The sequence below is a fragment of the Somniosus microcephalus genome, unplaced genomic scaffold, assembly GCF_052327205.1.
Source record: "Somniosus microcephalus isolate GS21.2 unplaced genomic scaffold, FLI_Smic_1.0 unresolved_chr9, whole genome shotgun sequence".
Classification (NCBI taxonomy): domain Eukaryota; kingdom Metazoa; phylum Chordata; class Chondrichthyes; order Squaliformes; family Somniosidae; genus Somniosus; species Somniosus microcephalus.
The window spans coordinates 11,050,721-11,194,899 of NW_028225187.1; the positions used below are offsets into that span (position 1 = coordinate 11,050,721).

The following is a 144,179-nucleotide window of genomic DNA, read 5'->3' on the forward strand; positions in this document are numbered from 1 at the left end:
TTCGTGTCTGTCTCTGTGGCGCAATGGGCCAGCGCGTTCGGCTATTCACTGAAAGGTTGGTGGTTCGAGCCCACCCAGAGACGTTAGTAACTTTTAATTTTTGCAAACTCATCTATTGTTTAAAAATGGATTGTTTGATTCCGTGAAATGAACAGTGCTGAGCATACTGCTGCTGCCTCCCTGCTTCCAATGGGAACAATCGCTTCATCGATCAGTCTTCTGCCAGGCAGCATGGATATTCTACATCCCTTATACCAATACTCCAAGTGCAGCGTTCTTGCATTAAAATCCAGCAGGAAAATCGGCCACAGTGGATAATCTATTCTGAAAACCCTTTTCGACACTTTCCTCAGGTTTACACATACATGGATTAGAATGGAAAGCTTGCAACTATTACAATTGCCAGAGAACTGCAGCTTCCTTGCATCGCTCTGCACCCTGATCACATGACAACAACCAACCAATCACATAGAGCGGCGCGAGAACACCCCCATTGAATGTGTCCAATCAGGGCCTGAGGATTGAACTGCTCTGTCACATGCAGTTCCAGTACTTTGGAGGACTCAGCTGTGAGCGGATGACTTGTTGCTGTCGCTAGCGCCGCGGCCGAGAAGCGAGCAGCCCCTGCAATCTCTTGTTTTCAGCCAAATGCTAGAGGTATGAATTTCTAATGACAAAATCTTTGACGCTAACTGATTTGTTTATTGTATTTGAATGCGGTTCAGTGCCTCGCACGGGCCTTGTGATTTTCTTTTTGCGTACGGTTAGCAGTGTGTGATCGCTTAACATTTTGCGACTGAAATTAAATGCAATATCTGATTCAAATTGTTGCTTCATATGGCGTTTGGTTAAATTGAGGAAATTCGACACTACGGACGGGATTCAAATCGCCTTTTCTCTTGTGTGCTGCTTTTGTCCCTTTGTATGGCCGCGTGCCTCAGGGAATGTGGTTGGAGAATAAATCTTTGGCTGCATTGTTTTTCCTGCTGGTTGTCCATCCAGCTAAACATAGTTTTCTGTGGTGAAATGAATTCAGCAGACGCTACGAAGGAAGAACATTTAAATTATTTCATGGCTTGACTGGGCGGATTCTGAGAGGTTGTTTACCCTGGCTGTGGAGCCCGAACTAGGGGTCAAAGTTTCAGAATAAGGGGCCGGCCATTTAAGATTGAGATGAGGAGAAATTGCTTCATTGTAAGGGTTGTGTATCTTTGGAGTTTTCTAACGCAGAGGGCTGTGGCGGTTCAGTCATTGAGTACATTCCTAACGGAGATGGATATGTACATTACGGAAATCAAGATATATGGGGGTAGGTCGGTAATTTTCAATTGAGGTAGAGGATCAGCCATGATCTTATTGAAAGGCGGAGCAGGATCGAGGGCCACAAGGCCAAATCCTGCTCCTATTTCTTATGATCTAATGTACCGATCTTGGCTGGCGGTGCTGAGAACTGTGGCTCCTCTGGCTTCGTTCATTAAATAAGCATCGCAGTAGGAAGCAGCATCAACTGGAAGATGGCTGCGCGGAAGACGTGCATTTTCTTCAATGGGTTGCAAAATAAAATATTTTTGATGGTTAAAATTGCTTTCACGGTTTCAAGAGCGTTAAATAATGTAGTTTTCTCCTGTGGCCTCGGCCTCTCGTAATGTCGTGATTTAATAATGGGATGAAATTCTTGTTATACTTTCTGCTTGAATTGTTGTTTGATTGCAGCTGAATCTCGGCACAGGAACCGAAAGGCAGCAGTTCAAATTAATAAAAACGGATCATTTGGGACGACGTCCTCGTTATCGTAGTCGGCCGGATTCAAAACTGCGCGTAAAAACTACAATAGATTTTTTGTCCATCACCTTAACCACTCAGCCATGACTACCTGGATGGTGGATTGAACCCACGCAGCTTCTCATTTGCTGCGAAATCGGTGCCTCTGCTGTGAACGCTCTGGCACATAATCACATGGGTTCATGTGGAATATTTGCAATTGCAAGCATTTTCGTGTCTGTCTTCGTGGCGCAATGGGCCAGCACGTTCGGCTGTTAACTGAACTGTTGAGTGGTTCGAGCCCATCCAGGAACGTGAGTAGCTTTTAATTTTTGCAAACTTATCTGTTGTTTAAAAATGGAGTCTTTGATTCTGTGAAATGAACAATGGTGAGCATAATGCTGCTGCCTTCCTGCTTCCAATGGGAACAATCGCTTCATCGATCAGTCTTCTGCCAGGCAGCCTGGATTTTCTGCTTCCCTTCTCTACCAATATACCAAGTGCAGCGTTCTTGCAATAAAATCTAGCAGGAAAATCGGCCACAGTGGATAATCCATTCTGAATACCCTTTTCTACACTTACCTCAGTTTTACACATACATGGATGAGAATGGAAAGCTTGAAACTATAACAATTGCCAGAGAACTTCAGCTTCCTTGCATCGCTCTGCACCCTGATCACGTGACAACAACCAACCAATCACATAGAGCGGCGCGAGAATGCCCCCATTGAATGTGTCCAATTCGGGCCTGAGGATTGAACTTTTCCGTCACAAGCAGTTCCAGTACGTTGGAGGACTCAGCTGTGAGCGGATGACTTGTTCCTGTCGCTGGCGCCACGGCCGGGAAACGAGCAGCCCCTGCAATCTCTTGTTTTCAGCCAAATGCTAGAGCTATGAATTTCTAATCACAAAATCTTTGACGCTAACTGATTTGTTTGCTGTATTTGATTGCGGTTTAGTGCCTCACACGGGCCTTGTGATTTTCTTTTTGTGTACGGTTTGCAGTGTGTGATTGCTTAACATTTTGAGACTGAAATTAAATGCAATCTCTGATTCAAATTGTTGTTTCATATGGCTTTCGGTCAAATTGAGGAAATTCGACACTACGAATGGGATTCAAATCGTCTTTTCTCTCTTGTGCTGCTTTTGTCCTTTTGTACGGCCCCGTGCTTGTCACAAAATCTTGGACGCGAGCTGGTTTGGTTACTGTGTTTGAACATTAATAAATAGATACAAAAGGAAAATACTGTGGATGATGGAAATCTGAAATAAAAAAAGAAAATGCTGGAAATACTCAGCAGTTCAGGCAGAATCTGTGGAGAGAGAAACAGTGTTAAGGTTTCAGGTTGAAGACCCTTCGTCAGAACTGCAATAAGCTGGAGACCGATGTTTCTTGGAACGCACCGATTGTAAATTTAATTAATAATTTATCCCAAAATCAACAGCACGAATAAAACAGATCATTAACACATTGTTGCTTGTGGGACATTTTATGCGCAACTAGGCTGCAGCCTTTCCAACGTTACAACAATAACTACGCTTCAAAATGCTTCATTGGTTGTAAAGCGCTCTGGGACATCTTGAGGAGCTGAAAGGCACTAAGGCAATGCAAGTCTGATCAGAGCGTGCGAGCATGAGGGGAAACATTGCAAGTTGACAACAAATAATATCATGACAACCGTCGGCAGAATGTCAGTGAGAGGAAAGATATCGTGTTTGAGGGAAGAAATAAAAAATGGTAGAAAGAAAGATAATCATTTCCATAGGGACATATTGCAGAATGTTGCCAATTGTTTTAATAAAATTCAGAGCATAGCCGGCACATTTGATCTTCCTTCTACTGCTCTCACAACTGAACTATTCCTGCCGCATTGAGATTGAAATTTACCATTAGTATAAGAGGAGAGAATATTAAGGGATATTTGCCCTCCAATCAAAAGTTCCTCAGACTAATGGAATTTAAACAACATCTGACCCTCATCCTGATCATGGAGACCAGCTCACCCACCTGTTTATAGAGAATGAATATTCCCTTAACCTTGTCTTAATGTAAAGTTCACTGTCTTGCTAGGTCAGGTTGAGAATATATTCTTGTAATATTGAACCGATTGGAGTGCAGGAGCAGATGGGATCCGCTGTTCAACCGGGAAGTTTGGTAGGGCGAACGGGGAAGCGGCTGAGAGATGGTGGGTTTGAGAGTGGCAGCAAGCATGGCGCGGTCGATAGATTGTAAATAATGGAAGAAATGTTTAACCAAGGCCTGAGACGCTGGAACTCATAAAATAACGTTTTGCTGAAAATGACGGTGTTAAGAACAATATTTGGAAATGCGGGGGATTGAACCCAAGAATTCATACATGCATGCACTCTATCACTGAGTTACAGCCTCAGCAGATGTTTTGCTGTGATGTAGGACAGAAGGACCGGCAGTATTATTTTTCTAATCTCCCTTTGTGTTCCAAGTCTGTGCTGAAGTAGGTGAAGAGAAGAATTCTGGCCTCATCACTCCAGGAACAGAGAAAGGGGAAATGAGAAGGAAGACTTGCGGCCTCAATGTGCATCTTCCCTCAAGGAAAAAGTAGACTGAGAGGAGACCTCATATAGGCCTTTAACATTATGGAGGGGTTAAAGTATTACATCACAACAGGGGCCATTCGGTCTGTCGTGCCTGTGCCAGCTCTTTGATAGAGCTGTCCAATTTCATCCAATAACCCAGCGTTCTTCCCACCACCCTGCGAGTTATCTTCAAGTAAATGTCCAATTGCCTTTTGAAGTTTCTGTCGAATCTGACTCCACTGCCGTTTTAGGTAAAGTGGTCCTGCTCTTAACAACCGCCTGTGCGCCAATATATATTACACCCATTACCTCTGGTTACCATTCCACTTGTCAGAGTATCCCCACATGCTCTATCATACCCCCTCATGTTATTGAATATCTCTATTAAGCCTCCACTTAAACGTCTCTGCTCCAGGAGAACAATCCGAGGTTCTCCAATCTCTCCACATAACTGAAATCCCTTAACCCTGGTACCATCCTAGTAAATCTTCTCTGCGCTCCCTTCAAGGCCTTGCAATTCTGGCCAAAGTGTATGTCCATAATTGAAAACAATACTCCAGCTGAGACTAACTAGTGTTTTAAGAAGGTTTAGCATAACTTCTTTACTTTTCTTCTCTATTGCTCTATTGAAAAAGCCAAGCATCCCATATGCTTTTTAACAGTCCTCTAATCGTATCCTGCCACCAGCAAAGATTTGTGCACATGCACATCCAGGTCTCTCTGTTCATGCACCCGTTTAAAATTGTACTATTTCTTTCATATTTCCTCTCCATATTCGTCCTTCCAAAATATATCACGTCACACTTCTTTGCATTAACTTCCATCTGCCATGTGTTTTCCCATCCTTCTTGAAGGCGATCAGAGAGTCAGCACCCACAACACCGACTGGCAAAGCATTCCTGAGGCTCAACGCTCTCTGGGAAAAGTAACACCGCCTAAAATCCAGTCTATTCCTCCCTCTGTGTCACGCTGAGAATATATTCTTGTTATATTGATTGGATTCGAGTGCAGGCGCAAGTGGGAGGTGCTGTTCCACCGGTAAGTTTTGAAGGATGAACGGGGAAGTGGCGGTGAGATGGTGGGCGTGAGAGTGGCAGCAAGGAGGGTGTGGTCGATGGGTTTTAAGAAATGTAAGCAACAAAATTGTACAAGTGGTGGAATCTCTGAGGACGTGAGACACAGCGTGTGTGGAGATGTGTGAGTGAATTGAAATGTCAGCATTGAAAGTTAAAGAGTGGCATAAACACTGTCAAAGCTGGCCAGCCTGCACAGTTTAATGCTTTTAGCGACGAAATTTACAAAAGCCACAATATCTGGCAGCGGTAGGATTAACCACATAACATAAATCCAATAACCCTGGTACCATTCTAGTAGATCTCCTCTGCACCCACGCCAGGGCCTTGCCATCATTCCCAAGGTGTACACCCATAATTGAACAGTCATACATTTCGTCGCTTCACCAACAGCAGTAAACCGTGCAGGGTGAGCGGTTCTGCAAATTATCATATCACTTCTTCACCATTTGCTCGTGGATGTCCGTGCTATCTTTTCCATTCAGTTGTTACTGACAGGCTGAAAAGATTTGCAGAATTTCCTCTGGTCCATAATTGGCCTGAATCCAGCACCGGACACTACAAACACCGTCATCCAACCAACTAAATTCAGACCGTTCACTCACTCGTCTCCACAGCCGCTGTGGCTCACTTATTCAGATATCCAACACTTATACATTATCGTTTCTTCCATTTCTTACAACGACGACGTGCGTGGATTCTTTAGCGCAGTCAAGACCACTTATGGCCCAAGCACACAAGGTCCTATCCCACTGCGGGCCAAGAATAGAGAGGTACTCATCAAAGGCAGGGATGCAGTCAGTGCCCGCTGGAAGGAACACTTCGAACATCTCCTTAACCGAGACACTTTTGACGCGAGTGTGCTCAACTCCGCCCTGCAGCATGCTACCTGCCAACATTTCCGCTCAACCCCAGACCGGCATGTGATTGATAAGGCCATCTGACAACTGAAGAACAGCAAGGCCTCAGGAGCAGATGGAATCCCTGCCGAGGCACTGACGCATGGCAGAGAAGCACTATTGGCTCGAATTCATGAACTAAATTCTCTTATCTGGAAGTGGCCCAAAGTGCTGTACAGCCAATGCAGTTCTTTAAGGTGTAGTTCCCGTTGTGATGTTGGAAATGCCGCAGTCATTTTGTGCACAGCAAGCTCCCATAAGCAGCAATGTGATAATGACCAGATATCTCTCTTTTCCTTCATAATGTTACTTTAGGGATAAATAATGAATTAAATTTGCAATTGGTGTGTTCAAACATTCATCTATTTATTGACTCACACATCTCCTCGCGCGCTCTATCTCACTAACTCTGATTCCACCACTTTTACAATTTTGTTGCTCCTTGCTGCCACCAACTCACCGCAGCCTCCCTGTTCGCCCTTCCAAACTTACCGGTTGAACAGCACCTCCCATCTGCTCCTGTGCTCCATTCCGAGTAATATATCAAGAATATATTCTCAAGCTGACACAGCGGGAGGAATAGCCTGGATTTTAGGTGGCGATACTTTTCCAGAGAGCAGTAATGCGTTGCACTCCGGTTTTGTGGGTGCTGACTCTCTGATCGCCTTCAAGAAGGATGGGAAAACACATGGCAGATGGAAGTTAATGCAGAGAAGTGTGACGTGACATATTTTGTTAGGGTGAATGAGGAGAGGCAATATGAAGGAAATAGTAGAATTTCAAAGGGTGCATGAACAGAAAGACCTGGAGGTGTATGTGCACAAACCTTTGAAGGTGGCAGGACACGGCTGTTAAAAAGCACACAGGATGCTTGGCTTTATCAATAGAGAAATAGAGAAGAAAAGTAAAGAAGTTATGCTAAATCTTCCTAAAACACTGGTTAGCCTCAGCGGCGGTATTATGCTCAATTATGGGCATACACATTGGGAAGGATGGCAAGACCTTGGCGATGGTGCAGAGGAGATTTATTAGAATGGTACCAGGGTTAAGAGATTTAGTTTTGTGGAGAGTTTGGCGAACCTGGGATTGTTCTCCTTAAAGCAGAGACGGTAAAGGGGAGGCTGAATAGATATATTCAAAAACTTGAGGTGATTTGATAGGTCAAGTAGGAAAACTATTTCCTGACAATTAGAATGGTAACCAGAGGTCAAAGATGTAATATATATTGGCGCACAGACGGTTGTTATGTGCAGGAATGCATTACCTCAAAAGGTATTCACATTCCAAGCAACTTCAAAAGGCAATTGGACATGTTTTTGAAGAGAACTAGTCTGCAGGCTTGTGGGGAAAACGCTGGGGTGTGGGACGAAATGGGACAGCTCTTTCAAAGAGCCGGCACAGGCACGACAGGCCAAAGGGCCCCTGTTGTAATGTAACATTCTATGACTTTAACTCCTTCAAAATGTTAAAGGCCTACGTCAGCTCTCCTCTCAGTCTACTTTTTTCCTAGAGCGAAGAGGCCAAATAGTTCCCAAAGATTTCCTTCTCATTTCTCCTTCCTCTGTTCCTGGAGTGACGAGGCCAAAAAATTCTTCTCTTCACCCACAGTTGCATCAGGTGCTCCTTCTTCAGCACAGACTTAGAAAGCAAAGGGTGATTAGAAAGAAAAGGCTGCCAGGTCTTCTGTACTACATTACAGCAAAGCATCAGTTGTGGATGTAGCTCAGTGGTAGATGACATGCATCGTCCCTCTGATCGTCTGTCCTTCCTAGGATCCTACCATTCTTTCTGTGTTACATTGCCTTCTTAGTCCTCCAAAAATGCATCACCTCGCAATTTTCAGGCTTAAATTCAATTTGCCACTGTTCTGCCCACCTAAACATCCCGTTTATATCGTTCTGTAGCCAGCGGCTTCCCTCCTCGCTATGTACCACTCCAACAAGTTTCGTCTCATCTGCAAACTTAATGATCATACCTCCTACCTTCATATCTAAATCATTAATGTACACTACAACAGCAAAGCAACTTACACAGATCCCTGCGGTACACCAATGGACACAGACTTCCAGTCACAAAAGCAATTTTCGGCCATCATACTCTGCCTGCTGCCACTAAGCCAATTTTGGATCCAATGTGCCAAATTGCCCTGGATCATAGGGGCTCTTACCTTCTTGACCAGTCTCCCATGTGGGACTTTGTCAAAAGCCTTACTGAAGTCCATGTAGACTATATCAACTACACTACACTCATCCACACACCGAGTCACCCCCTCGAAAAATTATATCAAATTGGTTAGATATGATCTCCCCCTGACAAAGCCATGCTGACTACCCTTGATTAATCATTGCCTCTTCAAGTGGAGACTAACTCTGTCCCTCAGAATGTTTTCCAATATTTTCCCTACCACTGGTGTTAGACTCACTGGCCTCTAATTCCCTGGTTTAGCCCTACTACCCTTCTTGAATAATGGTACAATGTTAGCTGTCCCGCAGTCCTCTGGCACCTGCCTTGTGGCTAGAAAGTTTCTGAAAATTGGTTTCCGAACCCATGCAATCTGCTCCCTAGCCTGAAACAGCAAACTGGGTTACGACTCGTCTGGGACTGGGGATTAACCACATTTAAGCCGGATAAAACTGCGAGTACCTCCTCCTTCTCAATACTAATTTGTTCAAGTATATCAAAATACCTCTGCCTGATTTCTATGCCTATATCGTCCTTCTCCATATTTAACACAGATGCCAAATATTCATTTAAATCCTCACCTGCATCTTCAGATAATCCATTCTGAAAACCCTTTCCTACACTCTCATTAGTTTTACACTTACATGGATAAGAACGGAAACATAGAAACATAGAAGATAGGAGCAGCAGTAGGCCATTCGACCACTCGAGCCTGCTTTGCCATTCAATGCGATCATGGCTGATCACCCAAATTCAGTACTCGATCCCTGCTTTCTCCGCATACCCCTTGATCACTTTAGCCTTAAGAAATATATCCAACTCCTTCTTGAATATATTTAATGTATTGGCCTCTACTGCCTTCTGTGGTAGAGAATTCCACAGGTTCACCACTCTCTGGGTGAAGAAATTCCTCCTCATTTCTGTCCTAAATGGCTTAACCCTTATCCTTAGACTGTGACACCTGGTTCTGGACTCCCCGACCAGCTTGAAGCAATAACAATTGCCAGACAATTTTAGCTTCCTGGCATCGCCCGCACCCTGATCACGTGGCAACAACCAACCAATCACATGCAGCGGCGCCAGAATGCCCCCATTGAATGTGTCCAATCAGGGCCTGAGGTTTGAGCTGCTCCGTCACAAGCAGCTCCAGTACGTTGGAGGACTCGGCTGTGAGCGGATGACTTGTTCCTGTCGCTGGCGCCGCGGCCGAGAGGCGAGCAGCCCCTGCAATCTCTTGTTTTCAGCCAAATGCAAGAGATATGAATTTCTAATCACAAAATCTTTGTCGCGAGATGATTTGGTTCCTGTATTTGAATGCGGTTTACTGACTCGCATGGGCCGTGTGCTTTTGTTTTTCCATGCAGTTTTCAGTGAGTGATCGCTTAAAGTTTTGAGACTGAAACGAAGTGCAATGTCTGATTCAAGTTGCTGCTTCATATGGTGTTCGGCCTAATTGAGGCAATTCGACACTACGAAAGGGATTGAAATCGCCTCTCCTCTCGTGTGCTGCTTTTTTCGCTTTATACGGTCACCTGCGTGCCAGAAAAAGTGGTTGGAGAATAAATTTGCAGCTGCATTCTATTTCCTGCTGCGTGTCCATCCAGTTAAACATTGTTTTCTGTGGTGAAATGAAATCAGCAGATTGTACGAAGGAAGAACATATAAATTCTTTCAGGGCTTGACTGGGCGGATAATGAGAGCCTTTTTGCCCTGGCTCTGGAGCCCAGAGCTAGCATTCAATGTTTCAGAATAAGGGGCCGGCCAATTTGATAGAGATAATGAGAAATTTCTTCATTCTAAGGGTTGTGTATATTTGGAATTCTCTACTGCAGAGGGCAGTGGCTGTTTAATCATTGTGTGGAGACGCCGGAGTTGGACTGGGGTGGACAAATGTAAGAAATCACACCACACCAGGTTATAGTCCAACAGCTTTATTTGAAATCACAAGCTTTCGGAGCGCTGCTCCTTCTTCAGGTGAAGTGGAGAAATGCATAAAGACACAGCTTATATAGTCAGAGAATCATGTCAGATGTTTACAGGTAACCTTTCCAACTGCCATTTATCGCACCTCGGCAGAGAGATAATCACAGCAGTCAAAGGTGTGAATGGTGTCCAAACAGGTCAGTCAGGGAAACATTACATCAAAGAACAATGAGGTGGGGTCACAAGGGGTCAAATATTGCAGATGCTGGGGTCTGTATGAAAAACAAAAAAACAGACAAAAAACATTTTTTTTGGCTGGAAATCACAGCAGGTCCAGCCGCATCTGTGTAGAGAGAACAAGCCAATGTCGACTCGAGTCTGGATGACCCTGCATCAGGTGGGGTTACATGTAGCGTGACATGAACCCAAGATCTCGGTTAAGGCCGTCCTCATGGGTGCGGAACTTGGCTATTAGTTTCTGCTTGACGATTTTGCGTTGTCGTGTGTCTCGAAGGCCACCTTGGAGAATGCCTACCTGAAGATCGGAGGCTGAATGTCCTTGACTGCTGAAGTGTTCCCCGACTGGGAGGGAACACTCCTGCCTGGTGATTGTTGCACGGTGTCCGTTCATCCGTTGTCGCAGTGTCTGCATGGTCTCGCCGATGTACCATGCTCCGGGGCATCCTTTCCTGCAACGTATGAGGTAGACAACGTTGGCCGAGTCACATGAGTATGTACCATGTACCTGGTGGGTGGTGTCCTCACGTGTGATGATGGTATCTGTGTTGATGATCTGGCATGTCTTGCAGAGGTTGCTGTGGCAGGGTTGTGTGGTGTCGTGGTCGCTGTTCTCCTGGGAGCTGGGTAATTTGCTGCGAACGATGGTCTGTTTGAGGTTAGGCGGCTGTTTGAAAGTGAGTAGTGGAGGTGTGGGGATGGCCTTAGCGAGGTGTTCGTCATCATCGATGACATGTTGAAGGCTGCGAAGAACATGGCGTAGTTTCTCCGCTCCGGGGAAGTACTGGACGACGAAGGGTACTCTGTTGGCTGTGTCCCGTGTTTGTCTTCTGAGGAGGTCCATGCGATTTTTCGCTGTGGCCCGTCGGAACTGTCGATCGACGACTCGAGCGTCATATCCCGTTCTTACAAGGGCGTCTTTCAGTGTCTGTAGGTGTCCATCGCGTTCCTCCTCGTCTGAGCAGATCCTGTGTATTCGCAGGGCTTGTCCATAGGGGATGGCTTCTTTAACGTGGTTCGGGTGGAAGCTGGAGAAGTGAAGCATCGTGAGGTTGTCCACCCACCAGGTACATGGTACATACTCATGTGACTCGGCCAACGTTGTCTACCTCATACGTTGCAGGAAAGGATGCCCCGGAGCATGGTACATCGGCGAGACCATGCAGACACTGCGACAACGGATGAACGGACACCGCACAACAATTACCAGGCAGGAGTGTTCCCTCCCAGTCGGGGAACACTTCAGCAGTCAAGGACATTCAGCCTCCGATCTTCGGGTAAGCATTCTCCAAGGTGGCTTTCGAGACACATGACAACGCAAAATCGTCGAGCAGAAACTGATAGGCAAGTTTCGCACCCATGAGGACGGCCTTAACCGAGATCTTGGGTTCATGTCATGCTACATGTAACCCCACCTGATGCAGGGTCATCCAGACTCGAGTCGACATTGGCTTGTTCTCTCTACACAGATGCGGCTGGACCTGCTGTGATTTCCAGCCAAAAAAAATGTTTTTTGTCTGTTTTTTTGTTTTTCATACAGACCCCAGCATCTGCAATATTTGACCCCTTGTGACCCCACCTCATTGTTCTTTGATGTAATGTTTCCCTGACTGACCTGTTTGGACACCATTCACACCTTTGACTGCTGTGATTATCTCTCTGCCGAGGTGCGATAAATGGCAGTTGGAAAGGTTACCTATGTCATGATTCTCTCACTATATAAGCTGTGTCTTTATGCATTTCTCCACTTCACCTGAAGAAGGAGCAGCGCTCCGAAAGCTTGTGATTTCAAATAAAGCTGTTGGACTATAACCTGGTGTTGTGTGATTTCTTACATTTGTTTAATCATTGAGTACATTCCTAACTGAGATGGATTTGGACATTACGGGTATCAAGGTATATGGGGCTAGGTCTGGAAGCTTCAGTTGAGGTAGAGGATCAGCCGTGATCTTAGTGAATGGTGGAGCAGGCTCGAGGGCCGAATGGCCAAATTCTGCTCCAATTTCTTATGTTCTCTGTGGTGTATTTGCCTTTAAGAGCCCCTGTGTACTGTAATTCCGGTAGTGGCCACTCGGGCTATATAAGCCTGTATAGTGTCTTGTATCTGTTAGTTCACCTCCAGAGTTTGTCCAGTAAACACCTGTTAACCAACTCCTGCATTCAGTGTCTCCATTAACACACAGATACAACAGTGGTGACGAATTGGAAACGGACTTACCTGCAATTCGGCAGCACCTCAAGGAGATCGATTCCTCAGACGAAGGAAGAAGAATAAAAGAAAAAAAAAGAAAAAGCTGTGGTATCACCAGCTAGCCGGGCTGGTGGCAGGTACTGCAATAATCCTTCCTGCGCGGCGGGCTGTGGCTCGATCGGCTGGCTCTACAGCGGGGCCAAGCAGTCAAGGCGCAGGCAAACAGAGACGAAGGGTGGAGCACTCGGGAGAAGGCCAGCTCTGCAAAGCAGGTCGGCGTTCGGACCATGCAGAGGGAGGGGAAAGTCCCAGAGAGTCTGGCGGGAACAAGTCTCCGACTATAAAAAATATTTGTATAAATAAAAACCGCGGAGAACAGCGTTGTCAGCAGCAACAGCGGCGGGAAAGCGTGGGAGGCGCCATTTTTCTTTTCTCAGCAAGGAAGAAAGGAAAGCGCGGGAGGTGCCATTTTTTTTCAGGATGCCTAAGACTGGCAATATTATTATTTTCGATAGTGATGTAGAGGATTGGACCACATATGTGGAAAGAGTGGAGGTATATTGCACAGCAAATGAAATAGAGGATGATAAAAAGGCATCGATACTCCTAAATCTAATGGGCGCAAAGGAATATGGGCTGTTACAAAACTTAATCACTCCAGCCAAACCGATGGACAAGAATTTTAAGGAAATTGTTGATACCCTATAGGAACACTTAAACCCAACACCGCTGCTGATAGAGGAATGGTTCAAATTCTTCAGGAGGAATCAGCACAAGAATGGAAGTAATGCTGATTACCTCACCGAATTAAGGAAGCTATCAAAGCACTGCCAATTCGGAGCAGGACTGGCAGATTCTCTTCGAGACAAATTCGTCTGCGGTCTCCTAAGTGAAGGAACACAGAAAAGGCTACTTTCTGAGAAAGATTTAACACTGGACAAGGCTTTCAGTATGGCTGTATCATACGAAGCAGCAGCGAGATGAGCTGCAGAGATACAGCAAAAGCCACAGGATTTCGGCACCCATGAAATGACACAGGGTTTCGAGAGATGTTATCGGTGCGGCAGATCCACCCATGACCAGAGGGACTGCTGGTTCAAGGGCAGAGCATGCAGGCAATGCGGAAAGATGGGACACATTGCACAAAAAATCCACTGACAAAAAGAAATCAATAAAGAAAAGTACAAAAAGGTACAAATGATGATGGACAGTAGCTCCGAAGACCAGAAGAGCGATAGCGACTCCGAAAACAAGAGACTAAGCTGTCTCAAATTAAATAATGCAATTACCAAAGAAGATTACCAGATCATTTGGGTTACCCTCACGATAGCAGGGTCCCCAGTTAAAATGGAGCTAGATACAGGATCAGCTCTGACCGTCATAAGTCGACAGGATTACGAGCGACTGTTTCTGCATATACCATTGAAAGACACATCCATTATCTTAAAAACATATATGGGGCAGAAAGTATACCCCAGAGGGAAAATAAGGGTGCCTGTTGTATACAACGGCAAGGAAATACAGAAGTTGTATTTATACGTTCTGCAAAATGGTGGTCCACCGCTGTTGGGACGTGAATGGATCAGAAAGATACGTTTAGACTGGCACTCCATTCAGGCACTGACGGTGACCAGTAAGAAAAAAATTGATGATGACATCATACCTGAACGATTGAAACACAACTTGGCCAACGCCAAAGAAGTGTTCCAACAGGAACTAGGAACCTTGAAAGGCGTCACCGCCTCAATAAAGGTGGAAGATGCGGCAAATCCCAAGTTTTTTAAAGCAAGGCCGGTGCCATACGCAATTCGCCCAGCAGTCGAGGCAGAGCTGGAGAATTTGGAAAGGACAGGCGTGTTATCCAAGATAGATTAGAGCGAGTGGGCAACACCCATCATCCCGGTCATGAAGAAAACTTTGAATAATGATAAATCTGAAGAACAAACAAAAATTCGCATCTGTGGGGACTTCAAGGTGACTGTAAACCCGGTCCTTCACACGGTACAGTAACCTCTACCGAGGATAGAAGATATTTTCACCTCACTATCCGGAGGGAAACGTTTCACAAAAATTGACTTGGCACAGGCATATCTACAGATGGAGGTTGAGGAGGCCTCTAAAAAGTATCTCACAATAAACACACACAAAGGCCTGTACCACTACAATCGACTGGTTTTCGGAGTAGCATCAGCTTCAGCTATCTGGCAAAGAGCTATGGAGCAAGTCCTGCAAGGGAATCCTGGGACTCAATGCTACCTAGACGACATCCTTGTAACAGGAGAAAACGACAACGAGAACCTTGCCAATTTGGAGCAGGTGCTCACTAGGCTGAGAGAACGGGGCCTACGAGCAAACCGCCCGAAGTGCGAACTTTTCCAGAAACAAATATCATATTGTGGCCACGTAATTAACGAAGAAGGGTTGCATAAGTCACCTGAAAAAATTGAAGTGGTCATAAAAGCCCCAGCACCTGAAAATGTCTCACAATTAAGGTCGTTCCTGGGATTGATAAATTACTATCATAAATTATTACCGAACTTGTCAACTGTTCTGCACCCTCTTAACGAACTGCTACAAACGGGAGTAATTTGGGAATGGAACGAAGACTGTAAACGTGCCTTCCATAAATGTAAAGGATTGATCACGTCCAAGGAAGTTTTGGCTCATTAAAACCCATCACTGCTAATCAGACTGGCGTGCGATGCATCCCCTTACGGCGTAGGAGTGGTATTATCGCATAGATTCCCTGATGGCTCAGAGCGGCCGATAGCTTTTGCATCACGCTCATTGAACTCAGCTGAGCGTAACTATGCCCAGATCGACAGGGAAGCACTCAACCTGGTATGGGGAGTGAAGAAATTCAACCATTACCTACATGGACAAAAAGTTACCTTGTTGACTGACCATCAACCCCTCGTCTCCATATTCAACCCTAAAAAGGGCGTTCCCATTTTGACGGCACAAAGGCAACAGAGTTGGTCCCTTTTCCTAGGGGCACACCGATATGACATAGAATACAAAGGATCAAAACAGCATTGAAATGCAGACGGTTTATCGCGTCTACCGTTGCCAATGGTAGAAGAAGCACCTACAGTGGACCCAGTGGAAATGTTCCACTCTACCATCGTAGATTGTCTACCAGTAACAAATTCTGCCATTGAAAAGGAAACGAGAAATGACCCGACTCTTTCACGAGTCTACGATTTAACGGTAAAGGGATGGCCAGCACATGGCGAACCACTGTTGCCAGCATTTTCACAAACAAGGGAACAGCTGTCAGTGTGCCGAGGAACCTTGATGTGTGGATCCAGAGTGGTGATTCCACCCAAACTCCAGGATAAAGTGCTAAAGGAGCTTCACGAGGGGCATCTGTGTGGAGTGAAAATGAAGAACCTAGCCAGAGCGTTTGTGTGGTGGCCAGGTTTCGATGGAGACAATGACCAAGGGCTGTCTAGGATGCCAGAAGGTCCAAAACGCCCCACCACAAGCCCCTCTACATCCATGGGAGTGGTCCTCAACTCCATGGCAAAGGGTACACATCGACTTTGCTGGTCCATTTATGGACTCAATGTTCTTAATCGCGGTTGACGCACACTCCAAGTGGCTGGAGGTAATAAAGATGTCCTCCCCCACCACGGAAAAAACCATCACAGTATTAAGGACCATATTTGCCAGGAATGGGCTGCCTGAACAGATCTGTTCTGATAATGGACCACAATTTGTGTCCGAAGAATTCAGAAAGTTCTTAAAAAACAATGGGGTTAAGCACTATACATCCGCCCCATACCATCCCGCCACCAATGGATTGGCTGAAAGGTTTGTCCAGACCTACAAGAAGGCCATAAAGGCTATGGGTAATGAAGGCATTAATATACAGCATAAGGTAGATAACTTCTTGTTTGCCTACAGGAATGCAAGACATATGGTTACAAACCAAAATCCCGCCATGATGTTTTTCAATAGTAGACTAAGATGCCGGCTGGATTTGATCAAGCCAAACATCAGAAGGGACGTAGAGAACCGGCAATTTCAAGGCATGAATGAAAGGCCAACTAGAACCTTCCAGATAGGTCAACACGTTTTGGCCCGGGACTACTGTACCGAGAAATGGCAGCCTGGAAATATTTGCACACGACTAGGATCACTGATGTATACCGTGGACATTGGAGAAAGCATAATAAGGCGCCATGCTGACCAGATCATGGAGTCATCTGAAAAGGGACAACCTACACCACAACTCTATACACCTAATGATGAAGCAGAGATAGCCATAGTATCTACCTCTGATCCGGTGATACTGGAACCAGATGAACCCAACACTGGCATTCAAGCCGAATCGACCTTGCCAAAAGAACCTACTACACCACCGAAAACTACTAGACCACCGAGGCGTTATCCGGACTGAGTCAGGAAGCCTCCAGAGAGACTGAATTTATACTTGATTAACTGCAGCAAATGTTTAGATTATTATTCTTGTACACATGTTAATAACAATTACTTAAAATGTTATGTACTGGTTGTCTGAAATGGGAGGAATTGTGGTGTATGTGCCTTTAAGAGCCCCTGTGTACTGTAATGCCGGTAGTGGCCACTCGGGCTATATAAGCCTGTATAGTGTCTTGTATCTGTTAGTTCACCTCCAGACTTTGTCCAGTAAACACCTGTTAAACCAACTCCTGCATTCTGTGTCTCCATTCACACACGGATACAACATTCTCATGTACCGATCTTGGCCGGCAGGGTTGAGAACTGTGGCTCGTCTAGCTTAGTTCATTAAATAAGCATCGCAGCAGGAAGCAGCATCAACTGGAAGATGGCTGCACAGACGACGTGCATTTTCTTCAATGGGTTGCAAAATAAATATTTCCAATGGTTAAAATTGCTTTCACGGTTTCAAGAGCATTAAATAATGTAGTATTTCTCCAGTGGCCCAGGCCTCTCGTGATGCTGTGATGTAATAATGGGGTGAAGAGCTTGTTTTATTTTCTGCTTGAATCGCCAAGGGTGTCTAGTACTCATACTTCCACAATCCTAAACACAGTTTTCATAATCATTCTTCTCACGCCCTACCACTTGTTTGTTGCTGGTTAGCAACAGTCTTTCTTTCCCTCCTTCCTTCGTTATTTGTTAGATTATGGCTTGTGCTAAGTTTCGGTTCTTTTGCACTGGCAATATCCACAAATTAATAACAAAAGGATCATTAATACGGCGCCTTGCACAACTACTAATACATATGATATGATCCTTATCCAGGGGTGTATATCAACATTTAGCCCCCAGTTCCAGATCTTATTGTACCAAGGAGTCTCTGCTAACGTTTTACTAATGTCTTTTTGTTGTTTCTTTACGTCTTCTTCTATTTAATGATAATACTTTAAAATTTCCTTCGTTTCCTGCTCTAATTTCTTCCAAGCTTTTTCTTCCTCTAACTTAGGAATTGCCTTGGGCTCTGATATGACATAAGTTTCAAACTCTTTATTAAGTCCCATATTATCAAGCGACCAGGTTTTCCCTTGCTGTGGTCTTAGTGGGTGTATATATTGGTGCCCTATCTGTGTAGATATCTTTGGATAGAAACAAACGTTTGGTTGGGGAATGCGACAAGTCAGATCTTGATATTCATATTTCTGTTCAGTTGTGGTGACACAAAATGGCCCATTGTTCCTCGTTGCTACCGTTGTCCGGTGTATCCCTCGTGGGTGTAGCTCAAGGGTGCAATTGGTGGTTTTCGTAAATCCGCACTCGGCTGTGTCTCCTTCGGTGGGGGTGTGTGTACGCACCCATGTCCTTCCATTATGGTGGCACCCGTCCATTAACACCCCCTTAAGGTTCCATTCTTCTGGTTATTATCTTCATCCCTTTTCCAAATTGCCTTGGTAGGGACATCATGATATTTAACCAAACTCTCCCTTTGAATCTCTCCTATGTTAATCACGTCGCATAGGGGCTGTCCCTCTTCTGGGAGTTGTGGGATGGCTAGTACAAAGCCAATCACCTTAGTCCATTGGGTCAGACAATTGCCTACCCTGTATACTTGTCCCATTTTACGCCCTTTGCATAGGCTTTTATTTGTGTCAATCCAAGTTTCCAGATCCTCATTAGTAATCCAGTCAGGGATTTGTCCATTATTTATTTGCTTCATGTTATGCTGAGCATTTGACCATAGCCATGAGCCATACTTTGCACATATCAATTCCTTATGGGTTTTGCGTGATGTATTGCTGACCTGACCAATAAATCTATTAATTGTTTTTTCATAGTAGGCTACTATCCCTTCCACCCGAACAATTTTGTTGTCGTTTGTTTTCCTTCCAGTGCCTTTGCTGGCTATTTCCGGTGGCTTGTTTTAGTAACTTGTCTATTTTTGCTTCTGGTTCCTCTACTCCTTCGTTTACTCCTTCTAAGTCAAAACTATTAACTTGTGCTAACCTGGCCGCATACCCTGCTCCAGCCATTTCAAATATTCCCCGTTTCTTACGTCTTTGTAAGATAGATTTTCCCTGTGGACCCCCTGATTGTTTTACCCACAAGGAGTTCCATAATTCTTTTGTATGCTTGTTGCACATCACGGGCATCTCAAAAGTACACATATTAATGGCAAGCTAAATAACTCTATGTGTTACACTAAAATACACCTCATCTTGTGTTTTTCTAATGATGGAACCCCCTCATGCTACTTTTTCCATTGACGGGCAAGGTAGTGGGGTTGTGGATGATGGCGGGATGTTTTTCACACAGAAAGTGCCATTTAAACATGTGCCCCATTGTCCGGTGCTCATCTTAACCAAACACTCCGGTGGTAGCCTGTATCCTCCGTCACCATATCTGGTCCTCCTACCACTCTGATTTTATGTACAGATTTCGTTACTTCATACTTTAAATCCTGCTGGACAGCGCATCTCTCCCTCTTTATTCCCAACAGACTCAGCGCTTATAATTAGCCATAAAATCCCGATGAGCGCGCAAATGATATTCCACTTCATCTTTCTACGTGTTTATCGTTCCTGTAATGATAGACAAAGGGGCCAGTCATCATAAGCTGGTTAGAATTATTCTATTCTTAATTGCTTTGTCAGTTCGGGATGTTGTACATCTTGTTCATTTATTGGTCTGTGGCTCTGTTTCCAGATATACTTGAAGATGCAAACCACGGTGTATAATATTAACATCACGCACAGCCCTATCATTGATATATGAAGTTAATCCCCTTCCATTCTTTATACATTCTAGCATATTCCTCACTCTCCTCAAAAGGCACCATCTCTGGCTTAATCATTGTCCTTGTTATATACCTGTAACTGAGTCCAGTACTTCCAGTAGGTCACTTGCAGTCAGAATCAGGGGAATTTATAATGGGGAACAAAGAAATGGTTGACAAATTATAAACATATTTTGGTTCTGTCTTCACAAAGAAGGACAAAAATTACATCCCAGAGATGTCGGGAACATAGGGTCTGATGAAAGGGAGGAACTGAAAGAAATCAGTATTTGTAGGGAAATGGCGTAAGGGAAATTGACAGGATTGAATGCCGATAAATCCCCAGGGCCTGATAATCTACTTCCTGGGGTACTTAAGGAAGTGGCCCTAGAAATAGTCGATGCATTGCTGATCATCTTCCAACATTCGATAGATTCTGGAACAGAACACATGGATTGGAGGGTAGCTAATTTTACAATTATTCAATTATTCAAAAAAGTGGTAGGGAGAAAACGGGGAATTACAGACTGGTAAGCCTGACATCGGTAGTGGGGAAAATGCTAGAGTCCATTATAAAAGATGTAATAGAAGAGCACTTGGAAAACAGTGACAGGATCGGACAAAGTCAACATGGATTTACAAAAGGAAAATCGAGCTTGACTAATCTATTGGAATTTTTTGAGGATGCAACTGGTAAAACAGATAAGCGAGAACCAGTGGATGTTGTGTATTTGGACATTTAGAAGGCTTTGGAAACGGTCCCGCATAAGAGATTAGCGTGTAAAGATAAGGCACATGGGATTTGGGGCAAGGTATTGACTTGGATAGAGAACTGGTTGGCAGACAGAAAGCAAAGAGTTGGAATAAACGGGTCTTTTTCTGAGTGGCAGGCAATGACTAGTGGCGTACTGCAGGGGTCGGTCCTTGGACCCCAGCTATTCACAATATATATTAATGATCTATACAAGGGCACTAGATGTAATATCTCAAACTTTGCAGATGACACAAAGCTGGTTGGGCGTGTGTGCTGTGAGGAGGATGCAGAGAAGCTCCAGGATGATTTGGACAGGGTCGGTGATTGGGCAGAATCATGGCAGATGCAATATAACGTGGATAAATGTGAGGTTATCCACTTTGGGTTGCACAAACAGGAAGGCAGATTATTATCTGAATGGCAATAGATTGGGAGAAGGGGAAGTGCAACGAGACCTAGGTGTCCTTGTGCACTAATCGCTGAAGGTAAGCATGCAGGTGCAGCAGGTGGTTAAGGAGGCAAATGGTATGTTGGCCTGTGTAGCGAGAGGTTTTGAGAAGAGTAACAAGGATGTCTTGCTGCAGTTGTACAGGGCCTTGGTGAGACCACATCTTGAGTATTGTGTGCAGTTTTGGTCCACTTATCTGAGGAAGGATGTTCTTGCCATGGAAGGAGTTCAGTGAAGATTCACCAGACTGGTACCTCGGATGGCAGGAATGACGTATGAGGAGAGATTTGGTCGATTGGGCTTATACTCGCTGGAGTTTAGAAGAATGAGAGGCGATCTCATTGAAAGTTATAAAATTCGAACAGGACTAGACAAACCAAATGCTGGAAGGATGTTCCCGATGGTCGGGGAGTTCAGAACCAGGGGTCACAGTCTAACGATAAGGAGTAAGCCATTTATTGCAGAAATGAGGAGGAATTTCTTCACCCAGAGAGTGATGAACCTGTGGAATTCGCTACCACAGAAGGCAGCAGAGGCCAATTCATTAAATATATTCAAGAAGGAATTAGATATATTTCTTAAGGCTAAAGGGATCAAGGGTTATGGGGAGAAAGCAGGGATTTGGATGATCAGCCATGATCGCATTGAATGGTGGAGCAGGCTCGAGGGGCCGAATGGCCTACTCCTGCTTCTATCTTCTATATTTCTATGTTTCTAAGTTTCCACCTTCCTTTACCTGTTCCAGACTCGTATATACAAGCGCATGTGTCACTGTTCATCAATACCTCGTAGGGTCCTGACCATCTAGGTGCTAACCCTGGTTTGTCAGGGATTCGTTTTGCCATTACCTTGCTACCTATTACTGGAACCTCCTTCTGGTCGTCCCGTGTATGCTGTTCTAGATCTCATATAATCTGTTGGTCTCTGGCCTCATTTCTGAGAGCGTGTAATTGCATACACAATTTTTTATTAAATCTCCTAGTTCTATCCTTCAGGGGCCCTGCATCCTCACACCCGGTAGTGTCTCCTTCCGGCAGTGTCATTGTTCGTCCGGTCATTAGTTCAAAAGATGTCAGCCCCGTAGTTCTATTCAGGATTGCCCTAAGCCTCACCAGTAAACTCGGGAGTAACTCCGCCCATCCCTTTCCTGTGTCTTCTATTGCTTTATCTAAGGATAATTTGAAAGTTCGATTCATTCTTTCCACCATCCTTGAACTCTGAGGGTGGTATGGTGTGTGGAACCTTTGTCTGATACCTAATAATGCGCATGTTTCCTTTATAACCTTCCCTGTAAAGTGTGTTCCCTGGTCTGAATCAAACTGCAGCGGGACCCCCCATCGTGGTACTACCTGCTCTGCCATTATTCGTGCTATTGTTGTTTCTGTACAATCTCTAGTGGCGAATGATTCAACCCATCTACTAAATTGATCTATTATTACCAAGCAGTATATTTTTCCCTTTGATTTTGGTAGAGGTCCAGTAAAGTCCATCTGCCACTTCTCCCATGGGCCTCCTGGTCTTGGCTGATGTGCACACTTTACATTGACAGGTTACCCTATGTTATGCTGTGCACATATGCGGCAGTGTCTAAAGAATCTGCCCACAGCTTGTTTCATCGCTGGAGGTTGTTTAACATATTGGATATATCTGTGTGTTGTCTAGCATGGTACATTTTCATCCATTCTTGTTGTATACAGCTTGTTGTACATATTTGCTGCTCTTTCCTCCATATTCACCCCGCCCTTTCTCTTGCACCCCTTCGTTCCCACAGCTGCTTCTCCTCCTAGGAGACTTCCTTATGTAATTATGTCTATATCCTCTGGTAATGCAATAATAGCGGCTATGTCTATTTGCATTTCTGGTTCTGTTTCACTCTTGTTTACCGCTGCAATCTGTTGCTGTACCACATTTGTGGCTGCAGGATCGGCGGCTCTGTTTCCCTTCTCTGTGGGGGAATTCCCCCGCTGGTGGTATTTTCACTTCACTACCGCCGTTTCCGTGGTTAGCCACGAGGTGGCTACCAATCTCTTTACTAAGCCTTCATGCAGTAAGTGTTTGCCCCCCAGGCGATGTACCCCATCTACTCCAGGCAGCCATAAAAGCATGTACTATGCCATTAACATAGCGACTATTGGTATAGATATTCACCCGTTTTCCTGCTGCTAATTTTAATGCCTCTGTCAATGCCGTTAACTCGGCACCTTGTGCTGAACTATCCCCTGGTAGTCTTCCTTCCCTCTGGATGGTGCCGTTTCCCATCACCACAGCCCAACCTGTTTGTGGTGTTCCGTTAACATATTTAGGAGACCCATCCACATATAGCTGTAAGTCCGTTTCCGTCGAAGGTAATTCCTTGATCCTGTCTGCATATTCTAGTTTCTCTTCACAGGTGCAACAGTGTTCCTCTCCTGCCATTCCTATCATAGATGTGGGGTTCTGGCTCATGTATAACTATCTGTATAGATTTATCTTTGGCTAACAGGACAGCCTCCCAAGCAGCCTTCCTGCCGTTTGAGGTGTTGCAGCAATAAGTTTACAAGATAACTTCCATATAACAAAAGAAAGAAGATAATCCATTGTGACTCTTCTTAGAGCCTAAGGGGTTAATTTATCAGATCATAATTTTCCTTCTGTCACTGGGGCAATACCAGCTTAAAATTAAGAAACTTAAATTTAATAATGTCCAATATCTTTAAAGTTCATACTAAAGTTGTTGCTTGGTGAACTTAAACAGCTGTCTGTGGAAAGGGTTAACTCCTTTGCAGATTTTTAAGAAGCTGGAGCGAAACATTTTCAGCTGCACGCAATTGCGTCACTTCACATAAATTAAAGAAAACTTTCCTGATCGAAATAGACAGTTGTGTTTTCACACTTTAACTAAACACGAACACTTGGGCTTCATTGGTCAGATTCCCTTTCTCAGCTGCCCGCTTGACTGCCCTGGCTGCCCATGCATTGCCCTGTTGGTGTTGGTCAGTAATCTTCTTGTGTGTTTTAATTTATTATACTTTGTATCCTAGGTAGATTACTCCATCCTTCCCTACCTGTATCTTTCCAGAGTTTACCTTTAGTCCCACATTCTGTAGGGTTTCCAGTACCGTAGTCAAATAAGTATTGTCGCGGGACCTGCCAATATCGGATGTTCTTGCAAACTGGAGTTATCTTATTCAATTCGGACTACACCAATTTATACCAATTAAAATTTCACCCTGGCCACAATGAAAGTCTGGTATTAATAGTTTAATTATCCTCATAACTCCAATTTGATCCAGATCAATTTTATTTTACCCATCAGTATCACTTGGAAAAGAAAGAAAGAAACCATTTTTAACAAAGAAGCAATCACATATGCATTGTAAATATTCAAATTCATTTTCTTCCAGGCACATTGACAACTGTAACTTCAAGGCTGAAGCTTATCTTTTGTAAAACAGTGAACAGATAAAACAAAACAAAATAGCACATTCTTGCAGAAAACAGTAAATTACGTCATATTTCTTATTGTCCTTTCTTCAGATGTCTTTCCAAAATACTGTAAAAAAAACATTGAATATAACTGGAGAAAAATTAGTTTTTCACATTTAAGCTAATCAAACTGCTTTAGAAGTTTTCACCAAAGCAGCCGCAACTCTAAGGTTAAATCTTTGACTGAAATTTAATCTTTGCTTAATCAAACTTTTTTTGTTCTTCTCAGTTTTTTACACACCAGCTTAACTTAAATTGTAGTAGTTTTTTTCAATTCTGGGGGCACAATCTTATTCACGCAGTCTTAGAACTTCCAAAATCCAAGACAAGACAAAAGTTTTAAACGTTTTTAATAGAGAAGTGGGTGGAGCTAAAACACTCATAACAGAATCTTTCATTTAAAGACAGACTTTCAGACAATGAAATACAGTAACTTCTAAAAAATTCAGTCAGGAAAAATGTCACACTTTAACACACACTTGCATACAAACTGAAATTCCAGCATTTGTTTAAGGTTCCTTTCACTCAGCAATCTTGGGTTTTATTTGTCTCGGCACAGACGTTAATAACTTCCATGTCGGCAAAAATTTAAGTCGCTCTTTTTTTTCCCCCTTTTTAAATCGGTGACTCAGCAGCTTTGCCTGGCTTTCCAAATCCGTGTTTTTTCCCCTTCCTTTGCTGAGTTTTCAGATTCGTTAGCCTGCAAATTATATCTTTTTACTTCTTTATCTCTTCCTTCTGTTTCAATTCCTTACGTTGTTTCTGGTAACAAACCAAGATTCCCCATTCACCCTTTTCCCTCTTTATCTTTGGTTTGTCCTCTCCACCAAGCCCTTTGGCTCTCTGCACTGTCTTCGGGATCCCACCCTTTTTTTTCATAGTTTCGATAAGTTTTTGATCTTTGTCCGCTAAATAGTGAGTGATGGAGTCAGGATCTCCCCAAGGGGATAGTCCCTCCTCCTCTATCTCTGCATCCTTTTGAGGCATTCTATATAACTTCTGACCTACTTCTCAATGGTTCTTATGTCACTCTTTCATTCACCCACACACAATTATTTTGCGCACTCACTCATCACGGGATTACGATTCTGTTGTGTGTTTAGTTCCTTACATCTACATGATCCTGGCCATCACGTGGGACTATGTCCTCTTAATTCGGGCTCAGGCTAGGTGTTTGGGATAGGCAGCCATCCTTGTCCATGTCGATCACCCCATGACTCCCAAGGATTCAATATTCATAGGACTTTACCGGCCATTTAGCCACCTATCCGACCTAAAGGATTTTGCCCCCTCCGCGGCTTAGAGGATTTTGCTGCCTCCCTGGCTTAGTGGATTTTGCACCTTCCCAGCTTATCAGACTGCACCCCTTTCTCGAGTCTGTCTACCTATGTGCTTTTAATCGCAGACCTACCGATTCTCACAGGACGTTGTGAGCTTTCGAATTTATGGGTGTTAATTTAAATGTACTCATCCTTTCTAGCTCAACTTTCGTGTGGGATCGGCCAGTGTCTACAATCCTGCCGACTACGCCGATTGATGTAAGCTACAAGAGGACCAAGTGATATACAAGGTCGAAGCTTAGCTATAGTATAACTGACATAAACTCAAGAACCTGCCACACAACTTTCTAATCACGTTATTCGCACCAACATAAGCTGCAAATGCTGCAAACTTGGAGCAGCCTTGGCCTTCCCCTTTCTCTCAACGCATTCCTGCAGCGCCGCCTCTCCAGCGCCAGATGGTGGTCTTAGGCCTTTACACAACAAGGAATACCTTCACACAAGACGGAACACCGTTGCACAACACGGAGAACCTTTACACAACAGGAAACACATTACTCAATTTCGGACATCTTTACAAAGCAGACAACATCTCTAAACAACAGAGAACATCTTTACGCAACAGTGAACAACTTTATATAACGGGGAACATCTTTACACAACAGGGAATTTCTTTACACAGCAGAAAGCACCTTCATGCAAGTCTATCTCCTCATCTCAGTCTCCGTTTCCCTGTCTGTCTACAAACCCTCTCTGTTTCTCTCGAAGTCTCGGATTACCCTCAGTCTCTGTCTCTCCCTTGTGTTATTCGGTCTGTCTCTCTCTCTCTCTCTCTCTTGTTTATTCAGTGTATTTCTCTATCCCTCCCTTTGTGTGGCGAGAAAGACTCTTGCTAGTTTTCTGTGTGTCATTTTGTGTCTGTCCCATTGTCGGTGGAGTAATACTGAGTGTCCTTGTGAAATTACGCAGCCATGTGAGCCTGCCAACACGGGTGCTGCGGGGTCCGGGTTTCTGGACTGTTTGACGGCCATGCTGTAGCTTTCAACACAGCCTGGATGCTGAAATTTGTCTCGCTAACACACAGCACCGTGGGGCATCGGAAGCTAAACACCAGCCGGCATTCTGCACAATCCGACAGCAGAATGGCGCAGCGGAAGCGTGCTGGGCCCCTAACCCAGAGATCGATGGATCAAAACCATTCTCTGCTATTAGCATTCTTATTTACACCAACAATAAAAACCTCTTTTGCTACACACAATCAAATCGCACTGATTTTATCACACTTTACTTACAACAACTTCCTGCTTGCAATACACAACAGGGATAAATTATAAATTAAATTTACAAAGGGTGTGCTCCAACAAAGATCTATTTATCAGTGTTGCCCTGTGAACAGGTAGCTTCTTCTGATCTAGTGGGTTGCATCAGAAGAGAGTTTGCCGATCACGAATTTAATTTCCTTTTGTTTCCCCTTTTACTTACAAGACCAAGCCACTTTTCAATCACCAGTCACTAGTTTCAGATTCCAGATAGCTTTGATGTGGTAGCGTGGCCGAGCAGTCTGAGGCGCTAGATCAAGATTTCAGTCTTTTCGGGGGCGAGGGTTAGGATCCCACTACTTCCTGATATTGCGGCATTTGTAAATTTCGTCGCTTGGCCAACAGCCGTAAACCGTGCAGGCACGGCGGTTTTGTTAAGTATTATGTCACGTTTTCCTTCAGTTGTTATTGGCAGATAGATCTGATTGCAGAATTTCCTCTTGTGCATAATTGGCCTGAACACCGTCCCGAACACTACATACACCGTCCCGAACACTACAAACACCGCCACCCAACCAACTGAATTCAGCTCGTTCACTCACTCGTCTCCACACCTGCTGCCTCTCACTTATTCAGATATGCACCACTTTTACAATTTTGTTTCTTCCATTTCTTACAATCTACCGACCGCGCCCCCCATTGCTGTCAAACTCGCACCCACCATCTCTCCGTCGTTTCCCCGTTCGCCCTTCCAATCTTGCCGGTTCAACAGCCCCTCCCATTTGCTCCTGTGCTCCAATCCGATTAATGTAACACGAGTATCTTTTGTTCAATCTAACCTATCCAGACAGTGAAAGTTACATGAAGACATGGTTAAGAGAAGATCCATTCTGTAAAAGAAAGGGAGGGTGGGATCTGGACTCTGACTTCAGGATGTGAGTCAGATGTGTTTTTCATACCATTAGTCTGAGGAAGTTGTGATTCGCTGGGCAAACTTTTCCTATTGTTCTCTCCTCATAATTAGGAAATATTTCAGGCTCAATGCGTCAGGTTTTATTTATCACACTTTAGGCTTTACTTACAACAACTTCCTTCTTGCAGTAAACACAAGAACCTGCCACACAACTTTCAAATAACGTTATTCGCAACAACATAAGCTGCAAATGCTGCAAACTTGGAGCAGCCTTGGCCTTCCCCTTTCTCTCAACGCATTCCGGCAGCGCCGCCTCTCCAGCACCAGATGGTGCTCTTGGCCTTTACACAACAGGGATTACCTTCACACAAGACGGAACACCGTTACACAACACGGAGAAACTTTACACAACAGGAAACACATTACTCAATATCGGACATCTTTACAAAGCAGACAAAATCTCTAAACTACAGGGAAAATCTTTACACAACAGAGAACATCTTTACACAACAGGGAACATCTTTATATTACAGGGAACATCTTTACACAACCGGGAATTCCTGGACACAGCAGAAAGCACCTTCATGCAAGTCTCTCTCTTCATCTCAGTCTCCGTTTCCGATGTCTGTCTACAAACCCTCTCTGTTTCTCTCGCAGTCTCGGATTTCCCTCAGTATCTGTCTCTCCCTCGTGTTATTCGGTCTGTCTCTCTCTCTCACTTTCTCTGGTTTCTTCAGTGTCTTTCTCTGTCCCTCCCTTTGTGTGGCCAGAAAGACCCTTGCTTGTTTTCTGTGTGTCATTTTGTGTCTGTCCCATTGTCGGTGGAGTAATACTGAGTGTCCTTGTGACATTATGCAGCCATGTGAGCCTGTCAACATGGGTGCTGCGCTGTCCGGGTCTCTGGGCTGTTTGAGGGCCATGCTATATCTTACAACACAGCCTGGATGCTGAAATTTGTCTCGCTAACAGACAGCACCGTGCGGCATCTGAAACTAAACACCAGCCGGCAGTTTGCACCGGCCAACAGCAAAGCGGCGCAGCGGAAGCGTGCTGGGCCCATAACTCTAGCGGTCGATGGCTCGAAGCCATCTTCTGCTATTTGCATTCTTACTTATACCAACAATAAAAAGCTCCATTGCTGCCCACAATCACATCGCAATTAATTTTTTACCACTGTTTACAATTGACTTACTCCAACGTCCTGCTTGTAGTACACAACAGGGATAAATTATGAATTCAATTTACAATAGGTGTGTTTCACAAACATCTATTTATTAGTCTTGCCATGCGAACACGTAGCTTCTTCTGATCCAGTGGGTTGCATCAGAAGTGAGTTTGCCGTCCCGGAATATAATTTCCTTTTGTTTCCACTTTTTATTTTACAAAACCAAGCCACCTTTCAATCATCAGTTACGTGTTTCAGAAATCGCGGTGTGCTGTGGTAGCGGGGCCGAGCGGTCAACAGCGCTGGATTTATACTCCAATTTCGCCGGGAGCTTGAAGTTCGAATCCCACCACTGCCACATGTTGCAGCGCTCGTAAATTGCTTCGTAAACAGTGCAGGCTGGCTGGTTTTGTTCACTATCATATCACTTTTTCCTTCAGTTGTTATTCACAGGCAGATACGGTTTGCAGAATTTCGTCTGGTCCATAATTGGCCGGAAACCAGCATTGGAAACTGCAACCATCGTTACCCAACCAACTGAATTCAGACCGTTCACTCACATCTCTCACTAATTGCTGCCTCTCACTTATTCAGATATACAGCACTTTTACATTTGTGTTTCTTCCATTTCTTGCAATCTATCGATCGCGCCCCCCATTGCTGTCACTCTCGCACCCACCATCTCTCCGTCATTTCCCCGTTCGCCCTTCCAAACTTGCCGGTTCAACAGCACCTCCCATTTGCTCCTGTGCTCCAATCCAATTAATGTAACACGAGTATCTTTTGTTGAATCTAACCTATCCAGACAGCGAAAGTTACATTAATACATTGTTAAGAGAAGATCCATTTTGTAATGCAAAAAAAAACTTGGAGGTGATCTGGACTCTATGTTCAGGATGAGAGTCAGATGTGCTTTTCAGACCATTAGTCTGAGGAAATGTGATTCGGAGGGCAAATATTTCCTATTATTCCCTCCTCTTATAATTATGGTAAACTTCAGGCTCATTGAGGCAGGTACCTTTATTGCACTTTCCGCTTCACTTACAGCAACTTCCTTCTTGCAATAAACACAAGAACCTGCAACAAAACTTTCAAAACACTTTTCTCGCACCAACATAAGCTGCAAATGCTGCAAACTTGGAGCAGCCTTGGCCTTCCCCTTTCTCTCAACGCATTCCTGCAGAGCCGCCTCTCCAGCACCAGATGGTGGTCTTGGCCTTTACACAACAAGGAATACCTTCACACAAGACGGAACACCGTTGCACAACACGGAGAACCTTTACACAACAGGAAACACATTACTCAATATCGGACATCTTTACAAAGCAGACAACATCTCTAAACAACAGGGAAAACATTTACACAACAGAGAACATCTTCACACAATAGGGAACATCTTTACACAACAGGGTACATCTTTACCCTGCAGAAAGCTCCTTCATGCAAGTCTCTCTCTCTCTCTTCATCTCAGTCTCCGTTGTCCTGTCTGTCTACAAACCCTCTCTGTTTCTGTCGCTTGCTCGGTTTTCCCTCCGTCTCTATCTCTCCCTCGCTTTATTAGGCCTGTCTCTCTCTCTCTGGTTTCTTCAGTGTCTTTCTCTGTCCCTCCCTTTGTGTGGCCAGAAAGACCCTTGCTAGTTTTCTGTGTGGCATTCTGTGTCTGTCCCATTGTGGGTGGAGTAATACTGAGTGCCCTTGTGACATTGTTCAGCCATGTGAGCTTCCCAGCACGGGTGTTGCGGGGTCCGGGTCTCTGGGCTGTTTGAGGGCCATGCTGTCGCTTTCAACACAGCCTGGATGCTGAAATTGGTCTCGCTAACACACAGCACCCTACGCCATCGGAAGCGAAACACCAGCCGGGATTCGGCACCAACCGACAGCAGAGCGGCGCAGCGGATCGTGCTGGGCCCATAACCCAGAGGTCGATAAATCGAAGCCATCCTCTGCTATCAGCAGTCTTATTTACACCAACAATAAAAACCTCTATTGCTGCACACAATCAAATCGCACTTATTCTTATCACACTTTACTTACACCAACTTCCTGCTTGCAATACACAACACGGATAAATTATGAATTAAATTTATATTGGGTGTGTTCCAACAAAGATCTATTAATTAGTGTTGCCCTGTGAACAGGTAGCTTCTTCTGATCTGGTGGGTTGCATCAGAAGAGAGTTGCCGACCACGAATTTAATTTCCTTTTGTTTCCCCTTTTATTTAAAAGACCAAGCCTCATTTCATTCACCAGTTACTATTTTCAGATTCCTCAACCGATTGCTGTGGTAGCGTGGCCGAGCGGTTTAAGGCGCTGGATTTAGGTTTCCGTCTCTTCGGAGGCGCGGTTCAGAATCCCACCGCTGCCAGTTATGGTTGAATTTATAAATTTCGTTTCACAGAAAGCGTTATACTATGCAGGGCAGACAGTTTTGCCAATATCTATATCACTTCTTAAACTTTCGATGCTATCATTTCTGTTCACGCACACGTCTCCACGTGCGCTGTATCTCACTTACTCAGATTCCACCACTTCTTACAATTTTGTTGCTCCTTGCTGCCATCATCTCACCGCCGCTTCCCTGTTCGCCCTTCTAAACTTCCCGGTTGAACAGCACCTCCCCTCTGCTCCTGCGCTCCATTCCGATAATTATATCACGAATATATTCTCAAGCTGACACAGAGGGAGAAATAGACTGGATTTTAGGCGGTTTTATTTTTCCAGAGAGCAGTAATGCGTTGCACTCCGGTGTTGTGGGAGCTGACTCTCTGATCGCCTTCAAGAAGGATGGGAAAAAACATGGCAAATGGAAGTTAACGCAGAGAAGTGTGACGTAATATATTTTGTTAGGACGAATGAGGAGAGGCAAAATGAACAAAATGGTAGAATTTCAGACGGGTGCATGAACAGAGAGACCCGGCGGTGTATGTGCACAAATCTTTGATGCTGGCAGGACACGGCTGTTAAAAAGCACATGGGAACCTTGGCTTTATCAATAGAGGAATAGAGAAGAAAACTAAAGAAGTTATGCTAAATCTTCCTAAAACACTGGTTACCCTCAGCGGGACTATTGTGTTCAATTATGGCATACACTTTGGGAAGGATGGCTAGGCCTTGGAGAGGGTGCAGGGCAGATTTCTAGAATGGTACCAAGTTATGTGGAGAGATTGGAGAACCTAGGATTGTTCTCCTTAAAGCAGAAACGGTAGAGATTTTCAAAAACTTGAAGTGGTGTGATAGGTCAAGTAGGAAAACTATTTCCTCTGACAATTGGAAAGGTAACCAGAGATAATAGATGTAATATATACTGGCGCGCAGGCGCTTGTTAAGTGCAGGAACACATTACCTAAAATGGTAGTGGAGTCAGATTCAAAGCAACCTCAAAAGGCAATTGGACATGTTTTTGAACTGCAATAATCTGCAGGCTTGTGGGAAAAACGCTGGGGTGTGGGATGAAATTTGACAGTTCTTTCGAAGAGCCGGCACAGGCATGACAGTCGATGACTTTAACTCCTCCATAATGTTAAAGGACTACATGCGCTCTACTCTCAGTCTACTATTTTTCCTATAGGGACGAGGCCAAATATTTCCAGAAGACGTCCTTCTCATTTCCCCTTCCACTGTTCCTGACGATGCCAGAATTCTTCTCTTCACCCACAGTTGCTTCAGGCGCTCCTTCTTCAGCACATACTGAGAAAACACAGGGAGATCAGAAAGAAGAGGCTGCCAGGTCTTCTGTACTGCATTACAAGCATGTACCAGTAGGGGATATAGCTCAGTGGTAGAGTATTATGCTTCGCATGTATGAAATTCTAGGTTCACTTCCCAGCATCCCCAAATGTTGTTTTCTGCAAAATGTTGTTTTAGGCGTTCCAGAATCTGAGGCCTCGGTTAAACATTTTTTCCAGTCCTTAAAATCTATCGACCGCGCCACTCATGCTGCCACTCTCGCAACCACCATCTCACAGCCACTTCCCCGTTTGCCCTGAAAGACTTCCCTGTTGAAAAGCGCATCTCATCTGCTCCTGTGCTCCAATCCGTTTAATATAACAAGAATAACAAGAATCAGAGCAGCACGGTGGCATAGTGGTTAGCACCTGTTACCTCACAGCGTCAGGTAATCCAGGTTCGAATCCGGCCTCACGTGACTGTCTATGTAGAGTTTGCACATTCTGCCCGTGTTTGTGTGGGTTTTCTCCGCGTGCTCCGGTTTTCTCCCACAGTCCAAAACATGTGCGGGTCAGGTTGATTGGCTATGATAAATTGACCCTTAATATTTGGGGGATAAAATACGTGGGGTTACAGGGATAGGGTGGGATATGTGTCGGTGCGTGCTCAATGGGCCGAAATGGCCTTTATCTGCACTGTGGGATTTCTGTGATTCTCTGAATATATTATCAACCTGTCCAATCAACACAGGGAACGTTACATTAAGACAACGATAGGTGAAAATACACAGGTGGCGAGCTGGACTGTCTGTCCAGGATGAGGGTTAGCTTTGTTTTTCATTCCATTAGTCTGAGGAACTTGTGATTGTGAGAGCAAATATTTCCTATTATCTATTGTATAAAAATGGAGTTCTTGTTTCCGTGAAATGGACAGTGGTGAGCATACTGCTGCTGCCTTCTTGCTTCCAATGGGAACAATCGCTTCAGCGATCAGTCTCATGCCTGGCACACTGGATAATCTACTTCCCTTTTACCAATATTCCAAGTGCGGCTTTCTTGCCATTAAAATCCACCTGGAAAATCGGCCACAGTAGATAATCCATTCTGAACATCATTTTCTACACTTTCCTCAGTTTATCAATTTCATTGATAAGAACGGAAAGATTTGAAGCAATAACAATTGCCAGAGAACGTCAGCTTACTTGCATCTCCCCGCACCCCGATCATGAGACAACAACCAACAAATCACATACAGCGGTTCGAGAACGCCCCCATTACATCTGTCCAATCAGGGCCTGAGGATTGAACTGCTCTGTCACATGCAGTTCCAGTAAGTTGGAGGACTCAGCTGTGAGCGGATGACTTGTTGCTGTCGCTGGCGCCGCGGCCGAGAAGCGAGCAGCCCCTGCATTCTCTTGTTTTCAGCCCAATGCTACAGGTGTGAATTTCTAATGACAAAATCTTTGACGCTAACTGATTAGGTTGTTGTATTTGAATGCGGTTTAGTGCCTCGCACGGGCCTTGTGATTTTCTTTTTGCGTACGGTTAGCAGTGTGTGATCGCTTAACATTTTGCGACTGAAATTAAATGCAATATCTGATTCAAATTGTTGCTTCATATGGCGTTCGGTCAAATTGAGGAAATTCGACACTACGAACGGGATTCAAATCGCCTTTTCTCTTGTGTGCTGCTTTTGTCCCTTTGTATGGCCGCGTGCCTCAGGGAATGTGGTTGGAGAATAAATCTTTGGCTGCATTGTTTTTCCTGCTGGTTGTCCATCCAGCTAAACATAGTTTTCTGTGGTGAAATGAATTCAGCAGACGCTACGAAGGAAGAACATATAAATTCTTTCATGGCTTGACTGGGCGGATTCTGAGAGGTTGTTTACCCTGGCTGTGGAGCCCGAACTAGGGGTCAAAGTTTCAGAATAAGGGGCCGGCCATTTAAGATTGAGATGAGGAAAAATTGCTTCATTGTAAGGGTTGTGTATCTTTGGAGTTTTCGAACGCAGAGGGCTGTGGTGGTTCAGTTGTTGAGTACATTCCTAACTGAGATGGATATGTACATTACGGAAATCAAGGTATATGGGGCTAGGTCTGTAATTTTCAGTTGAGGTAGAGGATCAGCCATGATCTTATTGAATGGTGGAGCATGATCGAGGGCCACATGGCCAAATCCTGCTCCTATTTCTTATGATCTAATGTACCGATTTAGGCCGGCGGTGTTGAGAACTGTGGCTCGTCTGCCTTAGTTCATTAAGTAAGCATCGCAGTAGGAAGCAGCATCAACTGGAAGATGGCTGCTCGGAATACGTGCATTTTCTTCAATGGGTTGCAAAATAAAATATTTTCGACGGTTAAAATTGCTTTGACGGTTTCAAGAGCGTTAAATAACGTAGTATTCTCCTTTGGCTTAGGCCTCTCGTAATGTCATAATGGGGTGAAGTGCTTGTTATACTTTCTGCTTGAAACTTTGTTTGATTGTAGCTTTGAATCTCGGCAGAGGAACCGAAAGGCAGCAGTTCAAATTCAGTAAAAAGCGATCATTTGGGACGACGTCCGCGGTGCCGTAGTCGGCAGCATTCGAACCTGCGCGGAGAAACCCCAATGGATTTCTAGTTCCATCGCCTTAACCACTCGGCCACGACTACCCTGACAGTGGATTGGACCCACGCAGCTTCTCATTTGCTTCGAAATCGGTGCCTCTGCTGTGAACACTCTGGCACATAATCACATGGGTTCATGTGGAATAATTCCAATTGCAAACATTTTCGTGTCTGTCTCTGTGGCGCAATGGGCCAGCGCGTTCAGCTGTTAACTGAAAGGTTGGTGGTTCGAGCCCACCCAGAGACGTGAGTAACTTTTAATTTTTGCTAACTCATCTATTGTTTAAAAATGGAGTCTTTGATTCCGTGAAATGAACAGTGGTGAGCATACTGCTGCTGCCTTCCTGATTCCAATGGGGACAATCGCTTCATCGATCAGTCTTCTGCCAGGCAGCATGGATATTCTACATCCCTTATACCAATACTCCAAGTGCAGCGTTCTTGCATTAAAATCCAGCAGGAAAATCGGCCACAGTGGATAATCCATTCTGAAAACCCTTTTCTACACTTTCCTCAGGTTTACACATGCATGGATTAGAATGGAAAGCTTGCAACTATTACAATTGCCAGAGAACTGCAGCTTCCTTGCATCGCTCTGCACCCTGATCACATGACAACAACCAACCAATCACATAGAGCGGCGCGAGAACACCCCCATTGAATGTGTCCAATCAGGGCCTGAGGATTGAACTGCTCTGTCACATGCAGTTCCAGTAAGTTGGAGGACTCATCTGTGAGGGGATGACTTGTTGCTGTCGCTAGCGCTGCGGCCGAGAAGCGAGCAGCCCCTGCAATCTCTTGTTTTCAGCCAAATGCTAGAGGTATGAATTTCTAATGACAAAATCTTTGACGCTAACTGATTTGGTTGCTGTATTTGAATGCGGTTTAGTGCCTCGCACGGGCCTTGTGATTTTCTTTTTGCGTACGGTTTGCAGTGTGTGATCGCTTAACATTTTGCGACTGAAATTAAATGCAATATCTGATTCAAATTGTTGCTTCATATGGCGTTCGGTCAAATTGAGGAAATTCGACACTACGAACGGGATTCAAATCGCCTTTTCTCTTGTGTGCTGCTTTTGTCCCTTTGTATGGCCGCGTGCCTCAGGGAATCTGGTTGGAGAATAAATCTTTGGCTTCATTGTTTTTCCTGCTGGTTGTCCATCCAGCTAAACATAGTTTTCTGTGGTGAAATGAATTCAGCAGACGCTACGAAGGAAGAACATATAAATTCTTTCATGGCTTGACTGGGCGGATTCTGAGAGGTTGTTTACCCTGGCTGTGGAGCCCGAACTAGGGGTCAAAGTTCCAGAATAAGGGGCCGGCCATTTAAGATTGAGATGAGGAGAAATTGCTTCATTGTAAGGGTTGTGTATCTTTGGAGTTTTCTAACGCAGCGGGCTGTGGTGGTTCAGTCATTGAGTACATTATTAACTGGGATGGATATGTACATTACGGAAATCAATGTATATCGGGCTAGGTCGGTAATTTTCAGTTGACGTAGAGGATCAGCCATGATCTTATTGAATGGCGGAGCATGATCGAGGGCCGCATGGCCAAATCCTGCTCCTATTTCTTATGATCTAATGTACCGATTTAGGCCGGCGGTGTTGAGAACTGTGGCTCGTCTGCCTTAGTTCATTAAATAAGCATCGCAGTAGGAAGCAGCATCAACTGGAAGATGGCTGCGCGGAAGACGTGCATTTTCTTCAATGGGTTGCAAAATAAAATATTTTCGACGGTTAAAATTGTTTTGACGGTTTCAAGAGCGTTAAATAATGTAGTATTCTCCTTTGGCTTTGGCCGCTCGTAATGTCATAATGGGGTGAAGTGCTTGTTATACTTTCTGCTTGAAACTTTGTTTGATTGTAGCTTTGAATCTCGGCAGAGGAACCGAAAGGCAGCAGTTCAAATTAAGTAAAAAGCGATCATTTGGGACGACGTCCTCGGTGCCGTAGTCGGCAGGATTCGAACCTGCGCGAGGAAACCCCAATGGATTTCTAGTCCATCGCCTTAACCACTCGGCCACGACTACCCTGACAGTGGTTTGGACCCACGCAGCTTCTCATTTGCTTCGAAATCGGTGCCTCTGCTGTGAACACTCTGGCACATAATCACATGGGTTCATGTGTAATAATTCCAATTGCAAACATTTTCGTGTCTGTCTCTGTGGCGCAATGGGCCAGTGCGTTCGGCTGTTAACTGAAAGTTTGGTGATTCGAGCCCACCCAGAGACATGAGTAACTTTTAATTTTTGCAAACTCATCTATTGTTTAAAAATGGAGTCTTTGATTCTGTGAAATGAACAGTGGTGAGCATACTGCTGCTGCCTTCCTGTTTCCAATGGGAATAATCGCTTCATCGATCAGTCTTCTGCCAGGCAGCATGGATATTCTACATCCCTTATACCAATACTCCAAGTGCAGCGTTCTTGCATTAAAATCCAGCAGGAAAATCGGCCACAGTGGATAATCCATTCTGAAAACCCTTTTCTACACTTTCCTCAGGTTTACACATACATCGATTAGAATGGAAAGCTTGCAACTATTACAATTGCCAGAGAACTGCAGCTTCCTTGCATCGCCCTGCACCCTGATCACATGACAACAACCAACCAATCACATAGAGCGGCGCGAGAACACCCCCATTGAATGTGTCCAATCAGGGCCTGAGGATTGAACTGCTCTGTCACATGCAGTTCCAGGAAGTTGGAGGACTCAGCTGTGACCGGATGACTTGTTGCTGTCGCTAGCGCCGCGGCCGAGAAGCGAGCAGCCCCTGCAATCTCTTGTTTTCAGCCAAATGCTAGAGGTATGAATTTCTAATGACAAAATCTTTGACGGTAACTGATTTGGTTGCTATATTTGAATGCAGTTTAGTGCCTCGCACGGGCCTTGTGATTTTCTTTTTGCGTGCGGTTTGCAGTGTGTGATCGCTTAACATTTTGCGACTGAAATTAAATGCAATATCTGATTCAAATTGTTGCTTCATATGGCGTTCGGTCAAATTGAGGAAATTCGACACTACGAACGGGATTCAAATCGCCTTTTCTCTTGTGTGCTGCTTTTGTCCCTTTGTATGGCCGCGTGCCTCAGGGAATGTGGTTGGAGAATAAATCTTTGGCTGCATTGTTTTTCCTGCTGGTTGTCCATCCAGCTAAACATAGTTTTCTGTGGTGAAATGAATTCAGCAGACGCTACGAAGGAAGAACACATAAATTCTTTCATGGCTTGACTGGGCGGATTCTGAGAGGTTGTTTACCCTGGCTGTGGAGCCCGAACTAGGGGTCAAAGTTTCAGAATAAGGGGCCGGCCATTTAAGATTGAGATGAGGAGAAATTGCTTCATTGTAAGGGTTGTGTATCTTTGGAGTTTTCTAACGCAGAGGGCTGTGGTGGTTCAGTCATTGAGTACATTCCTAACTGAGATGGATATGTACATTACGGTAATCAAGGTATATGGGGCAAGGTCGGTAACTTTCAGTTGAGGTAGAGGATCAGCCATGATCTTATTGAATGGCGGAGCATGATCGAGGGCCGCATGGCCAAATCCTGCTCCTATTTCTTATGATCTAATGCACCGATTTAGGCCGGCGGTGTTGAGAACTGTGGCTCGTCTGCCTTAGTTCATTAAAAAAGCATCGCAGTAGGAAGCAGCATCAACTGGAAGATGGCTGCGCGGAAGACGTGCATTTTCTTCAATGGGTTGCAAAATAAAATATTTTCGACGGTTAAAATTGCTTTGACGGTTTCAAGAGCGTTAAATAACGTAGTATTCTCCTTTGGCTTAGGCCTCTCGTAATGTCATAATGGGGTGAAGTGCTTGTTATACTTTCTGCTTGAAACTTTGTTTGATTGCAGCTTTGAATCTCGGCAGAGGAACCGAAAGGCAGCAGTTCAAATTAAGTAAAAAGCGATCATTTGGGATGACGTCCTCGGTGCCGTAGTCAGCAGAGATTCGAACCTGCGCGGGGAAACCCCAATGGATTTCTAGTCCATCGAACTTAGCCAGTCGGCCACGACTACCCTGACAGTGGTTTGGACCCACGCAGCTTCTCATTTGCTTCGAAATCGGTGCCTCTGCTGTGAACACTCTGGCACATAATCACATGGGTTCATGTGGAATAATTGCAATTGCAAACATTTTCGTGTCTGTCTCTGTGGCGCAATGGGCCAGCGCGTTCGGCTGTTAACTGAGAGGTTGGTGGTTCGAGCCCACCCAGAGACGTGAGTGACTTTTAATTTTTGCAAACTCATCCATTGTTTAAAAATGGAGTCTTTGATTCCGTGAAATGAACAGTGGTGAGCATACTGCTGCTGCCTTCCTGTTTCCAATGGGAACAATCGCTTCATCGATCAGTCTTCTGCCAGGCAGCATGGATATTCTACATCCCTTATACCAATACTCCAAGTGCAGCGTTCTTGCATTAAAATCCAGCAGGAAAATCGGCCACAGTGGATAATCCATTCTGAAAACCCTTTTCTACACTTTCCTCAGGTTTACACATACATGGATTAGAATGGAAAGCTTGCAACTATTACAATTGCCAGAGAACTGCAGCTTCCTTGCATCGCCCTGCACCCTGATCACATGACAACAACCAACCAATCACATAGAGCGGCGCGAGAACACCCCCATTGAATGTGTCCAATCAGGGCCTGAGGATTGAACTGCTCTGTCACATGCAGTTCCAGTAAGTTGGAGGACTCAGCTGTGACCGGATGACTTGTTGCTGTCGCTAGCGCCGCGGCCGAGAAGCGAGCAGCCCCTGCAATCTCTTGTTTTCAGCCAAATGCTAGAGGTATGAATTTCTAATGACAAAATCTTTGACGCTAACTGATTTGGTTGCTGTATTTGAATGCGGTTTAGTGCCTCGCACGGGCCTTGTGATTTTCTTTTTGCGTGCGGTTTGCAGTGTGTGATCGCTTAACATTTTGCGACTGAAATTAAATGCAATATCTGATTCAAATTGTTGCTTCATATGGCGTTCGGTCAAATTGAGGAAATTCGACACTACGAACGGGATTCAAATCGCCTTTTCTCTTGTGTGCTGCTTTTGTCCCTTTGTATGGCCGCGTGCCTCACGGAATGTGGTTGGAGAATAAATCTTTGGCTGCATTGTTTTTCCTGCTGGTTGTCCATCCAGCTAAACATAGTTTTCTGTGGTGAAATGAATTCAGCAGACGCTACGAAGGAAGAACATATAAATTCTTTCATGGCTTGACTGGGCGGATTCTGACAGGTTGTTTACCCTGGCTGTGGAGCCCGAACTAGGGGTCAAAGTTTCAGAATAAGGGGCCGGCCATTTAAGATTGAGATGAGGAGAAATTGCTTCATTGTAAGGGTTGTGTATCTTTGGAGTTTTCTAACGCAGAGGGCTGTGGTGGTTCAGTTTCTAACTGAGATGGATATGGACATTACGGAAATCAAGGTATATGGGGCAAGGTCGGTAACTTTCAGTTGAGGTAGAGGATCAGCCATGATCTTATTGAATGGCGGAGCATGATCGAGGGCCGCATGGCCAAATCCTGCTCCTATTTCTTATGATCTAATGCAGCGATTTAGACCGGCGGTGTTGAGAACTGTGGCTCGTCTGCCTTAGTTCATTAAATAAGCATCGCAGTAGGAAGCAGCATCAACTGGAAGATGGCTGCATGGAAGACGTGCATTTTCTTCAATGGGTTGCAAAATAAAATATTTTCGACGGTTAAAATTGCTTTGACGGTTCCAAGAGCGTTAAATAACGTAGTATTCTCCTTTGGCTTAGGCCTCTCGTAATGTCATGATGGGGTGAAGTGCTTGTTATACTTTCTGCTTGAAACTTTGTTTGATTGCAGCTTTGAATCTCGGCAGAGGAACCGAAAGGCAGCAGTTCAAATTAAGTAAAAAGCGATCATTTGGGACGACGTCCTCGGTGCTGTAGTCGGCAGGATTCGAACCTGCGCGGGGAAACCCCAATGGATTTCTAGTCCATCGCCTTAACCACTCGGCCACGACTACCCTGACAGTGGTTTGGACCCACGCAGCTTCTCATTTGCTTCGAAATCGGTGCCTCTGCTGTGAACACTCTGGCACATAATCACATGGGTTCATGTGGAATAATTCCAATTGCAAACATTTTCGTGTCTGTCTCTGTGGCCCAATGGGCCAGCGCGTTCGGCTGTTAACTGAAAGGTTGGTGGTTCGAGCCCACCCAGAGACGTGAGTAACTTTTAATTTTTGCAAACTCATCTATTGTTTAAAAATGGAGTCTTTGATTCCGTGAAATGAACAGTGGTGAGCATACTGCTGCTGCCTTCCTGTTTCCAATGGGAACAATCGCTTCATCGATCAGTCTTCTGCCAGGCAGCATGGATATTCTACATCCCTTATACCAATACTCCAAGTGCAGCGTTCTTGCATTAAAATCCAGCAGGAAAATCGGCCACAGTGGATAATCCATTCTGAAAACCCTTTTCTACACTTTCCTCAGTTTTACACATACATGGATTAGAATGGAAAGCTTGCAACTATTACAATTGCCAGAGAACTGCAGCTTCCTTGCATCGCTCTGCACCCTGATCACATGACAACAACCAACCAATCACATAGAGCGGCGCGAGAACACCCCCATTGAATGTGTCCAATCAGGGCCTGAGGATTGAACTGCTCTGTCACATGCAGTTCCAGTACGTTGGAGGACTCAGCTGTGAGCGGATGACTTGTTGCTGTCGCTAGCGCCGCGGCCGGGAAGCGAGCAGCCCCTGCAATCTCTTGTTTTCAGCCAAATGCTAGATGTATGAATTTCTAATGACAAAATCTTTGACGCTAACTGATTTGGTAGCTGTATTTGAATGCGGTTTAGTGGCTCGCACGGGCCTTGTGATTTTCTTTTTGCGTACGGTTTGCAGTGTGTGATCGCTTTACAATTTGCGACTGAAATTAAATGCAATATCTGATTCAAATTGTTGCTTCATATGGCGTTCGGTCAAATTGAGGAAATTCGACACTACGAACGGCATTCAAATCGCCTTTTCTCTTGTGTGCTGCTTTTGTCCCTTTGTATGGCCGCGTGCCTCAGGGAATGTGGTTGGAGAATAAACCTTTGGCTGCATTGTTTTTCCTTCTGGTTGTCCATCCAGCTAAACATAGTTTTCTGTGGTGAAATCAATTCAGCAGATGCTACGAAGGAAGAACATATAAATTCTTTCATGGCTTGACTGGGCGGATTCTGAAAGGTTGTTTACCCTGGATGTGGAGCCCGAACTAGGGGTCAAACATTCAGAATAAGGGGCCGGCCATTTAAGATTGAGATGAGGAGAAATTGCTTCATTGTAAGGGTTGTGTATCTTTGGAGTTTTCTAACGCAGAGGGATGTGGTGGTTCAGTCGTTGAGTACATTCCTAACTGAGATGGATATGTACATTACGGAAATCAAGGTATATGGGGCTAGGTCGGTAATTTTCAGTTGAGGTAGAGGATCAGCAATGATCTTATTGAATGGCGGAGCATGATCGAGGGCCGCATGGCCAAATCATGATCGAGGGCCGCATGGCCAAATCCTGCTCCTATTTCTTATGATCTAATGCACCGATTTAGGCCGGCGGTGTTGAGAACTGTGGCTCGTCTGCCTTAGTTCATTAAATAAGCATCGCAGTAGGAAGCAGCATCAACTGGAAGATGGCTGCGTGGAAGACGTGCATTTTCTTCAATGGGTTGCAAAATAAAATATTTTCGACGGTTAAAATTGCTTTGACGGTTTCAAGAGCGTTAAATAACGTAGTATTCTCCTTTGGCTTCGGCCTCTCGTAATGTCATAATGGGGTGAAGTGCTTGTTATACTTTCTGCTTGAAACTTTGTTTGATTGTAGCTTTGAATCTCGGCAGAGGAACCGAAAGGCAGCAGTTCAAATTAAGTAAAAAGCAATCATTTGGGACGACTTCCTCGGTGCCGTAGTCGGCAGGATTCGAACCTGCGCGGGGAAACCCCAATGGATTTCTAGTCCATCGCCTTAACCACTCGGCCACGACTACCCTGACAGTGGTTTGGACCCACGCAGCTTCTCATTTGCTTCGAAATCGGTGCCTCTGCTGTGAACACTCTGGCACATAATCACATGGGTTCATGTGGAATAATTCCAATTGCAAACATTTTCGTGTCTGTCTCTGTGGTGCAATGGGCCAGCGCGTTCGGCTGTTAACTGAAAGGTTGGTGGTTCGAGCCCACCCAGAGACGTGAGTAACTTTTAATTTTTGCAAACTCATCTATTGTTTAAAAATGGAGTCTTTGATTCCGTGAAATGAACAGTGGTGAGCATACTGCTGCTGCCTTCCTGTTTCCAATGGGAACAATCGCTTCATCGATCAGTCTTCTGCCAGGCAGCATGGATATTCTACATCCCTTATACCAATACTCCAAGTGCAGCGTTCTTGCATTAAAATCCAGCAGGAAAATCGGCCACAGTGGATAATCCATTCTGAAAAGCCTTTTCTACACTTTCCTCAGGTTTACACATACATGGATTAGAATGGAAAGCTTGCAACTATTACAATTGCCAGAGAACTGCAGCTTCCTTGCATCGCTCTGCACCCTGATCACATGACAACAACCAACCAATCACATAGAGCGGCGCGAGAACACCCCCATTGAATGTGTCCAATCAGGGCCTGAGGATTGAACTGCTCTGTCACATGCAGTTCCAGTAAGTTGGAGGACTCAGCTGTGACCGGTTGACTTGTTGCTGTCGCTAGCGCCGCGGCCGAGAAGCGAGCAGCCCCTGCAATCTCTTGTTTTCAGCCAAATGCTAGAGGTATGAATTTCTAATGACAAAATCTTTGACGCTTACTGATTTGGTTGCTGTATTTGAATGCGGTTTAGTGCCTCGCACGGGCCTTGTGATTTTCTTTTTGCGTGCGGTTTGCAGTGTGTGATCGCTTAACATTTTGCGACTGAAATTAAATGCAATATCTGATTCAAATTGTTGCTTCATATGGCGTTCGGTCAAATTGAGGAAATTCGACACTACGAACGGGATTCAAATCGCCTTTTCTCTTGCGTGCTGCTTTTGTCCCTTTGTATGGCCGCGTGCCTCAGGGAATGTGGTTGGAGAATAAATCTTTGGCTGCATTGTTTTTCCTGCTGGTTGTCCATCCAGCTAAACATAGTTTTCTGTGGTGAAATGAATTCAGCAGACGCTACGAAGGAAGAACATATAAATTCCTTCATGGCTTGACTGGGCGGATTCTGAGAGGTTGTTTACCCTGGCTGTGGAGCCCGAACTAGGGGCCAAAGTTTCAGAATAAGGGGCCGGCCATTTAAGATTGAGATGAGGAGAAATTGCTTCATTGTAAGGGTTGTGTATCTTTGGAGTTTTCTAACGCAGAGGGCTGTGGTGGTTCAGTCGTTGAGTACATTCCTAACTGAGATGGATATGTACATTACGGAAATCAAGATATATGGGGCAAGGTCGGTAACTTTCAGTTGAGGTAGAGGATCAGCCATGATCTTATTGAATGGCGGAGCATGATCGAGGTCCGCATGGCCAAATCCTGCTCCTATTTCTTATGATCTAATGTAGCGATTTAGGCCGGCGGTGTTGAGAACTGTGGCTCGTCTGCCTTAGTTCATTAAATAAGCATCGCAGTAGGAAGCAGCATCAACTGGAAGATGGCTGCGCGGAAGACGTGCATTTTCTTCAATGGGTTGCAAAATAAAATATTTTCGACGGTTAAAATTGCTTTGACGGTTTCAAGAGCGTTAAATAACGTAGTATTCTCCTTTGGCTTAGGCCTCTCGTAATGTCATAATGGGGTGAAGTGCTTGTTATACTTTCTGCTTGAAACTTTGTTTGATTGCAGCTTTGAATCTCGGCAGAGGAACCGAAAGGCAGCAGTTCAAATTAAGTAAAAAGCGATCATTTGGGACGACGTCCTCGGTGCCGTAGTCGGCAGGATTCGAACCTGCGCGGGGAAACCCCAATGGATTTCTAGTCCATCGCCTTAACCACTCGGCCAAGACTACCCTGACAGTGGTTTGGACCCACGCAGCTTCTCATTTGCTTCGAAATCGGTGCCTCTGCTGTGAACACTGTGGCACATAATCACATGGGTTCATGTGGAATAATTCCAATTGCAAACATTTTCGTGTCTGTCTCTGTGGTGCAATGGGCCAGCGCGTTCGGCTGTTAACTGAAAGGTTGGTGGTTCGAGCCCACCCAGAAACGTGAGTAACTTTTAATTTTTGCAAACTCATCTATTGTTTAAAAATGGAGTCTTTGATTCCGTGAAATGAACAGTGGTGAGCATACTGCTGCTGCCTTCCTGTTTCCAATGGGAACAATCGCTTCATCGATCAGTCTTCTGCCAGGCAGCATGGATATTCTACATCCCTTATACCAATACTCCAAGTGCAGCGTTCTTGCATTAAAATCCAGCAGGAAAATCGGCCACAGTGGATAATCCATTCTGAAAACCCTTTTTTACACTTTCCTCAGGTTTACACATACATGGATTAGAATGGAAAGCTTGCAACTATTACAATTGCCAGAGAACTGCAGCTTCCTTGCATCGCCCTGCACCCTGATCACATGACAACAACCAACCAATCACATAGAGCGGCGCGAGAACACCCCCATTGAATGTGTCCAATCAGGCCCTGAGGATTGAACTGCTCTGTCACATGCAGTTCCAGTAAGTTGGAGGACTCAGCTGTGACCGGATGACTTGTTGCTGTCGCTAGCGCCGCGGCCGAGAAGCGAGCAGCCCCTGCAATCTCTTGTTTTCAGCCAAATGCTAGAGGTATGAATATCTAATGACAAAATCTTTGACGCTAACTGATTTGGTTGCTGTATTTGAATGCGGTTTAGTGCCTCGCACGGGCCTTGTGATTTTCTTTTTGCGTGCGGTTTGCAGTGTGTGATCGCTTAACATTTTGCGACTGAAATTAAATGCAATATCTGATTCAAATTGTTGCTTCATATGGCGTTCGGTCAAATTGAGGAAATTCGACACTACGAACGGGATTCAAATCGCCTTTTCTCTTGTGTGCTGCTTTTGTCCCTTTGTATGGCCGCGTGCCTCAGGGAATGTAGTTGGAGAATAAATCTTTGGCTGCATTGTTTTTCCTGCTGGTTGTCCATCCAGCTAAACATAGTTTTCTGTGGTGAAATGAATTCAGCAGACGCTACGAAGGAAGAACATATAAATTCTTTCATGGCTTGACTGGGCGGATTCTGAGAGGTTGTTTACCCTGGCTGTGGAGCCCGAACTAGGGGTCAAAGTTTCAGAATAAGGGGCCGGCCATTTAAGATTGAGATGAGGAGAAATTGCTTCATTGTAAGGTTTGTGTATCTTTGGAGTTTTCTAACGCAGAGGGCTGTGGTGGTTCAGTTTCTTACTGAGATGGATATGGACATTACGGAAATCAAGGTATATGGGGCAAGGTCGGTAACTTTCAGTTGAGGTAGAGGATCAGCCATGATCTTATTGAATGGCGGAGCATGATCGAGGGCCGCATGGCCAAATCCTGCTCCTATTTCTTATGATCTAATGTAGCGATTTAGGCCGGCGGTGTTGAGAACTGTGGCTCGTCTGCCTTAGTTCATTAAATAAGCATCGCAGTAGGAAGCAGCATCAACTGGAAGATGGCTGCGCGGAAGACATGCATTTTCTTCAATGTGTTGCAAAATAAAATATTTTCGACGGTTAAAATTGCTTTGACGGTTCCAAGAGCGTTAAATAACGTAGTATTCTCCTTTGGCTTAGGCCTCTCGTAATGTCATGATGGGGTGAAGTGCTTGTTATACTTTCTGCTTGAAACTTTGTTTGATTGCAGCTTTGAATCTCGGCAGAGGAACCGAAAGGCAGCAGTTCAAATTAAGTAAAAAGCGATCATTTGGGACGACGTCCTCGGTGCCGTAGTCGGCAGGATTCGAACCTGCGCGGGGAAACCCCAATGGATTTCTAGTCCATCGCCTTAACCACTCGGCCACGACTACCCTGACAGTGGTTTGGACCCACGCAGCTTCTCATTTGCTTCGAAATCGGTGCCTCTGCTGTGAACACTCTGGCACATAATCACATGGGTTCATGTGGAATAATTCCAATTGCAAACATTTTCGTGTCTGTCTCTGTGGCGCAATGGGCCAGCGCGTTCGGCTGTTAACTGAAAGGTTGGTGGTTCGAGCCCACCCAGAGACGTGAGTAACTTTTAATTTTTGCAAACTCATCTATTGTTTAAAAATGGAGTCTTTGATTCCGTGAAATGAACAGTGGTGAGCATACTGCTGCTGCCTTCCTGTTTCCAATGGGAACAATCGCTTCATCGATCAGTCTTCTGCCAGGCAGCATGGATATTCTACATCCCTTATACCAATACTCCAAGTGCAGCGTTCTTGCATTAAAATCCAGCAGGAAAATCGGCCACAGTGGATAATCCATTCTGAAAACCCTTTTCTACACTTTCCTCAGGTTTACACATACATGGATTAGAATGGAAAGCTTGCAACTATTACAATTGCCAGAGAACTGCAGCTTCCTTGCATCGCTCTGCACCCTGATCACATGACAACAACCAACCAATCACATAGAGCGGCGCGAGAACACCCCCATTGAATGTGTCCAATCAGGGCCTGAGGATTGAACTGCTCTGTCACATGCAGTTCCAGTACGTTGGAGGACTCAGCTGTGAGCGGATGACTTGTTGCTGTCGCTTGCGCCGCGGCCGGGAAGCGAGCAGCCCCTGCAATCTCTTGTTTTCAGCCAAATGCTAGATGTATGAATTTCTAATGACAAAATCTTTGACGCTAACTGATTTGGTAGCTGTATTTGAATGCGGTTTAGTGGCTCGCACGGGCCTTGTGATTTTCTTTTTGCGTACGGTTTGCAGTGTGTGATCGCTTTACAATTTGCGACTGAAATTAAATGCAATATCTGATTCAAATTGTTGCTTCATATGGCGTTCGGTCAAATTGAGGAAATTCGACACTACGAACGGCATTCAAATCGCCTTTTCTCTTGTGTGCTGCTTTTGTCCCTTTGTATGGCCGCATGCCTCAGGGAATGTGGTTGGAGAATAAACCTTTGGCTGCATTGTTTTTCCTGCTGGTTGTCCATCCAGCTAAACATAGTTTTCTGTGGTGAAATCAATTCAGCAGACGCTACGAAGGAAGAACATATAAATTCTTTCATGGCTTGACTGGGCGGATTCTGAAAGGTTGTTTACCCTGGATGTGGAGCCCGAACTAGGGGTCAAACTTTCAGAATAAGGGGCAGGCCATTTAAGATTGAGATGAGGAGAAATTGCTTCATTGTAAGGGTTGTGTATCTTTGGAGTTTTCTAACGCAGAGGGATGTGGTGGTTCAGTCGTTGAGTACATTCCTAACTGAGATGGATATGTACATTACGGAAATCAAGGTATATGGGGCTAGGTCGGTAATTTTCAGTTGAGGTAGAGGATCAGCCATGATCTTATTGAATGGCAGAGCATGATCGAGGGCCGCATGGCCAAATCATGATCGAGGGCCGCATGGCCAAAACCTGCTCCTATTTCTTATGATCTAATGCACCGATTTAGGCCGGCGGTGTTGAGAACTGTGGCTCGTCTGCCTTAGTTCATTAAATAAGCATCGCAGTAGGAAGCAGCATCAACTGGAAGATGGCTGCGCGGAAGACGTGCGTTTTCTTCAAAGGGTTGCAAAATAAAACATTTTCGACGGTTAAAATTGCTTTGACGGTTTCAAGAGCGTTAAATAACGTAGTATTCTCCTTTGGCTTAGGCCTCTCGTAATGTCCTAATGGGGTGAAGTGCTTGTTATACTTTCTGCTTGAAACTTTGTTTGATTGTAGCTTTGAATCTCGGCAGAGGAACCGAAAGGCAGCAGTTCAAATTAAGTAAAAAGCAATCATTTGGGACGACGTCCTCGGTGCCGTAGTCGGCAGGATTCGAACCTGCGCGGGGAAACCCCAATGGATTTCTGGTCCATCGCCTTAACCACTCGGCCGCGACTACCCTGACAGTGCTTTGGACCCACGCAGCTTCTCATTTGCTTCGAAATCGGTGCCTCTGCTGTGAACACTCTGGCACATAATCACATGGGTTCATGTGGAATAATTGCAATTGCAAACATTTTCGTGTCTGTCTCTGTGGCGCAATGGGCCAGCGCGTTCGGCTGTTAACTGAAAGGTTGGTGGTTCGAGCCCACCCAGAGACGTGAGTAACTTTTAATTTTTGCAAACTCATCTATTGTTTAAAAATGGAGTCTTTGATTCCGTGAAATGAACAGTGGTGAGCATACTGCTGCTGCCTTCCTGTTTCCAATGGGAACAATCGCTTCATCGATCAGTCTTCTGCCAGGCAGCATGGATATTCTACATCCCTTATACCAATACTCCAAGTGCAGCGTTCTTGCATTAAAATCCAGCAGGAAAATCGGGCACAGTGGATAATCCATTCTGAAAACCCTTTTCTACACTTTCCTCAGGTTTACACATACATGGATTAGAATGGAAAGCTTGCAACTATTACAATTGCCAGAGAACTGCAGCTTCCTTGCATCGCCCTGCACCCTGATCACATGACAACAACCAACCAATCACATAGAGCGGCGCGAGAACACCCCCATTGAATGTGTCCAATCAGGGCCTGAGGATTGAACTGCTCTGTCACATGCAGTTCCAGTAAGTTGGAGGACTCAGCTGTGACCGGATGACTTGTTGCTGTCGCTAGCGCCGCGGCCGAGAAGCGAGCAGCCCCTGCAATCTCTTGTTTTCAGCCAAATGCTAGAGGTATGAATTTCTAATGACAAAATCTTTGACGCTAACTGATTTGGTTGCTGTATTTGAATGCGGTTTAGTGCCTCGCACGGGCCTTGTGATTTTCTTTTTGCGTGCGGTTTGCAGTGTGTGATCGCTTAACATTTTGCGACTGAAATTAAATGCAATATCTGATTCAAATTGTTGCTTCATATGGCGTTCGGTCAAATTGAGGAAATTCGACACTACGAACGGGATTCAAATCGCCTTTTCTCTTGTGTGCTGCTTTTGTCCCTTTGTATGGCCGCGTGCCTCAGGGAATGTGGTTGGAGAATAAATCTTTGGCTGCATTGTTTTTCCTGCTGGTTGTCCATCCAGCTAAACATAGTTTTCTGTGGTGAAATGAATTCAGCAGACTCTACGAAGGAAGAACATATAAATTCTTTCATGGCTTGACTGGGCGGATTCTGAGAGGTTGTTTACCCTGGCTGTGGAGCCCGAACTAGGGGTCAACGTTTCAGAATAAGGGGCCGGCCATTTAAGATTGAGATGAGGAGAAATTGCTTCATTGTAAGGGTTGTGTATCTTTGGAGTTTTCTAACGCAGAGGGCTGTGGTGGTTCAGTCGTTGAGTACATTCCTAACTGAGATGGATATGTACATTACGGAAATCAAGGTATATGGGGCAAGGTCGGTAACTTTCAGTTGAGGTAGAGGATCAGCCATGATCTTATTGAATGGCGGAGCATGATCGAGGGCCGCATGGCCAAATCCTGCTCCTATTTCTTATGATCTAATGTAGTGATTTAGGCCGGCGGTGTTGAGAACTGTGGCTCGTCTGCCTTAGTTCATTAAATAAGCATCGCAGTAGGAAGCAGCATCAACTGGAAGATGGCTGCGTGGAAGACGTGCATTTTCTTCAATGGGTTGCAAAATATAATATTTTCGACGGTTAAAATTGCTTTGACGGTTCCAAGAGCGTTAAATAACGTAGTATTCTCCATTGGCTTAGGCCTCTCGTAATGTCATAATGGGGTGAAGTGCTTGTTATACTTTCTGCTTGAAACTTTGTTTGATTGTGGCTTTGAATCTCGGCAGAGGAACCGAAAGGCAGCAGTTCAAATTAAGTAAAAAGCGATCATTTGGGACGACGTCCTCGGTGCCGTAGTCGGCAGGATTCGAACCTGCGCGGGGAAATCCCCAATGGATTTACTAGTCCAACGCCTTAACCACTCGGCACGACTACCCTGACAGTGGTTTGGACCCACGCAGCTTCTCATTTGCTTCGAAATCGGTGCCTCTGCTGTGAACACTCTGGCACATCATCAAATGGGTTCATGTGGAATAATTGCAATTGCAAACATTTTTGTGTCTGTCTCTGTGGTGCAATGGGCCAGCGCGTTCGACTGTTAACTGAAAGGTTGGTGGTTCGAGCTCACCCAGAGACGTGAGTAACTTTTAATCTTTGCAAACTCATCTATTGTTTAAAAATGGAGTCTTTGATTCCGTGAAATGAACAGTGGTGAGCATACTGCTGCTGCCTTCCTGTTTCCAATGGGAACAATCGCTTCATCGATCAGTCTTCTGCCAGGCAGCATGGATATTCTACATCCCTTATACCAATACTCCAAGTGCAGCGTTCTTGCATTAAAATCCAGCAGGAAAATCGGCCACAGTGGATAATCCATTCTGAAAACCCCTTTCTACACTTTCCTCAGGTTTACACATACATGGATTAGAATGGAAAGCTTGCAACTATTACAATTGCCAGAGAACTGCAGCTTCCTTGCATCGCTCTGCACCCTGATCACATGACAACAACCAACCAATCACATAGAGCGGCGCGAGAACACCCACATTGAATGTGTCCAATCAGGGCCTGAGGATTGAACTGCTCTGTCACATGCAGTTCCAATACGTTGGAGGACTCAGCTGTGAGCGGATGACTTGTTGCTGTCGCTAGCGCCGCGGCCGGGAAGCGAGCAGCCCCTGCAATCTCTTGTTTTCAGCCAAATGCTAGATGTATGAATTTCTAATGACAAAATCTTTGACGCTAACTGATTTGGTAGCTGTATTTGAATGCGGTTTCGTGGCTCGCACGGGCCTTGTGATTTTCTTTTTGCGTACGGTTTGCAGTGTGTGATCGCTTTACAATTTGCGACTGAAATTAAATGCAATATCTGATTCAAATTGTTGCTTCATATGGCGTTCGGTCAAATTGAGGAAATTCGACACTACGAACGGCATTCAAATCGCCTTTTCTCTTGTGTGCTGCATTTGTCCCTTTGTATGGCCGCGTGCCTCAGGGAATGTGGTTGGAGAATAAACCTTTGGCTGCATTGTTTTTCCTGCTGGTTGTCCATCCAGCTAAACATAGTTTTCTGTGGTGAAATCAATTCAGCAGACGCTACGAAGGAAGAACCTATAAATTCTTTCATGGCTTGACTGGGCGGATTCTGAGAGGTTGTTTACCCTGTCTGTGGAGCCCAAACTAGGGGTCAAAGTTTCAGAATAAGGGGCCGGCCATTTAAAATTGAGATGAGGAGAAATTGCTTCATTGTAAGGGTTGTGTATCTTTGGAGTTTTCTAACGCAGAGGGATGTGGTGGTTCAGTCGTTGAGTACATTCCTAACTGAGATGGATATGTACATTACGGAAATCAAGGTATATGGGGCTAGGTCGGTAATTTTCAGTTGAGGTAGAGGATCAGCCATGATCTTATTGAATGGCGGAGCATGATCGAGGGCCGCATGGCCAAATCCTGCTCCTATTTCTTATGATCTAATGCACCGATTTAGGCCGGCGGTGTTGAGAACTGTGGCTCGTCTGCCTTAGTTCATTAAATAAGCATCGCAGTAGGAAGCAGCATCAACTGGAAGATGGCTGCGCGGAAGACGTGCGTTTTCTTCAAAGGGTTGCAAAATAAAATATTTTCGACGGTTAAAATTGCTTTGACGGTTTCAAGAGCGTTAAATAACGTCGTATTCTCCTTTGGCTTAGGCCTCTCGTAATGTCATAATGGGGTGAAGTGCTTGTTATACTTTCTGCTTGAAACTTTATTTGATTGTAGCTTTGAATCTCGGCAGAGGAACCGAAAGGCAGCAGTTCAAATTAAGTAAAAAGCGATCATTTGGGACGACGTCCTTGGTGCCATAGTCGGCAGGATTCGAACCTGCGCGGGGAAACCCCAATGGATTTCTAGTCCATCGCCTTAACCACTCGGCCACGACTACCCTGACAGTGGTTTGGACCCACGCAGCTTCTCATTTGCTTCGAAATCGGTGCCTCTGCTGTGAACACTCTGGCACATAATCACATGGGTTCATGTGGAATAATTCCAAATGCAAACATTTTCGTGTCTGTCTCTGTGGCGCAATGGGCCAGCGCGTTCGGCTGTTAACTGAAAGGTTGGTGGTTCGAGCCCACCCAGAGACGTGAGTAACTTTTAATTTTTGCAAACTCATCTATTGTTTAAAAATGGAGTCTTTGATTCCGTGAAATGAACAGTGGTGAGCATACTGCTGCTGCCTTCCTGTTTCCAATGGGAACAATCGCTTCATCGATCAGTCTTCTGCCAGGCAGCATGGATATTCTACATCCCTTATACCAATACTCCAAGTGCAGCGTTCTTGCATTAAAATCCAGCAGGAAAATCGGCCACAGTGGATAATCCATTCTGAAAACCCTTTTCTACACTTTCCTCAGGTTTACACATACATGGATTAGAATGGAAAGCTTGCAACTATTACAATTGCCAGAGAACTGCAGCTTCCTTGCATCGCCCTGCACCCTGATCACATGACAACAACCAACCAATCACATAGAGCGGCGCGAGAACACCCCCATTGAATGTGTCCAATCAGGGCCTGAGGATTGAACTGCTCTGTCACATGCAGTTCCAGTCAGTTGGAGGACTCAGCTGTGACCGGATGACTTGTTGCTGTCGCTAGCGCCGCGGCCGAGAAGCGAGCAGCCCCTGCAATCTCTTGTTTTCAGCCAAATGCTAGAGGTATGAATTTCTAATGACAAAATCTTTGACGCTAACTGATTTGGTTGCTGTATTTGAATGCGGTTTAGTGCCTCGCACGGGCCTTGTGATTTTCTTTTTGCGTGCGGTTTGCAGTGTGTGATCGCTTAACATTTTGCGACTGAAATTAAATGCAATATCTGATTCAAATTGTTGCTTCATATGGCGTTCGGTCAAATTGAGGAAATTCGACACTACGAACGGGATTCAAATCGCCTTTTCTCTTGTGTGCTGCTTTTGTCCCTTTGTATGGCCGCGTGCCTCAGGGAATGTGGTTGGAGAATAAATCTTTGGCTGCATTGTTTTTCCTGCTGGTTGTCCATCCAGCTAAACATAGTTTTCTGTGGTGAAATGAATTCAGCAGACGCTACGAAGGAAGAACATATAAATTCTTTCATGGCTTGACTGGGCGGATTCTGAGAGGTTGTTTACCCTGGCTGTGGAGCCCGAACTAGGGGTCAAAGTTTCAGAATAAGGTGCCGGCCATTTAAGATTGAGATGAGGAGAAATTGCTTCATTGTAAGGATTGTGTATCTTTGGAGTTTTCTAACGCAGAGGGCTGTGGTGGTTCATTCGTTGAGTACATTCCTAACTGAGATGGATATGTACATTACAGAAATCAAGGTATATGGGGCAAGGTCGGTAACTTTCAGTTGAGGTAGAGGATCAGCCATGATCTTATTGAATGGCGGAGCATGATCGAGGGCCGCATGGCCAAATCATGATCGAGGGCAGCATGGCCAAATCCTGCTCCTATTTCTTATGATCTAATGCACCGATTTAGGCCGGCGGTGTTGAGAACTGTGGCTCGTCTGCCTTAGTTCATTAAATAAGCATCGCAGTAGGAAGCAGCATCAACTGGAAGATGGCTGCGCGGAAGACGTGCGTTTTCTTCAATGGGTTGCAAAATAAAATATTTTCGACGGTTAAAATTGCTTTGACGGTTTCAAGAGCGTTAAATAACGTCGTATTCTCCTTTGGCTTAGGCCTCTCGTAATGTCATAATGGGGTGAAGTGCTTGTTATACTTTCTGCTTGAAACTTTATTTGATTGTAGCTTTGAATCTCGGCAGAGGAACCGAAAGGCAGCAGTTCAAATTAAGTAAAAAGCGATCATTTGGGACGACGTCCTCGGTGCCGTAGTCGGCAGGATTCGAACCTGCGCGGGGAAACCCCAATGGATTTCTAGTCCATCGCCTTAACCACTCGGCCACGACTACCCTGACAGTGGTTTGGACCCACGCAGCTTCTCATTTGCTTCGAAATCGGTGCCTCTGCTGTGAACACTCTGGCACATAATCACATGGGTTCATGTGGAATAATTCCAAATGCAAAAATTTTCGTGTCTGTCTCTGTGGCGCAATGGGCCAGCGCGTTCGGCTGTTAACTGAAAGGTTGGTGGTTCGAGCCCACCCAGAGACGTGAGTAACTTTTAATTTTTGCAAACTCATCTATTGTTTAAAAATGGAGTCTTTGATTCCGTGAAATGAACAGTGGTGAGCATACTGCTGCTGCCTTCCTGTTTCCAATGGGAACAATCGCTTCATCGATCAGTCTTCTGCCAGGCAGCATGGATATTCTACATCCCTTATACCATTACTCCAAGTGCAGCGTTCTTGCATTAAAATCCAGCAGGAAAATCGGCCACAGTGGATAATCCATTCTGAAAACCCTTTTCTACACTTTCCTCAGGTTTACACATACATGGATTAGAATGGAAAGCTTGCAGCTATTACAATTGCCAGAGAACTGCAGCTTCCTTGCATCGCCCTGCACCCTGATCACATGACAACAACCAACCAATCACATAGAGCGGCGCGAGAACACCCCCATTGAATGTGTCCAATCAGGGCCTGAGGATTGAACTGCTCTGTCACATGCAGTTCCAGTCAGTTGGAGGACTCAGCTGTGACCGGATGACTTGTTGCTGTCGCTAGCGCCGCGGCCGAGAAGCGAGCAGCCCCTGCAATCTCTTGTTTTCAGCCAAATGCTAGAGGTATGAATTTCTAATGACAAAATCTTTGACGCTAACTGATTTGGTTGCTGTATTTGAATGCGGTTTAGTGCCTCGCACGGGCCTTGTGATTTTCTTTTTGCGTGCGGTTTGCAGTGTGTGATCGCTTAACATTTTGCGACTGAAATTAAATGCAATATCTGATTCAAATTGTTGCTTCATATGGCGTTCGGTCAAATTGAGGAAATTCGACACTACGAACGGGATTCAAATCGCCTTTTCTCTTGTGTGCTGCTTTTGTCCCTTTGTATGGCCGCGTGCCTCAGGGAATGTGGTTGGAGAATAAATCTTTGGCTGCATTGTTTTTCCTGCTGGTTGTCCATCCAGCTAAACATAGTTTTCTGTGGTGAAATGAATTCAGCAGACGCTACGAAGGAAGAACATATAAATTCTTTCATGGCTTGACTGGGCGGATTCTGAGAGGTTGTTTACCCTGGCTGTGGAGCCCGAACTAGGGGTCAAAGTTTCAGAATAAGGTGCCGGCCATTTAAGATTCAGATGAGGAGAAATTGCTTCATTGTAAGGATTGTGTATCTTTGGAGTTTTCTAACGCAGAGGGCTGTGGTGGTTCAGTCGTTGAGTACATTCCTAACTGAGATGGATATGTACATTACAGAAATCAAGGTATATGGGGCAAGGTCGGTAACTTTCAGTTGAGGTAGAGGATCAGCCATGATCTTATTGAATGGCGGAGCATGATCGAGGGCCGCATGGCCAAATCATGATCGAGGGCCGCATGGCCAAATCCTGCTGCTATTTCTTATGATCTAATGCACCGATTTAGGCCGGCGGTGTTGAGAACTGTGGCTCGTCTGCCTTAGTTCATTAAATAAGCATCGCAGTAGGAAGCAGCATCAACTGGAAGATGGCTGCGCGGAAGACGTGCGTTTTCTTCAATGGGTTGCAAAATAAAATATTTTCGACGGTTAAAATTGCTTTGACGGTTTCAAGAGCGTTAAATAACGTAGTATTCTCCTTTGGCTTAGGCCTCTCGTAATGTCATAATGGGGTGAAGTGCTTGTTATACTTTCTGCTTGAAACTTTGTTTGATTGCAGCTTTGAATCTCGGCAGAGGAACCGAAAGGCAGCAGTTCAAATTAAGTAAAAAGCAATCATTTCGGACGACGTCCTCGGTGCCGTAGTCGGCAGAATTCGAACCTGCGCGGGGCAACCCCAATGGATTTCTAGTCCATCGCCTTAACCACTCGGCCACGACTACCCTGACAGTTGTTTGGACCCACGCAGCTTCTCATTTGCTTCGAAATCGGTGCCTCTGCTGTGAACACTCTGGCACATAATCACATGGGTTCATGTGGAATAATTCCAATTGCAAACATTTTCATGTCTGTCTCTGTGGCGCAATGGGCCAGCGCGTTCGGCTGTTAACTGAAAGGTTGGTGGTTCGAGCCCACCCAGAGACGTGAGTAACTTTTAATTTTTGCAAACTCATCTATTGTTTAAAAATGGAGTCTTTGATTCCGTGAAATGAACAGTGGTGAGCATACTGCTGCTGCCTTCCTGTTTCCAATGGGAACAATCGCTTCATCGATCAGTCTTCTGCCAGGCAGCATGGATATTCTACATCCCTTATACCAATACTCCAAGTGCAGCGTTCTTGCATTAAAATCCAGCAGGAAAATCGGCCACAGTGGATAATCCATTCTGAAAACCCTTTTCTACACTTTCCTCAGGTTTACACATACATGGATTAGAATGGAAAGCTTGCAACTATTACAATTGCCAGGGAACTGCAGCTTCCTTGCATCGCCCTGCACCCTGATCACATGACAACAACCAACCAATCACATAGAGCGGCGCGAGAACACCCTCATTGAATGTGTCCAATCAGGGCCTGAGGATTGAACTGCTCTGTCACATGCAGTTCCAGTAAGTTGGAGGACTCAGCTGTGACCGGATGACTTGTTGCTGTCGCTAGCGCCGCGGCCGAGAAGCGAGCAGCCCCTGCAATCTCTTGTTTTCAGCCAAATGCTAGAGGTATGAATTTCTAATGACAAAATCTTTGACGCTAACTGATTTGGTTGCTGTATTTGAATGCGGTTTAGTGCCTCGCACGGGCCTTGTGATTTTCTTTTTGCGTGCGGTTTGCAGTGTGTGATCGCTTAACATTTTGCGACTGAAATTAAATGCAATATCTGATTCAAATTGTTGCTTCATATGGCGTTCGGTCAAATTGAGGAAATTCGACACTACGAACGGGATTCAAATCGCCTTTTCTCTTGTGTGCTGCTTTTGTCCCTTTGTATGGCCGCGTGCCTCAGGGAATGTGGTTGGAGAATAAACCGTTGGCTGCATTGTTTTTCCTGCTGGTTGTCCATCCAGCTAAACATAGTTTTCTGTGGTGAAATCAATTCAGCAGACGCTACGAAGGAAGAACATATAAATTCTTTCATGGCTTGACTGGGCGGATTCTGAGAGGTTGTTTACCCTGGATGTGGAGCCCGAACTAGGGGTCAAACTTTCAGAATAAGGGGCCGGCCATTTACGATTGAGATGAGGAGAAATTGCTTCATTGTAAGGGTTGTGTATCTTTGGAGTTTTCTAACGCAGAGGGATGTGGTGGTTCAGTCGTTGAGTACATTCCTAACTGAGTTGGATATGTACATTACGGAAATCAAGGTATATGGGGCTAGGTCGGTAATTTTCAGTTGAGGTAGAGGATCAGCCATGATCTTATTGAATGGCGGAGCATGATCGAGGGCCGCATGGCCAAATCCTGCTCCTATTTCTTATGATCTAATGCACCGATTTAGGCCGGCGGTGTTGAGAACTGTGGCTCGTCTGCCTTAGTTCATTAAATAAGCATCGCAGTAGGAAGCAGCATCAACTGGAAGATGGCTGCGCGGAAGATGTGCGTTTTCTTCAATGGGTTGCAAAATAAAATATTTTCGACGGTTAAAATTGCTTTGACGGTTTCAAGAGCGTTAAATAACGTAGTATTCTCCTTTGGCTTATCCTCTCGTAATGTCATAATGGGGTGAAGTGCTTGTTATACTTTCTGTTTGAAACTTTGTTTGATTGCAGCTTTGAATCTCGGCAGAGGAACCGAAAGGCAGCAGTTCAAATTAAGTAAAAATCGATCATTTGGGACGACGTCCTCGGTGCCGTAGTCGGCAGGATTCGAAACTGCGCGGGGAAACCCCAATGGATTTCTAGACCATCGCCTTAACCACTCGGCCACGACTACCCTGACAGTTGTTTGGACCCACGCAGCTTCTCATTTGCTTCGAAATCGGTGCCTCTGCTGTGAACACTCTGGCACATAATCACATGGGTTCATGTGGAATAATTCCAATTGCAAACATTTTCGTGTCTGTCTCTGTGGCGCAATGGGCCAGCGCGTTCGGCTGTTAACTGAAAGGTTGGTGGTTCGAGCCCACCCAGAGACGTGAGTAACTTTTAATTTTTGCAAACTCATCTATTGTTTAAAAATGGAGTCTTTGATTCCGTGAAATGAACAATGGTGAGCATACTGCTGCTGCCTTCCTGTTTCCAATGGGAACAATCGCTTCATCGATCAGTCTTCTGCCAGGCAGCATGGATATTCTACATCCCTTATACCAATACTCCAAGTGCAGCGTTCTTGCATTAAAATCCAGCAGGAAAATCGGCCACAGTGGATAATCCATTCTGAAAACCCTTTTCTACACTTTCCTCAGGTTTACACATACATGGATTAGAATGGAAAGCTTGCAACTATTACAATTGCCAGAGAACTGCAGCTTCCTTGCATCGCCCTGCACCCTGATCACATGACAACAACCAACCAATCACATAGAGCGGCGCGAGAACACCCCCATTGAATGTGTCCAATCAGGGCCTGAGGATTGAACTGCTCTGTCACATGCAGTTCCAGTAAGTTGGAGGACTCAGCTGTGACCGGATGACTTGTTGCTGTCGCTAGCGCCGCGGCCGAGAAGCGAGCAGCCCCTGCAATCTCTTGTTTTCAGCCAAATGCTAGAGGTATGAATTTCTAATGACAAAATCTTTGACGCTAACTGATTTGGTTGCTGTATTTGAATGCGGTTTAGTGCCTCGCACGGGCCTTGTGATTTTCTTTTTGCGTGCGGTTTGCAGTGTGTGATCGCTTAACATTTTGCGACTGAAATTAAATGCAATATCTGATTCAAATTGTTGCTTCATATGGCGTTCGGTCAAATTGAGGAAATTCGACATTACGAACGGGATTCAAATCGCCTTTTCTCTTGTGTGCTGCTTTTGTCCCTTTGTATGGCCGCGTGCCTTAGGGAATGTGGTTGGAGAATAAATCTTTGGCTGCATTGTTTTTCCTGCTGGTTGTCCATCCAGCTAAACATAGTTTTCTGTGGTGAAATGAATTCAGCAGACGCTACGAAGGAAGAACATATAAATTCTTTCATGGCTTGACTGGGCGGATTCTGAGAGGTTGTTTACCCTGGCTGTGGAGCCCGAACTAGGGGTCAAAGTTTCAGAATAAGGGGCCGGCCATTTAAGATTGAGATGAGGAGAAATTGCTTCATTGTAAGAGTTGTGTATCTTTGGAGTTTTCTAACGCAGAGAGCTGTGGTGGTTCAGTCGTTGAGTACATTCCTAACTGAGATGGATATGTACATTACGGAAATCAAGGTATATGGGGCAAGGTCGGTAACTTTCAGTTGAGGTAGAGGATCAGCCATGATCTTATTGAATGGCGGAGCATGATCGAGGGCCGCATGGCCAAATCCTGCTCCTATTTCTTATGATCTAATGTAGCGATTTAGGCCGGCGGTGTTGAGAACTGTGGCTCGTCTGCCTTAGTTCATTAAATAAGCATCGCAGTAGGAAGCAGCATCAACTGGAAGATGGCTGCGCGGAAGACGTGCATTTTCTTCAATGGGTTGCAAAATAAAATATTTTCGACGGTTAAAATTGCTTTGACGGTTCCAAGAGCGTTAAATAACGTAGTATTCTCCTTTGGCTTAGGCCTCTCGTAATGTCATAATGGGGTGAAGTGCTTGTTATACTTTCTGCTTGAAACTTTGTTTGATTGTAGCTTTGAATCTCGGCAGAGGAACCGAAAGGCAGCAGTTTAAATTAAGTATAAAGCGATCATTTGGGACGACGTCCTCGGTGCTGTAGTCGGCAGTATTCGAAACTGCGCGGGGAAACCCCAATGGATTTCTAGTCCATCGCCTTAACCACTCGGCCACGACTACCTTGACAGTGGTTTGGACCCACGCTGCTTCTCATTTGCTACGAAATCGGTGCCTCTGCTGTGAACACTCTGGCACATAATCACATGGGTTCATGTGGAATAATTCCAATTGCAAACATTTTCGTGTCTGTCTCTGTGACGCAATGGGCCTGCGCGTTCGGCTGTTAACTGAAAGGTTGGTGGTTCGAGCCCACCCAGAGACGTGAGTAACTTTTAATCTTTGCAAACTCATCTATTGTTTAAAAATGGAGTCTTTGATTCCGTGAAATGAACAGTGGTGAGCATACTGCTGCTGCCTTCCTGTTTCCAATGGGAACAATCGCTTCATCGATCAGTCTTCTGCCAGGCAGCATGGATATTCTACATCCCTTATACCAATACTCCAAGTGCAGCGTTCTTGCATTAAAATCCAGCAGGAAAATCGGCCAGAGTGGATAATCCATTCTGAAAACCCTTTTCTACACTATCCTCAGGTTTACACATACATGGATTAGAATGGAAAGCTTGCAACTATTACAATTGCCAGAGAACTGCAGCTTCCTTGCATCGCCCTGCACCCTGATCACATGACAACAACCAACCAATCACATAGAGCGGCGCGAGAACACCCCCATTGAATGTGTCCAATCAGAGCCTGAGGATTGAACTGCTCTGTCACATGCAGTTCCAGGAAGTTGGAGGACTCAGCTGTGACCGGATGACTTGTTGCTGTCGCTAGCGCCGCGGCCGAGAAGCGAGCAGCCCCTGCAATCTCTTGTTTTCAGCCAAATGCTAGAGGTATGAATTTCTAATGACAAAATCTTTGACGCTAACTGATTTGGTTGCTGTATTTGAATGCGGTTTAGTGCCTCGCACGGGCCTTGTGATTTTCTTTTTGCGTGCGGTTTGCAGTGTGTGATCGCTTAACATTTCGCGACTGAAATTAAATGCAATATCTGATTCAAATTGTTGCTTCATATGGCGTTCGGTCAAATTGAGGAAATTCGACACTACGAACGGGATTCAAATCGCCTTTTCTCTTGTGAGCTGATTTTGTCCCTTTGTATGGCCGCGTGCCTCAGGGAATGTGGTTGGAGAATAAATCTTTGGCTGCATTGTTTTTCCTGCTGGTTGTCCATCCAGCTAAACATAGTTTTCTGTGGTGAAATGAATTCAGCAGACGCTAAGATGGAAGAACATATAAATTCTTTCATGGCTTGACTGGGCGGATTCTGAGAGGTTGTTTACCCTGGCTGTGGAGCCCGAACTAGGGGTCAAAGTTTCAGAATAAGGGGCCGGCCATTTAAGATTGAGATGAGGAGAAATTGCTTCATTGTAAGGGTTGTGTATCTTTGGAGTTTTCTAACGTAGAGGGCTGTGGTGGTTCAGTCGTTGAGTACATTCCTAACTGAGATGGATATGTACATTACGGAAATCAAGGTATATGGGGCAAGGTCGGTAGCTTTCAGTTGAGGTAGAGGATCAGCCATGATCTTATTGAATGGCGGAGCATGATCGAGGGCCGCATGGCCAAATCCTGCTCCTATTTCTTATGATCTAATGTAGCGATTTAGGCCGGCGGTGTTGAGAACTGTGGCTCGTCTGCCTTAGTTCATTAAATAAGCATCGCAGTAGGAAGCAGCATCAACTGGAAGATGGCTGCACGGAAGACGTGCATTTTCTTCAATGGGTTGCAAAATAAAATATTTTCGACGGTTAAAATTGCTTTGACGGTTCCAAGAGCGTTAAATAACGTAGTATTCTCCTTTGGCTTAGGCCTCTCGTAATGTCATAATGGGGTGAAGTGCTTGTTATACTTTCTGCTTGAAACTTTGTTTGATTGTAGCTTTGAATCTCGGCAGAGGAACCGAAAGGCAGCAGTTTAAATTAAGTATAAAGCGATCATTTGGGACGACGTCCTCGGTGCTGTAGTCGGCAGTATTCGAAACTGCGCGGGGAAACCCCAATGGATTTCTAGTCCATCGCCTTAACCACTCGGCCACGACTACCCTGACAGTGGTTTGGACCCACGCAGCTTCTCATTTGCTTCGAAATCGGTGCCTCTGCTGTGAACACTCTGGCACATAATCACATGGGTTCATGTGGAATAATTCCAATTGCAAACATTTTCGTGTCTGTCTCTGTGGCGCAATGGGCCAGCGCGTTCGGCTGTTAACTGAAAGGTTGGTGGTTCGAGCCCACCCAGAGACGTGAGTAACTTTTAATTTTTGCAAACTCATCTATTGTTTAAAAATGGAGTCTTTGATTCCGTGAAATGAACAGTGGTGAGCATACTGCTGCTGCCTTCCTGTTTCCAATGGGAACAATCGCTTCATCGATCAGTCTTCTGCCAGGCAGCATGGATATTCTACATCCCTTATACCAATACTCCAAGTGCAGCGTTCTTGCATTAAAATCCAGCAGGAAAATCGGCCACAGTGGATAATCCATTCTGAAAACCCTTTTCTACACTTTCCTCAGGTTTACACATACATGGATTAGAATGGAAAGCTTGCAACTATTACAATTGCCAGAGAACTGCAGCTTCCTTGCATCGCCCTGCACCCTGATCACATGACAACAACCAACCAATCACATAGAGCGGCGCGAGAACACCCCCATTGAATGTGTCCAATCAGGGCCTGAGGATTGAACTGCTCTGTCACATGCAGTTCCAGTAAGTTGGAGGACTCAGCTGTGACCGGATGACTTGTTGCTGTCGCTAGCGCCGCGGCCGAGAAGCGAGCAGCCCCTGCAATCTCTTGTTTTCAGCCAAATGCTAGAGGTATGAATTTCTAATGACAAAATCTTTGACGCTAACTGATTTGGTTGCTGTATTTGAATGCGGTTTAGTGCCTCGCACGGGCCTTGTGATTTTCTTTTTGCGTGCGGTTTGCAGTGTGTGATCGCTTAACATTTTGCGACTGAAATTAAATGCAATATCTGATTCAAATTGTTGCTTCATATGGCGTTCGGTCAAATTGAGGAAATTCGACACTACGAACGGGATTCAAATCGCCTTTTCTCCTGTGTGCTGCTTTTGTCCCTTTGTATGGCCGCGTGCCTCAGGGAATGTGGTTGGAGAATAAATCTTTGGCTGCATTGTTTTTCCTGCTGGTTGTCCATCCTGCTAAACATAGTTTTCTGTGGTGAAATGAATTCAGCAGACGCTACGAAGGAAGAACATATAAATTCTTTCATGGCTTGACTGGGCGGATTCTGAGAGGTTGTTTACCCTGGCTGTGGAGCCCGAACTAGGGGTCAAAGTTTCAGAATAAGGGGCCGGCCATTTAAGATTGAGATGAGGAGAAATTGCTTCATTGTAAGGGTTGTGTATCTTTGGAGTTTTCTAACGCAGAGGGCTGTGGTGGTTCAGTCGTTGAGTACATTCCTAACTGAGATGGATATGTACATTACGGAAATCAAGGTATATGGGGCAAGGTCGGTAACTTTCAGTTGAGGTAGAGGATCAGCCATGATCTTATTGAATGGCGGAGCATGATCGAGGGCCGCATGGCCAAATCCTGCTCCTATTTCTTATGATCTAATGTAGCGATTTAGGCCGGCGGTGTTGAGAACTGTGGCTCGTCTGCCTTAGTTCATTAAAGAAGCATCGCAGTAGGAAGCAGCATCAACTGAAAGATGGCTGCGCGGAAGACGTGCATTTTCTTCAATTGGTTGCAAAATAAAATATTTTCGACGGTTAAAATTGCTTTGACGGTTCCAAGAGCGTTAAATAACATAGTATTCTCCTTTGGCTTAGGCCTCTCGTAATGTCATAATGGGGTGAAGTGCTTGTTATACTTTCTGCTTGAAACTTTGTTTGATTGTAGCTTTGAATCTCGGCAGAGGAACCGAAAGGCAGCAGTTCAAATTAAGTAAAAAGCGATCATTTGGGACGACGTCCTCGGTGCCGTAGTCGGCAGGATTCGAACCTGCGCGGGGAAACCCCAATGGATTTTTAGTCCATCGCCTTAACCACTCGGCCACGACTACCCTGACAGTGGTTTGGACCCACGCTGCTTCTCATTTGCTTCGAAATCGGTGCCTCTGCTGTGAACACTCTGGCACATAATCACATGGGTTCATGTGGAATAATTCCAATTGCAAACATTTTCGTGTCTGTCTCTGTGGCGCAAAGAGCCAGCGCGTTCGGCTGTTAACTGCAAAGGTTGGTGGTTCGAGCCCACCCAGAGACGTGAGTAACTTTTAATTTTTGCAAACTCATCTATTGTTTAAAAATGGAGTCTTTGATTCCGTGAAATGAACAGTGGTGAGCATACTGCTGCTGCCTTCCTGTTTCCAATGGGAACAATCGCTTCATCGATCAGTCTTCTGCCAGGCAGCATGGATATTCTACATCCCTTATACCAATACTCCAAGTGCAGCGTTCTTGCATTAAAGTCCAGCAGGAAAATCGGCCACAGTGGATAATCCATTCTGAAAACCCTTTTCTACACTTTCCTCAGGTTTACACATACATGGATTAGAATGGAAAGCTTGCAACTATTACAATTTCCAGAGAACTGCAGCTTCCTTGCATCGCCCTGCACCCTGATCACATGACAACAACCAACCAATCACATAGAGCGGCGCGAGAACACCCCCATTGAATGTGTCCAATCAGGGCCTGAGGATTGAACTGCTCTGTCACATGCAGTTCCAGTAAGTTGGAGGACTCAGCTGTGAGCGGATGACTTGTTGCTGTCGCTAGCGCCGCGGCCGAGAAGCGAGCAGCCCCTGCAATCTCTTGTTTTCAGCCAAATGCTAGAGGTATGAATTTCTAATGACAAAATCTTTGACGCTAACTGATTTGGTTGCTGTATTTGAATGCGGTTTAGTGCCTCGCACGGGCCTTGTGATTTTCTTTTTGCGTGCGGTTTGCAGTGTGTGATCGCTTAACATTTTGCGACTGAAATTAAATGCAATATCTGATTCAAATTGTTGCTTCATATGGCGTTCGGTCAAATTGAGGAAATTCGACACTACGAACGGGATTCAAATCGCATTTTCTCTTGTGTGCTGCTTTTGTCCCTTTGTATGGCCGCGTGCCTCAGGGAATGTGGTTGGAGAATAAATCTTTGGCTGCATTGTTTTTCCTGCTGGTTGTCCATCCAGCTAAACATAGTTTTCTGTGGTGAAATGAATTCAGCAGACGCTACAAAGGAAGAACATATAAATTCTTTCATGGCTTGACTGGGCGGATTCTGAGAGGTTGTTTACCCTGGCTGTGGAGCCCGAACTAGGGGTCAAAGTTTCAGAATAAGGGGCCGGCCATTTAAGATTGAGATGAGGAGAAATTGCTTCATTGTAAGGGTTGTTTATCTTTGGAGTTTTCTAACGCAGAGGGCTGTGGTGGTTCAGTCGTTGAGTACATTCCTAACTGAGATGCATATGTACATTACGGAAATCAAGGTATATGGGGTAAGGTCGGTAACTTTCAGTTGAGGTAGAGGATCAGCCATGATCTTATTGAATGGCGGAGCATGATCGAGGGCCGCATGGCCAAATCCTGCTCCTATTTCTTATGATCTAATGTAGCGATTTAGGCCGGCGGTGTTGAGAACTGTGGCTCGTCTGCCTTAGTTCATTAAATAAGCATCGCAGTAGGAAGCAGCATCAACTGAAAGATGGCTGCGCGGAAGACGTGCATTTTCTTCAATTGGTTGCAAAATAAAATATTTTCGACGGTTAAAATTGCTTTGACGGTTCCAAGAGCGTTAAATAACATAGTATTCTCCTTTGGCTTAGGCCTCTCGTAATGTCATAATGGGGTGAAGTGCTTGTTATACTTTCTGCTTGAAACTTTGTTTGATTGTAGCTTTGAATCTCGGCAGAGGAACCGAAAGGCAGCAGTTCAAATTAAGTAAAAAGCGATCATTTGGGACGACGTCCTCGGTGCCGTAGTCGGCAGGATTCGAACCTGCGCGGGGAAACCCCAATGGATTTCTAGTCCATCGCCTTAACCACTCGGCCACGACTACCCTGACAGTTGTTTGGACCCACGCTGCTTCTCATTTGCTTCGAAATCGGTGCCTCTGCTGTGAACACTCTGGCACATAATCACATGGGTTCATGTGGAATAATTCCAATTGCAAACATTTTCGTGTCTGTCTCTGTGGCGCAAAGAGCCAGCGCGTTCGGCTGTTAACTGCAAAGGTTGGTGGTTCGAGCCCACCCAGAGACGTGAGTAACTTTTAATTTTTGCAAACTCATCTATTGTTTAAAAATGGAGTCTTTGATTCCGTGAAATGAACAGTGGTGAGCATACTGCTGCTGCCTTCCTGTTTCCAATGGGAACAATCGCTTCATCGATCAGTCTTCTGCCAGGCAGCATGGATATTCTACATCCCTTATACCAATACTCCAAGTGCAGCGTTCTTGCATTAAAGTCCAGCAGGAAAATCGGCCACAGTGGATAATCCATTCTGAAAACCCTTTTCTACACTTTCCTCAGGTTTACACATACATGGATTAGAATGGAAAGCTTGCAACTATTACAATTTCCAGAGAACTGCAGCTTCCTTGCATCGCCCTGCACCCTGATCACATGACAACAACCAACCAATCACATAGAGCGGCGCGAGAACACCCCCATTGAATGTGTCCAATCAGGGCCTGAGGATTGAACTGCTCTGTCACATGCAGTTCCAGTAAGTTGGAGGACTCAGCTGTGAGCGGATGACTTGTTGCTGTCGCTAGCGCCGCGGCCGAGAAGCGAGCAGCCCCTGCAATCTCTTGTTTTCAGCCAAATGCTAGAGGTATGAATTTCTAATGACAAAATCTTTGACGCTAACTGATTTGGTTGCTGTATTTGAATGCGGTTTAGTGCCTCGCACGGGCCTTGTGATTTTCTTTTTGCGTGCGGTTTGCAGTGTGTGATCGCTTAACATTTTGCGACTGAAATTAAATGCAATATCTGATTCAAATTGTTGCTTCATATGGCGTTCGGTCAAATTGAGGAAATTCGACACTACGAACGGGATTCAAATCGCATTTTCTCTTGTGTGCTGCTTTTGTCCCTTTGTATGGCCGCGTGCCTCAGGGAATGTGGTTGGAGAATAAATCTTTGGCTGCATTGTTTTTCCTGCTGGTTGTCCATCCAGCTAAACATAGTTTTCTGTGGTGAAATGAATTCAGCAGACGCTACAAAGGAAGAACATATAAATTCTTTCATGGCTTGACTGGGCGGATTCTGAGAGGTTGTTTACCCTGGCTGTGGAGCCCGAACTAGGGGTCAAAGTTTCAGAATAAGGGGCCGGCCATTTAAGATTGAGATGAGGAGAAATTGCTTCATTGTAAGGGTTGTTTATCTTTGGAGTTTTCTAACGCAGAGGGCTGTGGTGGTTCAGTCGTTGAGTACATTCCTAACTGAGATGCATATGTACATTACGGAAATCAAGGTATATGGGGTAAGGTCGGTAACTTTCAGTTGAGGTAGAGGATCAGCCATGATCTTATTGAATGGCGGAGCATGATCGAGGGCCGCATGGCCAAATCCTGCTCCTATTTCTTATGATCTAATGTAGCGATTTAGGCCGGCGGTGTTGAGAACTGTGGCTCGTCTGCCTTAGTTCATTAAATAAGCATCGCAGTAGGAAGCAGCATCAACTGGAAGATGGCTGCGCGGAAGACGTGCATTTTCTTCAATGGGTTGCAAAATAAAATATTTTCGACGGTTAAAATTGCTTTGACGGTTCCAAGAGCGTTAAATAACGTAGCATTCTCCTTTGGCTTAGGCCTCTCGTAATGTCATAATGGGGTGAAGTGCTTGTTATACTTTCTGCTTGAAACTTTGTTTGATTGCAGCTTTGAATCTCGGCAGAGGAACCGAAAGGCAGCAGTTCAAATTAAGTAAAAAGCGATCATTTGGGACGACGTCCTCGGTGCCGTAGTCGGCAGGATTCGAACCAGCGCGGGGAAACCCCAATGGATTTCTAGTCCATCGCCTTAACCACTCGGCCACGACTACCCTGACAGTGGTTTGGACCCACGCAGCTTCTCATTTGCTTCGAAATCGGTGCCTCTGCTGTGAACACTCTGGCACATAATCACATGGGTTCATGTGGAATAATTCCAATTGCAAACATTTTCGTGTCTGTCTCTGTGGCGCAATGGGCCAGCGCGTTCGGCTGTTAACTGAAAGGTTGGTGGTTCGAACCCACCCAGAGACGTGAGTAACTTTTAATTTTTGCAAACTCATCTATTGTTTAAAAATGGAGTCTTTGATTCCGTGAAATGAACAGTGGTGAGCATACTGCTGCTGCCTTCCTGTTTCCAATGGGATCAATCGCTTCATCGATCAGTCTTCTGCCAGGCAGCATGGATATTCTACATCCCTTAAACCAATACACCAAGTGCAGCGTTCTTGCATTAAAATCCAGCAGGAAAATTGGCCACAGTGGATAATCCATTCTGAAAACACTTTTCTACACTTTCCTCAGTTTTACACATACATGGATTAGAATGGAAAGCTTGAAACTATAACAATTGCCAGAGAACTTCAGCTTCCTTGCATCGCTCTGCACCCTGATCACGTGACAACAACCAACCAATCACATAGAGCGGCGCGAGAACACCCCCATTGAATGTGTCCAATCAGGGCCTGAGGATTGAACTGTTCCGTCACAAACAGTTCCAGTACGTTGGAGGACTCAGCTGTGAGCGGATGACTTGTTCCTGTCGCTGGCGCCACGGCCGAGAAGCGAGCAGCCCCTGCAATCTCTTGTTTTCAGCCAAATGCTAGAGCTATGAATTTCTAATGACAAAATCTTTGACGCTAACTGATTTGTTTGCTGTATTTGAATGCGGTTTAGTGCCTCGCACGGGCCTTGTGATTTTCTTTTTGTGTACGGTTTGAAGTGTGTGATTGCTTCACATTTTGAGACTGAAATTAAATGCAATCTCTGATTCAAATTGTTGTTTCATATGGCTTTCGGTCAAATTGAGGAAATTCAACACTCCGAATGGGATTCAAATCGCCTTTTCTCTCTTGTGCTGCTTTTGTCCCTTTGTGTGGCCCCGTGCTTGTCACAAAATCTTGGACGCGAGCTGGTTTGGTTACTCTGTTTGAACATTAATAAATAGATACAAAAGGAAAATACTGTGGATGATGGAAATCTGAAATAAAAAAAGAAAATCCTGGAAATACTTAGCAGTTCAGGCAGAATGTGTGGAGAGGGAAACAGTGTTAACGTTTCAGGTTGAAGACCCTTCGTCAGAACTGCAATAAGCTGGAGACCGATGTTTCTTGGAACACACCGATTGCAAATTTAATTAATAATTTATCCCAAAATCAACAGCACGAGTAAAACAGATCATTAACACATTGTTGCTTGTGGGACATTTTATGCGCAACTAGGCTGCAGCCTTTCCAACATTACAACAATAACTTCGCTTCAAAATGCTTCATTGGTTGTAAAGCGCTCTGGGACATCTTGAGGAGCTGAAAGGCACTAAGGCAATGCAAGTCTGATCAGAGCGTGCGAGCATGAGGGGAAACATTGCAAGTTGACAACAAATAATATCATGACAACCGTCGGCAGAATGTCAGTGAGAGGAAAGATATCGTGTTTGAGGGAAGAAATAAAAAATGGTAGAAAGAAAGATAATCATTTTCATAGGGACATATTGCAGAATGTTGCCAATTGTTATAATAAAATTCAGAGCATAGCCGGCACATTTGATCTTCCTTCTACTGCTCTCACAACTGAACTATTCCTGCCGCATTGAGATTGAAATTTACCATTAGTATAAGTGGAGAGAATATTAGGGGATATTTGCCCTCCTAATCAAAAGTTCCTCAGACTAATGGAATTTAAACAACATCTGACCCTCATCCTGATCATGGAGACCAGCTCACCACCTGTTTATAGATAATGAATATTCCCTTAACCTTGTCTTAATGTAAAGTTCACTGTCTTGCTAGGTCAGGTTGAGAATATATTCTTGTAATATTGAACCGATTGGAGTGCAGGAGCAGATGGGATCCGCTGTTCAACCGGGAAGTTTGGTAGGGCGAACGGGGAAGCGGCTGAGAGATGGTGGGTTTGAGAGTGGCAGCAAGCATGGCGCGGTCAATAGATTGTAAATAATGGAAGAAATGTTTAACCGAGGCCTGAGACGCTGGAACTCATAAAATAACGTTTTGCTGAAAATGACGGTGTTAAAAACAATATTTGGAAATGCGGGGTATTGAACCCAAGAATTCATACATGCATGCACTCTATCACTGAGTTACAGCCTCAGCAGATGTTTTGCTGTGATGTAGGACAGAAGGACCGGCAGTATTATTTTTCTAATCTCCCTTTGTGTTCCAAGTCTGTGCTGAAGTAGGTGAAGAGAAGAATTCTGGCCTCATCACTCCAGGAACAGAGAAAGGGGAAATGAGAAGGATGACTTGCGGCATTAATGTGCATCTTCCCTCAAGGAAAAAGTAGACTGAGAGGAGACCTCATATAGGCCTTTAACATTATCGAGGGGTTAAAGTATTACATCACAACAGGGGCCATTCGGCCTGTCGTGCCTGTGCCAGCTCTTTGAAAGAGCTGTCCAATTTCATCCAATAACCCAGCGTTCTTCCCACAACCCTGCGAGTTATCTTCAAGTAAATGTCCAATTGCCTTTTGAAGTTTCTGTCGAATCTGACTCCACTGCCATTTTAGGTAAAGTGGTCCTGCTCTTAACAACCGCCTGTGCGCCAATATATATTACACCCTTTACCTCTGGTTACCATTCCACTTGTCAGAGTATCCCCACATGCTCTATCATACCCCCTCATGTTATTGAATATCTCTATTAAGCCTCCACTTAAACGTCTCTGCTCCAGGAGAACAATCCGAGGTTCTCCAATCTCTCCACATAACTGAAATCCCTTAACCCTGGTACCATCCTAGTAAATCTTCTCTGCGCTCCCTTCAAGGCCTTGCCATTCTGGCCAAAGTGTATGTCCATAATTGAAAACAATACTCCAGCTGAGACTAACTAGTGTTTTAAGAAGGCTAAGCATAACTTCTTTACTTTTCTTCTATATTGCTCTATTGAAAAAGCCAAGCATCCCATATGCTTTTTAACAGTCCTCTAATCGTATCCTGCCACCAGCAAAGATTTGTGCACATGCACATCCAGGTCTCTCTGTTCATGCACCCGTTTAAAATTGTACTAAAATCTTTCATATTTCCTCTCCATATTCGTCCTTCCAAATATATCACGTCACACCTCTTTGCATTAACTTCCATCTGCCATGTGTTTTCCCATCCTTCTTGAAGGCGATCAGAGATTCAGCACCCACAACACCGACTGGCAAAGCATTCCTGAGGCTCAACGCTCTCTGGGAACAGCAACACCGCCTAAAATCCAGTCTATTCCTCCCTCTGTGTCACGCTGAGAATATATTCTTGTTATATTGATTGGATTCGAGTGCAGGCGCAAGTGGGAGGTGCTGTTCCACCGGTAAGTTTGGAAGGGTGAACGGGGGAGTGGCGGTGAGATGGTGGGCGTGAGAGTGGCAGAAAGGAGGGTGTGGTCGATGGGTTTTAAGAAATGTAAGCAACAAAATTGTACAAGTGCTGGAATCTCTGAGGAAGTGAGACACCGCGTGTGTGGAGATGTGTGAGTGAATTGACATGTCAGCATTGAAAGTTAAAGAGTGGCATAAACACTGTCAAAGCTGGCCAGCCTGCACAGTTTAATGCTTTTAGCGACGAAATTTACAAAAGCCACAATATCTGGCAGCGGTAGGATTAACCACATAACATAAATCCAATAACCCTGGTACCATTCTAGTAGATCTCCTCTGCACCCACGCCAGGGCCTTGCCATCATTCCTAAGGTGTACACCCATAATTGAACAGTCATACATTTCGTCGCTTCACCAACAGCAGTAAACCGTGCAGGGTGAGCGGTTCTGCAAATTATCATGTCACTTCTTCACCATTTGCTCGTGGATGTCCATGCTATCCTTTCCATTCAGTTGTTACTGACAGGCTGAAAAGATTTGCAGAATTCCCTCTGGTCCATAATTGGCCTGAATCCAGCACCGGACACTACAAACACCGTCATCCAACCAACTAAATTCAGACCGTTCACTCACTCGTCTCCACAGCCGCTGTGGCTCACTTATTCAGATATCCAACACTTATACATTATCGTTTCTTCCATTTCTTACAACCACGACGTGCGTGGATTCTTTAGCGCAGGCAAGACCACTTATGGCCCAAGCACACAAGGTCCTATCCCACTGCGGGCCAAGAATAGAGAGGTACTCATCAAAGGCAGGGATGCAGTCAGTGCCCGCTGGAAGGAACACTTCGAAGATCTCCTTAACCGAGACACTTTTTGACGCGAGTGTGCTCAACTCCGCCCTGCAGCATGCTACCTGCCAACATTTCCGCTCAACCCCAGACCGGCATGTGATTGAAAAGGCCATCTGACAACTGAAGAACAGCAAGGCCTCAGGAGCAGATGGAATCCCTGCCGAGGCACTAACGCATGGCAGAGAAGCACTACTGGCTCGAATTCATGAACTAAATTCTCTTATCTGGAAGTGGCCCAAAGCACTGTACAGCCAATGCAGTTCTTTAAAGTGTAGTTCCCGTTGTGATGTTGGAAATGCCGCAGTCATTATGTGCACAGCAAGCTCCCATAAGCAGCAATGTGATAATGACCAGATATCTCTCTTTTCCTTCATAATGTTACTTTAGGGATAAATAATGAATTAAATTTGCAATTGGTGTGTTCAAACATTCATCTATTTATTGACACACACATCTCCACGCGGGCTCTATCTCACAAACTCTGATTCCACCACTTTTACAATTTTGTTGCTCCTTGCTGCCACCATCTCACCGCGGCCTCCCTGTTTGCCCTTCCAAACTTACCGGTTGAACAGCACCTCCCATCTGCTCCTGTGCTCCATTCCGAGTAATATATCAAGAATATATTCTCAAGCTGACACAGCGGGAGGAATAGCCTGGATTTTAGGCGGTGATACTTTTCCAGAGAGCAGTAATGCGTTGCACTCCGGTTTTGTGGGTGCTGACTCTCTGATCGCCTTCAAGAAGGATGGGAAAACACATGGCAGATGGAAGTTAATGCAGAGAAGTGTGACCTGATATATTTTGTTAGGGTGAATGAGGAGAGGCAATATGAAGGAAATAGTAGAATTTCAAAGGGTGCATGAACAGAAAGACCTGGAGGTGTATGTGCACAAACCTTTGAAGGTGGCAGGACACGGCTGTTAAAAAGCACACAGGATGCTTGGCTTTATCAATAGAGAAATAGAGAAGAAAAGTAAAGAAGTTATGCTAAATCTTCCTAAAACACTGGTTAGCCTCAGCGGGAGTATTATGCTCAATTATGGGCATACACATTGGGAAGGATGGCAAGACCTTGGCGATGGTGCAGAGGAGATTTATTAGAATGGTACCAGGGTTAAGAGATTTAGTTTGTGGAGAGTTTGGCGAACCTGGGATTGTTCTCCTTAAAGCAGAGACGGTAAAGGGGAGGCTGAATAGATATATTCAAAAACTTGAGGTGATTTGATAGGTCAAGTAGGAAAACTATTTCCTGACAATTAGAATGGTAACCAGAGGTCAAAGATGTAATATATATTGGCGCACAGACGGTTGTTATGTGCAGGAATGCATTACCTCAAAAGGTATTCAGATTCGAAGCAACTTCAAAAGACAATTGGACATGTTATTGAAGAGAACTAGTCTGCAGGCTTGTGGGGAAAACGCTGGGGTGTGGGACGAAATGGGACAGCTCTTTCAAAGAGCCGGCACAGGCACGACAGGCCAAAGGGCCCCTGTTGTAATGTAACATTCTATGACTTTAACTCCTCCAAAATGTTAAAGGCCTATGTCAGCTCTCCTCTCAGTCTACTTTTTTCCTAGAGCGAAGAGGCCAAATAGTTCCCGAAGATTTCCTTCTCATTTCTCCTTCCTCTGTTCCTGGAGTGACGAGGCCAAAACATTCTTCTCTTCACCTACAGTTGCATCAGGTGCTCCTTCTTCATCACAGACTTAGAAAGCAAAGGGTGATTAGAAAGAAAAGGCTGCCAGGTCTTCTGTACTACATTACAGCAAAGCATCAGTTGTGGATGTAGCTCAGTGGTAGATGACATGCATCGTCCCTCTGATCGTCTGTCCTTCCTAGGGTCCTTCCATTCTTTCTGTGTTACATTGCCTTCTTAGTCCTCCAAAAATGCATCACCTCGCAATTTTCAGGCTTAAATTCAATTTGCCACTGTTCTGCCCACCTAAACATCCCGTTTATATCGTTCTGTAGCCAGCGGCTTCCCTCCTCGCTATGTACCACTCCAACAAGTTTCGTCTCATCTGCAAACTTAATGATCATACCTCCTACCTTCATATCTAAATCATTAATGTACACTACAACAGCAAAGCAACTTACACAGATCCCTGCGGTACACCAATGGACACAGACTTCCAGTCACAAAAGCAATTTTCGGCCATCATACTCTGCCTGCTGCCACTAAGCTAATTTTGGATCCAATGTGCCAAATTGCCCTGGATCATAGGGGCTCTTACCTTCTTGACCAGTCTCCCATGTGGGACTTTGTCAAAAGCCTTACTGAAGTCCATGTAGACTATATCAACTACACTACACTCATCCACACACCTAGTCACCCCCTCGAAAAATTATATCAAATTGGTTAGATATGATCTCCCCCTGACAAAGCCATGCTGACTACCCTTGATTAATCGTTGCCTCTTCAAGTGGAGACTAATTCTGTCCCTCAGAATGTTTTCAAATATTTTCCCTACCACTGGTGTTAGACTCACTGGCCTCTAATTCCCTGGTTTAACCCTACTACCCTTCTTGAATAATGGTACAATGTTAGCTGTCCCGCAGTCCTCTGGCACCTGCCTTGTGGCCAGAGAGTTTCTGAAAATTGGTTTCCGAACCCATGCAATCTGCTCCCTAGCCTCAAACAGCAAACTGGGATACTACTCGTCTGGGACTGGGGATTAACCACATTGAAGCCGGATAAAACTGCGGGTACCTCCTCCTTCTCAATACTAATTTGTTCAAGTATATCAAAATACCTCTGCCTGATTTCTATGCCTATATCGTCCTTCTCCATATTTAACACAGATGCCAAATATTCATTTAAATCCTCACCTGCATCTTCAGATAATCCATTCTGAAAACCCTTTCCTACACTCTCATTAGTTTTACACTTACATGGATAAGAACGGAAACATAGAAACATAGAAGATAGGAGCAACAGTAGGCCATTCGGCCACTCGAGCCTGCTTTGCCATTCAATGTGATCATGGCTGATCATCCAAATTCAGTACTCGATCCCTGCTTTCTCCGCAAAACCCTTGATCACTTTAGCCTTAAGAAATATATCCAACTCCTTCTTGAATATATTTAATGTATTGGCCTCTACTGCCTTCTGTGGTAGAGAATTCCACAGGTTCACCACTCTCTGGGTGAAGAAATTCCTCCTCATTTCTGTCCTAAATGGCTTACCCCTTATCCTTAGACTGTGACACCTGGTTCTGGACTCCCCGACCAGCTTGAAGCAATAACAATTGCCAGACAATTTTAGCTTCCTGGCATCGCCCGCACCCTGATCACGTGGCAACAACCAACCAATCACATGCAGCGGTGCCAGAATGCCCCCATTGAATGTGTCCAATCAGGGCCTGAGGATTGAGCTGCTCCGTCACAAGCAGCTCCAGTACGTTGGAGGACTCGGCTGTGAGCGGATGACTTGTTCCTGTCGCTGGCGCCGCGGCCGAGAAGCGAGCAGCCACTGCAATCTCTTGTTTTCAGCCAAATGCAAGAGATATGAATTTCTAATCACAAAATCTTTGTCGCGAGATGATTTGGTTGCTGTATTTGAATGCGGTTTACTGACTCGCATGGGCCGTGTGCTTTTGTTTTTCCGTGCAGTTTTCAGTGAGTGATCGCTTAAAGTTTTGAGACTGAAACGAAGTGCAATGTCTGATTCAAGTTGCTGCTTCATATGGTGTTCGGCCAAATTGAGGCAATTCGACACTACGAAAGGGATTGAAATCGCCTCTTCTCTCGTGTGCTGCTTTTTTCGCTTTATACGGCCACCTGCGTGCCAGAAAAAGTGGTTGGAGAATAAATCTGCAGCTGCATTCTATTTCCTGCTGCATGTCCATCCAGTTAAATATTGTTTTCTGTGGTGAAATGAAATCAGCAGATTGTACGAAGGAAGAACATATAAATTCTTTCAGGGCTTGACTGGGCGGATAATGAGAGCCATTTTGCCCTGGCTCTGGAGCCCAGAGCTAGCATTCAGTGTCTCAGAATAAGGGGCCGGCCAATTTGGATAGAGATAATGAGAAATTTCTTCATTCTAAGGGTTGTGTATATTTGGAATTCTCTACTGCAGAGGGCAGTGGCTGTTTAATCATTGAGTGCATTCCTAACTGAGATGGATTTGGACATTACGGGTATCAAGGTATATGGGGCTAAGTTTGGAAGCTTCAGTTGAGGTAGAGGATCAGCCGTGATCTTAATGAATGGTGGAGCAGGCTCGAGGGCCGAATGGCCAAATTCTGCTCCTATTTCTTATGTTCTCTGTGGTGTATTTGCCTTTAAGAGCCCCTGTGTACTGTAATGCCGGTAGTGGCCACTCGGGCTATATAAGCCTGTATAGTGTCTTGTATCTGTTAGTTCACCTCCAGAGTTTGTCCAGTAAACACCTGTAAACCAACTCCTGCATTCCGTGTCTCCATTAACACACAGATACAACAGTGGTGACGAATTGGAAACGGACTTACCTGCAATTCGGCAGCACCTCAAGGAGATCGATTCCTCAGACGAAGGAAGAAGAATAAAAGAAAAAAAAAGAAAAAACTGTGGTATCACCAGCTAGCCGGGCTGGTGGCAGGTACTGGAATAATCCTTCCTGCACGGCGGGCTGGGGCTCGATCGGCTGGCTCTACAGCGGGGCCAAGCAGTCAAGGCGCAGGCAAACAGAGATGAAGGGTGGAGCACTCGGGAGAAGGCCAGCTCTGCAAAGCAGGTCGGCGTTCGTACCATGCAGAGGGAGGGGAAAGTCCCAGAGAGTCCGGCGGGAACAAGTCTCCGACTATAAAAAATATTTGTATAAATAAAAACCGCGGAGAACAGCGTTGTCAGCAGCAACAGCGGCGGGAAAGCGTGGGAGGCGCCATTTTTCTTTTCTCAGCAAGGAAGAAAGGAAAGCGCGGGAGGCGCCATTTTTTTTCAGGATGCCTAAGACTGGCAATATTATTATTTTCGATAGTGATGTAGAGGATTGGACCACATATGTGGAAAGAGTGGAGATATATTGCACAGCAAATGAAATAGAGGATGATAAAAAGGCATCGATACTCCTAAATCTAATGGGAGCAAAGGAATATGGGCTGTTACGAAACTTAATCACTCCAGCCAAACCAATGGACAAGAATTTTAAGGAAATTGTTGATACCCTAGAGGAACACTTAAACCCAACACCGCTGCTGATAGCAGAATGGTTCAAATTCTTCAGGAGGAATCAGCACAAGAATGAAAGTAATGCTGATTACCTCACCGAATTAAGGAAGCTATCAAAGCACTGCCAATTCGGAGCAGGACTGGCAGATTCTCTTCGAGACAAATTCGTCTGCGGTCTCCTAAGTGAAGGAACACAGAAAAGGCTACTTTCTGAGAAAGATTTAACACTGGACAAGGCTTTCAGTATGGCTGTATCATACGAAGCAGCAGCGAGATGAGCTGCAGAGATACAGCAAAAGCCACAGGATTTCGGCACCCATGAAATGACACAGGGTTTCGAGAGATGTTATCGGTGCGGCAGATCCACCCATGACCAGAGGGACTGCTGGTTCAAGGACAGAGCATGCAGGCAATGTGGAAAGATGGGACACATTGCACGTGTATGCCGATCTGGAAACAAAAAATCCACTGACAAAAAAAAAATCAATAAAGAAAAGTACAAAAAGGTGCAAATGATGATGGACAGTAGCTCCGAAGACCAGAAGAGCGATAGCGACTCCAAAAACAAGAGACTAAGCTGTCTCAAATTAAATAATGCAATTACCAAAGAAGATTACCAGACCATTTGGGTTACCCTCACGATAGCAGGGTCCCCAGTTAAAATGGAGCTGGATACAGGATCAGCTCTGACCGTCATAAGTCGACAGGATTACGAGCGACTGTTTCCGCATATACCCTTGAAAGACACATCCATTATCTTAAAAACATATATGGGGCAGAAAGTATACCCCAGAGGGAAAATAAGGGTGCCTGTTGTATACAACGGCAAGGAAATACAGAAGTTGTATTTATACGTTCTGCAAAATGGTGGTCCACCGCTGTTGGGACGTGAATGGATCAGAAAGATACGTTTAGACTGGCACTCCATTCAGGCACTGACGGTGACCAGTAAGAAAAAAAATGATGATGACATCATACCTGAACGATTGAAAGACAACTTGGCCAACGCCAAAGAAGTGTTCCAACAGGAACTAGGAACCTTGAAAGGCATCACCGCCTCAATAAAGGTGGAAGATGCGGCAATTCCCAAGTTTTTTAAAGCAAGGCCGGTGCCATATGCAATTCGCCCAGCAGTCGAGGCAGAGCTGGAGAATTTGGAAAGGACAGGCGTGTTATCCAAGATAGATTGGAGTGAGTGGGCAACACCCATCGTCCCGGTCATGAAGAAAACTTTGAATAATGATAAATCTGAAGAAGAAAGAAAAATTCGCATCTGTGGGGACTTCAAGGTGACTGTAAACCTGGTCCTTCACACGGTACAGTAACCTCTACTGAGGATAGAAGATATTTTCACCTCACTATCCGGAGGGAAACGTTTCACAAAAATTGACTTGGCACAGGCATATCAACAGATGGAGGTTGAGGAGGCCTCTAAAAAGCATCTCACAATAAACACACACAAAGGCCTGTACCACTACAATCGACTGGTTTTCGAAGTAGCATCAGCTTCAGCTATCTGGCAAAGAGCTATGGAACAAGTCCTGCAAGGAAATCCTGGGACTCAATGCTACCTGGACGACATCCTTGTAACAGGAGAAAACGACAACGAGAACCTTGTCAATTTGGAGCAGGTGCTCACTAGGCTGAGAGAACGGGGCCTACGAGCAAACCGCCCGAAGTGCAAATTTTTCCAGAAACAAATATCATATTGTGGCCACATAATTAACGAAGAAGGGTTGCATAAGTCACCTGAAAAAATTGAAGCGGTCATAAAAGCCCCAGCACCTGAAAATGTCACACAATTAAGGTCGTTCCTGGGATTGATAAATTACTATCATAAATTATTACCGAACTTGTCAACTGTTCTGCACCCTCTTAACGAACTGCTACAAACGGGAGTAATTTGGGAATGGAACGAGGACTGTAAACGTGCCTTCCATAAATGTAAAGGATTGATCACGTCCAAGGAAGTTTTGGCTCATTAAAACCCATCACTGCTAATCAGACTGGCGTGCGATGCATCCCCTTACTGCGTAGGAGTGGTATTATCGCATAGATTCCCTGATGGCTCAGAGCGGCCGATAGCTTTTGCATCACGCTCATTGAACTCAGCTGAGCGTAACTATGCCCAGATCGACAGGGAAGCACTCAGCCTGGTATGGGGAGTGAAGAAATTCAACCATTACCTACACGGACAAAAAGTTACCTTGTTGACTGACCATCAACCCCTCGTCTCCATAGTCAACCCTAAAAAGGGCGTTCCCATTTTGACGGCACAAAGGCAACAGAGGTGGTCCCTTTTCCGAGGGGCACACCGATATGACATAGAATACAAAGGATCAAAACAGCATTGAAATGCAGATGGTTTATCGCGTCTACCGTTGCCAATGGTAGAAGAAGCACCTACAGTGGACCCAGTGGAAATGTTCCACTCTACCATAGTAGATTGTCTACCAGTAACAAATTCTGCCATTGAAAAGGAAACGAGAAATGACCCGACTCTCTCACGAGTCTACGATTTAACGGTAAAGGGATGGCCAGCACATGGCGAACCACTGTTGCCAGCATTCTCACAAACAAGGGAACAGCTGTCAGTGTGCCGAGGAACCTTGATGTGTGGATCCAGAGTGGTGATTCCACCCAAACTCCAGGATAAAGTGCTAAAGGAGCTTCACGAGGGGCATCTGTGTGGAGTGAAAATGAAGAACCAAGCCAGAGCGTTTGTGTGGTGGCCAGGTTTCGATGGAGACAATGACCAAGGGCTGTCTAGGATGCCAGAAGGTCCAAAACGCCCCACCACAAACCCCTCTACATCCATGGGAGTGGTCCTCAACTCCATGGCAAAGGGTACACATCGACTTTGCTGGTCCATTTATGGACTCAATGTTCTTAATCGCGGTTGACGCACACTCCAAGTGGCTGGAGGTAATAAAGATGTCCTCCCCCACCACGGAAAAAAACATCACAGTATTAAGGACCATTTTTGCCAGGAATGGGCTGCCTGAACAGATCTGTTCTGATAATGGACCACAATTTGTGTCCGAAGAATTCAGAAAGTTCTTAAAAAACAATGGGGTTAAGCACTATACATCTGCCCCATACCATCCCGCCACCAATGGATTGGCTGAAAGGTTTGTCCAGACCTTCAAGAAGGCCATAAAGGCTATGGGTAATGAAGGCATTAATCTACAGCATAAGGTAGATAACTTCTTGTTTGCCTACAGGAATGCAACACATATGGTTACAAACCAAACTCCCGCCATGATGTTTTTCAATAGTAGACTGGATTTGATCAAGCCAAACATCAGAAGGGACGTAGAGAACCGGCAATTTCAAGGCATGAATGAAAGGCCAAATAGAACCTTCCAGATAGGTCAACACGTTTTGGCGCGGGACTACCGTACCGAGAAATGGCAGCCTGGAAATATTTGCACACGACTAGGATCACTGATGTATACCGTGGACATTGGAGAAAGCGTAATAAGGCGCCATGCTGACCAGATCATGGAGTCATCCAAAAAGGGGCAACCTACACCACAACTCTATACACCTAATGATGAAGCAGGGATAGCCATAGTATCTACCTCCGATCCGGTGATACTGGAACCAGATGAACCCGACACTGGCATTCAAGCCGAATCAACCTTGCCAAAGGAACCAACTACACCACCGAAAACTACTACACCACCGAGGCGTTATCCGGACTGAGTCAGGAAGCCTCCAGAGAGACTGACTTATAATTGATTAACTGCAGCAAATGTTTAGATTATTGTTCTTGTACACATGTTAATAACAATTACTTAAAATGTTATGTACTGGTTGTCTGAAATGGGAGGAATTGTGGTGTATGTGCCTTTAAGTGCCCCTGTGTACTGTAATGCCGGTAGTGGCCACTCGGGCTATATAAGCCTGTATAGTGTCTTGTATCTGTTAGTTCACCTCCAGACTTTGTCCAGTAAACACCTGTTAAACCAACTCCTGCATTCCGTGTCTCCATTAACACACGGATACAACATTCTCATGTACCTATCTTGGCCAGCAGGGTTGAGAACTGTGGCTCGTCTGGCTTAGTTCATTAAATAAGCATCGCAGCAGGAAGCAGCATCAACTGGAAGATGGTTGCACAGACGACGTGCATTTTCTTCAATGGGTTGCAAAATAAATATTTCCAATGGTTAAAATTGCTTTCACGGTTTCAAGAGCATTAAATAATGTAGTATTTCTCCAGTGGCCTAGGCCTCTCGTGATGCTGTGATGTAATAATGGGGTGAAGAGCTTGTTTTATTTTCTGCTTGAATCGCCAAGGGTGTCTAGTACTCATACTTCCACAATCCTAAACACAGTTTTCATAATCATTCTTCTCACGCCCTACCACTTGTTTGTTGGTGGTTAGCAACAGTCTTTCTTTCCCTCCTTCCTTCGTTATTTGTTAGATTATGGCTTGTGCTAAGTTTCGGTTCTTTTGCACTGGCAATATCCACAAATTAATAACAAAAGGATCATTAATACGGCGCCTTGCACAACTACTAATACGTATGATATGATCCTTATCCAGGGGTGTATAGCAACATTTAGCCCCCAGTTCCAGATCTTATTGTACCAAGGAGTCTCTGCTAACGTTTTACTAATGTCTTTTTGTTGTTTCTTTACGTCTTCTTCTATTTAATGATAATACTTTAAAATTTCCTTCGTTTCCTGCTCTAATTTCTTCCAAGCTTTTTCTTCCTCTAACTTAGGAATTGCCTTGGGCTCTGATATGACATAAGTTTCAACCTCTTTATTAAGTCCCATATTATCAAGCGACCAGGTTTTCCCTTGCTGTGGTCTTGGTGGGTGTATATATTGGTGCCCTATCTGTGTAGATATCTTTGGATAGAAACAAAAGTTTGGTTGGGGAATGCGACAAGTCAGATCTTGATATTCATATTTCTGTTCAGTTGTGGTGACACAAAATGGCCCATTGTTCCTCGTTGCTACCGTTGTCTGGTGTATCCCTCGTGGATGTAGCTCAAGGGTGCAATTGGTGGTTTTCGTAAATCCGCACTCGGCTGTGTCTCCTTCGGTGGGGGGGTGTGTACGCACCCATGTCCTTCCATTATGGTGGCACCCGTCCATTAACACCCCCTTAAGGTTCCATTCTTCTGGTTATTATCTTCATCCCTTTTCCAAATTGCCTTGGTAGGGACATCATGATATTTAACCAAACTCTCCCTTTGAATCTCTCCTATGTTAATCACGTCGCATAGGGGCTGTCCCTCTTCTGGGAGTTGTGGGATGGCTCGTACAAAGCCAATCACCTTAGTCCATTGGGTCAGACAATTGCCTACCCTGTATACTTGTCCCATTTTACGCCCTTTGCATAGGCTTTTATTTGTGTCAATCCAAGTTTCCAGATCCTCATTAGTAATCCAGTCAGGGATTTGTCCATTATTTATTTGCTTCATGTTATGCTGAGCATTCGACCATAGCCATGAGCCATACTTTGCACATATCAATTCCTTATGGGTTTTGCGTGATGTATTGCTGATCTGATCAATAAATCTATTAATTGTTTTTTCATAGTAGGCTACTATCCCTTCCACCCGAACAATTTTGTTGTCGTTTGTTTTCCTTCCAGTGCCTTTGCTGGCTATTTCCGGTGGCTTGTTTTAGTAACTTGTCCATTTTTGCTTCTGGTTCCTCTACTCCTTCGTTTACTCCTTCTAAGTCAAAACTATTAACTGTTGCTAACCTGGCCACATACCCTGCTCCAGCCATTTCAAATATTCCCCGTTTCTTACGTCTTTGTAAGATAGATTTTCCCTGTGGACCCCCTGATTGTTTTACCCACAGGGAGTTCCATAATTCTTTTGTATGCTTGTTACATATCACGGGCATCTCAAAAGTACACATATTAATGGCAAGCTAAATAACTCTATGTGTTACACTAAAATACACCTCATCTTGTGTTTTTCTCATGATTGAACCCCCTCATTCTACTTTTTCCATTGACGGGCAAGGTAGTGGGGTTGTGGATGATGGCGGGATGTTTTTCACACAGAAAGTGCCATTTAAACATGTGCCCCATTGTCCGGTGCTCATCTTAACCAAACACTCCGGTGGTAGCCTGTATCCTCGGTCACCATATCTGGTCCTCCTACCACTCTGATTTTATGTACAGATTTCGTTACTTCATACTGTAAATCCTGCTGGACAGCGCCTCTCTCCCTCTTTATTCCCAACAGACTCAGCGCTTATAATTAGCCATAAAATCCCTATGAGCGCGCAAATGATGTTCCACTTCATCTTTCTACGAGTTTATCGTTCCTGTAATGATAGGCAAAGGGGCCAGTCATCATAAGCTGGTTAGAATTATTCTATTCTTAATTGCTTTGTCAGTTCGAGATGTTGTACATCTTGTTCATTTATTGGTCTGTGGCTCTGTTTCCAGATATACTTGAAGATGCAAACCACGGTGTATAATATTAAAATCACGCACAGCCCTATCATTGATATATGAAGTTAATCCCCTTCCATTCTTTATACATTCTAGCATATTCCTCACTCTCCTCAAAAGGCACCATCTCTGGCTTAATCATTGTCCTTGTTATATACCTGTAACTGAGTCCAGTGCTTCCAGTATGTCACTTGCAGTCAGAATCAGGGGAATTTATAATGGGGAACAAAGAAATGGTAGACAAATTAAAAACATATTTTGGTTCTGTCTTCACAAAGAAGGACAAAAATAACATCCCAGAGATGTCGGGAACATAGGGTCTGATGAAAGGGAGGAACTGAAAGAAATCAGTATTTGTAGGGAAATGGCGTAAGGGAAATTGACGGGATTGAATGCCGATAAATCCCAGGGCCTGATAACCTACTTCCTAGGGTACTTAAGGAAGTGGCCCTAGAAATAGTCGATGCATTGCTGATCATCTTCCAACATTCGATAGCTTCTGGAACAGAAGACATGGATTGGAGGGTAGCTAATTTTACAATTATTCAATTATTCAAAAAAGTGGTAGGGAGAAAACGGGGAATTACAGACTGGTAAGCCTGACATCGATAGTGGGGAAAATGCTAGAGTCCATTATAAAAGATGTAACAGAAGAGCACGTGGAAAACAGTGACAGGATCGGACAAAGTCAACATGGATTTACAAAAGGATAATCGAGCTTGACTAATCTATTGGAATTTTTTGAGGATGCAACTGGTAAAACAAATAAGCGAGAACCAGCGGATGTTGTGTATTTGGACATTCGGAAGGCTTTGGATAAGGTCCCGCATAAGAGATTAGCGTGTAAAGATAAGGCACATGGGATTGGGGGCAAGGTATTGACTTGGATAGAGAACTGGTTGGCAGACAGAAAGCAAAGAGTTGGAATAAACGGGTCTTTTTCTGAGTGGCAGGCAGTGACTAGTGGGGTACTGCAGGGATCGGTCCGTGGACCCCAGCTATTCACAATATATATTAATGATCTATACAAGGGCACTAGATGTAATATCTCGAAGTTTGCAGATGACACAAAGCTGGTTGGGCGTTTGTGCTGTGAGGAGGATGCAGAGAAGCTCCAGGATGATTTGGACAGGGTCGGTGATTGGGCAGAATCATGGCAGATGCAATATAACGTGGATAAATGTGAGGTTATCCACTTTGGGTTGCAAAAACAGGAAGGCAGATTATTATCTGAATGGCAATAGATTGGGAGAAGGGGAAGTGCAACGAGACCAAGGTGTCCTTGTGCACTAATCGCTGAAGGTAAGCATGCAGGTGCAGCAGGTGGTTAAGGAGGCAAATGGTATGTTGGCCTGTGTAGCGAGAGGTTTTGAGAAGAGTAACAAGGATGTCTTGCTGCAGTTGTACAGGGCCTTGGTGAGACCACATCTTGAGTATTGTGTGCAGTTTTGGTCGCCTTATCTGAGGAAGGATGTTCTTGCCATGGAAGGGGTTCAGCAAAGATTCACCAGACTGGTACCTCGGATGGCAGGAATGACGTATGAGGAGAGATTTGGTCGATTGGGCTTATACTCGCTGGAGTTTAGAAGAATGAGAGGCGATCTCATTGAAAGTTATAAAATTCGAACAGGACTAGACAAACTAGATGCTGGAAGGATGTTCCCGATGGTCGGGGAGTTCAGAACCAGGGGTCACGGTGTAACGATAAGGAGTAAGCCATTTATGACAGAAATGAGGAGGAATTTCTTCACCCAGAGAGTGATGAACCTGTGGAATTCGCTACCACAGAAGGCAGTAGAGGCCAATTCATTAAATATATTCAAGAAAGAATTAGATATATTTCTTAAGGCTAAAGGGATCAAGGGTTATGGGGAGAAAGCAGGGATTTGGATGATCAGCCATGATCGCATTGAATGGTGGAGCAGGCTCGAGGGGCCGAATGGCCTACTCCTGCTTCTATCTTCTATGTTTCTATGTTTCTAAGTTTCCACCTTCCTTTACCTGTTCCAGACTCGTATATACAAGCGCATGTGTCACTGTTCATCAATACCTCGTAGGGTCCTGACCATCTAGGTGCTAACCCTGGTTTGTCAGGGATTAGTTTTGCCATTACCTTGCTACCTATTACTGGAACCTCCTTCTGGTCGTCCCGTGTATGCTGTTCTAGATCTCATATAATCTGTTGGTCTCTGGCCACATTTCTGCGAGCGTGTAATTGCGTACACAATTTTTTATTAAATCTCCTAGTTCTATCCTTCAGGGGCCCTGCATCCTCACACCCGGTAGTGTCTCCTTCCGGCAGTGTCATTGTTCGTCCAGTCATTAGTTCAAAAGTTGTCAGCCCCGTAGTTCTATTCGGGGTTGCCCTAAGCCTCACCAGTATACTCGGGAGTAACTCCGCCCATCCCTTTCCTGTGTCTTCTATTGCTTTATCTAAGGATAATTTGAAAGTTCGATTCATCCTTTCCACCATCCTTGAACTCTGAGGGTGGTATGGTGTGTGGAACCTTTGTCTGATACCTAATAATGCGCATGTTTCCTTTATAACCTTCCCTGTAAAGTGTGTTCCCTGGTCTGAATCAATCTGCAGCGGGACCCGCCATCGTGGTACTACCTGCTCTGCCATTATTCGTGCTACTGTTGTTTCTGTACAATCTCTAGTGGCGAATGATTCAACCCATCTACTAAATTGATCTATTATTACCAAGCAGTATATTTTTCCCTTGATTTTGGTAGAGGTCCAGTAAAGTCCATCTGCAACTTCTCCCATGGGCCTCCTGGTCTTGGCTGATGTGCACACTTTACATTGACAGGTTACCCTATGTTATGCTGTGCACATATGCGGCAGTGTCTGAAGAATCTGTCCACAGCTTGTTTCATCGCTGGAGGTTGTTTAACATATTGGATATATCTGTGTGTTGTCTAGCATGGTACATTTTCATCCATTCTTGTTGTATACAGCTTGGTGTACATATTTGCTGCTCTTTCCTCCATATTCCCCCCGCCCTTTCTCTTGCACCCCTTCGTTCCCACAGCTGCTTCTCCTCCTAGGAGACTTCCTTATGTAATTATGTCTCTATCCTCTGGTAATGCAATAATAGCGGCTATGTCTATTTGCATTTCTGGTTCTGTTTCACTCTTGTTTACCGCTGCAATCTGTTGCTGTACCACATTTCTGGCTGCAGGATCGGCGGCTCTGTTTCCCTTCTCTGTGGGGGAATTCCCCCGCTGGTGGTATTTTACCTTCACTACCGCCGTTTCCGTGGTTAGCCCCGAGGTGGCTACCAATCTCTTTACTAAGCCCTCATGCAGTAAGTGTTTGCCCCCCAGGCGATGTACCCCATCTACTCCAGGCAGCCATGTAAGCATGTACTATGCCATTAACATAGCGACTATTGGTATAGATATTCACCCGTTTTCCTGCTGCTAATTTTAATGCCTCTGTCAATGCCGTTAACTCGGCACCTTGTGCTGAACTATCCCCTGGTAGTCTTCCTTCCCTCTGGATGGTGCCGTTTCCCATCACCACAGCCCAACATGTTTGTGGTGTTCCGTTAACATATTTAGGAGACCCATCCACATATAGCTGTAAGTCCGTTTCCGTCAAAGATAATTCCTTGATCCTGTCTGCATATTCTAGTTCCTCTTCACAGCTGCAACAGTGTTCCTCTCCTTCCATTCCTATCATAGATGTGGGGTTCTGGCTCATGTCTAACTATCTGTATAGATTTATCTTTGGCTAACAGGACAGCCTCCCAAGCAACCTTCCTGCCGTTTGAGGTGTTGCAGCAATAAGTTTACAAGATAACTTCCATATAACAAAAGAAAGAAGATAATCCATTGTGACTCTTCTTAGAGCCTAAGGGGTTAATTTATCAGATCATAATTTTCCTTCTGTCACTGGGGCAATACCAGCTTAAAAATAAGAAACTTAAATTTAATAATGTCCAATATCTTTAAAGTTCATACTAAAGTTGTTGCTTGGTGAACTTAAACAGCTGTCTGTGGAAAGGGGTAACTCCTTTGCAGATTTTTAAGAAGCTGGAATGAAACATTTTCAGCTGCACGCAATTGCGTCACTTCACATAAATTAAAGAAAACTTTCCTGATCGAAATAGACAGTTGTGTTTTCACACTTTAACTAAACACGAACACTTGGGCTTCATTGGTCAGATTCCCTTTCTCAGCTGCCCGCTTGACTGCCCTGGCTGCCCATGCATTGCCCTGTTGGTGTTGGTCAGTAATCTTCTTGTGTGTTTTAATTTATTATACTTTGTATCCCAGGTAGGTTACTCCATCCTTCCCTACCTGTATCTTTCCAGAGTTTACCTTTAGTCCCACATTCTGTAGGGTTTCCAGTACCGTAGTCAATTAAGTATTGTAGCGGGACCTGTCAATATCGGATGTTCTTGCAAACTGGAGTTATCTTATTCAATTCGGACTACATCAATTTATACCAATTAGAATTTCACCCTGGCCACAATGAAAGTCTGGTATTAATAGTTTAATTATCCTCATAACTCCAATTTGATCCAGATCTATTTTATTTTACCAATCAGTATCACTTGGAAAAGAAAGAAAGAAACCATTTTTAACAAAGAAGCAATGCATTGTAAATATTCAAATTCATTTTCTTCCAGGCACATTGACAACTGTAAATTCAAGGCTGAAGCTTATCTTTTCTCAAACAGTGAACAGATAAAACAAAACAAAATAGCACATTCTTGCAGAAAACAGTAAATTACGTCATATTTCTTATTGTCCTTTCTTCAGATGTCTTTCCAAAATACTGTAAAAAAAACATTGAATATAACTGGAGAAAAATTAGTTTTTCACATTTAAGCAAATCAAACTGCTTTAGAAGTTTTCACCATAGCAACCGCAACTCCAAGGTTAAATCTTCGACTGAAATTTAATCTTTTCTTAATCAAACTTTTTTTGTTCTTCTCAGTTTTTTACACACCAGCTTAACTTAAATTGTAGTAGTTTTTTTCAATTCTGGGGGCACAATCTTATTCACGCAGTCTTAAAACTTCCAAAATCCAAAACAAGACAAAAGTTTTAAACGGTTTTAATAGAGAAGTGGGTGGAGCTAAAACACTCATAACAGAATCTTTCATTTAAAGACAGACTTTCAGACAATGAAATACAGTAACTTCTAAAAAATTCAGTCAGGAAAAATGTCACACTTTAACACACACTTGAATACAAACTGAAATTCCAGCATTTGTTTAAGGTTCCTTTCACTCAGCAATCTTGGGTTTTATTTGTCTCGGCACAGACGTTAGTAACTTCCATGTCGGTAAAAATTTAAGTCGCTCTTTTTTTTCCCTCTTTTTAAATCAGTGACTCAGCAGCTTTGCCTGTCTTTCCAAATCCGTGTTTTTTCCCTTTCCTTTGCTGCGTGGAAGACGTGCATTTTCTTCAATGGGTTGCAAAATAAAATATTTTCGACGGTTAAAATTGCTTTGACGGTATCAAGAGCGTTAATTAACGTAGTATTCTCCTTTGGCTTAGGCCTCACGTAATGTCAAAATGGGGTGAAGTGCTTGTTATACTTTCTGCTTGAAACTTTGTTTGATTGTAGCTTTGAATCTCCGCAGAGAAACCGAAAGGCAGCAGTTCAAATTAAGTAAAAACCGATCATTATGGACGACATCTTTGGTGCCGTAGTCGGCAGAATTCGAACCTGCGCGGGGAAACCCCAATGGACGACTAGCCCATCGCCTTAACCACTCCACCACGACTACCCTGACGGTAGTTTGCAGCCACGCAGCTTCTCATTTGCTTCGAAATCGGTGCCACTGCTGTGAAAACTCTGGCACATAATCACATGGGTTCATGTGGAATAATTCCTATTGCAAACAGTTTCGTGTCTGTCTCTGTGACGCCATGGGCCAGCGCGTTCGGCTGTTAACTGAAAAGTTGGTGGTTCGAGTCCACCCAGAGACGTGCGTAACATTTAATTTTTGCAAACTCATCTATTGTTTAAAAATGGAGTCTTTGATTCCGTGAAATGAACAGTGGTGAGCATACTGCTGCTGCCTTCCTGCTTCCAATGGGAACAATCGCTTCATCGATCAATCCTCTGCCAGGCAGCATGGGTATTCTACATCCCTTATACCAATACTCCAAGTGCAGCGTTCTTGCATTAAAATCCAGCAGGAAAATCGGCCACAGTGGATAATCCATTCTGAAAACCCTTTTCTACACTTTCCTCAGGTTTACACATACATGGATTAGAATGGAAAGCTTGCAACTATTACAATTGCCAGAGAACTTCAGCTTCCTTGCATCGCTCTGCACCCTGATCACATGACAACAACCAACCAATCACATAGAGCGGCGCGAGAACACCCCCATTGAATGTGTCCAATCAGGGCCTGAGGAATGAACTGCTCTGTCACATGCAGTTCCAGTACGTTGGAGGACTCAGCTGTGAGTGGATGACTTGTTGCTGTCACGAGCGCCGCGGCCGAGGAGCGAGCAGCCCCTGCAATCTCTTGTTTTCAGCCAAATGCTAGAGGTATGAATTTCTAATGACAAAATCTTTGACGCCATCTGATTTGGTTGCTGTATTTGAATGCGGTTTAGTGCCTTGCACGGGCCTTGTGATTTTCTTTTTGCGTACGGTTTGCAGTGTGTGATCGCTTAACATTTTGCGACTGAAATTAAATGCAATATTTGATTCAAATTGTTGCTTCATATGGCGTTCGGTCAAATTGAGGAAATTCGACACTACGAACGGGATTCAAATCGCCTTTTCTCTCGTCATAGAGTCATAGAGTTTTACAGCACAGAAAGAGGCCCTTCGGCCCATCGTGTCTGCGCCTTCCATCAATCCCTGTCCAGTCTAATCCCATTTTCCAGCATTTGGTCCATAGCCTTGTATGCAATGGCATTTCAAGTGCTCATCCAAATGCTTCTTGAATGTTGTGAGGGTTCCTGCCTCCACCGCCCTTTCAGGCAGAGAGTTCCAGATTCCACCCACCCTCTGGGTGAAAAAGTTCCTTCTCAAATCCCCTCTAAATCTCCTGCCCCTTACCTTGAATCTATGCCCCCTTGTTATTGACCCCCCTACTAAGGGGAAAAGTTCCTCTTTATCTACCCTATCTATGCCCCTCATCATTTTGTACACCTCAATCAGGTCCCCCCTCAGCCTTCTTTGCTCCAATGAAAACAACCCCAGCCTGTTTAGTCTTTCTTCATAGCTGAGGCACTCCATCCCAGGTAACATCCTGGTGAATCTTCTCTGCACCCTCTCTAAAGCAATCACATCCTTCCTATAGTGAGGCGACCAGAACTGCACACAATACTCCAGCTGTGGCCTCACCAGCGTTTTGTACAGCTCCATCATAACCTCCCTGCTCTTATATTCTATGCCTCGGCTAATGAAGGCAAGTATCCCATATGCCTTTTTAACCACCTTATCTACCTGTTCCGCTGCCTTCAGGGATCTATGTACATGCACACCAAGGCCCCTCTAACCCTCTGCACTTCCTAGGGTCCTACCACTCATTGTGTACTCCCTTGCCTTATTTGTCCGTCCAAAATGCATCACCTCGCACTTTTCAGGGTTAAATTCCATTTGCCACTTTTACGCCCATCTGACCAACTCGTTTATATCTTCCTGTAGCCTGAGGCTTTCCTCCTCACAATTTACCACCCCACCAATTTTCGTGTCATCTGCGAACTTACTGATCATACCTTTTACATTCTCATCCAAATCATTTATGTAGATCACAAACATCAAGGGACCCAGCACCGATCCCTGAGGTACCCCACTAGACACAGGCTTCCATTCACAAAAGCAACCTTCGACCATCACCCTCTGCCTCCTGCCACTCAGCCAGTTTAGGATCCAACGCGCCAAGGCACCCTGGATTCCATGGGCTCTTACCTTCTTGACCAGTCTCCTATGCGGGACTTTGTCAAAAGCTTTACTGAAGTCCATGTAAATCACATCCACAGCATTTCCCTCATCCACACACCTAGTCAACCCCTCGAAAAATTCAATCAGATTGGTCAGACATGATTTACCCTTGACAAAGCCATGCTGACTATCCCCGATTAATCCTTGCCTCTCCAAGTGGAGACTAATTTTGTCCCTCAGAATTTTTTCCAATAATTTCCCTACCACAGATGTTAGGCTCACTGTCCTGTAATTCCCTGGTTTATCCCTGCTACCCTTCTTGACTAATGGAACTACGTTAGCTGTTCTCCAGTCCTCTGGTACATCCCCTGTGGCCAGAGAGGTTCTGAAAATTTGTGTCAGAGCCCCTGCAATCTCCTCCCTTGCCTCACACAACAGCCTGGGATACATCTCGTCTGGGCCTGGGGATCTATCCACTTTTTGGCCTGCTAAAACCGTTAGTACCTCCTCCCTCTCGATGCTAATATGTTCAAGTAGGTCACAGTCCCCTTGCCCGATTTCTATGTCTACATCATCTTTCTCCATAGTGAACACAGATGCAAAAAAATCATTTAAAACCCCGCCTACATCATCTGGCTCTACACACAGATTGCCACTTCAGTCCCTAATGGGCCCTACCCTTTCCCTGGTTATCCTCTTGCCCTTAATATACTTATAAAACATCTTAGGATTTTCCTTTATTTTGCTCGCCAGTGTTATTTCATGGCCCCTCCTCGCCCTTCTAATTTCTTTTTTAAGTATGCCCCTGCACTTTTTATACTCCTCTAGGGCTTCCTCCGTCTTTAGTCTTTTGTAACTGCGAAAAGCCCCCCTTTTTTTCCTAATGCATTTTTGTATATCCCTTGTCATCCAAGGTGCCCTTTGCTTGTTGGTCCCACCCTTGACCTTTACAGGTACATGTTGGCGTGTACTCTCTCTATTTCCCCTCTGAAAGCCTCCCACTGCTTTGATGTGGATTTTCCTATAAGTAGCTGCTCCCAGTCCACTTTGGCCAGATCCTGCCTTATCATATTAAAATCGGCCATCCCCCAATTTAGAACCCTTATTTCCGGGACGTCAGTTTCTTTTTCCATGACCAGCTTAAATCTCACCTAATTATGGTCACTGTCGCCAACATGCTCTCCTACTGACACTTCCACCACTTGCCCGGCTACATTCCCTAGAATTAGGTCCAGTACCGCCTCCTCTCTTGTAGGACTTTCTACAAGTTGGCTCAAAAAGCTCACCTGGATGCACTTTAAGAATTCTGCACCCTCTAAGCCTTTCACACTCTGACTATCCCAATTAATATTGGGGAAGTTGAAATCCCCCAATATTATTACCCTATTATTTTCGCACTTCTCTGAGAATTGCCTACATATCTGTTCCTCTATCTCCCCCTGACTGTTTGGGGGCCTATAGTACACTCCCAGCAAGGTGCTTGCCCCCTTTTTGTTTTTAAGTTCTACCCATATGTCCTCATTAGAGGAACCCGCTAATATATCATTCCCCCTTACAGCCGTAAACGACTCCTTAATTAATATTGCAACACCCCCTCCCCTTCTACACCCCCCTCTGTCTCTCCTGAAGATTCTATACCCCGGAATATTGAGCTGCCAGTCCTGACCCTCCCTCAATCATGTCTCCGTGATAGCAACAATATCGTACTCCCATGTGTTCAACAACAACTTCAGTTCATCCACCTTATTTGCAAGACTCCTTGCATTAAAATAAATGCCTTCCAGCCTTGCCATATTCCCTTTTGCCCTCACATATTCTCTCTGCCTTCCCAGCTGACTTGTTTTTTCCTCTGTATTTGGCTGCAAATCACCCCCTACTATAGCTCCACTCTGTATCCCATCCCCCTGCCAAGTTAGTTTAAACCCCCCCCAGCAGTGCCAGCAAACCTCACCTCTGGTTCAGGTGTAGACCGTCCGACATGTACAAGTCCCACCTTCCCCAGAAGCAGGCCCAGTGATCCAGGAAACTAAAGCCCTCCCCGCTGCACCATCCCTTTAGCCACGCATTCATCTGTTCTATCTTCCTATTCCTGTACTCACTAGCACGTGGCACCGGGAGTAATTCAGAGATTACAACCTTTGAGGTCCTGCTCTTTAATCTTCCACCTAGCTCCCTAAATTCTTGCTGCAGGACCTCATCCCTCTTTTTACCTACTTCGTTGGTACCAATGTGGACCACGACCACTGCCTGTTCACCCTCCCCCTCCAGAATGCCCTGCAGCCGCTCAGTGACATCCTTGACCCTGGCACCAGGGAGGCAACAAACCATCCTGGATTCACGTCTACGGCCACAGAAACGCCTATCTGTTCCCCTTACTATAGAATCCCCTACCACTATTGCTCTCCCACTCTTTTTCCTCCCTTCCTGGGCAGCAGGAGCACCACCAGTGCCAGGAAGTTGGCTGCTGCTGCCTTCCCCTCGTGAGTCATCCCCCTCAACAGTATCCAAATCGTATACCTGTTTGAGAGGGGAATGGTCACAGGGGTCTCCTGCACTACCTGCCTGCTTCTATTGTTCCACCTGGTGGTCACCCATTTCCTTTCTTCCTGTGCAACCCTTCACTGCGGTGTGACCAACTCACTAAACGTGCTATCCACGACCCTCTCAGCGTGTGCTGCTTTTGTCCCTTTGTATGGCCACGTGCGTCAGAGAATGTGGTTGGAGAATAAATCTTTGGCTGCATTGTTTTTCCTGCTGGTTGTCCATCCAGCTAAACATAGTTTTCTGTGGTGAAATGAATTCAGCAGACTCTACGAAGGAAGAACATATAAATTATTTCATGGCTTGACTGGGCGGATTCTGAGAGGTTGTTTACCCTGGCTGTGGAGCCCGAACTAGGGGTCAAAGTATCAGAATAAGGGACCGGCCATTTAAGATTGAGATGAGGAGAAATTGCTTCATTGTAAGGGTTGTGTATCTTTGGAGTTTTCTAACGCAGAGGGCTGTGGCGGTTCAGTCGTTGAGTACATTCCTAACGGAGATGGATATGTACATTACGGAAATCAAGGTATATGGGGCTTGGTCGGTAATTTTCAGTTGAGGTAGAGGATCAGCCTTGATCTTATTGAATGGCGGAGCATGATCGAGGGCCGCATGGCCAAATCCTGCTCCTATTTCTTATGATCTAATGTACCGATTTAGGCCGGCGGTGTTGAGAACTGTGGCTCGTCTGGCTTAGTTCATTAAATAAGCATCGCAGTAGGAAGCAGCATCAACTGGAAGATGGCTGCGTGGAAGACGTGCATTTTCTTCAATGGGTTGCAAAATAAAATATTTTCGACGGTTAAAATTGCTTTCACGGGTTCAAGAGCGTTAAATAACGTAGTATTTTACTTTGGCTTCGGCCTCTCGTAATGTCGTGATGTAATAATGGGGTGAAGTGTTTGTTATACTTTCTGCTTGAAACGTTGTTTGATTGTTGCTTTGAATCCCGGCAGAGGAACTGAAAGGCAGCTAGTTCAAATTAAGTAGAAACGGACCATTTGGGACTATGTCATCGGTAGGATTCAAACCTGAATTTCCAGTCGATCGCCTTAAACCACTCGGCCAAGCTACCACGTGAAGCTTTCTCGCTTCTGTAACTTGTAACTGATGATTGAAATGTGTCTTTGCCTTGTTAAAAATAAGGTGGAAGGAAATGAATTTAAATTAGTAGACGGCAAACTCTCTTCTGATGCAACTCACTAGTTCTGAAGAAGCAACCTTATCACAGGGCAACACTAATATATGGATGTGTGTTCGAACACAACGTTTGTAAGTTTTATTCTTAATTTATCCATAAATCAACTGCACGAATAAAACAGTTGAGCTGATCATTATCACATTGCTGCTTGTGAGAGGTGTTGTGGGCAAATTGGCTGCGGCGTTTCCATCATTGCATCGGTAACTACACTTGAAAATACTTCATTGGCTCTAAAGCGTAATGGGTCGTCCTGAGGTGGTGAAAGGCGCTAAGGCAATACAAGTCTGAGAAAAGCGTGCGAGCCTGAGGGGAAACAGTGCAAGAGGACAACAAATATAATCTGGAGAACCGGCGGTAGAGAGTCAGTGAGAGCGGAGAGTGCGAGCCTGAGGGGAAACAGTGCAAGAGGACAACAAAAAAAATCTGGAGAACCGGCGGTAGAGAGTTAGTGAGAGCGGAGAAAGAGAGCCTGAGAGAAGAAAGAAACAACGGTAGAAAAAAAGAATGAAAGATAATCATTTCCATCACGAAATATTGGAGAAATTAGCCAATAGTGGTAATACAATTCTGAGCGTAGGTGGCATATTTTGATCTTCCTGCTAACGTTCTCTCAATTGAACTATTCCTGCCGCATATAGCCTGAAATTTATCATGAAGTTAAGAGAAGAGCATAATAGGGAATATTTGCCCTCCTAATCACACACTCTGAGACTTATGGAATGAAAAACACATCTGACCGTCGTCCTGAACACAGCCCCACTCACCACCTGTGCATACAAAAGGGATCTCCTCTTATCCTTGCTTAATGTAACTTTCAATGTCTGGATAGGGTAGATTGAAAAAACGTATTAGTGTAATATTATTCGGATTGGAGTACAGTGGCAGATGGGTGCTGCTGTTTAACCGGCAGGTTTGGTAGTGGGAACAGTGAAACGGCGGAGAGATGGTGGGTCCCGAATGGCAGCACAGGGGGTTTGCAGTCGACAGACTGTAAATAAATGCAAGAAACAGAAATGTAAAACTGGTGGATATCTGAAACGCAGCAAGTGTGGAGATGAGTGAGTGGTCTGAATTCATTTTGTTGGGTGACGGTGATTACAGTGCACCACACTGGGTTCAGGGCCACGGCTGACCAGAGGAAAAACTTCAAATCGCATCTGCCTCTCAATAACAACTGAAAGGGAAAGGTTAGCATGGAGCTCCATGAAAAAAGTGACATAATACGGAGCAAACCGCCCTGCCTGCACAGTTTATTACTGTTGCCGAAGTGGCGGAATTGATGAAAGCCACAATATCTTTGGCAGCGGTGGGACTTGAACCCACGCTTCTGCAAAGACCGGAATCTGAATCCAGCGCCTTAGACCGCTCGGCCACGCGACCACATGAAAATACCCCGCTTCTGTAACTTGTAACTGACGATTGAAATGTGTCTTTGTCTTGTTAAAAATAAGGGGGAAGGAAAGGAATTCCAAGTGCAGCGTTCTTGCCATGAAAATCCAGCAGGACAATCGGCCACAGTAGATAATCCATTCTGAAAACCCTTTTCTACACTTTCCTCAGATTTACACTTACAATGGATTAGAACGGAAAGCTTGAAACAATAACAATTGCCAGACAACTTCAGCTTCCTTGCATCACCCCGCACCCTGATCACGTGTCAACAACCAACCAATCACCTAGAGCGGCGCGAGAACGCCCCCATTGAATGTGTCCAATCAGGGCCTGAGGATTGAGCTACTCCGTCACAAGCAGCTCCAGTACGTTGCAGGATTCGGTTTCACTCTGTTTCCATTTTGCCTCTCTCTTTGATACCTCTGTTTTTCCTCTCTATTTAGGGCTCTCACTATCTCTACATGTCCCTCCGCCTCTGTATCACAGAATCACAGAAACCCCACAGTGCAGGTAGAGGCCATTTCGGCCCAGCGAGCCTGCACCGACACATATCCCACCCGATCCCCGTAACCCCTACACATATCCCACCCTATCCCCGTAACCCCACGTATTTAATCCCCCGAACACTAAGGGTCAATTTATCATAGCCAATCAACCTAACTCACACATCTTTGGACTGTGGGAGGAAACCGGAGCACCCGCAGGAAACCCACGCAAACACGGGGAGAAGGTGCAAACTCCACACAAACTGTCGCCCGAGGCCGGATTCGAACCCGAGTCCCTGGCGCTGTGAGGCAACAGTGCTAACCACTATATGTATGTTTATCACTATATGTATGTTTATCTCTCTATGTAACTCTCTCTTCCTGCCTTTGCCTCTCTCTAACTATCGAGTGTCTCTCTCTCTCTCTATCTGTCTCCATTTATGTGCAGTGCTCCTATTCTGATCGGCCCAGAGCAGCGACTGTGATTGGCGGGTTTGCCCTTTGTGCTGTCGGTGCAGGGCGGCCATTTACCGGAAGTCCAACTTTAGTGCCGCCTTTCTGAGAAACAATGCATGTGTCATGTGCAGAGTGAATCCAGCCTCAATAGGTAAGATCATCAATAAAATATCATATCAGAATCAGATTTAAGATAATTTCAGGGCTCTGTGCTGCATAATAAAAATGTAGTTTCTGCCCAGTGGGGTGTGTAGGGAATGGAGTATGTACTGGGATTTAGTTCCAGTGCTTCTTCTGATTCTTTCCATTGCTGCGGCCCCGGAGTCCACTGCGGACTCTACTGGCCGGTAAAATACATCAACCGTCAGAACATTGAGCAACTAAGTCAGAAAGAACGGGACACAAGGTGTAAAAATTAGGTGAAACAACTCAAATACTCCCCGTGCGGGGGAAGTAAAGAAACTCGATTTAACGATACACCGCCAGGGAACATTTTCAATTATATAGTCAGGTTCAAAGATAAAGTACCAGGGGACAGATTCTAAACAACCCAGCACACTCACACCACAGCCGCCGTTTTCTCGCTGCAATACCTTGTTTTCAGCTTCTCACAACCAATGGCCACAAACCGATCAAAGGTGAAAGCGACTGTGAGCCAGGCAGAAACCAACGTGGTGGCATTAACCAGGTAGTAAATGAAGTACTACACACTGGAGCAATACTCGGGAATGTATATGGGAAATAAATCCCACCAGTCCACTTCAACATTGGAGCTGAGATAACGACCAGGAGATCAGCCGCTGCCATTCCCATCAGGTAGAGAGCGATACATTTGGAGAGACCGCACTTTCCTCGGGCCAGGATCACAGTCGCCACCAAGTTAACTGTAAGAGAGAGAAAAGGAAGCAGAGAAATTACGGATCAGACCTGGAGCCAAAGCAGCAGCTTGACAGAATCTAGACTGAAATTTCCAGCTTTGTTGCTGCATCGAACAGTAGATATTGAATCAATGATCTTGCAGCGCATCCGGGCAGAGAAATCTTTGACAAGACAATGATTGATAATTATAAAGAAAATCGATATGGAGAGTGAATACATTGAGCAGCGGATCCACTGGAAGGGCCGAGTGAGGGCGCAGTGCCGGTGGGGAAGGGAGATTAGGCTTTCCGGTGCCGGGTTCCAACGGGTTAAATCCGGATTGGAGCTCCAGACAGAGGGGAGGAGAGTTCAGACATGGAAGCTTTGGGCACCGGGGAGGTGCAGCTGGTTTGTTGCTCCGGGTTAAGATCGCCGACAGAAAGGGGCATTAAACTGGAAAGGCCGAGAGCCGTGGCAGTGAGTTTGAGGCTTTGGGGACAGGGGAGGTGCAGCTGGTTTGTTGCTCCGGGTTAAGATCGCCGACAGAAAGGGGCATTAAACGGGAAAGGCCGAGAGCCGCGGCAGTGAGTTTGAGGCTTTGGGGACCGGGGAGGTGCCGCTGGTTTGTTGCTCCGGGTTAAGGTCGCCGACAGAAAGGGGCACTAAACGGGCAAGGCCGAGAGCCGCGGCACTGAGTTTGAGGCTTTGGGGACCGGGGAGGTGCCGCTGGTTTGTTGCTCCGGGTTAAGATCACCGACAGAAAGGGGCACTAAACGGGCAAGGCCGAGAGCCGCGGCACTGAGTTTGAGGGTTTGGGGACAGGGGAGGTGCCGCTGGTTTGTTGCTCCGCGTTAAGATCGCCGACAGAAAGGGGCATTAAACGGGAAAGGCCGAGAGCCGCGGCACTGAGTGTGAGGCTTTGGGGACCGGGGAGGTGCCGCTGGTTTGTTGCTCCGGGTTAAGGTCACCGACAGAAAGGGGCACTAAACGGGCAAGGCCGAGAGCCGCGGCAGTGAGTTTGAGGCTTTGGATCGGATTGGAAGGGACAGCTGGATGCTGAGCTAGTGAGTGAGATTTGGAGAGAGACAAGGGGAAGAACATGCCGAAGCTGCATAGGAGTCAGGAGCTGTACGTTTAGAAAGCGGACAAACTGAGGCAACGGTTGAGGAGACAGAGGATTCAATGTAGGGGGAGGAGAGGCTGGGATTCACAGGGAGATTCTGCAGCAGAGTGTTAGAGGAAGTTAATGTATAGATCACAGTAACAACATTCAAATAATACATTCAAACATTACTGGTTTTGCTGCTGTCAGCTCGTTGGGTATAACATGTGGTCAAGAAATCTAGTCAGCACATTCAGTTACATGAAATTCAAAGATATCCGTTATTTCAACATCATTATTGACTGAATTGAGCTGATGCACAGATTTAAATCCACTGTTCCAATAATACGTTTTGTTTACTACGTCATGGATCCTATATTTTAAATACATTTTATTATGTGTATTTATGTCATAAAGAAACAAAAACAATATTGACTAAAACAGACTGAGGATCTGATGGATAAACACAGGGAAACTCAAACAGAAATAAGATCTCACCCAATCTGACCACATCCTAATAACACCCTGATAAACACAGGGAAACTCAAATAGAAATAAGATCTCACCCAATCTGACCACATCCTAATAACACCCTGAATTCACATTTACTTTTAATTGTAGTCGAAGTTTCAGTAGCTCGCTCCCTCACTTTCGCTCAAACTTTTCCTTCTCTCTTGTGTTCTCTCTCTCTCTCTTTCTCTATCTCTCCTCTATCTTTCCGCACTGTCTGTGCTCTATTTGTCAAAGCTCTTTATCGCATCCGATTCAATCCTAACACCTCGCCCACATTCTCCTCTCCTGCTCCGTGCTCAGTGATCCTGTTCTCAGAGTCAGTTTGTTCTATGCTGAATCCTCTGAGAATAATTAAGTGTTTCTGCGGGTCACACAGGTCACCTCCTGTTCCCCTGAAAGGTTCCCCTCATCTGCAATACGTACAATGAACAGAAACGAGTATCTCTTCCAGACAGAGCTCACAATAATTGAAATCCCTTCTCCTGTAATTATAATATGCAGCGTTAGATGGCGCGATTGTTCAATTAACAAAATGCCAACATCACCGCTGCTACTTATAATCCCCAGATCAACAGAAGGGCTCCTGCTTCCAGAGATACAGTGCAAACTGATACATCATAACCGAAAACATTTCATTTTACTATGAATTTTGGTGACAGTCATTGAATACATTCACACTGAAGCAGAGAAGGAGATATGAATGGGTCAGCAGCAGCCTCGGTTCAGTCGCCAATCCCCTGAAGTGACGTCAGATACGCACACAGTGAAATAATATTTCATAACAGTGATAACCAAAACCCGCATTGAAATCCCAGTTAAACTGAACCATGTTATTGGGCAGGGAGAACATTGCGCCACCTCCGTGAAACACTGAGACCGTGAGCTGTCTTGTTGGAGGACAGTTTAATTCACAGCATGAAACTGTTACCAGCTCCTGATGGTCTGATCCTTGCTCTTAACCCAGGCACCTGTTTTCAGTACATTCAGTGCAGTCAATAAGCCTGTAACAATGCTAGGGTTGGATAAACAATGATCATTACTGACATAACGTAGCTCCTACAAGAACGAAAGAGCGGAGACTAAGGACACCCCATCATTACTCTGATTGGACAGAACAGGCGGCTGTGTAAAACATTCACCGAGTAAAACATTACCAAGTGCGGCAACACAGTTAACACAGATTCACACCATTGACAGGTAAGATATTGGCATAACAGAAACTCCAACAGCTGCAAGAACAGGATAGTAAATGTCTTCTATCTGACAGATTACTGGGTATCCCATTTCTGTGAGAAGCAGCGACTTCTGTTGGAGTGGAACCCACAGTTCCGGCAGGCACTCTGAGCTGATACATTCCATTGGGCCCTGATTTATACAGGAGATAAGTCTCCATTGGTGCGCTTATGCCCCTGATCACTGCAATCAGTTACGGTCACTTGAAAAACACATTACATCCGGACTTTTGACTCCAATGTAAATAATGCGGTGGACAAAACAAAAGCATCTCAAAATCCGTGACATTATCTTAATCAGACCTCTCTCGGCAGAATAAGACTGAAAGATCTGCTCACACCGGGCTGATCCAAAAATACTGAATGGCTTCATTTACAATATTCATGTAATTGTAGTGATCATGTTCACTCCTGCCGATTCAATTATAAATGTTACCGATTGCTCCGCAGTGTGCATTAAATCCAGGGGCATATTCGGAACCGTTTCACTCTGTGCCTGCAGTTTCTCTGTTAAATTATGAACATTCAGTCTCTGAGACTTAAATGACTTCTTCAGGATTGGAGCCCAGAAATTACTGTGTGTGATATTACAGGGCGGACACTGAACGTGCCTGATTGGCATTCCTCTCTCCGCTATTTTACTGCAGAAGTTTACCTGCTTAATCTACATTGCTTAACAGCTACAGTAAAATTTGAACTGTGCCACCTCCAGACTCCATTCCCCCAGTTTACTCCGGGCCGGTCACCCAACCTCCACATTCTTGCAATGTCTACCGATCAAACACACTGCTGTCCACGTGCAGCACTCCCCAAGACCCGCTCGCCCATCACCCGCCCCCTCACTGTCCCGCTAGACAGCCCCACCCCCCGTAACGCCTGTACCTTTAAATTCTCATTCTGTAGTTTAAATCCCTCCATGGTCTCACCCCTCGCCATCTCCACCCTCCCCTCCGAACCATGCAGTAAACCCATGCGTGATGTCTCCATTCCTCTGACACTGGCCTCTTTCGGTGGGACTGCCCTCACTTGGTTCCAGTCTTACCGATCTGATCATAGCCAGAGCATCTCCAGCAATGCTGTCTCTTGCCAAACCAGCAACGTTAACCTTCGAGTCTCTGAACTTTCCATTCTTGCCCCTCCTCTTCCTTATCTACATGCTGCCCTTTGTGACATCATCTGCAGACCTGGGTTCAGATTCCACATGTCTGCTGACAGCACCCAGCTCCGGCTCTCCACTACCTCTCTGCAACCTCCACTCCCTCTGTGTTATCAGACGGCAACAGTCAGTTTTGCATGAGCTGAGATTTGCTCCATTTAAACATTGGGAAGACCAAGGACATCATATCTAGCCCCATCACTAACTCCATACGTAAGAACATAAGAAATACGAGCAGGATTAGGCCATTTGGCCCATCGCGCCTGCTCCACCATTCAATAAGATCATGGCTGATCTTCTACCTCATCTCCACTTTCCTGCACTATCCCCATTTCGCTTGATTCCCTTAATATTCAAAAATCTATCGATCCCTACCTTGAACATACTCAACGACTGAGCCTCCACAGCCCTCTGGGGTAGAGAATTTCAAAGATTCCCCACCCTCAGAGTGAACAAATGTCTCCTCATCCTAGCCCGAAATTCCCTTTTTCTGAGAGTGTGAGCCTTTGTTCTAGACTCCACAGCCAGGGGAAACCACCCTTGTCATTGACGCAAACCCGCTCCCTGGCTGTTGTCTGAGGCTCAATATAATGTTTTATAACCTCTGATCCCTATATTTCCCCGATTTGAGCTTCCGCCCTCATATATTCTCCATCACAAAAGACAACTACTCCATCATTATAACATCGCCAGCTTCTCCCCCTGTCTCAGCCCATCTGGAACTGTAATACTCAATCGTGAATTTATCAGCTCCAGACGCTCCGTCTTCCCCTCCAATCCATCGCCTCTTCAATCCTCTGGAAATGGCCTCGTTTTTGTGGGATTCCCTTTGTTTGTTTCCACGTTTACCTATTTGATCGGAGCGAGGTAATCTCCAGCTATTGCTTCTATCCCCGCTACACTCGCCCGTAGCACCGTTCCCTATGATTACTCCCAAGGATCTGTCGTAGCCCTCTCTTCTTCCGCATCTACCTGCTTTCCGTGGAGCTCTCATCCGCAGATATGCGATCAGCTTTTACATGTGCACTGATGATACCAGTGTTAACGTACCATCTCCTGGAACCACAGAATCATGGAGTCATAGAATAGTACAGAGATTCGCCCCATCGAGTCTTTTTCGAAGAGCAATTCAGTTATTTCCACTCTCCCGATCTTTCCCCACATCATTGCATTTTGCTCTCCATCAGGTATTTTCCAATGCCCCTTTCAAGGCTGCTACTGAATCTTTGCCCACCACCATATCGGGAAGGGCATTACAAATTCTCACCAGTCGTTGCATAAAAATATTTATTCATGAAGCCTCTGGTTCATTTGCCAATCAAATTAAAGCTGCACCCTTTGGTTATCGGCCCTTCAGCCATTGTAAAGAGTTGATCTATATTTACTCTATAAAAACACTTCAAGATTTTAAACCCCTCTATCAAATCTCCTCATAGCCTTCTCTGCTCTCAGGAGAACAAACGCAGCTTGGTCAGACTAGGCCAGAGGCTGGGTATTCTGCAGCCAGTGTCCCACCGCCTGACTTCCCAAACCCTTGCCATCATCTACAGGGCACAACTCTGGAATGTGATGGAACACTCTTCACTTACCTGGATGAGTGCAGATCTAACAACACTCAAGAAGCTCGACCAATAACCAGGACACACCAGCTCGCATAATTGACACCCCATCTACAACCTTAACATTCACTCCCTCCACCACCGGCGCACTGTGGCTGCAGTGTGTACCATCTACAAGATGCTCTGCAAGTTCCCCTTCAAGTTGTACACCATTTTGTCTTGGAAGTATATTGCCGTTCCTTCATCGTCGCTGAGTCAACATCCTGGATCTCCCTCCCTTAAATGCGCTGTTGCAGTATCTTCACCAGACGGACTGCAGCGCTTCAAGGAGGTGTCTTACCACCGCCTTCTCAGGAGCATTGAGGGATGGGCAATAAATGCTGGTCTTGACAGCGGTGCACACATTCCATGAACGAATAAAAAGCAGTTCTCCTATCTATCCACACAACTGCAATGCCTCATTCGAATGGCATACTCCTGCTCCTATCTTCTGTTTCTATCCCTAGAACATTGCTAGCAAATCTCTTGTGTACCCTCTCCAAATCTTTCACCCCCTTCCTAAGTTGTGGTCACCAGCATTGGATTCAATGATCCACCTGGGCCAGAAATAGTGTTTTATGTAGTTTTACGAAAGCTTCCTGACTTCGTACTCTGTGACTCTATTTCTAAAGTCAAGGATTCTGTACATTTATCAGCTGCTTTGTTACCCTGTCCTGCCACACACAGGCATCTCCGTTGTTGCACCCCCTTTAAAGTGATATCTCTTTCGATCCTCCTCTCCCCGCAATACCCGCTCGCCCCACTGCCACTATGCTTTCAGACTACTTGTCCAACATGAGGTTCTGGAGGCATCACAAATATTTCGATAAATTGGCAAGACTGGAGCCACCTTCTTTAGTCCCAGCCACAATCTTAGTATCCTAGGCATACATTGCAATCCACACCTTGGCTGTTAGCTCTCAATGACCCTTAATGCACTGTTTGATCCTAATTTATGGTTCATTCCCAATAGTCGCTCCCTAACACTGATTGCCTACGTCAACCTCATTAGTATGGCCCCCTAAACGCATGCCTCAGGCAATCGGATATCGAAATGTGCATCCATGCCTTTGGCACATCCAGACCCAACTATACGAATGGGTACCTGTCTGACCAACCCTACTCTACCTTACATATACTGACACAGGCCGGTATAACTCTCAGCCTTGTAGTGTAAGGAGACAGACCTGCACAACCCCGGCACTGTAGAGTGATTACACAGAGCGCTACATCCACAGTCCAGCAGTGTAAGGACACAGACCTGCAAAACGCCGACACTGTACACTAATTACACAGAAGGCTACATCCACAGCCCTGCAGTGTAAGGACACAGATCTGTAAAACTCCGACATTGTACAGCAATTATACAGCACACCACATCCACATTCGTGCAGTGTAAGGACACAGACCTGCACAACGCTGACACTGTACACTAATTACAAAGAAGTCTAGATCCACAGCCCTGCATTGTAAGGGCACGGACCTGCAAAACCCCGACACTGTACAGTAATTACACAGAGCGCTACATCCACAGCAATGCAGTCTAAGACACAGGAATGTACAACAGCCAGCCCCGCACTGAAGATTACAGAGCTTTAAAACAGAAAGTACCAGAACAATGCCAGAAACAAGTTAATAACCAGGAATTGAAAAAGTTAAAACGGGATTCAAAGAGAGTTTACAATTATAGAATAGCAGGCAACATTAAATTAAACACTACAACTTTTTTTAAAACATATAACGTGTAAAAGGTTAGTTAGGGAAAAAGACGGGCCTATTAAGGACCAAAGGGAAATCTTCATGGAGAGGCAGGGGGCATGGCTGAAGTATTAAATGAGTAATTTGCATCTGTCTTCACAAAAGAAGCGGATGGTGTGAAGGTTACACTTGAAGAGGAGATGGAAGTTAATGACAGGATAGTAACAGAATGAGAATATGTGCTAAAAGATTCTCATTTCTGTATATTGTTAAGTCTGGTGCGAATGGAATGGATCCTAGGTTGCTGAAAGCAGTAAATATAGAAATGATAGAGACATTGGTCACAATCTCTCACTCCTCAATTAACACAGAAGTAGTGCCGGAGGACTGGTGGGTCGCCAATGTTATATCACATTCAAGAACAGGGAGAGGGAAGAAGCAGGGTACTGCAGGCCATTCAGACTACCAGCAGTGGTGGGGAAGTTACGACAAACCACTATCAGGGACAAAATAAACATTCATTTGAAAAAGTATGGGATAATCATGGAGAGAAGCTGGCCCATAGATGTGTTAAAGGAAAGTCACGTTTGACTACTTTGATTGAATTCGTTGATGAGGTAACAGAGGAGGCTGATCAAGGTAGTGCAGTAGATGTTGTATTTGTGGACTTTCAGAAGGCATTCGACAAAGTGCCGCACAGGAGGCTTATTAAGAAGATGGCAGCCCATGGAATGGCGAGGAGATTGGCACTATGGATAGGAAATTGGCTGAGTGACAGGAAGCAAAGGGTGGAGCTGGATGGATGATTTTCAGACCGGGAGGTTTTTTGCAATGGTGTTGCCGAAGGGTCAGTTTTGTATCCATTGCTCTTTTCAATTCTCATAAACGACCTCGACTCGGGTATAGGGAGCAACATTATAAAGTTTTTAGATAAACAAAACTTTGCAACGCAGGAGAGTTTAATGAGGAAAGTTATAGTCATGGCGGAGTGGCTAAGGCGATGGAAGAAACAATGTATTGGGTTTTCTCCGCGCAGGTTTGAATTCTGCCGGTTACGGCTGCAATGGCATTTTCCAAAGTGAAGCATTTTCACTTAATTTTAACTGCAGCCTTTCACTTGCTGTGTCGAGACAAATCGAAAGCTCCGTTCAAACAATGATTCAATGACAATGTAAAAGAGGCAGAAACTAAAGCAAGCACTTCACACCAATATTACATCACGGCATCACGAGATAACTAGGCCACCAGGTGAAACACTAAGTTGTTTATTGCTCTTGAAACCGGTAAAGCAATTTTATCCGTCGAAAATATTTATTTTGCAACCCAGTGAGCCATCTTCCAGTTGATGCTGCTTCCTACTGCGATGCTTATTTAATGAATTAAGCCAGAGGAGCCACAGTGATCAACCCTACCGGCCAAGATCAGAACATGAGAACATAAGACATAGGAGCAGGATTTGGCCATGCGACCTTCGATCCTGCTCCGCCATTCAATAAGATCATGGCTGATCCTCTACCTCAACTGAAACTTACCGACCTAGCCCCATATACCTTGATCCCCGTAATGTCCAAATCCATCTCGCTTAGGAATGTACTCAATGACTGAACAGCCACAGCCCTCTGCGGTAGAAAATTACAAAGATTCACAACCATATAGAGCGAAAAAAATTCCCCTTCTCAATCCTAAACGGCTGGCCCCTTATTCTGAAACTTTGACCCCTAGTTCTGGACTCCACAGCCAGGGGAAACAGCCTCTCAGCATCCACCCTGTCAATCACTGCAAAACGTGTTAGTTGCTCTTCTCTCCTACAGTGTGCTGATTCCCTTTCCACACATATAACGATGTTTATCTGGGTGGACCCGCAGCAGGAAATGCAATGCAGCCGCAGATTTATTCAAGACAACTTTCTATGAGTCGCACCCTGCTGCACAAAGGGATAAAGACAGCACACGAAAGAAAAGGCGATTTGAAGCCCTTGCCGTGAGAGTCACTAAACCACTTTCAAACGCAGCAACCAAATCAGCTCGCTTCAAAGATTTTGTAATTAATCCTTCATACATCTCTCATTTGGCTTAAAGTAGAGATTGCAGCGGCTGCTGGATTCTCGGCCGCGGTGCCAGCGACAGGAACAAGTCATCCGCTCACAGCCGAGTCCTCCAACGTACTGGAGCTGCTTGTGACGGAGCAGCTCAATCCTCAGGCCCTGATTGGACACATTGGACTCTGTGTTCAGGATGAGGGTCAGATGTGTTTTTCATTCCATTAGTCTGAGGAACGTGTGATTAGGAGGGCAGGTATCCCCTATTATGTCTCCTCTTATAATTCTGGTAAATTTCAGGATCAATGCGGCCGGAATAGTTCAGTTTAGAGAGATAGTTTGACGGCAGATCAAGAGACGACGTCTTTCCTCGGAAAGTTATTACCACAATTGGCAAAATTCTCAAATATTTCCATCTGGAAATTATTATCTTTCCCTTTTTTGTAACGTTGTTTCTTTCTTCCTTCAGGCTCGCTCTCTCCCCTCTCACTGACTCTCTCCCGTTCTCACAACCACTTTTACATTTTGGTTCATCCATTTCTTACAATCTATTGACCGAACCACACTTGCTGCCACTCTTACAGCCACCAACACACCGCCGCTTCCCCATTCGCCTCTCCCTCCCAAACCAGTCGGTTGAACAGCGCATCCCATCTGCTCCGGCGCTCCAATCCGATCCAGTTAAAAATAATATATTCTCAACCTGACACAGAGGGAGGAATAGACTGGATTTTAGGCGGTGTTGCTCTTCTAAGAGAGCAGTGAGTCTCTAGAATGCGTTGCTAGCCGGTGTTGTGGGTGCTGACTTTCTGATCGCCTTCAAGGTGGATGGGAAAACACATGGCAGATGGAAGTTAATGCAGGAATTGTGAAGTGATATATTGCATTAGGACGAGTGAGAGAGGCAATATGAACGAAATAGTACAATTTTAAAGGGTTGCTTGAACAGAGAGACCTGGAGGTGTATGGGAACAAATCTTTGATGCTGGCAGGACACGGGTGTCAAAAATCACATGGGATGTTTGGCTTTATCTGCAGAGGAATAGAGAAGAAAAATGAAGAAGTTATGCCAAATCTTCATAAAACACTGTTTAGCCTCCGTGGGAGTATTGTGTTCAATTATGGGCATACATGTTGGGAAGGGTGGCAAGGCCTTGGAGAGGTTGCAGAGGAGAACTTTAGAGTGGTTACCAGGGTTAAAGATTTTCAGATATGTGGAGAGATTGGAGAATCTGGGATTGTTCTCCTTGGAGCAGAGACTTTTAAGGGGAGGCTTAATAGAGCTATTCAAAAAATGATGGGGTGTGATGGAGCATGTAGGGAACCTGTTTCCTCTGACAAGTGAAATGGTAACCAGAGGTCTTAGATGCAATATATATTGGTGCACAGACGGTTGTTAAGTGCAGGAACGCATTACCGAAAATGGTAGTGGAGTCAGATTCGAAGCAACTTCAAGAGGCAATTGGACATGTATTTGAAGAGTACTCGCAGGTTTGGGGGAAACACGATGGGATGTGGGATGAAATTGGACAGCTCTTCCAAAGAGCCAGAACAGGTGTGAAATAAAGAATAGATTTGCCTTTCTAATCTAGGCTTTATTAACTTAAAAATCCTGTAGCACATCTTTCAACACCCAGTCCCAACTAAAGGCTGGAAAGAACTGAATTTAAGATGGCCACCTCAAATCACATGACATCAACTACCAATGAGATTACAGCATATCTCCCAAGGCAGGAAACAAACAACCAATCACAATATACTAAACATAAAGAATAATCACCACATTCACCCATCCTTTCAAAATATACTCCAACCTAAATAACCTTTAAAATTTATAATTAATTATTTACAAATAAAACTATGCACAGACAAAATAAAACTATTCAACATGACACAATACTAAGTGAGCAACAACAAATAGTAACATTGCACATAAGTATTAAGTATCTCTCAACTAAAACAATATAATATAATATTTCAACAATTTTAAAACATTACTATCAATTTATAAGTCCATTTTCAATCGGTCGACCGGATATCTTGTTCATGTCGACATACTTAACCTTGGTGAAATTCCTTGCCCTCCCACACCAGGAGACACAGAAGTATCTTCTGCAGGAAGGCTATCCATATCCCGATTTTCAACGGTTTCCGGATTAGAAATCCCATCAGGGGGTAAACTGGGACGGTCATGAACATCCATCGAGGGCTGACTAATAGAAGTATAATTATCTGCAGTCGGATTGGAAATATTCGTAGTATCTGTAACAGCATCCACATTATCTGAATCATGACTATTGTTAATATCCTCAGCAGAGGGCTGGCCACCACAAGGAGCCAAGTCTTTAATTGAAACGGTACTTTCTTTCCCATCTTGGAATCGAATATGAGCATATTGGGAATTTGCCTCCAACAGCTCCACCTCCTCCACTAAAGGATCATATATTGACAATCTAACATGACGTCGAAGCAGCACAGGTCCCTGCATAGTAAGCCATGAAGGCACCGAATATCCCATAGTAGATCTCCGTGGATAGTTAAAGAACCTTTCATGAGGGGTCACGTTAGTAGCCGTTGAAAGCAATGATCTAATGGAATGCAGGGCATCAGGCAGTACCATTTCCCACTGTGTATTCTTAAGGTTCTGGGATGTCAAAGCCAACATAACTGCCTTCCAGATCACCCCATTGTATCGTTCGCACTGTCCATTACCCTGGGGATTATACGGGGTAGTTCTGCTAGTAGAAATTCCCTGACTCTGAATGTATTCCTTCAACTGGGAAGACATAAAAGAACTTCCCTGATCCGAATGGATATACGCAGGCATCCCAAAGATGACAAAAAGTTGAGTCAGACATTTGATAACTGTAGCAGCTGATACATCTGCACAAGGAAAAGCAAAAGGGAACCTTGAAAACTCATCCACAACAGTAAATATATATCGGTTTTGAGTAGTTGAAGGAAGAGGCCCCTTGAAATCGACGCTCAAACGTTCAAAAGGAGAAGTAGCCTTTATAAGATGAGCTCGTTGAGGCTTAAAGAAATTCGGTTTACACCGAGCACAGATAGAACATGATGAAGTCATCCGCTTGACGTCTTCAACGGAAAAGGGCAAATTCTTACTGCGTACGAAGTGTATCATCCTCGTAACCCCAGGATGGCATAAGGCAGTGTGAAGATTAATAAGCGTATCTCCGTGAATCACAGAACAATAAGCCCTCGACAGCGCATCAGCAGCAACATTATCCTTCCCCGGACGATAAACTATATCAAAATGGTAACATGCCAACTCAATCCTCCACCTCATTATTTTATCAATCTTTATCTTTCCAAAATGTTTGACATCAAACATAAAGGACACAGACTTTTGATCAGTTACCGACGTAAAATGACGCCCCGATAGATAATGTCTCCGTTTACGCAGTGCTTCTACTATTGCATACGCCTCTTTCTCTATTGAAGAATGCCTTTTTTCACTATTGTTCAAGGTACGTGAGAAAAAGGCCACAGGTCTTCCATTTTGGTTCATAGTAGCCCCAATTGCAAAATCAGAAGCGTCCGTCTCAATCACAAAAGGAACCTGCTCATCAATAGAATGCACAACTGCTCCAAGGATATCCTTTTTAAAATTAGCAAAACACGTCCTGGCCTCCCATGATAGAGGATATGTCGTAACCCGAATAAGAGGCCGGATCTTCTGTGAATAATTTGCAATCCAATTAGAATAGTAAGAAAACAGTCCAACAACTCGTTGTAAAGCCTTAGAATTAGTAGGACAAGGTAAATCAATCAATGGTCGCAGACGTTCTGGGTCTGGTTTAATCTTGTTTCCCAAGATAATGTACCCCAGTAGATTTACCTCAGTGGTCGAAAAGGTACATTTCTCTTTATTGAAAGTTAAACCAACTTTTTCCGCAGCTTGAAGGAATCATTCTAAATTAGAATCATGCTCCACCCTTGATTTGCCACACACCGTGATGTCATCTAAGTATGAAAAGGTGTCAGAGAGAGAGTTATCACTTATAAAAGCATCCATTGCCCGTTGAAAACAAGCAACACCATTCGTAACACCAAATGGTATTCGGCAAAACTGATACAGCTTTCCACCAGCCTCAAAGGCCGTATATGGTTGATCCTTCTTAACAATAGGAATCTGATGATAAGCACTCTTTAGGTCAATAGTGCTTAAAACCTTATACTGAGATACTTTATTGATAAGCTCATCAATCTTAGGCAAAGGGTACGCATCTAATTGAGTATACCTATTAATAGTTTGGGAATAGTCTATCACCATTCGTTTCTTATGTCTCTCATTAGTCGTGACAACTACCTGTGCCCGCCAAGGCGATCAACTAGGTTCACTGATTCCTTCCAATAAGAGACGTTGAACTTCAGAATTAATAAATTCTCTATCCTGACTGCTATACTTTCTTGACTTGGTGGCAATTGGCTTACAATCCGGCATCAAATTGGAAAAAAGTGATAATGGAGAAATGGATAAAGAGGTTAATCCACAAATAGATAAAGGTGGCTTAGTCCCTCCAAATGAAAGACTGAGAGACTCGTGTAACTGAAGCACATCATGACCAATCAAAATATCCGCACAGAGATTAGGCAAAACAGATAGGCGTATATCAGTATACGTATTACCTAAAAGAATCAATTTCACAAGGCAACAACCAGCTACTTGTGAAGTGAGAGTCGTCTGAGCCATACACACCTGATAGGAAACAGGCAAAATTTTCAAATGCTTCTCCTTTGCAAACTGAAGACTTATAAAACTCTCGGTACTGCCCGTATCTATAAGGGCCTTCACTTCCAACCCATTAACTTGGGCCGTAACTATAGCTTTGTTTATGCCATGAGCAAATGCAGCAGAAATTGATGCAATAAACGCCCTATCTAAAGACTGAATAGTCACAGAGGAGGTAATTGAACCTGATGATTTACACACACGTGCGTAATGACCTCTCTTGCCGCATTTACTACACACAGCCTCCCGAGCAGGACACTTCAGACGAGGGTGCCGGACGTTCCCACAAAAATAACACTTCTGAATCCTAGAGGCAACAGCCGCTGAAGTAGAAACTGTTTCAGAATCTAGTAAACCACTCCTATTAAGTCCACATAATTCCTTTTCATCCGGAACTGCCGAAACCACAGTCACAGGCCAATTAAAAAGAGCATAAGAATCCGAACTTCTCTGAGCCACATCCAATGTAGCAGCTTGCTCATAAGCACTCTTAAGATCCAAAGTCTTATTTTCTAACAACCGCTGACGAATTGATCTAGACAGTAATCCATTAATAAAAGCATCCCGTACCGATTCTTCCTTATATTCTTCAGCCGTCACGGCCTTATAATTACAGTTAACACTAAGGCACCGAAGTGCTTGTAAATAAGTATCCAAAGATTCTCCCACCTGCTGCCTACGGGCAGATAGAAGGTGACGTGCAAATACCTCATTCTTTGGTTTAACAAAAATCTTTTCCTATGTAGAAATAGCCACTTCGTAAGTTTTACAGTCCAAAATATACTTATACACATCCGGAGCAATGTAGTTGATCAGCATATTCTGCTTATTTAGAGACTCTTGATCCAACATGCCCAAAAAGTTTTTAAATGTACAATACCAATGTTTCCATTTATCATCCACTCCTGCAGAATTAGGGTCAGCATTGAATCGTTCTGGTTGAAGATATCGCTCCATTCTGACATAAAGTTAATACATTGAAATAAAGAATATATTTGCCTTTCTAATCTAGGCTTTATTAACTTAAAAATCCCATAGCACATCTTTGAACACCCAGTCCCAAGTAAAGGCTGGAAAGAACTGAATTTAAGATGGCCACCTCAAATCACATGACATCAACTACCAATGAGATTACAGCATATATCCCAAGGCAGGGAACAAACAACCAATCACAATACTTCTTACAAAACATAAAGAATAATCACCACAAGGTGCGACAGGCCAAAAGGGCCCCTGTTGTGATGTAATATTCTATGATTTTAACCCCTCCATGATGTTAAAGGCCCACATGAGTGCTCCTCTCAGTCTACTTTTTCCCAGATGCTGAACAATCCCGATCACTCACACGTGACCACATGCACTGTTTCACACTTACCCAGCGGTTCCATCACTTTTACAATTTGTTGCTTACAATCTATCGACTGTGCCCTCCTTGCTGCCACTCTCACACCCACCATCTCACCGCTGCTTCCCCATTTGCGCTTCCAAACTTACCGGATGAATAGCACCTCCCACCGGCTCCTGCTCTCCAATCTGATTAATATAGTAAGATTATATTCTCTGCCTGACATAGAGGGGGGAATAGACTGGATTTCAGGTGGTGTTACTTTTCCACAGTGCAGTAATGTGTTGTGGGTGCTGACTCTCTGATCGTCTTCAAGAAGGATGGGAAAACACATGGCAGATGGAAGTTAATGCAGAGAAGTGCAGCATGATATATGTTGAAACATAGAAACATAGAAGATAGGAGCAGGAGTCGGCCATTCGGCCCCTCGAGCCTGCTCCACCATCAATGCGATCATGGCTGATCATCCAAGTTCATTATCCGGTCCCTGCTTTCTCCCCATACCCCTTGATCCCTTTAGCCTTAAGAAATATATCCAACACCTTCGTCAATATATTTAATGTATAATGTGGAATTCTCTACTGCCTTCTGTTGTAGAGAATTCCACAGGTTCACCACTCTCTGGGTGAAGAAATTCCTCCGCATTTCTGTCCGAAAAGGCCTACCCCTTATCCTTAGACTGTGGCCCCTGGTTCTGGACTCCCCGACCATCGGGAACATCCTCCCTGTATCTAGTCTGCCAGTCCTGTCAGAATTTTATAAGTTGTTAGGACGAATGAGGAGAGGCAATATAAATGAAATAGTACAGTTTAAGGGGTGTATGACCAGAGAGATCTGGAGGTGTATGTGCACAAATCTTTGAAGGTGGCAGGACATGGCTGTTAAAAAGCATATGGGATGATTGACTTTATCAAGAGGAATAGAGAAGAAAAGTAAATAAGTTATGCTAAATCTTCCTAAAACCCTGGTTAGCCTCAGCGGGAGTATTGTGTTCAATTATGGGCATACACTTTGGGAAGGCTGGCAAGGCTTTGGAGAGGGTGCAGAGGAGATTTACTAGAATGGTTATCAGGGTTAAAGGATTTCAGTTACGTAGAGAGATTGGAGAACCTGGGACTGAGCTCTTTAGAGCAGAGACGATTATGGGGAGCCTTAATAGAGATATTCAAATACATGAGGGGGTTTGATAGAGCAACTAGGGAAACCATTTCCCCTCACAATTGGAATGGTAACCAGAGGTTATGAGTGTAATATATATTGGTGTACTGTGGTTTGTAAAATGTCGGAATGTATTACCGAAAAAGGTAGTGGAGTCCGATTCGACAGCAACTTCAAAAGGCAATTGGACATTTATTTGTAGAGAACTCGCAGATTTGTGGGAAAAACGCTGGGGTGTGGGATGAAATTGTTCTTTCAAAGAGCCGGCACAGGCACGACAGGCCGAATGGCCCCTGTTGTGATGTAATATTCTATGATTTATAACCCTCCATAAAGGCCTACATGAATTCTCCTCTCAATCTACTTTTTCCCCAGAGGAATGCGGCCCAATAATTCCCCAAGTCTTCCTTCTCATTTCCACTTCCTCTGTTCTCGGATTGACGGGGCCAGAATTCTTCACCTCACCCACAGTTGTATCAGGTGCTCCTACTTCAGCACAGACTGGAAACACAAAGGGAGATTAGAAAGATAAGGCAGCCAGTCTTTCTATCCTTCATTACAGCAATACGTCATTTGGGGATGTAGCTCAGTGGTAGAGTGCATGCTGCGTATGTTATGAAATTGTTGCTTGCATCTCCAAATGTTGCGTTTTGCACCAGCGTTTCATCAAAATGTTGTTTTATGATATTCAACATCTGACGCTTCCGTTAAATGTTTCTTTCATTTCTTACAATCTATCGACTGCACGATGCTTGCTGCCACCCTCACACCCACCAACTCTCAGCCGCTTCTCTGTTCGCCCTCCCGAACATCCCGATTGAACAGCACCACCCATCTGCTCCCGCGATCCTGTCCGATCAGTATAATAAGAATTTATTCTCAGCCTGACCTACCCAGACAGTAAAGGTTACAATAAGAAGATACATTCTCTATAAACAGGTGGTGAGTTGGTTTCCGTTTTCAAATTTCCATAGATTCTAGAAAGGTTCCCGTGGATGGGAAAGCTGCAAATGTAACCCCACTATTTAAGAAAGGAGTGAGGGAGAAAACGGGGAACGACAGACCAGTTTTCCTGACATTAGTAGTAGGTAAAATGGTAGAATCTCTTATTACATGGTAACAGGGCACTTAGTATAGGATTCGGCATAGTCAACACGGATTTATTAAATGGAAATCGTTTTTGAGAAATCTGTTGGAGTTTTTTGGTGTTATAACTAGCAGCAGGATAAGGGGGAAGCACAGGATGTGTTGTATTTGCGTTTTCAGAAAGCTTTTTGATACGGTGCCACAAAAGTGGTTATTAAAAAAAAAGGCTCTTTTGTCATGTCAGTGCTCCGAGTAGAGCGCTTGTTTTGGGAGTCTTGCATCGGGCATACAGACGATGTGGCCCATCCATCGGCGCTGCTCGAGTGTGGTCAAAGCTTCCATGATGGGGATGGAAACATAGAAGGTATGAGCAGGAGTAGGCCATTCAGCCCCTCGAGCCTGCTCCGCCATTCAATGAGATGACGGTTGATCAAGCAAATTCAGTACCCTGTCCCTCCCTTCACCCCATATCCCTTGATCCATTTAGCCATAAGAAATATATCTAACACCTTCTTGAATATATTTAATGATTTGGCCTCCACTGCCTTCTGTGGTAGAGAATTCCACAAGTTCACCACACTATGGGTGAACAAATTCAGCCTCATTTCTGTCCTAAATGGCTTACCCCTTATCCATAGATTGTGACCCCTGGTTCTGGACTCCCCGGCCATCGGGAACATCCATCCTGCTCTGGACTTGGCTCTGACTGTACTCGCCAAATGAACCAGATCAGCCATGATCTCATTAAATGCCGGAACAGGCTCGAGAGGCCGAAGACCTACTACTGCTCCTATCTTCTATGTTTCTATGTTTCATCACCCTGTCCAGTATTCAGTAATGAATATCGGTGAGAGAATGAGATGCACTCAGGGGACTCCTGCACTCCTTGCCTGATCCACCTTGTCTGTCTGGTGGAACCCATTTCCTCTCTGCCTGCACACTCTTAAGCTGCGGGGTGACCATCTCCTGAAACGGGATATCCAATTAGCTCTCAGCCTCATGGATTCACCGCAGTGACGCCAGTTCCTGCTCAAGCACCTAAACCCGGAGTTCGAGCTCCTCCAGCTGACAACACCTCCTGCACATGTGGTTGTCCAGGACACGGGAAGTGTACTGGAGTTCCCACATGGCACAAGATGTGCATTCCACGGGAATGAGCTGCCCTGCCATGCCTTTACTAACTTAACAGAATAGACCATTACTAACTTAACAGAAATAAACTGAAGACTTTTAAATATATATTTAGAATTCGCTTTGTTAAACTGCTCAAACAATCTGTGCAATCAGTTGTTGTTAGCCTGGTAACGACCTCATGGTGTCTGGCAAGTGAGATCGCGTGCACTGTGAGTTTGTGGGAACAGGAGATTACAGGACTTTGGACTACAGAGGTGGTGGGTGTGTCTAGCTACTAGTTTGAGGAGCTGTAATAGTTTGAGGGAGCTGTATTAATTTCAGGGTCGGTATTAATTTGAGATACTGTATTAGTTTGAGGGGCTGTATTAGTTTGAGGGGCTGTATGAGAGTGCGGTGATGTAGTAATTTAATGTGCTGCATTACTTTTGTTAATGTATCATTTTGAGGGGGTGTATTAGTTTGAGGTACTGTATTAGTTTGAGGGGTTGTATTAGTTTGAGGGGCTGTATTAGTTTAAGGAGCTGTATCAGTTTGAGATCCTATATTAGTTTCAGGGGGCTGTATTAGTTTGAGGGGCTGTAATAGTTTGAGGGGCTGTATTAGTTTGAGGTACCATATTAGTTTGAGGGGCTGTATTAGTTTGAGGTACTGTATTAGTTTGAGGGGCTGTATTAGTTTGAGGTACTGTATTAGTATGAGGGATTGTAGTAGTTTGAGGGAGTGTATTATTTTGAGGGACTGTATTAGTTTGAGGTACTGTATTAGTTTGAGGGTCTGTATTAGTGTGAGGGGCTGTATTAGTTTGAGGGCCTGTATCAATATGAGGGGCTGTATTAGTTTGAGGTACTGTATTAGTATGAGGGACTGTATTAGTTTGAGGTACTCTATTGATTGAGGTACTGTATTAGTTTGAAGGTCTGTATTAGTTTGAGGTATCACAGAATCACAGAATCACAGAATCTACAGTGCAGATAAAGGCCATTTCGGCCCATCGAGCCTGCACCGAAACATATCCCACCCTATCCCTGTAACCCCACGTATTTAATCCCGTAACACTAAGGGTCAATTTATCATAGCCAAATCAACCTAACCTGCACATCTTTGGACTGTGGGAGGAAACCGGAGCACCCGGAGAAAACCCATGCAGACACAGGGAGAATGTGCAAACTCCACACAGACAGTCGCCCGAGGCCAGATTTGAACCCGGGTCCCTGGCGCTGTGAGGCAAAAGTGCTAACCATTATGCCACTATGCCACCATGCCCCCCTATTAGATTGTGGCACTCTATTAGTTTGAGGTACTATATTAGTTTTGGGTGTTGTAATAGTTTGAGGATCCATCGACACAATTTCCCCACTTTCATTGTTTAACTAAATGGCCACAGTTATGGCGGGCAGCCCCATCCCAGAGTGCAGCAGAGCATCCCTGAAAGGACATTCCAACATTTGTAAATTGAATTACTGAATGGCCACAGTTAAGGAGGACCAGCTCATCCCAGAGTGCAGCAAAGCAGCCCTGAGAGGACACTCTAACATGTGGAATTTAATTACTGAATGGCCTCAGCAGAGGGAAGGACATCACCGAAGCAATATGAGATCTAAAGACGGGAATGGGGATGTTTGCAACAAGAAACCCATTGCTGGGAGAATACAGCTGACAATTTTCATTAGTTAATTCATGTGATCAGAATTCCCCGGTCTTTGGGGTTTTCAATTTCAATCTCAGCACTAAATATATTCCATCACAGCAGGGAATTAATTGGCTGTTGTCATCTGTTTGTTCAAATGTTTTTTAAAATACTATTTTGAGCGATGTTGAAACCTCAATGTCCTCATGGAGATCCTGCTGGGTATAAATGAAAGGTTCTGGGAATGTACCGCCTCAGAGTTTAATTGAGAGAGATTGCCTGGTGCACGAAGGGACACATCGCTTCACACAGAACATGCGGGACACATATCACAGTGTGGAGAAAATATGCTACGTCATCATTGCCATCATTGGTGTTCCTGGTAACTGATTATAACCATTGAAGTTTTGTAAATCTGTTTGTGAGTTGGTCCCTGGTTTTGCTCTGTGACTGGTAATGTTACATTCTGATCTAGTGGTCACCGTTATACAGACACCCGATCAGTGTTAACGTTTCGTTCAGTCAAATGTCCTGAATTTCCTCTGACGTTTTATTCCATTGCCTCATCAGAAAGTAAAACTCTATTTGTAACTCCCGCGCTCGCTGTGTTATGAAGTTATTGCCTTTAGTGTAATATTGTGCACTATTGCATCAGAGCTCCATGTAGCAACTCTCTGAGAGACGGTATTAGTGGAAGGGACTGCCACTGTAGAACGATGGGTGTGGGTCACTAACCGGAGAGGAACACCTGACCCCAGGGGCCATGTATTACTGAGGGTATCTGTCACTGTAGAAATGTACTGAGTGTGGCTCATTAACTGGACTGGAACACCTGACCCCAGTGGCCACGTATTATTGGGAGTGTCTGTCACTGTAGAACTGTACTGAGTGTGGATCACTAACCGCAGTGTAACCCCTGACCCCAGTGGCCATGTATTACTGGGAGTATCTTTCACTGTAGAACTGTACTGAGTGTGGGTCACTAACCGGAGTGGAACACCTGACCCAGTGGCCATGTATTACTGAGAGTATCTGTCACTGTAGAACTGTACTGCGTGTGGATCATTAACCGGAGTGGAACACCTGACCCCATGTGGCCATGTATTACTGGGAGCATCTGTCACTGTAGAACTGTACTGAATGTGGTTCAGGAACCGGAGTGGAACACCTCATTCCAGTGGCCATGTATTACTGGGAGTGTCTTCATTGTAGAACTGTACTGAGTGTGGGTCACTGACTGGAGTGGAACACCCGAACCAGTGGCCATCTATTACTGGAAGTATCTGTCATTGAAGAACTGTACTGAGTGTAGGTCACTAACCGGAGTGTACACCTGACCCCAGTGGCCATGCATTACTGGGAGTATCTCTCAATGTAGAGTTGATCTGAGTGAGGGTCACTAACTGTAGTGGAACACCTGACCCAGTGGCCATGTATTACTGAGAGTATCTGTCACTGTAGAACTGTATTGAGTGTGGGCCACTAACTGGAGTGGAAAAACCGACCCCAGTGGCCATGTATTACTGGGAGTATCTGTCACTGTAGAACTGTAACTGAATGTGGATCACTAACTGGAGTGGAACACCTGACCCCTGTGGCCATGTATTACTGGGAGTATCTGTCACTGTAGAGCTGTACTTTATGTGGATCACTAACCGGAGTGGAACACCTGACCCCAGTGGCCATGTATTACTAGGTGTGTCTGTCATTGTAGAACTGTACTGAATGTGGATCACTAACCAGAGTGGAACAAGTCGGTTCCAATTTGAAATTATTGTATTAGATGACTGATCTCTCCCCTTCATGGAGCTGCTTCGTGTTTTCTGAATGGCGAAGGGGTAGATATTTGCTGTTGGTTGAAGGAGTTTAGTGAAAAGCATTTGAGGTGCTGCAACGAATGTTCACTAGATTGATTCCTGGGATGAGAGGGCTGTCCTATGATGAGAGATTGTGCAGAATGGGACGATACTCTCTGCAATTTAGAAGAATGAGAGGTGATCTCATTGAAACATGCACGATTCTGAAAAGAATTGCCAGTGTTTGATGCTGAGAGGATTTTTCCCCTGGTGCGTGTGTCTATTACCAGGGGGCATAGTCTCAGGCTAAGGGGTGGGCCATTTAAGACCGAGATGAGGAGGCATTTCTTCACTCAGAGGGTTGTGAATCTTTGTAATTCTTTGCCCCAGAGGCCTGTGAATGCTGAGTCTTTGAGTATGTTCCAGACTGAGATAGATAGAATTTTGGACTCTAGGGGCATCAAGGGATATGGAGATCGGGCAGGAAATGGCTACTCCTGCTCCTATTTCTTATATTATTATGTTCATATATAAGGTGAAATATATTGATAATGCTTTGTTTCCTAATGAACTGCGCCAACAGAAACAGTTGTTAACTAATCACTGACCGGTAAACAGCACGACAGCAGTGTTACAGTATTCAAATCCTCTGTATAATGACGTATTCTCACTCTATTTATAGTCATTGTAAACACTTTAATTGTTTTGGTGCTGATTAATCCCCTTCCCCCAACACAGTCCTGAATATCTGTGGGTCATGAGTGCTGAATTTCATTATGTTACTGTTAGATGGGATGAATGGTTATTGAATATTCCACTTCTGTAACTGATTGAGGTTTGACGACGCAGTTCTTCTCTATGATTCAGAGTCTCTACACAGGAAACCTGCAATGATTAGTTGAGTGAGTGAGTCCCTGCGAGGAGAGACACTTATAACAGAAGAAGATGCACATGAGATTTTCATAATACACACATCAGACCCGGGGGCAGTAAATAATGGCATTAATAAATTGATAATAATGTAATATCTAGGGCAATGCTTCAATAAATGAAACACTTCAATATCCACAATGATGAAATGAACTGATGAATGTAATTAATTTGTACTCTAGTTAAGGAGAACTCCTAAGAATTTACAGCACAAAACAGGCCATCCAGCACGACTAGGTTATGCCAATGTTTATGCTCCACAGGAGCCTCCTCCCACCGCTCTTCATCTAACCCTATCAGCATAACCTTCTACTGCTTTCTACCTCGTGTACATCTCTCGCTTACCATTAAATCCATCTGTGCTATTCACCTCAATCTAACCACTCTCTGAGTATAAACATTTCACTGCAATTCCGTATTAGATGTATTAGTGACAATCTTCTATCGATAATCTATAATTTTGCACTCACGTCACAAGTATAAACATCTACCAAATACTACCTCTTCAAAATGTAAAGGTCTCTATTCGGCCACCACTCAGCCTTCTCTTTGGTAAAGAAAGGAGACCCAGCCTGTTCAATCTTTCCTGATGGTTATAATGTCTCAGTTCTGGAGTCATCCTTGTAAAACAATTGAAAGTTCTCTTGTGCCTTGATATAATATCAGGACTGCAAACAGTACGCTCAGGGCAGTATAGCCAAGGTTCTCTATTAGTTTAAGCTAACCTCTTTGCTTTACGATTCTAGTCCTCTAGAAATGAATCCCAGTGCTTTGTTTGCATGTTCATGGCCTTGCTTACATGCGTTGATACTTTAAATGATTTGTCAATCGGTACCCCTCTAACACATTTCCAGGAGTATTTGGGAACCTTATTCTCCCTACCAAGATGCAGTACAGGAAACTCTCTGATATCCGACACCAACGAGAACAAGATGGTGCCGGTTGATTAAAAATTCCGGATGACGGAAACGGTTATCTACCGAGGCTATTTTTAACAAACAAAGAGTCAGACTCCTGTTATTGAGGTGTTCGGGCTTCTGATAGTGCCAAGAAGCCGAGTAGTGGCTGTCTGGAGAACTACTCCCACTGACTACCTCGGCCACCACGGGAGACTTTGACTCAACTCGGCAACATTTCCGATTATTTGCCATTTAAACACCCTTTCTGCAAGTTTATTAATGTCTTCAGGTATTGTGTTGCATTCCTCCTCTGTAGTAACTGTACTCCAAATTTGGATTCATCTACAAATTTTGAATTTGAGCTTCTGCTTCCTGAATCAATATTGTTTATGTAAATATTGAACAACAGTGGTCGCAATGCCGCAACTTGTGGAACATCCCTTCTCACCATCCACCTATCTGAGTAAATAGCTTTATCCAGTGCTCCCTATTTTCTGTTCTTGCAGCCATCTTGCTATCCATTCTGCTGCTTGTCTCCTAACTCCACTTTCTCTGCGATTCAGTCTGCTATCTGGTACCTTATCGAATGGCTTTCAAAACATCAAATTATATTACATCAACTGCATTATCCTTTTCTACTCGTTCTGAAACTTATTGAAATTATTCACGAAGTTTACTCAAGCAAGACATTCCAAAGTGGGTGCAGGAACAGAGGGACCTGGTGGTACATGTACAAAAATCGTTGAAGGTGGCAGGGCAGGTTGAGAAAATGGTTAAAAAAGTTATGGGAATCTGGGCTTTATAAATAGAGGTACAGAGTACAAAAGCAATGAAGTTATGAGGAACATTTAAAAACATTGGTTCGGCCACAACTGGAGTTTTGTGTCCAATTCTGGGCACCAAACTTTAGGAAGGGCATGAAGGCTTTAGAAAGGATGCAGAATAGATTACAAGAATGGTTCCATGGATGAGGGACTTCAGTTATGTAGATATACTAGAGAAGCTGGGGTTGCTGTCATTAGATGAGAGAAGTTTGAGAGGAGATTTGATAGAGGTGATCAAAATCATGAGGGGTCTAGACAGAATAGTCAGAGTAGATAGAGAGAAACTGTTCCAATTGGCAGAACAGTCGAGAACCAGAGGCCAAACGTTTTCGGTGATGTGCTGAAGACCCAAGGGCGACATGAGGAAAAGTTCTTTAAGGAAGCAATTGGTTATGATCTGGAATGCACTGTCTGAAAAGATGGTGGAGGAAGATTCAATCCCTTCCTCGACTTCTCTGCCTGCACCTCTGGGGATAGGTTATTGAAACACATTCACGATATGCACACTGACTCCCACAGCTACCTGGAATACATCCTGCTTCCTGTAAACTCTGGTCCATTCTCCCAGTTACTCCGTCTGCACTGCATCTGCACTGACGATGCCACCTTCCATACTAGAGCTTCTGATATGTCTTCCTTTTGCCACAACCGAGGATTCCCCTCTACTGTGGTTGACACAGCCCTCGACCGTGTCCATTCGATTTCCTGCACTCCTGATCTCACCCCTTCCCTGCCTCCCAGGACCACGATATGTTTTCCCTTGTCTTCAACTTTCACTCTACCAGCCGCCACATTCAATCGATCATCGTCTGCCATTTCCTCCACCTCTAGAGTGATCCCACCACCAAACAGATCTTCCCCTCGCCTCCACTTTCAGCATTCTGAAGGGACCACTCCCTCTGCAACACCCTGGTCCACTCCACTATCACCTACAACAATTCTTCCCCTTACCCAGCACCTTCCCGTGCAAGCACAGGTGATGCATCACCTGCCCTTTTACCTCCTCCCTTCTCACTGTCCAGGGCCCCAAACACTCCTTCCAGGTGAAACTGCGATTTACTTGTACTTCTTGCAATATAGTATTACTGTATTCACTGCTCACGATGCGGTCTCCTCTACATTGGGGAGACCAAAGTCAAATTGGGTCACCACTTGGCGGAACACCTCCGTTCAGTCCATAAGGGTGACCCCGAGCTTCCGGTTGCCTGTCACTTTAATTCTCCACTCCACTCCCACTCTGACCTCACCATCCTCAGCCTCTTACATTGTTCCACTGAAGCTTAACGTAAGCTCGAGGAACGGCACCTCATCTTTCTTTTAGGCAGTTTACAGCCTTCTGGACTCAACCTTGATGTAAACAATTTCAGTCTATAACCCCTTCTCCTACCTTATTTTTCACTCTCTCACATGGCAGCCTTCGATCATTCTGCTATCGCCATTTACACTTCATCTAGAGCCATCTTTCTTTCTTAAGTTATCCCATTCCCATCTCATTTTGCCTTGCACCATCATCCCTGTTGTCTTTTCCTCTCTCCTGCCTTCCATCCTGTCACAAACATTCCATTTTGCTCTTTCCTCCCCTCTCCCCTTTCCCTGACCCCACACTTGCTTTAATACCTGTGCTTCTGATGAAGGGTCATGGACCTGATACGTCAGGCTGGATTTTGCCAATGGGAAGGGACTGCATGCGTGTCAGGATGTCGGCAGCTCCCGACCCCGCTTCCGATGTGATTCGTGACAATTGACCAATTTTCCCCTAATTGGGCACTTGATTTCCAGCGTGTGGAAACCCCTGACCGAATGATTCTTTTCATACAGAAACATGCCTCTAATGCCGTCATCTAGGTACTTGGATTTAAGGCCTGCAAGCAGTCTTGCTGAATTTTCAGCCCTACAACTATTTGACCATTCTTCTGAAGGACTCCTGCTGCAAGTATGTCCAACACTAGACCAAAGTGTGCACCCAGATTCGACGAGGCCACCCTCCAAGCTCTGGTGGAGGGAGCGAGAGCAAATAAGGAGGTGCTTTCCTTCCACAGGGAGTTAAAAGCCTGCAAAACAGAATAAAGCTGTGTGGCTGCAAGTGGCACAGGAGGTCAATGTTATTTCTCTGTGCAGCATAACCTGGCTGCAGTGCAGAAAGAGGTTTCATGACCTTCTCCGCACTGGAAAAGTGAGTACATTCCAATTACCCTCAATCTGATCCCCATCGCCTCTCCTCATCAGCACGCTGCTTTATCAACCTCCTTCTCCACATTCCATTTCACCCATACATCCCTGCACCATTACCCAAAACCTATCTCTCTATGGTCACATTCACTTAACTATTCGAGTATGCAGCCCTCACACTCCCTATCACTGTGATGCAATGACAACAACCTGGTCTTGGCAACTCACTCCACACTTGTCTCCTTCTATGCATCAATGCTAGGGATTCTGGGTCTGCTTCTGGGGAAGGTGGGACCTGTACAAGTCGGACGGGTTGCACCTGAACCGGAACGGGACCAACATCCTTGCGGGGAGGTTTGCTAGCGCTGTTGTGGGGGTTTAAACTAACTTGGCAGGGGGATGGCATACTGAGTGGAGCTATAGCAGGGGGTGATGCACAGCCAAATATAGAGGAAAAAACAAGTCAGCCTGGAAGGCAGAGCAAATCTGTAACGGCACAAGGGAGTATGGCAAGGCTGGATGGCATTTATTTGAATGCAAGGAGGCTTGCGAGTAAGGCAGATGAATTGAAGTTGTTGGTGAATGCATGATATTGCTGCTATAACATAGACATGGTTGAGGGAGGGGCAGGACTGGCAGCTCAATATTCTGGTGTATAGAATCGTCAGGCGAGACAGAGGGGGTGTAAAAGAGGAGGGGTGTTGCAATATTAATCAAGCATTCAATTACTGCACTAAGGAGGGGTGATATCTTAACAGGTTCCTCTAATGAGGCAATATGGGTAGAACTTAAAAACAGAAAGTGGGCAAGCACTTTGCTGGGTGTGTACAATAGGCCCCCAAACAATCACGGGGAGATAGAGGAACAGTTATGTAGGCAAATCTCAGAGAAGTGTAGAAATAATAGGGTAATCATAGTAGGGGATTTAAAATTCCCCAATATTAACAGGGATAGACAGAGTGTGAAAGGCTTAGATGGTGCGGAATTCTTAAAGAGCATCCAGGAGAGCTTTTTGAGCCAGCATGTAGAATGTTCTTCAAGAGCGGGGGCGGTTCTAGACCTAATTCTAGGGAAGGTAGCCGGGCAAGTGGTAGAAGTGTCAGTCGGAGAGAATTTTGGTGGCAGTGACCATAATTTGGTGAGATTTATGATATTCATGGAAAAGGACAACAATGGAGCTGAAATAAAGGTAATAAATTGGTAGAAGGCCGATTTTAATATGGTAAGGCAGGATCAGGCCCAAGTGGACTGGGATCAGCTACTTGTAGGATAATCTACAGCAGAGCAGTGGGAGTCATTCAGAAAGGGAACAGAGAGATTACAACGACAACATTTTCCTGTAAAGGTCAAAGGTGGGTCCAACAAGTCCAGGGAACTCTGGATGTCAAGGGATACACAAGAATGGATCAACAAAAAAGTGAGGCTCTTGGCAGATACAAAGGACTAAACAGTGGAAGTCATAGAGTCATAGAGTCATAGAGTAATACAGCACGGATAGAGGCCCTTCGGCCCATCGTGTCCATGCCGGCCATCAAGCCCTGTCTAATCTAATCCCATATTCCAGCATTTGGCCCGTAGTCTTGTATGCTATGGCATTTCAAATGCTCATCCAAATGCTTCTTAAATGTTGTGAGGGTTTCTGCCTCCACAACCCTTTCAGGCAGTGAGTTCCAGACTCCAACCACCCTCTGGGTGAAAAAGTTCTTTCTCAAATCCCCTCTAAACCTCCCGCCCTTTACCTTGAATCTATGCCCCCTAGTTATTGACCCCTCTACTAAGGGGAAAAGCTCCTCAGCATCCATCCTATCTATGCCCCTCACAATTTTGTACACCTCAATCATGTCCCCCCTCAGCCTCCTCTGCTCCAAGGAAAACAAACCCAATCTGCCCAGTCTCTCTTCATAGCTGAAGCGCTCCAGCCCTGGTAACATCCTGGTGAACCTCCTCTGCACCCTCTCTAACGCGATCACATCTTTCCTGTAGTGTGGCGACCAGAACTGCACACAGTATTCCAGCTGTGGCCTAACCAGTGTTTTATACAGCTCCATCATAACCTCCTTGCTCTTATATTCTATGCCTCGGCTAATGAAGGCAAGTATCCCATATGCCTTTTTTACCACCTTATCCACCTGTTCCGCCGCCTTCAGGGATCTGTGTACCTGCACACCCAGATCCCTCTGACCCTCCGTCTTGCCTAGGGTCTTTCCCTTCATTGTGTATTCCCTTGCCTTGTTAGTCCCCCCAAAGTGCATCACCTCGCACTTTTCCGGGTTAAATTCCATTTGCCACTGTTCCGCCCATCTGACCAACCCATCTATATCGTTCTGCAGACTGAGGCTACCCACCTCGCTATTTACCACCCTACCAATTTTAGTATCATCCGTGAATTTACTGATCATACCCTTTACATTCATATCCAAGTCATTAATGTAGACCACAAACAGCAAGGGACCCAGCACCGATCCCTGTGGTACCCCACTGGCCACAGGTTTCCAGTCACAAAAACAACCTTCGACCATCACCCTCTGCCTTCTGCCACTAAGCCAGTTTTGTATCCAATGTGCCAAGGCACCCTGGATTCCATGGGCTCTTACCTTCTTGACCAGTCTCCTGTGCGGGACTTTATCGAAGGCCTTACTGAAATCCATGTATACCACATCCACTGCGTTACCCTCATCCACACACCTAGTCACCCCCTCAAAAAATTCAATCAAATTAGTCAGACATGATCTTCCCTTGACAAAGCCATGTTGACTATCCCTGATTAATCCTTGCCTCTCCAAGTGGAGACAAATTTTGTCCCTCAGGATTTTTTCCAGTAATTTTCCTACCACTGATGTTAGGCTCACTGGCCTGTAGTTCCCCGGTTTTTCCCTACTACCCTTCTTGAATAATGGTACGACATTAGCGGTTCTCCAGTCCTCTGGCACATCCCCTGTGGCCAGAGAGGTCCTGAATATATGTGTTAGAGCCCCCGCAATCTCCTCCTTTGCCTCACACAGCAGCCTGGGGTACATTTCATCCGGGCCTGGGGATTTATCCATTTTTAGTCCTGGAGGAGTATAGAAAGAGCAGGGAGGTACTTAAAAAAGAAATTTGGAGAGCAAAGAGGGGGCATGAAATAACACTGATTGACAACATAAAGGAAAATCCCAAGGTGTTTTTTAAGTATATTAATGGCAAGAGGATAACTAGGGAAAGAGTATGGCCCATTAGGGACCAAAGTGGCAATCTGTGTGTTGAGCCGCAAGATGTAGGTGAGGTTTCAATATTTTGCATCTGTGTTCACTATGGAGAAGGATGACGTCGGCATATAAATCAGACAGGGGGATTGTGAAATTCTTGAACAATTTTGCATTGAGAGGGAGGAGTTACTAGCCGTTGTAGCGGGCTTAAAAGTGGATAATCCCCAGGCCCAGACAAGATGTATCGCAATCTGCTGTGCGAGGCAAGGGAGGAGATTGCAGGGGCTCTGACACAAATTTTCAGAGCCTCTTTGGCCACACGGGAGGTGTTAGAGGACTGGAGAACAGCTAACGTTGTACCATTATTCAAGAAGGGTATTCGAGATAAAACAGGGAATTACAAACCAGTGAGCCTAACATCAGCCGTGGGAAATTATTGTTAAAAATTCTGAGGGACAGACTAAGACTCCACTTGGAGATGGAGAGATTAATCAAGGATAGTCAGCATGGCCTTGTCAGGGGGAGCTCATGTCTAACCAATTTGATTGAATTTTTCGAGGGGGTGAGGGTAGTGCAGTTGATGTAGTCTACATGGACCTCAGAAGGATTTTGACAAAGTCCCGCATGGGAGACTGTCAAGGAGGTAAGGGCCCATGCGATCCAGGACAATTTGGCACATTTGATCCAAAATTGGCTTAGTGGCAGGAGGCAGATGGTGATGGTCGAAGGTTGTTTTTGTGACTGGAAGCCTGTGTGCTGTGCTGTATCACACGGATCGGGTTTAGATACCTTGCGGGTTGTAGTGTACATTAATGATTTAGATATGAATGTAGAAGGTATGATCAGTAAGTTCTCAGATGACACGAAAATTGGTGGAGTGATAAATAGCGAGGAGGGAAGCCTCAGGATACAGGACGATATAGATGGTTTGGTCAGATGGGCAGAACAGTGGAAAATGGAATTTAACCAGGAAAAGTGTGGGGTGATGCATATTGGGAGGACTAACAAGGCAACGGAATACACAATGAATGGTAGGACCCTAGGATGGACAGAGGATCAGAGGGACCTTGGTGTGCATGTACATAGATCCCTGAAGGCAGTAGGACAGGAACGTAAGGTGGTTAAAAAGCCATATGGGATACTTGCCTTCATTAGCTGAGGCAGAGAATATAAGAGCAGGGAGGTTATGTTGGAGCTGTACAAAACACTGGTTAGGCCACAGCTGGAATACTGTGTGCAGTTCTGGTCGCCACACTATAAGAAGATGTGATTGCATTAGAGGGGGTTCAGAGGAGATTCACCAGGATGTTACTTGGGCTGGAGCGCTTCAGCTATAAAGAGAGACTGGACAGGCTGGTGTTGTTTTCATTAGAGCAGAGAAGGCTGAGGGGGGACCATTTTGAGGTGTACATAATTATGAGGGTCATAGATAGGGTAGTTATAAAGGAGCTTTTCCCCTTAATGGAGGGGTCAGTAACAAGGGGGCATAGGTTCAAGGTAAGGGGCAGGAGGTTTAGAGGGGATCCGAGGAAAAACCTTTTCACCCAGAGGGTGTTTGGAATCTGGAACTCACTGCCTGAAAGGGTGGTAGAGGCAGGATCCCTCACATCATTCAAGAAGCATTTAGACGAGCACTTGAAACACTAAAGCATACAAGGCTACGGTCCAAGTGCTGCAAATGGGATTACAATAGATAGTGCTTGATGGCTGGCACAGACACGATGGGCCGAAGGGCCTCTTTCTGTGCTGTATAACTCTATGTCTATATGACTTCTCTCAACTCACTCCTTCATTCTCACTCAAACTCACTTGTGTCCCTCACTTAAGTAAAAGAAAGCTCCCAATAAGAGGAAAAGGGCGAGGGCAAGAGGAGGGTCACCCTCAATAGCCCAGCTCACCAATGCAGAGGAGGTGGTGCTGGAGATCGTAGGAGTGGAGGAGGATGTGCAAGTGTGGGGTGGACATACGGGCGCATCAAAGCAAGCTGATGACAGAATATTTTTGTATCTCTCTCATTGACATTGCATAAGTGACTGGTAATGATTCTGATGCTCTAACAAATTGACTTTTGATCATCTACCCAATTCAATGTGCCTCCAACCTTTATCCCACATCTCTAGCTCTTTCCTTTACTCCCTCACAGGACCATCGAGAGGCCCCATCCCCACTATCCAGGAGGAACAGCCTGAGCCTGAAGACTCCTCAGAGGAAGCTCCAACCTCTGAAGGCGCAGCGTCAGCAGAATTCAGCACACACAGCACCAGCGCAGACACTCACAACTTGGTGGGACCTTCGCGAGATAGAGTAGTGTTGCCTCCTGGTGTATCACAGCTCACAAGTGAGCATCAGCAGATGGTGGAGACAGGGACAGCAGTGGAAAGTTCTCCTTGGAGGGGGCAGGACGCTGCCAGCTCGGCTCAGCTGCATGTTGACCCTGTGCCTCCGGGTCCATCCAGAAGGGGAGTGGTTCTGGAACTCCAGGAGCAGGTTCAGGAGTCTCTGGCCGATTTTGTCCCCAGGGTCCCTGCGAGTGTGAAGCGAATGGAGGAGTCCACCGTGAACATGGCAGAGCCTTTGTGGAGGCACTGGCACAAGAACGCATCACCACGGGCAGGAAGGCAACCTCCGTGGAAAAGTTGGGTTGAGATTGGGTCGATTGGGCTTGTACTCGCTGGAGTTTAGAAGAATCAGAGGGGATCTCATTGAAAGTTATAAAATTCTGACAGGACTGGACAGACTAGATGCAGGAAGGATGCTCCCGATGGTCGCAGAGTCAGAACCAGGGTTCACAGACTAAGGATAAGGGGTAAGCCATTTAGGACAGTTATGAGGAGGAATTTCTTCACCCAGAGAGTGGTGAACCTATGGAATTCTCAATCACAGATGGCATTAGAGGACAATTCATTAAATATATTCAAGAAGGAGTTGGATATATTTCTTAAGGCTAAAGGGATGAAGGGGTATGGGGAGAAAGCAGGGACCGGGTACTGAATTTGGATGACCAGCCATGATCGCAATGAATGGCGGAGCAGGCTCGAGGGGTCGAATGGCTTGCTCCCGCCCCTATCTTCTAACTTTCTATGTTTCTATGAAGCGCTCAGTCAAGGTGGGGAGAGGAGTTACTCAGGAAGTCATACTGGAGATGGGTGTTGTTAAATCCGTGTATTTTGAGGTATGGTGTCCTTCAATAAATAGACAGAGACTGCAGAGGAACAATCAACAGGTGTTTACTGGGTAAGGGTTACTCTAAAACTAGCAGTACAGATCCCTACTCAGGGTTTATATACAGGTGTGGTCACTGCCGGTACTACAGTATACAGTAGCTTTAAAAAGTAGTTCTCCCCTTAAAGGTACATACACTACAATTCCTCCCCTTTTAGATTAAAAGTACCATAACATACATTTAACAATTTACACTTTTAACATGCAACATTAACTGAAAATAGTCCATTTATAAATTCAGTCTTTGGGGCGGCTTCCTGATCCTTTCTGGATAGCATCTTTCCTGAGTATCTTGCTCTTGGTGCCGAGGCGATTCTGGCCCCCTGTCGTCGGTTAGTTCATTAGCTTCCGATGCTACTGTTTCTGGGGTAGATGCTACCTGTATGTCGGGTTCTTCACCAGGTACGCGAGACCTGGGGTTGGCTCGTTCCTGTGACTCTAGGATCTGGTCGGTGGCATAGTGGTTAGCACTGTTGCCCCACAGCGCCAGGAATCCTGTGTTCGAATCCGGCCTTGGGTGACTGTCTGTGTGGAGTTTGCACATTCTCCCTGTGTTTGTGTGGGTTTCCTCCCACAGTCCAAAGATGTGCAGGTTAGGTTGATTGGCCATGATAAAAATTGGCCCTTAGTGTTAGGAGAAATTAAATACGTGGGGATAGGGTGAGATATGTGTTGGTGCAGGCTCGATGGGCCAAAATGGCCTCTATCTGCACTGTGGGATTTCTGTGTGTGTGTGACATGGCGTCTCACAATGATCTCCCCAACATCCACTGTGTACATTATTGGCCCCTGCCGTGTGCATACTGTTCCTGGTTGCCATTTCTCTGTTCGGTAGTCGTGGGCCAAGACTGGTTGCCCTACATTGAAGCTCCTTGTCGGCTTCTCATTGATGTGTTGGAATTGCTTATTCTCAACATCTCTTCGCACATTTGGTCTGAGCAAATCCAGACGAGATCTCAAACTTCGGTTAAAGAACATCATGGCCGGGGTCCGTTTGGTGACTGCATGTGTCACATTTCTCTCGGCTAACTGGAAATTGTCCACCTTATGCTGCAGTGGAATGTCGTCATCGCACATGGCCCTTACTGCCTTTTTAAAGGTTTGTACGAAGCTCTCAGCCAATCCATTTGTGGCTGGATGATGCGGGACGGATGTATAATGCCTTACCCCATTCCTTTTCATAAATTTCCGAAATTCTTCGGACACAAACTGTGGTCCGTTATCAGAGCAAATCTGCTCTGGCAAGCCATTCCTGGCAAATATGGTACATAGAACTGCAATCATTTTCTCCGTGGTGGTGGAGGATATTTTGATCACCTCAGGCCATTTCGAGTGCGCATCCACGGCTATCAAAAACATTGAGTCCATGACTGGACCAGCAAAATCAATATGCACCCGTTGCCATGGAGAGGAGGGCCACTCCCATGGGTGTAGAGGGGCATGCGGTGGTGCACTTTGGACCTTCTGGCATCCTGAGCAGCTCTTTGTCAGGTCCTCAATTTGCTGATTGATCCCCGGCCACCGCACATAAGCCCTAGCAAGGCTTTTCATTTTTACCCCTCCCAGATGGCCTTCGTGAAGCTCATTGAGCACTCTCTCCCTTAACTTGGGTGTAATTACCACTCGGGATCCACACATCAAGGTCCCCTGGCATACTGACAGCTGTTCTCTTCTGGATGAGAATGCTAGGAACAGCGAGTCGCCATGTGTTGGCCATCCCTTCACCGTCAAGTCATATACCTGAGACAGTGTCGGTTCATTTCGGGTCTCCTTCTCTATATCCACATTAGTTACTGGCAAGCGTTCCATTATAGTCGAATTAAATATTTCGACAGGGTCCAATATTGGTGCTTCCTCCGCAGTAGGCAGTGGCAGGCGTGATAGCCCATCAGCGTTTCCATGTTGTTTCGTGCCCCTATACTCTATTTCATATTGGTTCCCCCCTAGAAAAAGGGACCATCTTTGTAGCCGTTGTGCAGTCATCACCGGAACGCCCTTCTTTGGATTAAAGATGGAGACAAGTGGTTGGTGGTCGGTCAGCAAGGTGAACTTCTGCCCGTGCAGATAGTGGTTGAACTTTTTCAGTCTAGGCTGAGGGCCTCCCTCTCATTATGGGCGTAGTTACACTCGGCTGAGATTAGTGACTGAGATGCAAAGGCTACTGGACTCTCTGAGCCGTCCGGGAATTTGTGCGACAGCACCGCTGCAATACCATAGGGTGATGCTTCACACGCCAACCGAATTGATAGTGCTGGTTTGAAATGAGCCAACACCTCTTTTGATGTGATCAAATCTTTGCACTTCTGGAAAGCTCGTTTACATTCGTCATTCCACTTCCATGGTACTCCCGTTTGCAGCAGGGTGTTCAGTGGGTGTAGTAGTGTAGACAAATTCGGCAAGAACTTAAGGTACTAGTTCACCAGCCCGAGGAACGACCTCAGTTGTGACAAATTTTCCGGTGCTGGAGCCTTGACTACTGCCTCAATCTTTTCAGAGGACTTATGTAACCCCTCTTCATCAATAACGTGGCCACAATATGAGATCTGCTTCTGGAAAAACTCGCATTTGTTGCGATTAGCTCGGAGCCCATATTCCTTCAATCTATTGAGCACCTGCTCCCGGTTAGCGAGGTGATCACTGTTATTTTCGCCCGTGACCAGGATGTCATCCAAATAACACTGGGTCCCTGGAATCCCTCGCAGGACTTGATCCATTGCCCTTTGCCAAACAGCCGGAGCTGATGCTACTCCGAACACCAGCCGGTTGTATTGGTAGAGACCTTTATGTGTGTTGATCGTGAGATACTGTTTCGAGGCTTCTTCTACCTCCATTTGCAGGTACACCTGGGCCAGATCAATCTTAGTGAAGCATTTCCCTCCAGATAGCGATGCGAAAATATCTTCAATCCGCGGAAGTGGATATTGTACAGTGTGAAGGACTGGGTTCACTGTCACCTTAAAGTCCCCACAGATGCGAACCTTCTTTGGTTCCCCAGGTGTATTACTCAACGACCTCTTCATTACAGGAACGATGGGTTTAGCCCACTCGCTCCAGTTCACTTTGGATAGCACTCCTGAACGTTCCAAACCTTCAAGCTCTGCTTTGACGGCTGGGCGGATCGCATAAGGTACCGGTCTGGCCTTTAAAAACTTTGGGCTTGCATTTTCCTCTATTTTGATCGTCGCTGTTATGCCTTTTCGTGTTCTGAGTCCCTCCTAGAACACTTCTTGTGCATCAGTTAGCATTTTTGACAGTCGTCCAGGTGTGACGTCGTCATCATTTTTGGCATCTACAATCAGTGCTTGTATGGAATGCCAATCTAGCTGTATCTTCCGGATCCATTCACGTCCTATTGTGGAGGTCCTCGATCTGGCAATACATATAGGTCCATTTTTGGTGTTTCCTTGCCGTTACATATAACGTTCAGCCTTATTTTTCCTTTGGGATAGACTTTTTGCCCCGTGTACGTCTTCAAGACAATCTCTGTATCTCTCAAGGGTATATGTGAGATTAGCCGCTTGTAGTCCCTTCGGTTTATGACTGTTAGGGCTGATCTTGTGTCCAATTCCATTTTCACTTGGACTCCGACTATCTTGAGCGTGACCCAGATAGTTTGGTGATCCTCCATTTTGTTCACATTATGTAGTTTCAGACAACCCAGCTCCTTGCTTCCAGAGTCTGTATCACATTTCTGTTCGTCTGCACTACTCTCCGTCACTTTATGTACCTTCTTCTACTTCTCCTGTGGGGATTTATTGCTGCTGGTTTTCTTTTCCGACCTGCAGACTCTTGCTATGTGTCCTACTTTTCCACACTGTCTGCACACTTGGTCCTTGAACCAGCGATCCTTATGGTCGTGTGTATTCCTGCCACAGCGGTAGCACTTCACCGTTCCGTATGACATTTCATTTGTGCCATATTCTTGCAGTCTCCGTTGTATCTCTGCAGCGTCCCGTGCGGCTGCTTCGTGTGATACTGCCATACTGAAAGCCTTGTTCAGTGTAAGATCTTTTTCTGATAGAAGCCGTTTCTGGGTTCCTGCACTTTGAAGCCCACACACAAACTTGTCCCTTAAAGTATCTGCTAGTCCCATCCCAAACTGGCAGTGTTTCGATAGCTTGCACAGTTCCGTTAAACACTCAGCATTACTTTCATCTTTATGCTGGTTCCTTTTGTGAAACTTAAATCTTTCTGCTATCAGCAGCGGTGTGGGGTTTAAGGGATCCTGTAGGATTGCCACTATGTTTTCAAAACCCTTTTCTACTGTCTTCTCTGGGGTTACTAGGTTTTGTAGTAAGCCATACGTTTTAGCACCCATTGAATTCAACATTACCAGCGCTTTCTTATCATTTGGCACTTCATTCGCCTTGCAGTACACCTCTATGCGTTCGACATATGTCGCCCAATCTTCGACATCATTGTCGAACGCTGTGACACTGCCACTCTTCGGCATCCCTGTGTGTGGTCAGACTGGCTCAAAAATGGCGTCTCCCGCGCTCTTCCTTCTTCTCCGCTGCGGCTCAAAATGGCGTCCCCTGCACTTTCCTTTCTTCCCACACTCTCCCTTCTTCACCGCTGCGGCTAAAAAAAATGTCATCTCCCACGCTCTCCCTTCTTCTCCGCTGTGGCTCAGATGGCGCCTCCTGCTCTTTCCTTTCTTCCTGCGCTCTCCTTCTTCTGCACGGACGCTGCTCGGCCATTGGACACCGGCTGCACTTTGTGCGTTTTCCTGCGTGCCTCTGCCATTGATGCCGCTAGGTTCTAAACCCCGGCTGCACCCTGTGCGCTTTACCCTCTCTCTCTTTTCCCATCGATGCCGCTCGGTCTTCAACCCCGGCTGCGCCCTGTGTGCTTTACCCTCTCTCTTACCTCGTCGATGCTGCTTGGCCTTTTCTGTGCCGTCGGTCGGCTCCAGCCGCCGCTGTCCGGGAAGGGTCTGCACCGTACCTGTTGCCAGCCCATTGCGCTGGATCGTCGTGACTGGAGAACCAAGCCCAGCTCTTAACAGCCTCCTCTGCGATGCTCAAGTCTTCTCTGTATTGTCGACGCCCGCACTTCTGCACTCAGCCTTCTTCTTGCACTGTTCTCCAGGAGCGAATCCCTGGGAGGTGATGCAGAGTTGCAGGTAGGTTCGAATCGACTCGTCGCCAATGATAATCCGTGTATCTTGAGGTATGGTGTCCTTCAATAAATGGACAGAGACTGCAGAGGAACAATAAAACAGGTGTTTACTGGGTGAGGGTTACTCTAATCTAGCAGTACAGATCCCTACTCAGGTTTTATATACAGGTGTGGTCACTGCCGGTACTACAGTATACAGGAGCTGTAAAAAGTAGTTCTCCCCTTAAAGGTACATACACTACAGATGTCAGGCGCCAAACTTTCACAACAATGAGAAGGCCTGCTAAAAGTTCCCCCAGACCTGAGACAACAAAGTCCTGCCACCTGCACATGATCCTTGTTGAAATCCCCTTTGTATTGGTGGAGCCGCAGCTGTTAGTAAGCATTCCACTTATGATGCTGCCAGGATTAACTGGCATGTTCCAGAGGAGACGTGCAGCTCAGGGTGAAATGTGTTAACTTCAGAAAGGCCTCGCAAAATGGGATAATAGAGGCAATTAACTGGTTGATAAGGGATTAAAACCCTATCCCCCGTCTTTGAAGCGGGATGGAAACGGGATCACAAACCACGAATGTGTGAAAATTGCTCAGAGGCGGGAATGAGGCGAGATCTGATTCACCCGCCATTTTTTGCTATTTCAACACCTCACACGCCTCCAAACCCGCCTCTTCAGCCCTGGCAAAATCGAGCCTGTTAATACTGTTTCTATATCTACAGAGGTTGTCTGACCCGCTGAGTGTTTCCAGCATTTTCTTTTTTTTAATCAGAGACTGCCCGCCTCAGTAAAATATGTAAATTTAACATCTCCGTTAAAATCAGAAGCGGGCGGGTTGGAGGCGGGTTGTTGTCGGGAGGATATTTTTAAATTTTCACCTCTGAACAGACCCCAACTCGCCGTTTTTGTGGGGTGTTAAAATGCAGCCCTTACTGTCTGGGCTCAGACACGGAGAATGTGTGATCAGTAATTTCCAGTCTCTTTTCCCTTCTGTGTTTTACAGTGAATTTGCTGGCGATTGTGATCCTGTCCCGGGGAAAGTGCGGGCTCCCCACCTGCACCACTCGCTATCTGGTGGCCATGGCTGCGTCGGATCTCCTGGTCATTCTCACTGAGGTCATACTGACCCAGATCAATTATCATTATTTCCCACTTAGTTTCCTGGACATCACCCCTGTGTGTAGTGTTATCAATGTCCTGGCCTGTGCAGCCATAGACTGTTCTGTCTGGTTCACTGTCACTTTCAAGTTTGATCGATTTGTGGCCACTTGTTGCCAGATGCTGAAAACTAAATATTGCAGTGAGAAAACCGCGGCTGTGGTTTTGGCAACAACCGGCATTCTGCTCTGTTTAAAAAATGTTCCCTTCTACTTTACAAACCAAACCTGGGAGATAATCGCCAATGTGCCGTGGTTCTGTGCCCCAATCCCAAGCTATTACACTGAGCCCGGGTGGGCGGGATTTAATTGGTTTGATACGGTTTTAACCCCATTGCTCCCATTCGCTTTAATTCTGCTGCTCAATGCTCTGACAGTCAGACATATTTTAGTGGCCAGTCGGGTCCATAAGGGACTGAGGGGTGAGAGCAAGGGAGAGAATGGCAGTGACCCAGAGATGGAGAGCAGAAGGAAGTCTATGATTTTACTCTTCACCTTATCCGGCAGCTTCATACTGCTGTGGCTGGTGAATGTTGTACATTTCTTATATTATAATATTACAGGAACAGGTCCCATTTATTACACTGATTCTTTATATATCTTTCAACAAGTCGGAGATATGCTGCTGAATTTAAGTTGCTGCACAAACACATTTATTTATGGGGTGACCCAGTCCAAGTTCAGAGAGCAGGTGAAGAGGGCGGTGAAATATCTGGTTAGCTCAATTATTCAATTCATTAATAATCAGAACAACTGAGTGCAGCCCAGAGGCAGCTCCTAGTGTTTCCAGTCCAGGAATGTAATATTCAGCCCCAGACTGCCATCGACTGAAATACACCAGAAATCGCTGGGGATCTCAAGATACAGCCAATGGCGGGGCGAGCACTGTGTTTATGACTCAACGCTGTTCTGATTGACATTTCCCAAATTGTCTTTCGGGACAGGACCACTAGTTTGCTGCTTTCACTCTGAGCTCCTCTGCAAAGCGTCCCTTTAATGATTGAGGGCAGCAATTCATTCGCAGCTTCCAGAGTAAGAGCCTGGTCTGTAGTTAGGCAGACAGAGCTTAGCTGCAGTTCAGGGGATTATATTACACTAGCTGAAGTGCCCGGCGGTGCCGAGGCTTTTTCGAGGGCATGTTGTTGTTAGAAGAGAGAGAGAGAGCGACTGGGGGGAAGAGAGAGAGCGACTGGGGGGAAGAGAGAGAGCGACTGGGAGGAAGAGTGAGAGTGACTGGGGGGAAGAGAGGGAGGGGAGGGGAGGGAGGGAGGGGAGGGGAGGGAGGGGAGGGGGGAGGGAAGGGGAGGGGAGGGGGGAGTGGAGGGGAGGGGGGGAGGGGGGGAGGGGAGGGGACGGGAGGGGAGCGGAAGGGAGGGGAGGGGGAGGGGAGGGAAGCGGAGGGGAGGGGAGCGGGGGGAGGGGAGGGGGAGGGGAGGGGAGGGGGAGGGGAGGGGAGCTGAGGGGAGGGGAGGGGGAGGGGAGGGCGGGGAGGGGAGGGGAGGGGGAGGGGGGAGAGGAGGGGGGAGGGGAGGGGGAGGGGGACTGGAGGGGGAGAGGGAGTGGAGGGAGGGCGAAGGGGGAGGGGAGAGAGGGGCGGGGGGATGGGAGGGAGGGGCGGGAGGGGGGAGGGAGGAGGAGAGAGGAAGGGGGAGGGAGAGAAGAGGGAGGGGGGAGAGTCCCCGAGCCCCCTGATCACCGTGCCCCCAAATTCCCGTGCCCCCTGATCCCCACCCCCTGAACTCCCGAGGTTGCCCCCCCCCCGAGGCTCGCACCCCCCCCACCCCCGAGGCTCGCACCCCCCCACCCCCGAGGCTCGCCCCCCCAACCAAGCACCAACTCCGGAGGCGCGATCTTCTGAGCACCGGCCTCCCGAGCTGGTTGAAGAACGCGGATTGCGGCTGTGCGAGACGGCCGGCAGGCCCGGTTGCCATGGTAACCCTTGACGCTCACCAGCCCCGCCCCCCGGCCGAGCCAGAGAGAGACGCCGCGTCTCAGCTGCTCCTGCTGCACACACACCCTTTAGTAAGGTAGCAGCGCTGGGCTGAGGCCCGCCCCTCCAGCCTTCGATTGGGGCCGGGAGGTGCCTAGCTCGGGCGTGGGTGCAGAGGAGAGACCGAGGCTTCGAGGCCTACCTGGAAAAACGGGGAATGGTAGGAAAATTTATGAGATTAGATAAGTTAATTCGTTTCTAAATCTTTTTTTTTAAAAACAATATGTGTTTTAAAAGCAACGTTTTTTTTAAAGACGAAGAAAGCGGGAAAAAGAAAGGAAAAGTTTGGAATCAAGATGGCGGTGACTCACCTCGGTTCAGAACGATAAGGCCCGGCCACACACGCACCGATTGGTCGACCATCAGGTCACCAAAGCGTAGGATTGGTCAATCATCCCGTCACTCGACCGTAGGAGGGCCCGGCCGCACGCGGCAGCAAGCCGCCATACGATTGGTCGACCTCGAGGTCACTCTGCCGCTATGAGCGGATAATGAGATGCTAATGAGCGGAATGTTGCAGGTTTTTGGGATACCGCGGGTGCGATTTTAGCCCGGCCGAAACGTAAATATGCTTAAATCCGTCTCGGAAGCGTAAGCTTTCTTTGGAGGTAACACGCACGTAGGTACGCCCTGTAACCTTTGATCGCATAGCCCGACAGACGCACACGCGATGACAGACAGAAGGACAGACAGAAGGACAGACAGAAGGACAGACAGATCGACCGATTTATATATATAGATGGAATCTGCAGCCCACAAACAGGCCATTCGGCCCAATCAGTCAGTGGTGGTATTTATGCTCCACACCAGTCTCCTCTCATTGCATCTACCTCATCTCAGCCTCTCAGAATATCTTTCTATTCCCCTTTCCAGCCTTTACTCGTCTAGTTTCATTCTGAAAGAATTTAAACTACTTTCCTCAAACACATCCTGTGGTAGAGAGTTCCACATTCTATCCACTCTCTGAGTAAAGTAATTGCTCCTTATTTCCCTATTGAAGTTATCAGTAACTATCTTGTATTTGTGACCCCAAGTGTTGCATTCTCCCACAAGTATAAACATTCTCTCCACACCTACCCTGTCCAACCCACTCATAATTTTCAAGATCTCTATCAGGCCTCATCAAAGTATCACTCTTCTATAGCAGAAAGGCCCAACCTGATTAATCTTTCCTGATAGCTACAATCTTTCAGTTCTGGTATCATCCAACTAAATATTACTAAGACCGAAGCTATTGTCCCTCTTCACAAACGCCGTTGCCTAGCCACCGACTCCATCCCTCTCCTTAGCACCAGTTTGCCTGTTTGCAACCTGAGTGTCGTATTTCACCACAGGATGATCTTCCGACCAGATATTAACTCCATCACCAGGACGGCTTACTTCCACCTGGGAAACATTGCTGAACTTCGCCCCTGCCTCAGCTCATCTGCTGCTCAAACCATCATCCATGCCTTTGGTAGCTCTAGACTTGATTACACCACATCTCTCCTGGTCGGCTTCACATCTCCCACCCTCCATAACTTGAGCTAATCCAAAGCTCTGCTGCCCGTAACATAACCCACACCAAATCCCCTAAACCACCACCCCTGTGCTCGCTGACCTACAGTGTATTCCGTTCCGGCAATGCCTCCATTTTAAATTTATCATCCTTGCTTTGAAATCCCTACATGGTCTCACCCTCCCTACCTCTGCAAGCTCCACCAGCCCCACAACACTCCCGAGATCTCTGTGCTGCTCTAATTCTGGCCTCTTGCACATCTCCGATTTTAACCGTTCCACCATTGATGGCTGTGCTTTCAGCTGCCTGGGCCCGAATCTCAGGAATCCCCTCCCTGAACCTCTCTGCTTCTCTAAATCTCCCTCCTCCTTTAAGATGCTGCTTAAAACTTACCTTTTTGACTAAGCTTTTGGTCATCTTTCCAAATATCTCCTTATGTGGCTCACGGTCAGGTTTTGTTCAGTAACGATCCCGTGAATCGCTTGGGCCATTTTACTATGTTAAAGGCGCTATATCAATTCAAGTTGTTGTTGTTATAAGTATTTTTTTCACTTTCTCCAGTTTTTCTATGTCCTTTTTATGTTATGGAGACCATAACTATGCACAGTTCTCTAAGTGTGACCTGACCCGGGTCCTACACATGTTTAATACAATTTACAAAGTATTTACAGCACAGAAACAGGCCATTCGACTCACAATGTCCATGTTGGTGTCCATGCTCCACACGACCCT

The 144,179-nt window shown here is 45.2% G+C and overlaps 25 non-coding genes across 25 annotated transcripts; 12 read left to right on the plus strand and 13 right to left on the minus strand.

The window, feature by feature from the left end:
* The first annotated feature begins 9 nt into the window (after window positions 1-9).
* On the plus strand, window positions 10-83 carry trnan-auu (transfer RNA asparagine (anticodon AUU)). The gene has a single exon. It is a non-coding gene; the product is annotated as a tRNA-Asn (tRNA).
* A 35,663-nt stretch (window positions 84-35,746) lies between these two features.
* Window positions 35,747-35,820, plus strand: trnan-guu (transfer RNA asparagine (anticodon GUU)). Its single transcript has one exon. It is a non-coding gene; the product is annotated as a tRNA-Asn (tRNA).
* A 1,703-nt stretch (window positions 35,821-37,523) lies between these two features.
* Window positions 37,524-37,605, minus strand: trnas-aga (transfer RNA serine (anticodon AGA)). The gene has a single exon. It is a non-coding gene; the product is annotated as a tRNA-Ser (tRNA).
* Window positions 37,606-39,722: 2,117 nt separating this feature from the next.
* Window positions 39,723-39,796, plus strand: trnan-guu (transfer RNA asparagine (anticodon GUU)). The gene has a single exon. It is a non-coding gene; the product is annotated as a tRNA-Asn (tRNA).
* A 1,691-nt stretch (window positions 39,797-41,487) lies between these two features.
* Window positions 41,488-41,569, minus strand: trnas-aga (transfer RNA serine (anticodon AGA)). The gene has a single exon. It is a non-coding gene; the product is annotated as a tRNA-Ser (tRNA).
* Window positions 41,570-43,500: 1,931 nt separating this feature from the next.
* Window positions 43,501-43,582, minus strand: trnas-aga (transfer RNA serine (anticodon AGA)). Its single transcript has one exon. It is a non-coding gene; the product is annotated as a tRNA-Ser (tRNA).
* Window positions 43,583-43,710: 128 nt separating this feature from the next.
* trnan-guu (transfer RNA asparagine (anticodon GUU)) lies at window positions 43,711-43,784 on the plus strand. Its single transcript has one exon. It is a non-coding gene; the product is annotated as a tRNA-Asn (tRNA).
* A 1,703-nt stretch (window positions 43,785-45,487) lies between these two features.
* On the minus strand, window positions 45,488-45,569 carry trnas-aga (transfer RNA serine (anticodon AGA)). The gene has a single exon. It is a non-coding gene; the product is annotated as a tRNA-Ser (tRNA).
* A 1,893-nt stretch (window positions 45,570-47,462) lies between these two features.
* trnas-aga (transfer RNA serine (anticodon AGA)) lies at window positions 47,463-47,544 on the minus strand. Its single transcript has one exon. It is a non-coding gene; the product is annotated as a tRNA-Ser (tRNA).
* A 128-nt stretch (window positions 47,545-47,672) lies between these two features.
* trnan-guu (transfer RNA asparagine (anticodon GUU)) lies at window positions 47,673-47,746 on the plus strand. The gene has a single exon. It is a non-coding gene; the product is annotated as a tRNA-Asn (tRNA).
* A 1,939-nt stretch (window positions 47,747-49,685) lies between these two features.
* trnan-guu (transfer RNA asparagine (anticodon GUU)) lies at window positions 49,686-49,759 on the plus strand. Its single transcript has one exon. It is a non-coding gene; the product is annotated as a tRNA-Asn (tRNA).
* A 3,691-nt stretch (window positions 49,760-53,450) lies between these two features.
* Window positions 53,451-53,532, minus strand: trnas-aga (transfer RNA serine (anticodon AGA)). Its single transcript has one exon. It is a non-coding gene; the product is annotated as a tRNA-Ser (tRNA).
* Window positions 53,533-53,660: 128 nt separating this feature from the next.
* Window positions 53,661-53,734, plus strand: trnan-guu (transfer RNA asparagine (anticodon GUU)). Its single transcript has one exon. It is a non-coding gene; the product is annotated as a tRNA-Asn (tRNA).
* A 1,729-nt stretch (window positions 53,735-55,463) lies between these two features.
* On the minus strand, window positions 55,464-55,545 carry trnas-aga (transfer RNA serine (anticodon AGA)). The gene has a single exon. It is a non-coding gene; the product is annotated as a tRNA-Ser (tRNA).
* A 128-nt stretch (window positions 55,546-55,673) lies between these two features.
* On the plus strand, window positions 55,674-55,747 carry trnan-guu (transfer RNA asparagine (anticodon GUU)). The gene has a single exon. It is a non-coding gene; the product is annotated as a tRNA-Asn (tRNA).
* Window positions 55,748-57,686: 1,939 nt separating this feature from the next.
* trnan-guu (transfer RNA asparagine (anticodon GUU)) lies at window positions 57,687-57,760 on the plus strand. The gene has a single exon. It is a non-coding gene; the product is annotated as a tRNA-Asn (tRNA).
* Window positions 57,761-59,672: 1,912 nt separating this feature from the next.
* On the plus strand, window positions 59,673-59,746 carry trnan-guu (transfer RNA asparagine (anticodon GUU)). The gene has a single exon. It is a non-coding gene; the product is annotated as a tRNA-Asn (tRNA).
* Window positions 59,747-61,449: 1,703 nt separating this feature from the next.
* On the minus strand, window positions 61,450-61,531 carry trnas-aga (transfer RNA serine (anticodon AGA)). Its single transcript has one exon. It is a non-coding gene; the product is annotated as a tRNA-Ser (tRNA).
* A 1,905-nt stretch (window positions 61,532-63,436) lies between these two features.
* On the minus strand, window positions 63,437-63,518 carry trnas-aga (transfer RNA serine (anticodon AGA)). The gene has a single exon. It is a non-coding gene; the product is annotated as a tRNA-Ser (tRNA).
* Window positions 63,519-63,646: 128 nt separating this feature from the next.
* On the plus strand, window positions 63,647-63,720 carry trnan-guu (transfer RNA asparagine (anticodon GUU)). The gene has a single exon. It is a non-coding gene; the product is annotated as a tRNA-Asn (tRNA).
* A 1,703-nt stretch (window positions 63,721-65,423) lies between these two features.
* Window positions 65,424-65,505, minus strand: trnaf-aaa (transfer RNA phenylalanine (anticodon AAA)). The gene has a single exon. It is a non-coding gene; the product is annotated as a tRNA-Phe (tRNA).
* Window positions 65,506-67,411: 1,906 nt separating this feature from the next.
* On the minus strand, window positions 67,412-67,493 carry trnas-aga (transfer RNA serine (anticodon AGA)). The gene has a single exon. It is a non-coding gene; the product is annotated as a tRNA-Ser (tRNA).
* Window positions 67,494-69,399: 1,906 nt separating this feature from the next.
* On the minus strand, window positions 69,400-69,481 carry trnas-aga (transfer RNA serine (anticodon AGA)). Its single transcript has one exon. It is a non-coding gene; the product is annotated as a tRNA-Ser (tRNA).
* A 128-nt stretch (window positions 69,482-69,609) lies between these two features.
* On the plus strand, window positions 69,610-69,683 carry trnan-guu (transfer RNA asparagine (anticodon GUU)). Its single transcript has one exon. It is a non-coding gene; the product is annotated as a tRNA-Asn (tRNA).
* Window positions 69,684-98,327: 28,644 nt separating this feature from the next.
* On the minus strand, window positions 98,328-98,409 carry trnal-cag (transfer RNA leucine (anticodon CAG)). The gene has a single exon. It is a non-coding gene; the product is annotated as a tRNA-Leu (tRNA).
* Between the last annotated feature and the right edge of the window lie 45,770 nt (window positions 98,410-144,179).